The sequence below is a fragment of the Panthera uncia genome (genome assembly GCF_023721935.1).
Source record: "Panthera uncia isolate 11264 chromosome B2 unlocalized genomic scaffold, Puncia_PCG_1.0 HiC_scaffold_24, whole genome shotgun sequence".
Classification (NCBI taxonomy): Eukaryota; Metazoa; Chordata; class Mammalia; order Carnivora; family Felidae; genus Panthera; species Panthera uncia.
The window spans coordinates 96439150-96583328 of record NW_026057580.1 but is presented as its reverse complement, the minus strand read 5'-3'; the positions used below and the strand labels follow the sequence as shown (position 1 = coordinate 96583328).

Below are 144179 nucleotides of genomic sequence, written 5' to 3'. Positions count from 1 at the left end.
TTAAAATATCTTCAAACATGTCATTTAAAAATAGCTATTTGAGCCTACGTTCCCTTTATGGCACCCACCATAGAGTGGTGAGGAAAGGATTTAAAAAGAACATTTGCTCTCAAATGTGTTTTACTTAAAGTACATGATTGCAGCTCTTCTCAACCAGCATGAGCTGCTTGTGTACCAGGAGATATTGATTCTTTCACCACTCTGGGGGGCTAGAGCCCTGGGGATGGTCATTTCTGACCAAGAGCAGATTTGTCTGGATCTTCTCGAATGGTAAGTGGTGACACAGGGCTTAGTGGCACACTTCCCTGTCTCTGCAGGTGACAAGCATCCGGCACTTCCCATCCCTCAGTGATACGACTGGTAAACCAAGATCATCGGGAAGTTGTCATATCACTTGGACAACTCCATTAGCAACCAGCTTCAGAGGACGCCACTGCCCATCATGTTCCTCCCGTGGGGAAGCCGTGGGATGACCTTATGTGCCAGGTGCCCCAGAGACAGGTGACAGGCCAAGGTCAGCTGATGTGAGGAAGCTTGGCCAGATCCCCCGGCAGCAGTAGCACCAGGTGGTGGTGACTCCAAGCCTGTGTGCTCACTAATCAGGACACATGGTCATAGTACATTTATCCACAAAAGAAGAAAAAGAGACATCAGTTTCTTTAGTAAAATTTCAATTTTGTAAGTTTTTGGGTGGGTAAAACAAGAGGTTGTAATACTTCTATCACTGCTTTGTGAACCAAGTATTTCTTCATCAAAGATAAGGAATTCCATGTTGCTATTTTAAACTGACTTTGAAAAGTTACACTCAAAAAAGCAAGTTCAAGTTTCGCGTGAAATATTTTGGAAATTTTAATTTTGACATTGTATACTTCTTGTCTTTGTAGATTTGCATGTTAGGGCATATATGTATGTTACATAATTTTAAAACAAAACTTAAATTTAAAAAAGTGTTTCTAAATATCAAAAATTATCTTAAAAAACAAGTAAATCTACTTCGCATTTATTAATGCCACGAGTGTGCCAAGTAGAAATATTTCAAATTACTTTAAAATACAGAAATTCATGTAGTTTTAGTAGGTTATCAAGGGACACAAGAACTGCTAAAATGCTTAGTTCTTTCAATAATTACATTGTTAGCAGTAATGATGTCATTATTCTGAGAGTGTTCTGTGAATCACATGTATTAAATCAAATGAGTAATTATGTGATATTCAGATTTCAGCATCCCATTATCCTGTAAAACTAGAATTCTTGGTATTGGAGAAAAGAGACAAAAATTTAAGATAGTTGAGGATACCTAAAACCCATACAGTTCTGAAATTGCATTGAAATAATTGTGCCAGAATTAATTTATATTTTTTTGTAGCTCTGTTCATTGAAAAGGCCTAGAAATAGTGAGTAGTAGAAAAGCCTGACCCTGAGTTATGGTCCCTGAGTGCTATTTTTCACTAAAAAAGAATCTTATCTTAAAGATATATATAATTCCTAGGTCTGGGACAGGAAGTATATAAGATGAGCCTGGAACATGTTATCATAGCAGATGAATGAACCTGTGAAAGGCTGGAATTGGGTCAGAAGGACTCAGGTTCTAACCTAAAGCGGTCCCACCAACCAAATGTGGGACATCTATTAGGATGATGACTACAATGGGTGAAAACATATCATATATGCTTATATCCATGAGTTCTAGTAATTCTGGGAACCCAAAACAACCCAATGTTTGTCACTAGAGGATGCTGTGGAACTGATTGGTTATTACAAGGATGGTAAATAAAGGAAAAAAGTTGAATGTGTGCTCTGCCTTTCCTATAAAATAGATGTCACTGTACAACCAAATCATAGTCGAGAGGAGTTTCTCTTTATAGATGGGCTCCAGGCAGGCAATGGAAGTAAGAATGACATTGTAACCTGTAATGACCTAATGAATCAGGTCCTTGAGTATCACTGGCTGTAAACCTCACAAAAAGAAGGAGAAGCACTAATTATGTGCCTCTTTATGGAAGAGCATGACACCAATAAAATGGTCTTCAAAACTATCAACATGAATCTGGTCATGCTGCGTGCTTATTTATAGGAAATACATGTTAAACCGCACCACAGTGTGTTATAACCTGCAAAAATAACCAGGTATCTGCAACAAATAAATTGGACAACAACAACAAAATAAATAGAACTAGAAGGAGAAATCTCAGTATAAAAATATACATAAAAACAGTGGTATACAGTAAAACTGACTGGGGAAAAGAAAAGTCACTGATTTGTAATATTTGCCAATTTTCCTGGTAGAAAAATTCAAAAACCACAAGACCTCTTCAGTATCATGTTGACTTTTCTGAGTCTTTTGCCTTTCCATATGAACTCAGTACCAAAGCACTATTGCAAGTCAGGTTTAGGTAGTAAGCGATGAAACTCAGCCTTGTACAGGCTTCCCAGCTCCTAGAAAACCCAGAGGAATGGGGGAAAAAAAAGATGGTGAAGGCAATGACTACCCTAATACTCTTCACACATTATCATTCTTCTCAGGACCCCCTCATTTTGGAGAAAAGGATGTACGCCTTAGGGACTGCCTGCCCTATGGTCTTGCCCTGGCATTATAGGAGACACCAGAATAGTGGCTCTCAACTTTGTACACAAAAATCAGTACACCACTAGTATACCACTAGAGCTTGTGATTTGCCTATGGTCTGGAGTGGGATCAGGGAATTCACTTTTTTTTTTTTTTAATCTCTTCAGGTAATTTTAACGTACAGCCAGAGTTGAGAACCACCGTGCAGAGAAAATCCCTCTGCAAAATAACTGACGGGGTAAAGCAGATTCTGTACAGTGTGCTTCAAAGGGATTAAGAGAGTTTGAGATACTTATTCCCTCAGTCCTCTGAATTACTTGGGCCCCTGAACTTTTGCCTGGAGCAGCCTCCACTATTTTCCATAATGTGCTGCCAATATATTATCCTTTTCTATGTGTGCCCAAACACACACAAAAACGCCTGGGAAATGTGAATGTAAATGAGAGCAGAGCCTTGTTTCCAGAGAGCACTAGAAAATGCCCACTTGTTACCAGGGCAAGGAGAGAGACACAAAAGGGGCAGATCTCTATTCTTTCCCAGTGGGGATCATAAAAATAATCCTGCAGTGGGAAGCCTATTTGACCAAGGGCTCCAGCTGTTGCTCCCATCACACCCCACATCTCCACCCCCTGGTTCCCTCCCAGCCAATGGCTGAGCACTGCAGGGGCATCAGGGCCAGCCATTCCTACCTGGCGGGGTCTGCTGTGATGGGTAGCTTTGTCCCAAGATCCCTCCATTGACCTGGCCAAAATCTCAGAACTCTGCTGTAGTCTGACACTCTCTCCCCACCCCAGTCCTCCTGCCCTCACTCAGGTCAGATGGAAGGTTCTCACATCCTCCCCTATTCCCTTCCCTTTAGCCTTCAGAAGCATGTCCCCCCAAAACTCTCTTGCACTCCTAATTCCATTTTGGCATCTGCTTCTCAGAAGTCTAAAACTAACACACTCCCAATTAGCACATTAGTGAGAATCAGTACATCAGACAGAGTAGCTGTTTCCTTGGAAAATAGAAAAAGACCAGCTTTGAGAGATCAGATAAGAAAATACATTTCTAGAGAAACTAAAGGAAGTCCTATTCAATTGGTTCAGGAAAGAGATCTTCAGTTATGAATAAGGAGACCAGAGTTTCAGGAGGTGTCCAGCCCTAAATATAAGGAGTGAGTTGGAAACAAAGAATTAGAGCCACAACTCCAGAGGAGAGTATTATAAGTGAGTTACTGGAAAGGATGTGGGCTTATAAAGTGGGGGCCATGCATTCATTTAGTAATTAAGGAACAAACATTTGAATGTTTACTCTATGCTAGATACATTGAATAGTATTGCTGAAAAGAAAAACAAACATCATGGTTCCTTCCTGGTGGAGTTGCAGTGTTATCGTGGATACTAAAGGTTAACTCCCTACTTCTCAGTCTGGCATGGGGGCAACCCTAAATTTCACTTCTCCGACTGCCTGCAGTTGGGATGTTTTCCTCTGCGCTGTTAATGCAAAAGATTTTTCTTCCCTATCTGCTAGTATTTTTCTAACCCAGAGTCAACCTTGAACTAAGCCTATTGTGTAACAATTTTGTTTGGATATCTGCTTTTGCAAGTACACTTTGAACTTCATGAGGTCTCCAGACTCCAACATAGTACAAGGTACCTCACAGGAATTCGATAAACAAATGCTTACTAAGCAAAAAGCAAGACAGGATATTGAAAGACATAGCTTTTAGGAGCAGCAGTGCTCAATGTATGTTCCTGGAAACACTTACCAAGTAAGAGGGTCTGAACTAAGTGGAGGATCACACAGTCTTGCACAGTAAACCTTTCTCTTGAAGAACAATCAATCAGGTTAACAAAATAAAGGCTCTGAGAAGTCCTGTAATGAAGAAAAATTAATTCGTTTACTCTGAATTTTGCTAAGTTTAATGTATTACTATTTACACAGATCTGTAACTTTATCTGGAGGCAGTGAACAGTGATCTCCTTTTAGATACACAATTTTCACATATAAAACCACCCTTACGTTAATATCTTTAGCCTTCTCATAGCAGTGCTCTGACTGCTGTATCATATTTTATTGATCATCATTTTTTCTAAATTATAATTTCTCTACATTAACTATTCTCCTTGGTAGATGCACTGCATGGAAGAACAGGACAGTATCTGCAAGATCAAACATTTACGGGAAGAATGTCAAGATGAGGGAGGTTGGGTCTTTTCAGTCAAACGAACAGGAGAGAATATAGCTGTATCATTTAAAGTTATATGAAGAAGGGTTTTCTATCTAGCATGTTATAATCATTCTTTTTTAATATTTTCATTACACTTCCGTTAGCATTTTATTTGTGTTTATTACTATTAGGATTCGGATTAGTAAGAAGGGAAGTTGACCGGGGAACTGCACACACAAAATAGCTTCAGCACAAAATTTTAATAACAAACCAGTATCTTGGAATGTACTCATTCTTCCCGTCTCAGAGCACAGAATTAGATTGAAGTGAGCCCACGCCTGTGCACTTTTATAAAGACTGGGCAAGAACGATCACCACTAAGTGGCCAAGAGCAGCCAAGGCAATTAACCCACCATTAAAAGTTGTGATGTGTCTTCGATGATTTTTTTCATTTTAATACTTCTCCGTGTTAAGGATAAGGAAAGTAAGAGAGTGTAGCTTTAGTGTTTCTGAGAGGCTAAGAGAAAAATTACCAGGTGTACTCACAACTGCAAAGAAAAGATCTTTCCCTTCCACCGCCGTTCCGGAAACCAGCCAGGGCGCGCCCCGTGGTAGTCTGACATAAAGGCGGGAACCAATCAAGTTCTGCTGAATGGTTTGAAATAAAGGCGGGAACCAATCAAGTTCTGCTGAGCGTTCAAATTTAAATGTCAACCTATAACAACTCTGTAACCTCAAAAAAATCCCTAACTTGTTTGTGCCTGTCTATAAAAGAAGCTGTAAGATCCTTGCTCGGGGCCTCTTGCAACGGCCTCCACAACGAGTGCGCGGAGGACCGGTTTCGAACCTGCAATAAACGACCCTTGCCGCTTGCCTTTGGCTCTGGACTCTGGTGGTTTGTTTTCGGGGGGTTTCTCGAATCGGGGCATATCATTTCATAGTAAGAATTAGAAACAGATAAACGTGGATTCAAATATTAATTTCACCATTTATTAGTTGTTGCTTAATTAGTCATGTGATCAGTTAGTGGTAAGAGTACAAATTGCTACCTTGTATTTTTGCTAAAACTGTAAAGAGTTTGTCAGTATATTTAAAGATGAACGTGAAGTATAGATATGAACCATTTTGTTGATATATAGCAATAGTGGTTCATTTATTATTATTAATGATTCTGTATTTTAAAAGATAAAATTTTGGCTTCCATATTTTCTAGGGCAACGATCAGGGATGTTTATACATAAACCTTTAATTATGGGAAAATTTTGGTAGATCAGTAGAATTTGTAGTACAATGTAGTATAGCACAGAGTAGAGAAGAATGCTCCCTTAAAGTAACATAGATTACTTTCCATGACAAAATAATGTTGAGGGGCGCCTGGGTGGCTCAGTCAGTTGAGCGTCCGACCTCAGCTCAGGTCATGACCTCACAGTTCATGGGTTCCAGCCCCGTGTCAGGCTCTGTGCTGACAGCTGGGAGCCTGGAGCCTGCTTTGGATTCTATGTCTGATTTTGAAAAAAAATTTCTTAAAAACAAAATAATGTTGAATATCTTCAATTACCTATAAAAATATCTAAAGATATCTGACATTTTATAATTTGATTTTGGACGGAAAGAATTTTGCCCACCAACTCTTCCCAGAAGCCTGCCCCAACCTGATGGCAAACCTTTATTTCATTAACAATAAGTAAATTTTCAATTTTGAAAATTTCACATTTCCACTTCAAACACAGAGAAGAGCACAGAAGATACTAGAACACACGTGTACCCAATGCTGATAGTAAGCATTCGTAGTTTGCCATATTTGTTTCAGGTCTGTAAACTAAAATTTCCTCCACCCCCTCTCCTTTCCCCAGCTCACTTGCCTGAGGCAACCCTTACCTGAAAGTTGGGAGTTTTCTGTCCGACGTTTTCAAGTGTTTAGCACATATGCATGTCTCTGCAAACAATACGCACTGTTGTTTTTTTCTACTTTAAAGTGTTGAATAAGTGGGGGCATGCCAAACATACTCCTGCAACTTTATCTGTTTCTCAGCGTTTTATGTTTTACTTTATGCTGATCTATACAGATGTTTTTTAATTCAATGACAGTGTAAATTATATTGAATGAAGAAAGCACTTGGTTATGTTTCTAGGATTTAAGAAAATATTTGATATGTACTACAGATCTAATTTCATCTTTGTCTCCCACAGTATTTTGCCCTGAAGCCATTTATTAAATACCCTTGTTTCCCTACCTATCTGCCTTCTTGCTCCCTTCCCTGGGTCTTCCAGAACCTTATTCTCTCTACCTTTTCATTCCTCAGCCATTTACAACAGAACCGCACTGACCTATAAAATGGGAGCCGTTAGCTACATGTAGCTATTTCCATCTAAATTAGTTTAAATTTAACTAAATTAAGGGGCACCTGGGTGGCTCAGGCAATTAAGTGTCCGACTTTGGCTCAGGTCACAATCTCATAGTTCGTGGGTTCAAGCCCTGCATTGGGCTCTGTGCTGACAGCTCAGAGCCTGGAGCCTGCTTCAGATTCTCTCTCTCTCTCTCTCTCTCTCTCTCTCTCTTTGCCTCTCTCTCTCTCTCTCTCAAAAATATATAAGCATTGAAACAGTGTTCTTTTAAAAAAAATAATTAAATTAAAAACTTAGTTGCTACATTAGTCTAGCCCCATTTCAAGTGCTCAATAGCCACATGTGGCTAGCAGGCCACTGAATGGGACTCCACACTACATATAGAACATTTCTATCATCACAGAAAGTTCCATTTCTTGGACAGGGATGTACTAAAGTGTAAGTGACTAATGATATTTTTCCTTCAGGAAGATCTGTATTTAACTAAATTCACTTACTAAATGAATCCAACTCTGATATTAGCCTTTGTTATTTATTTTTCATTTTGTTATTATTATTATTATTATTATTATTTGGCCTTTCTTTAAAAGGGATCTATAAGCATCCAGCCTCTGGGCTTCCCCCAAAGCACAGCACTGAGGCCCTTGTTTTCCAGAACTAACTGCACATTAGAATCACCTGAGAAATGTAAATTATAATGTGGGTTGGTGGCATTATTGGTTTTAAAAGCTCTGCGGGTGATTCTCATACTCAGCTGGCCCTGGGAACCACAGACCTAAGTGGTGGCCTGGCATGGCCTGATCTGCGAGCTTGCTGATTTTGCTGCTCTTGCTGTGGCCTCCCTCCTCTGTCACGGTCATCTGCCAGCCCTCCAGTCTCACACACCTGTTCCTGGACTTATGATTTATAGCCATACCCTAGCCCAGCCAGCCTTCCCACAGCAGATTCTGCTGTACCGTGAACTCTGCTTTGGCCCCAGCAACCTGCTTATTTTTCTTTACTTCACAGCAATTGTTAGAGTTTCAGTCTAATTGATATTGATAAAGAAGTTTCAGTGATGTTGTTAATAGGGTTAAAGTGAATTTACACAGTCAGACAGGGAGTCATTGGTTATTTGGTTTCTCCTGTTCATTTCCTATTATTAGCCAAAAGAAAATTAAGGGGAGAGAGAGAATATTTTTCCCAGAGTTGTCAGAGAACCCAGAACCCAGAGACATAGAAGGACCACTGGAGACATGTAGTCTAAGGTAGCATTAGCATAAAGAGATACAGAGACGTGGAAAACCCACCTGGACACCCTGAGAACTCAGCTCTGCTCACGCCCAGGCAGAGCTCTGTCCAACATAGGCTGCCATCTTCCTTCAAATAAACATTCATTTAAAGCAAAATCAAATAACTTGTAATCCATATAACAAAGCAATTATTTAACCGTCAGAATGACTTCTTAAAAAGTATGGGCTGGGAATGGAGAAAAACCTATGTTTTGTGGATTTCCAATATCATATAATTTGTGGGACTCTCATTATGGAGAAGAATTAATCAGGTAGGAAAACAAATACTTATTTAAAAATTAAAAAGAAATAATAATTAATTTTCAAAAACCGATACCACAAACGTGAAAATACAGAAAAGGTATTTCATTAATTAACTGCTGAGCCACCTTATGATACATTTTTACTATCTATTTTTTGCTGTATATAACAACTGTTATTTTACTTTTTTGACAAGAAAGGGAAGAAAATTCAATCTTTCCAACATTATGAGAGGCTAAAATGATTAGTCATTAATTAGTTTTTGATATCTTAGAAAGCTTTCAGATTCAAAACCCAATACTGATAATGTTATAAATTTTTAGGATTGTTATAAATTTTTAGGATTTTTTAAAGTATATTTATTTTCGGAGAGAGAGAGAGGGACGGGCAGAGAGGGGGAGAGAAAGAATCCCAAGCAGGCTCCGTGCCTTCAGCACAGAGCCTGACATGGGACTTGAACCCAGGAGCCCCGAGATCATGACCTGAGATGAAACCAACAGCCAGAAACTGAACTGACTGAACCACCCAGCTTCCCAAGTTTTAGGATTCTTACCAAATCTAGAGAACCTCTATCAAGTTTCTTTTTACAAGTTATAGGATTTTTGACATTTAAAGTTTTCTATTGACTTATTTTTTTGAATGTTTTTTTATTTATTTTTGAGACAGAGAGAGACAGAGCATGAGCAGGGGAGGGGCAGAGAGAGAGCGAGACACAGAATCAGAACAGGCTCTGATCTGTCAGCGCAGAGCCTGACGCGGGGCTCCAACTCACAAACCGTGAGATCATGACCTGAGCCAGAGTTGGATGTTTAACTGACTGAGCCACCCAGGAGCCCGTCTATTGACTTATTTTAAATGCTCATTGAATTGCCAACACTCATTAACCAGTTTGTCATTGATGAAATTAATAAGAACATGAACAAAAAGCATGGTCCAGGAAAGGAAGGAGTGAAGTTTGGATGGAGTGTGCTGTATAGGGAGAGCGGGAAGGGAACATCAACTAGAAAGGTCTGTTTCAGCCAAGTAGGACATGGAAAGTAGTGCCACATGATGTTTGGTGGCTGAGGAGAGACTACCATGCTTTTAAATGAAGGAAGCAAACACTCGTGTATGGATCACTAAGCACATGAAAAGCAGGGAAGGGTCAGGAGCATTATCAATGGAGCCAGACAAACCTCTAAATCTTACCTCCACTAGACTGTGATGCCTCCCTATAACCCTGCCAGACATAGGAGTGACTGCAAACTATATAAATAGATTTTGCTAAACCTAAACCAAATGTATCGTCGACTCAACTCCCCCTTAGCTGGATTTCAAAAGTGACGTGGTTACTCCAGCTCTAGTCGGCTTGAGAGATCTCAAGTTGGAGTGGAAAGGGAGAGGGAGAGTATTCTTGATCAGTTGGCTAAAATATCTTATTTTTGCAAATCTTGTAAGAACATATGACCATGTGAAGATACTACTGGTGTTCCACCCAGAGCCTGGGAGTGGTCCATGCAAATGAGAAGTCCCAAAGTTTAAGCTTCATTAACTCATGGTAAATTCTTAGCTTAGAGCCAGATGCCTGGGTTTGAATCCTAGCCATGTAACCTTTCATAAGTTACCTATCTGGTGACTCCAGGCCACAGTCTCCTCATTTGTGAAGTAGCAATAATCATATTATCTACCTCGTAGGGTCATTGAGAGAATCAGTTCATATACATAAATAGCTAATAATGTGCTTAGCACATAGCAAAAATCTTTTCATTTTAGAGGTAAATTAGTTATCAATTGCATCTGTATGGTATTCTTAACTTTCAAAAACCTTCATTCTAATTTATCTGATCCTTTCAATATACATGTGGTATAGTTATTTTTGTTTCCATTTTTCAGGTGAGAAAATCCAGGTTCCAGGGTTTAAGCAATTGGCCTCCCAATATGTTAGATGTCTCTCATTGGTTGGGGCTTCTTTGCATACTTTTCTTAGTGCACAAATTATATTGTAACCTTCGTATTTGTCCATCTCTTTTATTTAAGTCTAACCATTGAGGAGACAGGCCAAGGTTTTGTCTGACTCCAAATCCCCAGTGCCTCTCGGTGGGCAATCAACACACGTGCTCTTTATATGCCTACATTTCTTAAATGACTAGTACTTATGGCCACCATCAGGCTTCACTTGTAAGCTCTACAGATGGTTCTTCAAGGTATAGAAATATGAACATCTCTGGGCATGGTAATGGTAAGAATCATTTGCAATTCCTCTTCTTTAAGAACAAGGCCCCCTTTCTCACATACAGGTCCTTCATCCATTTTGAGTTTATTTTTGTGAATAGTCTAAGAAAGTGGTCTAGTTTCATCCTTCTGCATGTTGCTGTCCAGTTCTCCCAGCACCATTTGTTAAAGAGACTGTCTTTTTTCCATTGGATGTTCTTTCCTGCTTTGTCAAAGATTAGTTGGCCATACATTTGTGGGTCTAGTTCTGGGGTCTCTATTCTAATCCATTGGTCTATGTGTCTATTTTTGTGCCAATACCATGCTGTCTTGATGATTACAGCTTTGTGGTAGAGGCTAAAGTCTGGGATTGTGATGCCTCCCGCTTTGGTAACCATCAAAACCCTAGAGGAGAAAGCAGGAAAAAACCTCTCTGACCTCAGCTGCAGCTATTTCTTACTTGACACATCTCCAAAGGCAAAGGAATTAAAAGCAAAAATGAACTATTGGGACCTCATGAAGATAAAAAGCTTCTGCACTCCAAAGGAAACAATCAACAAAGCTAAAAGGCAACCGATGGAATGGGAAAAGATATTTGCAAATGGACAAAGGGTTAGTATCCAAAATCTATAAAGAACTCACCAAACTCCACACCTGAAAAACAAATAATCCAGTGAAGAAATGGGCACAAGACGTGAATAGACACTTCTCTAAAGAAGACACCCAGATGGCCAACAGGCACATGAAAAGATGTTCAACGTTGCTCCTCATCAGGGAAATACAAATCAGAACCACACTCAGATACCACCTCACGCCAGTCAGAGTGACTAAAATGAACAAATCAGGAGACTATAGATTCTGGAGAGGATGTGGAGAAATGGGAACCCTCTTGCACTGTTGGTGGGAATGCAAACTGGTGCAGCCACTCTGGAAAACAGTGTGGAGGTTCCTCAAAAAATTAAAAATAGATCTACCCTATGACCCAGCAATAGCACTGCTAGGAATTTACCAAAGGGATACAGGAGTGCTCATGCATAGGGGCACTTGTACCCCAACGTTTATAGCAGCACTCTCAACAATAGCCAAATTATGGAAAGAGCCTAAATGTCCATCAACTGATGAATGGATAAAGAAATTGTGGTTTATATATACAATGGAATACTACTTGGCAATGAGAAAGAATGAAATATGGCCTTTTGTAGCAACATGGATGGAACTGGAGAGTGTGATGCTAAGTGAAATAAGTCATACAGAGAAAGACAGATACCATATGTTCTCACTCTTATGTGGATCCTGAGAAACTTAACAGAAACCCATGGAGGAGGGGAAGGGGAAAAAAAAGTTACAGAGAGGGAAGGAGGCAAACCACAAGAGACTCTTAAAAACAGAATAAACTGAGGGTTGATGGGGGGTGGGAGGGAGGGGAGGGTGGGTGATGGGCATTGAGGAGGGCACCTGTTGGGATGAGCACTGGGTGTTGTATGGAAACCAATTTGACAATAAATTTCATATAAAAAAAAAGAACAAGTCTCCCTTTTACATTGTGGGAAAAACATGTAAATCTTCTGACTATATTAAAACATGGGAACTACTCATAATGGGGAAATAAAAAAAAAAAAATCCTTCCTTTTAACTGCAGCCAGTGGAGAGAGACAGAGCCCTGCAGGCTGGAGCCCGGGCCATCCTCACCATTTTTGTTGGCCTTTTTGTAATAATTGGCATTTCCTTTGGAAATCACTTATTGTAGGTAGTTTCCCTCCCCTGGCCCACTATTTTTAGAACACACTTATTGGTTGTGATTTCTTGCCAGCGTGTGAGTTATTTGTAATGTTTTCCACCATCAAGCATGCCTGTTGTGGTTTATTTTTAATGGACTTATTGCCTATTCCCAGTAGGAAAGTTTTATGATGGAATTTATAGCTACTCAATTACTTTCTTCACGTGTTTTAGATTTGTGAAGCTCCTGGGAAGCAGTGTATAGCAGAAATGTGGATCTGGCTCTGTCTGTGATTTTTACTCTGTGCCCCTGCAGGAGTATTCCAGCCTGCACAGTGGCCAGCCTTACCTCCTCCCCTGTCAGGTTGTGGTACAGCCTCATCCATCAGGAAATTGAACAAAAGTAAAACTGGAAAGTTCTCCCTTACACTCAAAATCATTCTCGGTTCATTTCAATTCTGTTTCCATTACAACTTTGAAGCACCTCAGCTGTGTGGGAAAAAGGAACTTGAATTGGGGCTATTTTCAGGCCTGAGCAGATTAGAATTGTTTTTTAATTATGGATTTTCTTTGTCTTTGAAACACACACACACACACACACACACACACACACACACTTTCATCCTTTTGAGAAGATTCTTGCAAACTGAGTAATAATTTTAAAAACTATGCAACTACTTTTCAAACTAAGAAGACTTGGTGTGTGAAAGATCTGGGTAACCAGAGCTGTTCTGGGACACAGATGTCCCCAAAATGTGTCTGATAACCCTTCAAGGAGCAGACGCCCTCCCCCTCCCTTTTAAAAAAATGTTTTGGTTTTGTTTCCATCTAAATTCAGGGGGAAAGCATTCTGTTATTTAACTGATATTTAAAAGCGAACATTGATGAAAAATTAAGACTTTTTTGAGCAGAATAAAACCACTGACTGGGAATAAAAAGTTAACGGGTAAAATGGAAGTTAATGGAGTGATAGCAAAGACAAAAATATCAATAGTATCTGCATTTTTTTTTACATCTTTAGACTTTTTGAATCTTTAACATAATCTTCACTGATCCACATGTAACTTCCCTGAGAGGCCTAGGAATAAAAGATAGGACTCTATCACTCCTTCCCAATAATAGGAAAGAGAGGGGAAAAGGATATTTCATAACAAATGAATTGACCTTTTTTATGTTAGATGTATTCCAAGGCTCCAATTTCTAGAAATTTTAAAATAAAGAGCTTTTCTTCATTATTAATGGAAAGTTACATCCACTTAAAGGACTTAAAGTTTTGAATGTATCGTTTGGGAGCACTTTAATGAGTAGGAATGTCTTACTCATTCTTTCATGATCTCAGTATTAATAGCTGTAATTCAAGTGTACCATAAAGGTTCAAAGAACGTTGATCCCCCGGGAGTTAAGGTCCTATTTTTCTTATACATTGAAGAGGTTAATTAAGAGGCTAAAGGACATGGGGTAAAGAAACAGAACAGTATTTCAAGTTTTTATTTTGTTATTAACCCACCAATCCTAGCATTCTTAACCTCTTTCCTTATCCTTCGTTATCACTAGTAATTCTGAAGCCTCTGCAGAACATCTCATGGTCTTTTAGGAAGGACCCAATAGGAAGCAAGATGGACTTAATCAAGAGTGGATTTAGAACACCGTCCTTCTTGGGAAGTCTGGTCCATTCTCTGAAGCTCCAGAGAACCTCAGGGCAAGGAGGCAACTGGATCCTTGAATGTGTTTGAAATCATGATACGTAAATGCTCTTTATACTGAAGGGCCAGTAAGAGAATAAACAGTCCTATAACACATTCCTTGGTAAGAACGTAAAATTAAACAAGACTTCACTCAACAAGTTCTATAGGCCAGGGATCATATAGCCAATGGAGGATAATACAGAACTCCCCGTAAAGGTTGGGAAGAGTCAGCACAATTCAAGGGCCAGATTTTATATTTTCCAGTGCTTAGGTATTCAGTTTGGTTCAGTTCAATAAACTCACTGAAGGCCAGGTATGTGTTAGTGACAGGTGCTGATACAGTACATAAGGCATATGGTTTCTTCCTGCTAAGAGCTTGGCAATCGATCACCCAATGAACTGAATCTTGAATTCTTCCCAACCTGACTATCGGTGCAGCCCTGGGTTCGTGTGGAGTTTTGCTTCCAAAGATAAAACAGATTCAGTTTCTTACCTGCCTCACTATATGTCTTAGTCTTTTATTTGGGTTATTTGTTGGCGGGAGTGGTTATTGAATAGTTATTCTAGATATATGGGTCTCTTTATTGCAATTTCACTTAAGCAAGTTTGCTTTCCATGAGCCTCTTGCCCTTGAGATTTATCCCTGGGTTTTTCCAAGCCATATATTATTAATTTCCTTCTCTCTTTATCCCTGGTCCTGACACATTTCTCTCTCTTTTTGTTAAGAATAAACCAAAGGCAGAAGGCAAAACCTTGCTGCAAAACTAAAATGAAGGCTGAAAAATATTAAAATATTTAACAGGTAACTAGGGACGTCTGGGTGGCTCAGTGTGTTAAACGTCTGATTTCGGCTCAGGTCATGATCTCACAGTTTGTGGGTTCAAGCTCCACACCGGGCTCTGTGCTGACAGCTCAGAGCCTGGAGCCTGCTTTCGATTCTCTCTCTCTCTGCTTCTCCCTTGCTTACTCTCTCTCTCTCTCCTTCAAAAATAAATAAACTTAAGACACACACACATAAACACACACACACACACACACACACACACACACACACCCCAGTATTTAACAGGTACTACATACAAACTCGATGATGTATTTGGCAAATAGAATGGGAATAAAAGATTATGGTACTTCAACTTCGTGTGTAAGGACTTATCTCGTTAAAAAACTCTGAAGTAGCTACTCAGAAAATGCGAGGAGCATGTTTGCTTCAACAGGCAGATCCATTCGTTTTTGCTGTCCTTTGAACGCTGATTTTAGTTTGTAGAATTCACAGGTGAATGCGTGTGCTCGCACCACACACTCATGACTTGACTGTGAGGACAAAGCAAAAACTTCTTGGGTGCCTATGAAATAAAATACAAATTCTTAGTCTTAGAAATTATGGTCATCTGTAACTTTTCTGCCACTTACCTCTCCAATCTTTTTCTCCCTCCCTTCCTTCTGTTTCCATCTTGCTGCCTTCTTACTGCTCCGTGATTTCCTGCCTTCCCACCTGTGTTCACGATCTTTCCCCCCCAGCTGCATGGCCCTGAAGCCTACCTGCTCTGCCTTCACTGTCTCTCTCATCATGAACCTCTCAAAACATCTCAGACCTTTGAGAATAACAATAGTAACAATGACATCAACAATAATGTTATTAGAGTCAACGATGTGTGCCTGCTTCGTAGCAGCCAATTGCCATGCTAAGCATTCTGCCCGGTTGGAATTGAAGCCAAGCAGAGAAAAACCATGTACTTTGAGATAATATCTTAAATACAACCTGTGGCATTTTTCTCTGAGTAACTGAGGTTAGTCCCTGGCAGCCTTTCTGCCAAGAAGCCTAAGACCTAAGCCTGATTTTATTGCTCAACGGCAGCAGAGGGAAGATCCAGACAAAGAAATTTTTAGACAATAATCATCGTTCTGCTTTGAAGTTCAAAAAGAAAATTTTGAAGTCTGTCACGAGATGACAGTCTGAAAGAAGTCTTTTGATTTGTCAGAGCCTTTCTTTGTGGGAGAGAAAGAGTGTTCTTAGAATTTCCAAAGCTAGGCTTTGAATGTTAAGAGTCATAAACAGGACTATCGTATAAAGTCTTAATATTAAATTATGGAACAAAGAAGGATGTGGTTGTGACATGAAGGCAGTTCCTGTTAGGGAGGAAAAGGAAATCAAAATTCTTTCCAAGTCTAGGGGGAGGAGCTGGGGTGTGTGGGGAGAGAGAGGGTAGAAGAGAGAGCTCATGAACGCAGTGAAATACGAAGAGAGGAGCAGATGGGCCAACTGGGGATCCAGTCCATGCTCCATTGCTGCCTCACCAAGGTAAAGGAGTAGAGGATCTGGTGCCAGGCCTTGTGGTGGAAAAAAATCCAGTTGGTTTGGGAAAATCCCAAAGAAGAGGATTGTTCTTTCTTTCCTATGGCATGGGCCCTCTGAAAAGGCCTGCATTCAGCATAATCCCAGAGCAGAATGACATGCCAAGAATACAGTCATGAACAAAACAGTAATGTCAGTGACAAAGAAGGGGTTTAGGCGGATGGGCCTTCCATGTCCCTCCTGGTTCCCAGAGCCTGTGTGTGGATTGCAAGGTATCCAGGACTTTCAGTATGCCTTGGAAAGGAACACGGAAGTGGTATGAGACCCAGCAGAAGCCAAAGGTCAGGAAACAGAGGCTAAAGAGTGAGGGAACAGCGACACTAGCGGTCATTGCTGAATGATGGAAACTGAAAGAACAGGATGGGCCTAGCTGTGCCACCTGCTGTGGGTGGCAGCCCAAGCACGACGTTAGTGACCAGTGAGGTCAACCTAGAGCTCAGAAGCGGCCATGAGGGCAGGGCATGGCGACAGACCAGGTGATCCTTTCCTCTTCATGCAGCAGGGCACAGAGGCTACACGAGACATTACATCACCTCCGGTCAGACAAGCAGAAAGGGAATACGCAGAGACAGTTGAGGGAGGAGCATAAAATTTATTCTAGGATTTAAACAGGAAAGACATTAATGAATATAAATTGGCAGGCAGAAAAGGCAGAACGGCATGTGGGGTTATCTCCAGACGAGGCAGTTTAGATAATTTACAGAAAAAAAAAGTTTACAGTTTTCTTGGGGCGCGTGGGTGGCTCAGTCGGTTAAACATCCGACTTTGGCTCAGGTCATGATCTCAAGGAGAGTTCGAGACCCGCTTTGGATCCTTTTTCCCACTTTCTGACCCTCCCCCACTCATGTGCATGCATGCTCTCTCTCTCTCCCCAAAATAAATAAATGCTATAAAAAAAGAAGATTTTAAAAGAAAAATAAGTTTAAAGTTTTCTGAATCTGAGTTAAAGTGCATCCATTCTGATTTCTCCACTGCAGATGATCTCAAATCAACTTTGTACTTTATGGGGTGGTACCCAGATTTGTGTCATTAACAAATGGAGGCTATCTGGTAGCTTCCTATGTTAACTATTTTTTTCTCAATATGTAGGTGCTAAACTCAGATATTAAATTTCGGAATTAAGAAAACATTGTTTATTAAAAGCCATGTGCCTTATAAATGTGAATAGCTGGGACAAAGTTCTGGTTGTCCCACCACAATTACACTGACGAAAATAGGGAGCATAAAGAAAAAAAAAAAAAGGCTTGGGAGGGAAATTTATGAATTCGTTATTTAAAACATTTTTAACGTTTATTTATTTTTGAGACACAAAGAGAGACAGAGCATGAGCGGGGGAGGGGCAGAGAGAGAGGGAGACCCAGAATCGGAAGCAGGCTCCAGGCTCTGAGCTGTCAGCACAGAGCCCGACGCGGGGCTCGAACCCACAAACTGCGAGATCATGACCTGAGCTGAAGTCAGACACTCAAATGACTGAGCCACCCAGGGGCCCGTATGAATTCATTATTTTAACAAAATTTTTATTTTAGAATCATTTTAGATTTGCCGAAAATTTGTAAAGATTGCACAGAGGGTTTGCATCTACTCACACTCAGTTTCTCGATTCTTAACCTCTTAGTGTGGTACATTTGTCACAATTCATGATCATATATTTATACATTATTGCTAACTAAAGTCCAGACTTTATTCAGATTTCCTTAGTTTTAATGTCTTTTTTTTCCTGTTCCAGAATATCTTCCAGATTACTACATTGCATTTAGTTGTTATGTCTCCTTGGGCTCATCTTGTTTGTGATGGTGTCTCAGACTTTTCTTGTTTTTGATGATCTTGTCTGTTTTCAGGAGTACTGGCCAAGTATTTTGTAGAATGTCCCTTGATAGGGATTTGTCTGATTTTTTTTTTTTACGATTACACTAGGATTATGCATTTTGGAAAGAAGACCACAGAGAAAAAGTACCATTTTCATCACATCATGTTAAGGGGATGTACTATCAATACTGTGGTTGATCTCGATTATCTGACTGAGGTGTTTTCCAGACTCCTCCACTGTGAAACAATCCTTTTCCCCTCTTTTTCATACTATACTCTTTGTAAGGAAGTCACTGTGCACAGCTCACACTTAAAGGATTGGAGAAATATGCTTCACTCCTTTGAAAGAGAAGTTTGTATAAAAAATGAATTTTTAAAAAAATTTTTTAATCTTTACCTTTGAGAGAGAGACAGCATGTGAGCAGGGAAAGAGCAGAGAGAGAGGAAGTTACAGAATCTGAAGCAAGCTCCAGGCTCTGAGCTGTCAGCACAGAGCCCAATGTGGGGCTCGAACTCACAGACTGTGAGATCATGACCTGAGCCGAAGTCGGACGCTTAACCGACTGAGCCACACAGGTGCCCCAAAAATGAATTCAGTTTTGACACACAGAGTTTGGGATGCCATAGAAATAAATAGTGGATACTCTCTGGGTTTTGAAAATGTAAAATTGTAGCTCCATGGAAAAATGATGGTGAGAAAGAGAGAAAAAGACATCAGTGTCGTAGAAGGATGATATTCAGCAGATATTCAGAAGATGAGACAGATGGAGGGAGAGAGGGAGAACTAAGAATAATGCACTGGAAGCCAATAGAAAACAGTTTCAAAAGGAGGAAAGATTTTAAACACTGTCAAAAAATACAAGAAGTTTTGGAGGCCTATTAATTAACAGAAACTAGAACATGTTCTTTTGAGTTTATATCATTGTCAACTCAGCCATTCCCACAGTTGACATGCCTGCCTCTCCACTAAACTCTGGCCATGTGTTATCTTGGTTTTCCAATGAATTCTTTACTACCATTATTACAAATTGGCATCCCACAAACCAATGGAAGGCAGGGATTCCTGATGTAACAAAGTGTCATATGCTTTCAGATTACAGTTGGGTATTGTCTTATGAAAGACTTTTCTTGAGTGAGCTTCTTTTAAGTTCCGTGGTAATGAAGAAAACTAAGGGATGAGTAGCCAAATAGTGTTCCAAAATGATACACTGGGAGAACATTCCTTGGGAGTTCAGCATACAAATAGCACCCATGCCATCAGTAAGAGATGCAGAGGTGCAGTAGGAGAGGCAGGAAATGGAGTGAGGAGAGCTACACAGTATCCTGATCTGCATTTCTCTTCAAGCTGTGTGATGTCACAGGGAGACTCCTCCTCTTCTGAGTTGACTTCATCACCTATAAGGTGCACCTGTAAGGTGCAGACTGGGCTTGCTGCACCCTACATGTCTTTCATTACGTTATGTGATCTGAAGTGTACAAGGTTTGGTATTGAATAAACTTGAGATACAAATAAATATTTTATTCTATATATCAGTAAACATCTTCCTCCTAAACTAACTACTTTTAGGCAAAGGAGAAGAGCACATTTATACCTCAGTGACATCCATTTATTTATAAAGTCAATACTATCCAGGGTTGCCTGGGTGGCTGAGTCAGTTAAGCATCTGACTCTTGATTTTGGTTCAGGTCGTGATCTCATGGTTTGTGGGATGGAGCCCCGCATCAGGCTCTGCACTGACAGCATGGAGCCTGCTGGGGAGTCTCTCTCCCCCTCTGCCCCTCCCCTGCTCATGCGTTCTTTCTCTCTCAAAAGAAATAAACACTTAAAAAAGTAAAAAAATGAAAATATAAAGTCAATACTCTCCCGACAGCCTCAGGGCTTTGTCAAATATTTCAGTCAGAGCCACATTGGAATTTTTCTCGCTTAGAGCTTACCGTAGAAATGGTCAATTCTAAACCAAATACTTGTGATCCCACATAGATGAAAATCAAAAGGAAATTAAGGCTTTTAGGGCCTTGCTTTTCAAACTCTGCCCTTGAAGTAGTATTTGGTAGATGAAGGGAAGGTTGTTCCTAGAAATCAAAACATTGTTGGGAAAACTAATTCAGGGTCTAGGATAAAAATTTGTCTAAAAAGACAATTCTGAGGGAAAAAAAGAAGAAAAAGAAGACTATTCTGAGGAATTCTGATAGGGATAATACATGTAAATCACCCAGAACCATCTCTGGCTCATGATAGTAACTCAATATATCTAACTTTTTATAACAAGGCTTAACTGTCATTGGGTACTCATTAACTGCCTTAGCAATGGGCAGCCAAAGTACTTTTCTTTTTCTCCTAATGCAACATTAAGGTGCTAGTGATTTCCTTTTTTTTTTTTTTCTTTCAATTTTTGGCTTTCTCAGGAGAGTTATGTATAAATCTTTTATATTTTGAGCCATTTTAAAAATTTACCAGTGAAGATAATACTTATAGGAAACATGACTTTTGAAAATAAACATTTTATTTTTTAGAAATTGGGCTGTGGAGAAAGATTTCCAAGATCTTGTTGGATTTATGCCAACCAACCCCAACTGTGGAAAGATTACCCTGCCTGTTCTGGATGGAAGCCTGATTCCCATTCCATGTACACCAACTTGAAAAGAATTAAGTCCAGATGAATGCTTATCACACTGCTGTACTTATTTATTTTCAGGTCTCTGTCCCTTGAACTAGACCCTGAGCCCTTTGGGAAAACATATTGTGTCTTTGCCTGGCACTTGGTAGAGTACATATGAGATACTCAGTATATAGTCAAAGGACAGGTGTTTTCTTTAGGCTCCAAAAGTAAGGATAAAACCAGTTCTTCAACCCAAATTTCTGAGATGGTAGTAAGGGGTCACTGGGTCTGAGTGGTGGGTAGAGGTTGCGGTTAAACATTCTCCATAGTCTTTACCACCACCAAAGGTACATTATTAAATAAAGTCAGAGTATGGGTCAACCACGCTTCAGAGAAGATCTGTCTGGTTCTCCTTCCAAGTAGATGGCCTCTAGGCCCAGCTACATAGCAATTTTAGAGCTGATGGTGCTAAGTTATATTTGAGTGCTTTCTGCAACTGCAAGTATTCCATTGATGTGAAAATTTTATTCATGAGCTTTGAGAATTTTCCCAGAGCCTAGATTCATTGTGTTTTTCCAAGAACAAATGCACTGGGTTTATTGCATGTTCATCATTTTACACTCCTTCAGAGGTGAGCTCCTTAGAAGTTAGGAAGAGCAATTTTTGCTCTCTTTATAATTTGTCCTTCCATTTTATGGGCTTTATGGCTAGTATGATGCTTTTTTGCATAGTCAAAGCTCAATAACTATTTTTTTTTTAGGTGAACCTATATGCAAATCCACCCTAATGGACTTATAACCTCATTGCTTTATAGACAGGTTGTTCACATTGCTCTGGGTTACTCAGTGGCTGATGCCCCCTGTGATCTATGCTTGTACCTGGAGAAGCCTCTGCAAGTAGACATCAATAAAATGTCAAGAACAGTATTCATACTACTACTTTTCACCTTGTCTCAGTGACACACTGTTCTACCAAAATGAATAAATGAATTAATAAGCTCCTAAAGTATTACTGTATCTATTACATTAAGCATCAACTCCATGTAGTAAGCAGTCCAGGCATTTCACACCATTATTTCTGGCTGTTTAAACAACTCTTCATTGTTATTTCCCTTTGCAGGTGAAGAAATTGAGGCTCAGAGAAGTTAAATAACTCTCCTTCACATAACAAATGGCAGGCCCAGGTTTGTAATACATTGACTGAAAAATCCTCATTTTTTGTATTACATAACCAGCTTCCTCAGATCAAGATTGCCTTGGCTTCCCTTGAATAAAAATCTAACAATTTCCCCAAAGGATTGTTTAAATAGTGACTCTCTACTCTCACTTTTAGCTTTATAGGGTTTGAGAGAAAAATTGTTTTTATTTATAACTGTTTTGACACTATTCCAGGTGATAGATTTTTTTCCCTTCCTAGATTAATTTATTCCTTAAAGAAAATTCCCTCAACAGGTATATATATATATATACCATAGACAAAGCCCTGTTCAAATTGTGCGTCTTACTGGAAAAGTACCAGTGTGCTGGAAAGACCTGAAATGTATAAGATGCACCTTTTCATTGAGATTTTAAGGAAATTTTTAAGCTAACAAATATAAAAAATAAGACGTAGAATATAACATTTTTATGCATCATGATTGACACCTCATGATTTCAGAGACATGTCATGTTCTGCTCTGCTCCACAACACTTGGCAGGTGTCCATTCATTCTCCTCTGCCTTCCAGAGAACATTCGAGAAGCATCGACTTATTCTATTTTCAAAAAAGCAATCCCTTGCCCTTTACAAATTATGTCTCCCACTTTATTTAGACTTTTTTTTCATATTTTAACATATTTTTTCTTCAGAGACTAGAGTTTTGGATATGTCAATTCTATAGCTTGAAAGGGAAGAAGTGGATTTTAGGGATAGCTTTTCCACTAATGGTCACTGCTGTGCTCTTACTTCACACTGAGAACCAGATTCAGAAGATACAATGTTTTTTTCATCATCATGGACTAGGACTCTTTGCATCCTGTGTTGATTTATCACCAACTTGAGTGTCCAGAGATGGGAAAAGTTGATGGGCCCATCTGCATGATTCATCACCAGCATGCCCTAAAACATGTCCATATATATTTTACTCTACACAAGACATCACATAAGTGCTTCAAAAATATTCTATTTTTATTCAAGCAAACCTTATGTGGTAGGTGTTATTATATCCTCCATTTCATAAATAAGGAAACAGAAGTTTTGTAGTTTTAAGTAACTGGTCCATGGCAACATGGCTAGTAAGTTGCTGAGCTTGAATTTGTTCTGGTTACTGGAACCCGGGGCCTGTATTTTTATATTTGTTTATTTTTCCCCATGAGGAGATAATTATTGGCATTTATCATACACCCAGAAATACAAAATTAGAGATTAGTTTATGTACATAAGCATGCACTTACTGATTCTACTGAGGTTGAAAGAGTGGAAGACATACTTTTAACAACTGCCTCAAAGAAGTATTGAAATGTTACAGTTATAACTGGAGATAAGAGAAATATTGTCTTGGCTGATCAGAATCCAGTGCTAAGTGATGGAAAAGAAGTTGTTGAAAGCCATTGCCTACCTCTTGTTAACATATCTAAAGGATTTGGTTTTTAGATAAGTTGGACACATGCACAATAAGAAAAATCCTTTTCTTCAATGAAGATGGCTTTTTCCCATCATAAACTAAGACATTCTTAAGAGTAGGGTCTGGTGACTGACTAGTTACTCCCAATAGAAGAGCTCAACATCATAACATTAACTTCTACACACACACACACACACACACACACACACACACACACATTTTGGTATACATATCTAACATTCAAAAACTACAGTTCTCAGTCACTCTTTAGACAAATTAACTGATTCTGTTACTTTGGAGACTTTTGAGGGCAACTCTTCCTGTTGGGGCCATCAGAGTAGAGTATAATTTATACTAGATTTTCTGAAGAATTCATGCTTTATGTCTTTCAGGATTACTGGTACTTCCTGGCATTGAACTTTCTAGATTAAAATCTTTGTCATTATATTTTATGACAGGAGTCAGGAAACTTTCTCTAAAGGGCCAAAAAGGAAATAGTTTAGTTTTTCTTTGGCAGGGAGCTATACAGTTTTGGTCATGACTACTCAACTACTTGCATTGCATCATGAAAATAACCACAGGCAGTACATAAATGAATGAGAATGATCATGTTCCAGTAAAACTTTATTGGTAAAAACTAGTGGTGGGCCAGATTTGTCCCATAGATCATACTTTGCTGATCTCTGTTCTATGATATAGAGTCCTGAGGTTTCTTCCTATGGGTAGCATTGTTTAATACCTTGACAGAATCAGTGCTAATTTACCCTAATGAAGGGATGCATCTTCTCCAGGCAAATATACTCTTAGTGTTCTTAATTCTTATAATGAAATGTCAACTTTACTTGAATACACAGTGAAGTATGAGAAACACTTAAATTACTAATAAAATATATATTCATTAGTAATTTTTCAAATAACTGTAAAATCTAGAACTTAAGATCTCTTCTTGCAAAAGTGTGTTAAAACACAAATGTTTCCATATGCAATCTATCTGATGTCAAAAATGAATGAGATTGAACGAGATTAAGTACAGAATGAAGTTGAGGGAGAGAGTGTTTCTAGGCATAGCTTTAGTACATGTGAAAATTCTGGGACAGGATACAGCAATGACTTTGGGGGACCAAGAAGAAGCCTAGGGTGGCTTAACCCAAACAGCAAGGCAGAGAGTGATATGAAGCCAACTAGAGAGGCAGGTGTGGATCAGATGACAGAGCACCTGAGAGGAATGGTGAAGGATTCTGGTCTTTATCCAGAAACTTGACCTCTGCTCAGCAAGTATTGCTTCTTGAGATCACACGAGTGCCCTCCTCTTCCTCCCGGTGGTTTTTCTCCTTGTGTGTCCTGTCAGAGATCCCAATTCCCCACACATCGCAGAAAGTAGTCAGCCATGATGGGGGCGGTGGGGGGGTGTCATCCTCCAAGCTCCGTGCAGTGGGTGGATGAGGGTGGAAGGTGGCCTCATGGGGAAGAGTTGAAGTAACTGCGTACAGTGGGGGTTATGGTTTTCATGATTCTTATCTATCCACAGTGTTAGGCCAGAGAGAGTGGAAGACAGACCAGCACAGACAAAAGGAATTTCACTAAGAAAAGCAGGCCAGCCTAGGAGATTTTGACATGCTTTTTCTACATAGATATAGCTAAAAAAGTACAACAGACATTGGGATTTCTCTTTACACACAGATGCTAAAAGAGGTGAGTGGGTGAGATAAGCAGCGAGCTACCAGTATTTCTTGGGGAGGAGAGCTTTTCTTCAAACTCTTCACCACTGGCGAATTAGGTTTGCTAATACTTTGTTAAGGATTTTTCCGTCTGTGTTCATCAGGGATATTGGCCTGTGATTTTCTTTCCTTAGGGCATCCTTGTCTGGTTTTGGTAGTATGCCATTTTCTGTGAGAGAAAATTAATTAAAAAAGAAAAAAAATCAGAGCTACTAGGTGCAAACTGTTTGCATCACCAATATGCATTTTCTGCCTGTTAACAGCATTTACCATACAATGCACAAGCATTTAGGAAGTGTGTAGTTATATGAAAATACCAACAAAATGCTAGTCTCAGTTGAGGGTTGCTATTAGAGATGTGAGATGTTTTTCAGGTGTGAAAGTATGCAACTGCTTTAGTGAAAGAAAGTTCCTATAAAACACAAGTTAAATATTTATGGATTTTTTAAGCTAGATTTTAGCATCACGTTTTCACATGTTATTCATTTTAATCTTTTTTTTTTAATGTTTACTGATTTTGAGAGAGAGAGAGAGCACGCACGTGTGGGGGAGGGGTAGAGAGAGAGGGAGACAAAGAATCCCAAGTAGGCTCTGTGCTGTCACCATAGAGCCAGACACGGGGCTCGATCTCACAAAACCTGAAATCATGACTTGAGCCGACATAAAGAGTTGGACTCTTAACTGACTGTGCCACCCAGGCACCCCATACTTTTTTACATTTTAGAAAACTCTGTATAAGGCATTTAAAAAATTTTCCGTGTAAAAATACGCGTCATTTAACACAACTTTATGTCCCTGAGGCCAGAATGACTATGCATCTTTAGTAATGAGAAATATTAGCTTTGAATTCCTGAAAATGCATTGGGGTTCGTGAAGTATGGAAAGCAGATGTATCAACTAAATTAGACCTTGCACAGTGGAAAGCTGGCAACATTCTAGGTTTGGCATTCCATTTTGTCTAAGGTCCAGATATCATACTTTATTATATACTGTATGTACTTGACCTCAGCAGAACTAGCAGCTCTGTCTTTAATCACCCAGAGGAGCCAGTCCTGGGAAAGGAAGGTTAGATTGTTTTATGCATATTTTCCAAAGCACAGTGATCAATAATTTAGAATTTTACAATGTTTGCATTGGCAGTTCTAATTTTTTTGTTTTGTTTTGTTTTCTTAAGATCCAAAAGCACACATTTAGCAAGACTGCTGGTAACAAGAGAACGCGGACACGCAGAAGGGTTTGTTGTAAGTTGTGCCTCAGAGCAGACAGATGCCGCTGCTGTTGACAAAGGCATATTCATGTTGCTTCATGATTGTGGTTTTCTATGGAGGAAGAAACATCTCTTTTGGAAATACAAAGAAAGATTTTTTTTTTTTCATTCTGATACACACAAAATAATAGATAAGAATGCACTGGTAGAATTCTATCAGGTACTTCCCTAGAACTTTACAGAACCCAAATATTGTTACTAATTCTAATTAATCAGATACTTCAAAAGGTGCCATTTACTTTTAACAAGTAAGGAAATGAAAACTCTTTTTTAAAATCATTTTTGCATTAACATGTTATAACAAATTAGGAATTGATCCCAAGAATTTCAGTAAAGAATCTTCAGAGACTCTATCACCACTGGGAATGGAAAACACATCTCCTTTGGCACAGATCCTCTTTATTCGGTTTTCATTTCCTTACAACAGTTCCCTCGCATGATATTTTGGAGGCTGCTGGGTTCATTTGGAAGCTCATAAAGTAATAATGTCGATTAAAAGGATTAGAATCACTCCTCCCTTGGCTCTCATTCCCACATGAATGAGCTGCATATATGAATGTAATCCAGATTTGGAAATGTTGGAAGCCAGAAAAAATAAGAAGCACTGAGAAAGAAGGTGGGAAGAAAAGTAAAGCTTGAATAAGAACTTTAGTTGTGATTTTGCTACAAAAATTTCTACAGGAATATTTGAACCATTGTCAAAAAAATATACAATCTACCTTTGGGGCCCCAATACATACTGACAGGTGACACTGGGCAACTACCTAAGGTTTTCCTTTGACCTGCAGCAACAGACAGGAGTGGGCAGGAGTTTTCAAGCTATTTTTGTGCATAAATTGCCCTTGGAGAAGTTTCTCAGAGTATTATTTTTAAATATATAAAATAAATAGTATACTAGCTTTCTATTGCTGCCAGAACAAATATCCACACAGTTAGCTGGCTTAAACAGCACAAATAAACTATCTTCAAGTTCTGAGGGTCAGGAGTCTGACAGAGGTCTCAGTGGGCTAAAATGAAGGTGTTGACAGGGCTGCACTTTTTTCTGGAAGATCTAAGGGAGAATCTGTGTTCCTTGTCTTGTCCAGTTTCTAAAGGCCACCCACATGCCGTGGCTGCTGGCTTCCTTTTTCCACCTTCAAAATCTGCGAAGGTTGATCAAGTCCTTTTCACATTCTCCTCTCTGACCACATTGGGAAAGGTTCTCTGCTTTTAAGAATGCTTGTGATTAGGTTGAGCTCACCTGGATAATCCAGGATAAGCTCCCCACCTCAAGGGCCTTCACCTTAATTACATCTGCAAAGTTCCTTTTGCCATGTAAGGTAACATATTTACAGATCCTGGGGGTTAGGGTGTGGGCATCCTTGAAGACCATTATTTTACCTAATTAGGATTATAGATGAAATAGTTATGCAGAAATAAGTAATAAAGATATATTAAAATCCAAATGTGCAATACAATAATATATGTTTGCCTTTATTAACACACTACTATCTAGAACAGGTCAAATATTGTCTGTGAATTCAAAATAGTGGTAACCATAAATGACTTTTCTTTTTTTTTTTTTTAATGGTTATTTATTTTTGAGAGAGACAGAGTACGAGCGGGGGAGGCAGAGAGAGAGGGAGACACAGAATCTGAAGCAGGCTCCAGGCCCTGAGCTGTCAGCACAGAGCCTGACGTGGGGCTCAAACCCACAGGCTGCAAGATCAGGACCTGAGCCAAAGTCAAACATCCGACCGACTGAGCCACCCAGGTGCCCCCATAAATGACATTTCAATATATCAGTAACAACTGCAATGGCTGTAATGAGGTAGGAAATTCTCTGTAATTTTTCTTTAATGGCACTTAAAACTATACTAATTCTACTGATTTATTGTTTGTATTCATAACTGCGGGAATGTTAAATGTCAGCTAGAGATTAAGAAAGTAAAGATGTATTTTTTTTTTCTCATCCAAAACCACAGATCCTTTTTCAGGATAAATAAAAAATATTCTAAAGAGACATCAAGAAATGATACCCTGATGTCGCTCTGATAGTGGCAGAAAGACCACAGAGCCTTATACAGTCAAGTAAAGTATCCTGGAGCATGAGGCACAGTGAAGATAGCGGGTAAGTGGGAGTTTCAATAACGCCAGGAAACCCTATTGTGTTCAAGCTCTGCTTTCTCCATAAAGCTGGGAATCAAAGAGTTCATGTCACATTACTAAAATTTTTAACACTTCATTAGGACTGAGTTCAAGTTTCCAGGATTATTCAGTTTCCCCAAGCCGTTTGACAATTTAAATGTCTGAAGATTGAGACTTTCCTGAGAAGGTAAATCGTGACTCTATCACACACTCTCCTAATACAATTTATTCCTTCTTTCAAAAGACTCATTTGAAGTGACAGGCTATCTCCAATCCTAGTCCAATTCTTTCATGCCCAGATGAAAGAGGGTTTAGTTGGTAAGGTCTTTAGAAACTTTTTTATGAAAGTGTGCTGTGAATTTTTCTACAACTTTCTTACAGAATTTTAAGCATCCAGATAACATACCTTAAGCACTCCCTGAACAGACAGGGCAGCAGTGAGTCTCCGAGCAGGACTTTAGTGACTTTTCCTGTAAACTGTTGAGACGGAGTTGCCCCCTTACTTCTGTCTTCTAAAAATGTTAAAATATCCACCCCTTCACCTGCCTCCCATTTTCCTCCCTACCCTGCTCTCCCCACAACCCTGTTCTGTCTTGTCTGTTCCACAGGACTCTCCTCAGGGTGAACCCTTCCCTCCTTCTATCCTAGTCTCTAGGAGATGTAAGGCACAGAGCAGCATGGATGAAGATTGTCAAGAGAACTGGGCTTATATCAAGTTGGCATCTACAAGCAGATACACGTTCAGCTTCAGAAAGAATAAAAACACTTTATTTAGGAGGATTTAGAATTTCCTTAGGATTTATATAGAAGGAAAGGGTTTAGAGTCGAATCTGTTCCATCTTTAAGAGATTTTGCTGCCTATCTCTCTGGGACGACATGACTATACTCTGTTAGGTGGTTTCTCCTTATGGCTGTTTTGCTATAATTGAAGAAAAGTTATTATGCACTTTCTCACTACTATATTTCTCTTTTTATGCTTTTCCCTTTACCTTAATTACCCACTTCATTTTATTGGAATAAGGTGCAGCTCAAAGGTCACCACCCCAGGAAAATGTCCTGTCCAGATTCCGTAGTTTGGGGAAAAAAATTATTTTATTTTATTTTATTTTATTTTATTTTATTTTATTTTATCCTATCTTATCTTATCTTATTTTTGAGAGAGACAGAGTGTGAGCGGGGAAGGGGCAGAGAGAGAGGGAGACACAGAATCCGAAGCAGGCTCCAGGCTCTGAGCTGTCAGCACAAAGCCTGATGCAGGACTCGAATCCACTGATGGTGAGATCATGACCTGAGCCGAAATCAGATGCTCAACCGACTGAGCCACCCCAGGTGCCCTGGGGAAAAAAAAAATTATTAAGTTTCAATAGCAATTCATGACTTTTCTCTTCATGGCACTTAAAACTATGCCTCCAGTTATGTTTACTTGTGCACATCTGCCTCCTTACATAGATTTTAAACTCCTGAGCAGCAGAGACTTCTAATAAAACTTTGTGCTCTTAGGTTACAATAATAGAAAATAAGTTATTTCCTAATTTTCTTTGCTTTTTGGTCCATATAATTTTAAAGATTATTTTCAAAAGGGTTACTACTATCTGATACATAAACATCAATATATACATATATGAGATATATATGATATATAATATTTTATAAACACACACAAAATATATACTTAATGGGATTCTTTATGTTATTCTCTCTGCAGTACTGGTATTTTTCTCAAAAATGATATGAATAAATAATAAAATTAATCTGAGAGTTTTTGCTATAGTAACCTGGAATACATTTTTTCCCAAGCTGCAGACTTACAGGCAGCTTGGGAAAAAATGTATTCTAAGTCACTATAGCAAAAACTCTCAGACTAATTCATTTTGAAAATACATAGAATATCAGGGATTTTTAAAAAGTTTATTTATTGGGGCACCTGGGTGGTTCAGTCAGTTGGGTGTCCGACTTTGGCTCGGGTCACGATCTCACCACTTGTGAGTTCGAGCCCCACGTTGGACTCTGTGTTGACAGCTCAGAGCCTGGAGCCTGCTTCCAATTCTGTGTCCCCCTCTCTTTCTCTGTCCCTCCCCCACTCATGTGCACGCTCTCTCTCGCTCTCTCTCTCAAAAATAAATAAACACTAATAATTTTTTTAATGTTTATTTATTTATTTTGAGGAGAGGGAGTGCACACATGAGCAGGGGTAGGGGAGAGAGAGACAGAGAGAGAGAAAAAGAGAGAGAGAGAATTCCAAGCAGGTTCCATGCTGTCAGCGTGGAGCCCAACTCGGGGCTTCAACTCATGAACCGTGAGATCATTACCTGAGCCAAAATCAAGAGTCAGATGCCCAACCAGCTGAGCCACCCAGCTGCCCCTATCATGGGTTGTTTACAAGCAGCATCACAAGACAGTATTAAGAAAATAATCAATAAGTATATATACTCAATAAATATATATACTCATTTATAAATAACTGAACACACCCATTTTATTAAAAAAAATTAAGTTTATTTATTTTGAGAGAGATAGTGAAGTGGGGGAGGGGCAGAGAGAGGGAGACAGAGAATCCCAAGTAGGCTCTGCACTGTCAGCTTGGAGCCCGATGTGGGGCTTGAACTGATGAAGCCATGAGATCATGACCTGAGCCGAAACCAAGAGTCGGAGGCTTAACCGACAGAGCCACCCAGGTGCCCCCACTCCCATCTTAATTCATCACCAAAAGAGGCATACATGTTTGCAATCTTCACACATATAGAAATAAACTCTCCAATCATGAGAAAAACAGGGTCATAAGGACAAATCTAAGGGTCCAATATACCAGTCCTATTTTCCTACTGTTCTATCAATTATTGACATGGGTATTAAAATCTCTGATTATAATTGTGGATTTGTTATTTCTCCTTGCAGTTGTATTAGTTTTTGCCTTATGTATTTTGAACTTCTCTTGGTAGAAACATAAACCTTTAGGATTGTTATGTTCTCTTGACTAATTGACCCCTTTATCATTTTGAAATCACTCTCTTTATCCCTGGGGATATTCTTTGCTCTGAAACCTTCGTTGTCAGATTTTTGCTCACTGGGAATCTTCACATTGGCAGAAGAAAATTCTCTACCCAAAGGAACAGTAATTATTTAGCCGTCCTGATCCTTCGTTTCAATATTTATTCAAAGGGATGTATTGCTGAACTCTTGACATATTGACCTAAGATATTCAGGGGATATTTATTTATGAAATAGGATGGATGTAAGGATTTCAATTTTGAAAACATAATGTAACAATGAATCTAGTTCAATAAGAGGCGATTCGAGGACCGCAGACCTCAAATTTTGTCTACAGAAGTCTAAGAATTATTCAGAAGCATAAAGAATCTTAGATCTTCAGAAGGATGTTAGGTCTCCAGCCCCGCCCCCTCACGCTATCCGTGACAGGATTAATGCTTAGAGGAGGGTCAGGAAAGGCAAAGTCTGTGGTAGAACAGACTATGGCAACAGGGGGACCAGAAACCCAGTTTCCTGTCTCACAAAAGAATACTCTTTATGTTATGTCACCCTATGCCCATGGCTTTATAATTGTCACTCCTTTTTTCAGTTGTTTGTCTTTGGACCAATGGACAGAAGAGAGTATATGTATTGAGGAAAAAAATTCAAATGAGTTCCAACTTCCCCAAAAGTGTTCGGGTTTCAGTGTTCAGTGGCAGTTTCTATCATTTTAAACGTCTGCTTCTTTGTCCATTCACCTGTAAAAATAATTTTTCAGTTACAATTCCCTCAGACACACTAATTATTTTCAATTACAATACAGTCCACGTATTTTTCCCCTATTTTTAATACATGCAGGTTTTTCTGTTAAATAATTCGGATGGCTTGAGCATATTAATCTCTCCAAGAGTATGGATAGACCAAGAACACATAAACTATCTGCAGAGAACATGGATGTTGTTATTCAGATATTATTAGTGTATAAGGATGCTCTGAGGACATCTGATTCACTGTTACCCTTCACGATTTCAACAGATAAAGAACCATGCGTTTGAATTAGTAATCAAGACTTTCTGGGTGTCATGGATGAACTTTACCCAATATCCCACTATTCTGATATTACCAAATGAGGATTTTTTAGATAACAATGATTAATGATTTCAGAGTTTTTCGATGCAATTCTTATTATAGTTTTATCTCACACTACAATAGCAGGGAACAGAGTTTTCTGAACATAATGAACCTTAATTTGATGATTTCAGTATAATTTCTTCACTCAATCATCTATTAATTTTGCCAGTTAGTGGGGTGCCAGGATGGCTCAGTTGGTTAGGTGGCCGACTTCAGTCAGGTCATGATCTTGCAGTTTGTGGGTTCGAACCCCATGTTGGGCTCTGTGCTGACAGCTCAGAGCTTGGAGCCTGCTTCGGATTCTGTGTCTCCCTCTCTCTCTGCCCTCCCCCTGCTCACGTCCTGTCTCTCTGTCTCTCTCAAAAATAAATAAACACTAAGAATTTTTTTTTTTTTTTTAATTTACAGGTTAGAGATACTTAGCCTGCATCAGGCATCACACAAAGTACTAGGGATTTATAGATTTAAATAGCTCTCACCATTAAGGAGCTTAGCATCTAATGAAAGATTTGTCATAATAAAGCTTAACCTACATGATATACAAAGTGAACAGGTAAATTGCCAAGTTATAGTCAGACGGGTATAGTTTCATAGAGAAAGTATAGAGGCATGGCACAACAGACACATCTAAATGTCCTTCTTCCTTCTGAAGAAACTCTGAATGTCCCCCATACTGCCACACAAATACCATATCTGAGGGGTCAGAGCCAAGAACAATTCTATGGGTTACCCAATAAAGCAAGCAATCAATATGGTCGAATGCATATTTGAGCAAAGCCTTTATAGAGATTTGTAGATAAAGACCATTTTCAAAAGTGCAAATTGAGCCACAGATTTTAGAGGAAACTGAGAATTGGAAATCACACTTTCCATCACTTTCAAGATGAAAATATCAATTCTTTGGCAGGACTCTCAGTGCCTTTATCCTTTTGCCCCTGTTTTATTCGGCCTGGGCTGCCATTACTAAATACCACAGACTGGGTGGCTTAAGTGATGAAAATTTATTTTCTCACAGTCTGGAAGCTAGAAGTTCAAGATCAAGGTGTCGTCATGGCTGGTTTCTGGGGAGGTCTCTCTTTTCCAGCTTGTAGATGGCTGCCTTCTTGCTGTGTCCTCACATGGCCTCGTCTCTGTGCATGGAGAGAAAGAGGAAAAGAGAGAAAAAGGGAGAGAGAGAGGGCAGAGGAGAGACACGAAAGAGAGATATTTGGTGTCTCTTCCTCTTTTCATAAGGACACCAGTCCTATGGGATTTGGGTCCCACCCCTCATTTCATCTTGATTATCTCCGGAAAGGCCCTATCTCCAAATATGTCACACTGTGGGGGTGGGGGGGCAGGAGGTGAGGGGGCGCTGGGGGGGGGGGGGCTTTAACATACAGTTTGGTGGGACACAATCTAGTCCTTAACACCTCTTCACCTGTGTAATCTCACACTTACAACTCCTGTTCTTGACAGGCGTTCTGCCATAGCAACACTTATTCAAATTCCCCTAATTTCCTACATTTTTTTTTCCCTGATGCTGCTGTGCTTGCTTTTATTTTTGCTCACTTTTCCCTGCTTCTCTGCCTGGCATAGCTATAATTCAACCTCTTCTTCGAGACCTTCCCTGATTTTTCCCAGGAAGAATTACTGGGTCTTGTATATAACCTCCAAAGATATAGCATTATCACGTTGAACTTTAATTGACAAAGGATGCTCGATACATATTAATATTTTTGAACATATGGAAGATACTAATATTTTTACAAGATCTCCTAATATCGTTGAACTACAGAGCTAATTCTCTAGAAAGCTCTGTCGTGGACTATTATACAATAATCTCTGCCCACCCCCCCTCTCCAAACTTCAGGGGGTTTCTGAAGAGACAGATGCTCCTGCCTCAGACTTTCAGAGAGAAGTTTGGGGAAATAACTAATTATAAAGATTATTGTTAATTTTATATTGACGTTCATATTCTAATTGCATTTCCTGAAGATAAAGTCTAATGTATTTTTAGAATAAAAATATTTAAAATAGACATTATATATTTGAAATGAAGATAATAATGCTATTTAAAAAAGGGGAAACTCGGGTCTCCCTAGCAATGTGGGACATGCTTTTCAAGAGAATATATTAATCCATTTGTATCCTGGGTATTTTCTCCCTGGACTCAGTCCATTTGCTGCCAGGCCATCGGCTCCAGAGTTTGTGTTCACGTTTTTTATTCGCTGCCTAGCACCCCCAGTTCATCGGAACACATAGCCTAGATAACAGAAAAGTCTAGCTGAACACCTCTCACTATTAACAGGAATTGTGACCTTGGTTGTGACCCGTGACCTTGATAATGTGGGGTTCACTTAGAACATCTCACTACACTTACAATAGTTTAACTGATGATTTACCTAATGGGTGATTTACCTAAATGGGTGATACATATTGTCTGAAACAGGTAACCTGAGCTTAGAAACTTTCAGTATTAGCTGTACAGCTTCAGCCACATTTACTATCTGGTGGCTCAGTTTTCTCACTCACCTATAAAACGGGGATAGTGAATGATAGGACCCCCTCTCAGGATCGCTGGCAGGATTAAATGTATTAATACATTAACATTAATCATTAGTTAATAATTTTAATTATTGATTTTAATTCATTTTAATCATTTTAATTAATGATTATTATATTACTATTATAATCAAAAATAAGTTAATATATTTAATATTTTACATTAATATAATTTTATATTATTTAATTTTATATTAATATAAATTTATATTAAATGTTTAATACAATTAAATAATAAAATATTAATGATTAACATTAATGATATTAATATTATTTATTAGTATTAATGTTAATATTAATTCTAATACTTAGAATAGTGCCTGGTCCCTAGTAAGCACCTAAATGTGAGCTACTATATTTATTATTATAAAGTATTCTTACTTAGAATTACTCCTACTTAAATAGAGTCCAGTGAATGAGGTTTTGGTCTCAGAATTCCATACACACATCAGAGATTATAACCAGGTAAGCATACCTCCACGTGAGGGGTGTCTTAAAATTTTGTGAGCAGTACTGGTGGAGGTTTACTTATGGTCCAAGGTAGATGATCTGCTCCAATTGCTCGGATACATGAAATGATTTTTTTTTTTTTTTTTTTTAATGGGGATGGCTAAAGAAAGCTGTGCAGATAACCAAAACTCTTCAACCCCTTGTCAGTTATCATTTTTTCAGTTGAAGGTATTTATAACGATGCTAATAGGGTGTAAGTTTCTTTAGAAAGAACAGCATATAACCTTTTAGTGCATACACAGTAACCTCAAATTTCTACACATGATATAAATAGGGAGATCAATTCTATGAACACCCTAGGCTGTTAATTTTCAGGACCTGTAACCAGGATTTTTTTCTTGGAGTAATCTTGAAGGCTGCATACTTCCTTGGCCAGGCTAACCATGGGCTCTGTCCTTGGCTTCCAGCTCCAGTTCAGCAGTGATTTGGTGAGATGTCTGTGACAATCACTATAGGCAGAACTTATCTTTTTTCTTCCCCCTCTGTCTGCATTGGCAAACCAATGTTATCGAATAGCTTTACTTGGGATGGTCACCAGAACTTGGGAACATTGTACTTCAGCCTAAACGTCAGCAGAATTTGGCCACTATCCATATTGCTATTAACAACTACTCTTCTAAGTGTTCAGGTTGCAAATTTGGGAGTCAATCTTCACTCCTTCCATGCTCAGATCTCATATCCAGTTTATCAGAAATTCGATGTCTCTACTTAAAGGACAGCCAGAAACCAAAGGCATCTTATTACCTCCACTGCTACCCTTGATCTAAGCCATCACATCTCACCTTCATTATTGCAATACTCTTAACTGCTCTCTCGGCTTCCACGCTTACCCACCCTATGGTCTAGTCTCCACACAGTAGCCAGTACGATCCTCTTAAAAGTTAAGTCACAATCAGGCCACTCTTCTGGTCAAAACCTCTCAGCAGCTCATTTTGTTCAAAGTCTGGTCTCTTATAAAAAGCCTGTATATGTTCCTAAGCCTGTGGCTCCCTTCGCCAGCCTTTGTCGCTTATACCTTCTGACCTCTTCTGTCTACCTCCCTCTGCTAGGAATGCTCTTCCTCTACCTCCCTCAGGCAGTCACCTCAGTGAGGCCCAACCTGTCCTACTTAAACACGAGCATGCATGTCTACACCCATCTAAGCATCTCCTGCCCCATCCTCTTGTTTTCCCCACTGAATTTATCACTACTACATAAACTCAAGTATGATCCCCAGAACTTTCTGGCAAGTTCCCAGGTGATGCTGATGGCTAGGGGTCCAGGAACCACACACTTTGTGAGCTACTGCTTCAGGAGAATCTCTCTTCTCATGTTCTTATTTGTGATTTGGGTAGGACTGAATTACTGAAAACTTTAGGGACCATCAGACTAAAGTGTTTCTTAACTCAGAGTGCTGGGCCCCCACCCTTACGACTTTCTGATTGGATAGGACTGGGGCAGAGCCTAAGATTTGCCATTTCTAACAATTACCCTTTGAAAACCACTAGTTGAATATAAACTTTTTATTAAGTTTGTTTCCTTTCCCTAAGAATATAAACTCTAAGAGGCCGGAATTTTTTTCTTGTTCTCTGCTGTTTTCTCATGCAAAGGACAATACTAGGTACACAATAGCTGCTCAATAAATACACGTTGAGTGACTAAATGAAAATCGCTTATTCTAGCACTACATCAAACAATTTTAACCTTAGTTTGACAGATTTTATATAAAGACATGCAAAGCCAAAAATCTCTCCAGTTCAATCCTCTCAGGTAAGAAAGCACTGCCAGAGACAACTGGGATTTCCTGATATTTGGAAAACAAATTATTAATAATTTACATTATCTTAACATGAACATTAACAATAAACATTTATGGTAAGCTACTGGTTGTTGAGCACTTCATGTAAAGTATCTCCTCTAACAAATTCTGAGGAGGCTGGCGATATGGCTTCCATTTTAGAGATAAGGGCTGTTATAACACAGCGCACTTGTCAGCGGACTCCGGGGTTTCCACATTATCTTTTCCCCTCAATGTGCTCTCCCAATAGGGAGCAACAAAGTAGGGTGTGAGATGGGAGGTGACAGTTTTCTTTCTGGTATCCACACACATTAAAATCTGAATTAAACTTCACTGAATTTATTTACTTCTTACAACATTAAAAGATCATCCTAGACACTCTTGTACTACAATAAAGTGCTAGAGAAATGTTTCAGAGCACTGGAGTTCTAGATGCAAACATCAAATTCCACAAATGATATAGGAATTTAGTTGTGAAAGGTATGAAAATGTTTTTCAGGAGGCATGGTTTGTGGGCTTGTTTTTGTAATGATTTACAATAGTTTATTCTGAGTATTCATTCTATCAAATGCTATGCAATAGCATTATACTTATGCAAAGAAAAACTGAAAGACGAATGGTTATGAGATAATGATTCATTTTCTTTGGAATAGACTGTTAGAACAGGTTCAGCAAATGTTTTCTTAAAGAGCCAAAGAGTAAATATTTTAGACTTGCAGGCCATGTGATTCTGTAGTCAGGAAAAGCAACCACAGATTAAACATAAATAATGGGCAAGGTTTTAGTTCAATCAAACTTTATTTACATAACTGGTGGTCTGCCCATTGACCATACATAGTTTGTGGACCCCTACGTTAAAGACTCCAATCTCAGTGGGATGAATGAAATAGACCAGATAAATTTCAGGTAAATTTAGCAAATTTACCTCCCTCTTTTTAAAAATTGTTCCTTTTACTTTAGAAACATCCATATTCCTGTAACTAAACATAATGACTTAAAAAAAATGATAACTCTAGCATGCAAATTAAAACAGACATTTGGCTTTGTAATAAACGGAACGAGTTAAAAGAATCCTTGTATTTATTTTTTACACAGCACAAATGTAGGTGACACACAGTAAGTCCATCACTTCCCACAAAACTTATAAACTGAACAACTGAGAGTCTAAATTCTCATAGTCTTCTGCAGCGCTCAGAGCTATCCACTTTATGGAATCCATTCCATAGCAGCAGAGGAGAACCTTAACTTAAAGCACCAAGTTTCCAGGCATTACTACAAATGTCTTCTTTTCATTCCCTAATACATGCAGTCAAACTGCCTATGAATAAATACCAATTCACTTTAAGCTTCAATGGAGAAGGGAAAGCTGTTGGGAAACCAACATTATTCTTAAGTCTGAAAGTGATTCTACCTCTTTACCTTGGTTTCTTCTGTAACAATTTTCACTTTTAATGTAGTTCTATTAAACATGAACATATTTTAATTTTGAACATAATCCCTTTCAAATTCATCTAACAGTTTAGGATGTTCATATTTGTTTTATAAATCCGGGGGGGGGGGGAGGGTGGAAACATGATCTCTAATCTAGAATATTCTGGCAATTTCTATTAAAAGTTAAATTTAGAATTTTATAGCAAAGTAATATAGCCTGTGCGTCCAAATTATAAGATTTTTAAAAGTCTTTAATTTATGTATATTAAGATACAATGTGAATCCCAATACATTTTATAGAAGTGTGATTTCATTCTCTGAAGCAGGGTTCAATGGGCATTTCTGGATCTTGCTAACATCAGCCCAATATACCCGGAGATTACTGGATCCACTAAATGGACAATGAAAACTGGTTGAGGCTGCTGCTGAATGCTTCAACAGGAATCTGATACACAGACACAGATTTCATTGTTATAGTCAATGCGACTGAAGTCTTCCTTAAAACTGTGCTCCTGATAGGCTGAAGAGAGAGTAATGGACTGTTAGTTCTTTAAGCCAAAAATGTACGGACGTGTGGTACAAAGGCTTCATTCTCTGCCCGTAGTTAGCAACTTGAGGGCCTTCTGTAGATTCTGCACCGCTGTGCTGACATCCTCATACTGCAGAGCACTGCCAGCATACTTGCAGTATTTCTGAGCTCTGGCAAAGTCCTCTGGTGTTAGACGGATATCCGCTGGAAGACAAACAGAATAATTAAGACTATCCGTAAGAATAGAAACGTATTCTGTTAGGTTCAATGCTTATTACATTTAAAATTATAAAAAAAATATTTAAGGTTATATAAAAACATGAAGGCTTTTTTCAACCCCAGGGTATTTAAATAAGTTTTTTCCATGCTTTTCAAATTTTTTCTTACTCATATAAACTATACACATGCCACTACACAATAACTTATATGAAAAGGTTTTTTTCCCCCAAGTAATAAACTAGAGGCCCTTGTATTTTGGTAGATTAATTGCAAAAAAAAATTATATTCTGTGTAAAATAAGGACAGTAGTTTAGGTGTTTATGTTAGAATTGCTAAGCCTCTCTTTTCATGGAACAATACACACAGACTAAACCATTGAACCCTCATTTGAACTAGAATATAAATATAATTCTCAATGACAAAAATAAATAACATTTTTAAAAAATTACATAAGCCATTTGACTTTTATTTTAGCATGAAAATATTTTGTGTTTTTGTGCCATCCGTATATAAAACTCTAAGGTTTAACGAACATACTATCATTGAACTACAAAATTCAACACGTGAACAACTTTTACAATTTATGTCCAAAATTTATTCTTGGCAAGTTTTCCAGTTACATATATGGTTAATATGGGTAGTGCTCAACTATTACCCAAATAATCTGGGTAAAAAAGAAAACCAAAATGCTAAAAACATTTCATTTAATCTAAAATTTGAATATACCTGAATATATATTTCTAAAGATGAAATTAAAAACTGACTTTATGTCTTGTCTTTTGAAATACCATTTTCTTTAGAATTTTTTATGAGGATTCTAAAAAGAAGTGATAGGAGGCTGAGGCACAGAATATAACGAGCAAATAATATATTTCAAATTCTATTTATAAGTCTGTACTTACAAACAGACTATTTTTGTTTAGTTACCTTTAATTTTGCCAAAGATATATGTGCGTATGTTATACATATCTATACATATAGCAACTGCAGGTATCTGGACACTAAGTTCTGATCCAAATTATTGTTTTCTTTAAAATTTTCAAAAGAGTTCTGAAATAATGGATCATAAAGTTTCTAGGGCAGGGTCAGGCACCGATAAGTGCTGAAAAACTTTAATGAATGAATATGTTTCCACTTCATATTATTTCCTACATTTTAAAATGAATCAAGTTCATACAGAATTACATATTAATTTCTGACTTTAAGAGAATATAAATATACACATATCTACATATGGTAACTAGCCAGTGTGCTACATATAAATTCTTCAAATACTTGTTGAATGCTACTAAAGTTATAATGGTTAATCTTACTATTGTAAGAAATTACACATTCCAATTTTGACAGAACTTACTTCAATTTTCTTAAGTTCCAGTCTTGCTTAAAAAGCAAAAAATACAAATCAATAAACTAGTAAAATGTAATTATATATTTAAAAAAAAAGTTCTCCAGTAGTACCAAAAGTTTTAGTACTACTGAAAGTACTAAATTCTTTTAGTATTTAGTGACTTGGCATTTGTTACCACTTAAACTTAAAAACCAATTATCCTGCAGCTCTATTGACAATTTAGTCAGGACACTTTAGGTTGTATTTCTTTCTTGAAAATACCTACTAGATTTTTCAAAGTTTTTTCTAGATATATTAAGAGGCTCTGGTCATCTAGAGCTAGACATACTATCTAGGTGTGTGAGACATCTTTGAAAACTGAGTTTACCCCACTCATCATTTTGTACTTTAACAGCCTATCCTCTTATCTCAGGGCAATTTTTAAATATGTAGGGCATCCATCTAGAATTTACTGGACTTGCTGGAAGAAAATCCAATGCACAGAACGAATATTTTTATACCATTAGCCTTAGCACTGTTTTGCTGACATACCACTTACTTATTAATAAGATGTCTGTAGTGGCAAGAACTCTGTGACTATTTTAGTTTTTACAAACTAAACTTATACACCAATGATAAAACTATTTTAAAACACAAATATTCAGAAAATATGAATGGAAGTATTTTAACAGGAAAATGTCATTACAGATACATATGTATCTTATAAACTTGTATGAAATTATGTAACTAGCAGGTAAAATATCATTAGATAATAACCATCTTACACATTCAGATACAAAATGTAACTTACAGATTTATATAGAGATGTTAGATTTATTTTTAACAATTAAAAGAACTTAAAAAGCCATGTTAAATAGTTACTTTTGCTATTCTGTAACACTTCAGGCTTTCCTTCATTTAACAAATATCATCTAAGAGTCATCAATAATAAAACATGTCATTAAACTTTCAAATTAAAAAAAATAAAATCTGCTTAATTATGATTCTTTTAAATTAGCAGTTGAAAACTGAAGTGGAAAATACATAAGAGAACAAGTGTTCAATTTCAGTATCTGATATTATATTCCAAATTGTAAAAACTTCTTCATGCACCCATATAGAAGCTGTTTTTCCAATTACTAAAATTTACTAGAGGCCATAATCAGACCAGAGAGAGCACATTGTGGACCTAAAAGGTGTTTAAAGGATTAGAGAGGCTGTCTAACAGAGTATCTCTTTTCTGAACTCTATGCCTAATATGTTTCCAGTGGCTTTAGGCAAGACAGTCCTCATCACAGGGCTGCTTTTCTCCTTTACAGGGCAGTACGAGAAGGCAGAAGACAGCTAGGGCTATTAGTGAAGTTCCCTATTGCAGCAGAAAGAGCCTGGGTCAGCACTGGATCAAAGATAACATTTTTGGTGTAAAGAGAAAATCTCTGCACACTCAGTTGACAGGATAGAAGAATCCATTTCCAAGGCTGATTTATCTAATGTCATGACAGAGCATAGAATATTTCATCGTAAAAATTTCCAAAATGGGTCTTTAAAGACTCTTTTCTATCTAACTGGGTAACTTTAGAAATTCACATCAGGGACTTTGGATAATCTGACCCTAGTGGACTCTATAATCCTCTGACTTGAATGGAAAGCACCGGCAGGATCATAGGGGAACCATCTGATACCCAGTAAACCTTAAGGGTAAAGACAAACCTCAGTACTAAACCCTCATATCCAGGCACTGCCAAGATATGTCACTTAAAAATGGCAACAGCAGTAATGATTTGAGGCAGAATGTGACTGCATCGGGCACTGTGCTAAATACTTTTCAGATATTCCATTGAATCTTCCAAAAAAACCTATGAGGTACGTTGTTATTCGCATTCTAATACTATATAAACAAGTTCGAAAGGGAAATGCTCTGCTTCCTGTATCTACCACCTTTCCAATCCCATTCTCTTCTCCACAGTCAGCCACAGACTCACTACAAAAATATTTAATATATTAACACACATATAATATGGGAACTAAAAGGTGATGAGTACTAAGCACTAAAGAGAAAAATGTAGCAGCAAAGGGGTTTAGGGAGTATTAGAGGTGGTGGTGAAGCTAGTGATGGTTATGAGATGACTAGTTGTAGTCTGTGCATTCTCTAGAATTTTTCTATGTACTTAAACACATATGTACATGCGGGAAGATAGAGTTTTAATTTTTTTCCCCAAACAGGGTCATGCTATACAGAATGTTCTATAACTTGCTTTTTTATTTCAGTATATGGAGGAGATCTTTCATGTCAGAGTTACTATATTCTTTTTTAATATGTGCTCAGTAGTCCATAGGACAAATGGACCATAATTTTCATTATTATCAAATAATACCATAAGATTATTTTCTACTACTATGATGATGTTGAAATAAAATATCCTTGTAAACATGTTTAGTGTTTATGTCTACGTATTTCTTTAAGACAGATTCCTAAAAGTGGAACATAGCCGGGTCAAAAAATTAGTGACATAATACTGCTGCAAAAAACTTTACTAACATATACTGCCCAGCAACAGCATGCCAAGAGTCATTCCCTAGGTCTTCACTGACACTGTAGATTATCAATCCTTTAAAATATATTTTAATTTTTGTAATTAAAAAAACATTACATTCCACGTTAGTTAGCATATAGTGCAACAATGATTCCAGGAGTAGATTCCTTAATGTCCTTAATTCCTTAATTCCTAATTCCTTCATTTAGCCCATCCCCTTCCCACCACCCCTCCAGTAACCCTGTTTGTTCTCCATATTTAAGAGCCTCTTATGTTCTGTCCCCCTCCGTTTTCATATTATTTTTGCTTCCCTTCCCTTGTGTTCATCTGTTCTGTGTCTTAAAGTCCTCATATGACTGAAGTCATGTATTTGTCTTTCTCTAATTCTGCTTAGCATAATACCCTCTAGTTCCATTCACGTTGTTGCAAATGGCAAGATTCCATTCTTTTTGATTGCCGAGTAATACTCCATTGTATATATATACCACATCTTCTTTATCCATGCATCCATAGATGGACATTTGGGCTCTTTCCATACTTTGGCTATTGTTGATAGTGCTGCTATAAACATGGGGGTTGCATGTGCCCCTTTGAAACAGCATAACCTGTATCCCTTGGATAAATACCTAGTAGTGCAATTGCTGGGTTCTAGGGTAATTCCATTTTTAATTTTTTGAGAAACCTCCATACTGTTTTCCAGAGTGGCTGCACCAGTTTTCATTCCCACCAGCAGTGCAAAAGAAATCCTCTTTCTCCGCATCCTTGCCAACATCTATTGTTGCCTGAGTTGTTAATGTCCGCCATTCTGACAGGCGCGAGGTGGTATCTCACTGTGGTTTTGATTTGTGTTTCCCTGGTGATGAGTGATGGTTAGCATTTTTTCATGTGTCGGTTGGCCATCTGGATGTCTTCTTTGATTCATGTCTTTTGCCCATGTCTTCACTGGATTATTTGTTTTTTGGGTGTTGAGTCTGAAAAGTTCTTTATAGATTTTGGATACTAACTCTTTATCTGATATGTCATCTGCAAATTTCCCCCATTCCGTCAGTTGCCTTTTAGTTTTGCTGTTTCCTTTGCTGTACAGAACCTTTTTATTTTGATGAGGGCCCAATAGTTTATTTTTGCTTTTGTTTCCCTTGCCTCTGGAGACATGTTGAGTAAGAAGTTGCTGAGGCCAAGATCAAAGAGGTTTTTGCCTGCTTTCTCTTCGAGGATTTGATGGCTTCCTGTCTTACATTTAGGTGTTCCATCTATTTTGAGTTTATTTTTGTGCATGGTCTAAGAGAGTGGTCCAGGTTCATTCTTTGGTTTTTTGTTTTTTTTGGTTTTTTTTTGGTGAACTGAGTTTTAGTTATTCATCTGTAGAAGCTCTTTATATATGCTCTGGACATTAATTCTTTAAGTTTCAATTCCCTCCTGGTCTATTAGTTGCATTTTAAGAACGTAATGGGGAAGAGGGAATCTTCCGTGGTATGGAATTTATTATTTTTCACTAGTTAAGCCTGTTAAGATGCAACTAAATCAGATATGAGAACTGGGAGACAGAATCTAATATATATTTTTTCCTGATAACCAACTGTTGTAACATCACTTTTGAATATATATTCTTGCAACATTGCTCCAAATGCCACCTTTATCATTAATTTCCATACTGGGTGGCCTGGTTTCCAGATTCCCTACTGTGTCATTGATCTATCTTTTTCAGATATTTTCACAGCAGATTTTAGACAGAGCTTTTAAAATTGAGGGGGATTAGGGGCGCCTGGGTGGCTCAGTCGGTTAAGCGTCCGACTTCGGCTCAGGTCACGATCTCACGGTCCGTGAGTTCGAGCCCCGCGTCGGGCTCTGGGCTGACTGCTCAGAGCCTGGAGCCTGTTTCAGATTCTGTGTCTCCCTCTCTCTCTGACCCTCCCCCGTTCATGCTCTGTCTCTCTCTGTCTCAAAAATAAATAAACGTTTAAAAAAAAAATTAAAAAAAAAATAAAATAAAATTGAGGGGGATTATAGAGGGGAGTCTGGAAACCAAATTTAACAGAGGAATATGGTATTCATTGGGTAGGTGATATGTTTTCTATTACGTTGTTGGGTAATCTGCCAGTTTATTAAAGGTTCTTTTTTGTTTTTATTTTCAATTACAGTCAGTTCTCTTTTCGGATAATCTAATAATTTAATGTAGTAGATAAAGAAGACCATAATCATAACACATGGTAATTCTGAAGTAAAGTCATCTAGTATAAGCTTTCATGATAGCTTTGGCTATATGTTTGTGCCACAATATCCAGCATTATGCAAAAAAAGGAACTGTAAAACTAAAAAAAAAAGGGAATGCCTTCAAAGTTGGGTATTTTGGATAATATGAAATAATCTTGGCTCACTGGAGAATCTAGTGAACACAGCCATTCAAAGAAATGTGTTTCAAATTACCTAGGCATTCAAATATACAACACTCTTAAGGTAAAATTACCAAACAACGCCCAAAGCAGGAGATACAATATATCACAAAAACAGCTGACTTACCCTGGGACACTGTACTGAAAAGTGCAGGATCAATAGCCGGAACAGTCTGGGGAGTAGGCTGGATAGTATTACTTGTTACACCTGCAAATCGGAGAAGCACAAATGGGCATTACAGTTATACCTCTTAATTATACACTAGGAAAGCGTTTAGAGGATCATGAAGGAATTTCATTTCTTAGTTAGTATTTTGGAACCTTATTGAATTATAATTTGACATACTTATTTGATGTTGGAAGCTGCAATGGAAAACATGCAGGAAAATATATTTTGAGTGCTTACATACGTATTTAACGCAAATGGTAATATGTCTGCATACTATACTATTTTGTACATTTTTCACTTAATATATTTTCGCAATTTACCTTATTAATTTACATGGGTACATAAGTGTTCCATTTCATGTATGAGCCACAATTTATAAAGCAGTCCTTTACTGATGGACATGTAGGTTGCTTTCATTCTTTTGCTACTATAGATAACACTACAGTGAATATTCTTATACACTGTGTACATATACATATGTACAATGTGTATGAATTTATTTATAGGAAAAATTTAAAGAAGTGTAACTGCAAAGTCAGGTTTTAATTTTAAACTGACCAATTTAATGACTATCTTTTGCTTGATTTTGATAATTGCTAACCAAATATATTAAACTATCCACATCTGACATAATTGTTCCCACAAAACTTGTTAACCTTTAAAGGCACATAATAAATAACATTAACAAAAAAAAGGGAATGCAACCTTTGGGAGGGATCTTCAAGACGACCTAATCAAGTGTAGTGTTTTGATGTATCTAAAGCATAGAGACATGACTATATATTTTTCATATTGATGTTAAAAAAACATGAGCAGATCAATCTAGATATCATTGCCATTCCTTGCTAAATAATTTGTGTTTCTATCTAAATTAAGTTCTCCAAACAAATCCCTTTCTCTATGGAGAAGAAATATTTTTATTAATCAGCATCTTGCTATTTAAAAATTTTTAAAAATGTTTATTTATTTTTGAGAGAGAGAGAGTGAGCGAGAACGAGTGGGTGAGGGAGAGAGAGAGGGAGACACAGAATCCGAAGCAGGCTCCAGGCTCTGCGCTGTCTGCATAGAGCCCGTTGCGAGGTTCAAACCCACAGACCTCGAGATCATGACCTGAGCCAAACACTTAACCTGGACACTTAACCAACTGAGCCACCCAGATGCCCCAATCAGCATCTTGTTATTAAATTTTAAATGCTTATTTGTACATCTTCACATGACTAACTAGACAATATTAATTAACAAGAACAAAACAGAATTTGCACAGAAATTTAGTTATGTAGTAAAATTTTATTTAAGCAATACTAAAAAAAATTATTTGGTGTGTATTTTATTAAGAACTTGTGGTCACAGTCGTTCAAACAAGACTTGAACTGACAACACAGGCTGTTCAGCGCCTCACGCAGCAGTAAGAAGATACTGCCTCCATTTGTCCTGATGCATGAGCCAAGGGGTGTCCTTTGACAGCCATCATGACATGTTCCCAGGGGGACCTAGTGTACAGGCCCAACACAAGCTCATAAATACTTGTTTTGTTTTTTTACATTTTATATATTTTTGATAGAGAGAGAGACAGACAGACAGACAGAGCACAAGTGGGGGAGAGGCAGAGAGAGAGGGAGACACAATCCAAAGCAGGCTCCAGGCTCTGAGCTGTCGGCACAGAGACCAACACAGGGCTCAAACTCACAGACCGTGAGATCATGACCTGAGCTGAAGTCAGGCGCTTAACTGACTGAGCCACCCAGGCGCCCCTCATAAATAGTTGGTAAATTTGTAAAAATAGCTTGTGGTTTATGTTACTTTTTTTTTTTTTTTTCGAGATGCCCAAATCTATTTTGTTTTCTTTTTTCTTTCTTTCTTTCTTTCTTTCTTCCTTCCTTCCTTCCTTCCTTCCTTCCTTCCTTCCTTCCTTCCTTCCTCTCTCTCTCTCTCTCTCTCTCTCTCTCTCTCTCTCTCTTTCGGGATTTGGAAAGGTCTCATTTGTCAATTCATAAATGGATCGCAGCCCCCAAGACTGCAATATGCTGGAGTGATGTGACCATAAAAACATTCCTGGGGAAAGCAGAACTGTGTTGGAAATTTCCTTCCTTCTGTTATTTAACAAAAAGAGGTATTAACAAGTAACTTCTGGTTAATTTTTAAGTAGATGGTTACATAGCTTATTAAATGGCATTAATATACATTCAAGAATTAAACATTAAAAAATGTCTAATTAAGTATTGAATTGTTCTACTGCCTACATGATGTGGGGATTCTGAAAAGGGAGAAATAATACGTAGTGGTTAGAAAACTAGAAGATTATCCAAAAAGTATAACCCTAAAGAATAACATTTGGAGAGGCAAAGAAAAGACATGCTATCTACAAGGAACACTGTAAGCAGAGGTAAGAAAATGGGAGGATTGGGTTGAGTAAAACCTCAGTATAATCACGGAAAATAGCATTGATTGAAATGGTTAGGACAAAATATTAACAACTCTGAAAGCTGTATAGGAGAACTCAAATGCAGTGCTGATACTTAAAAGAACAACAATAAAAGCGCTAAGTTTTTGATCTCTGTATGTGCTGAGCTACATTTATCATCAAAAGGCTAGCATTAATTATAAGACAGTTCTAATATTTAATCTATTTAGATTTATTACTGAGCTCTTCTTCCTGAGCACTTACAGGCTGTGTAAAGCGTATGTTTCAAGAGAAAGGAAAAACCATCTGCTCCATCATCTACTTCTGATAGTCCACAGTGGTTAAATACAAGAGGCAAACACTCCCCCTGCTTAAACAAACGTTATCGCTGCCCTCCTTGCACCTCGGTGCGTTTTTGTGGAAGAACTAAAAACCGTATATTAGTACATACTATTCTTTTCAGCTATCTTAAGGATTTCCCTTTGATAAAAGTGCATCCTGGATCTTTATATGAGGGAAAGTAAATCAATCTTAAAGTGAGTAAGAGGGGAAACATCTGCTATATTTATAAACTAGAAATGTTATTTCATTTGCTATTAGGCAACTGTGGACTTTTTTTTTTTTTTTTAACTGTTTTAAATATAATAGAAAAAAAAATCTGCCAGCTAAGAGGAGATTCCAAAATCTTAAACCAGTATTAAGGGGTAAATTACTATATGGGAAAAGTAGATTTTGATTTAACAGGGTTTTAGTTCCTTGGAGGAAGAGACAGAAAGGAGGTGCCAAAAACAAAATCAGAAAGACACGGGTTCAGTTTCTAGTTCTGTCACTAACAGGTATGCCTGTACATTTGTTTTCATGGGACAATTGCTTAATTTCTTTACAGTATGTAAATAAGAGACAACAATTTCTAATATAGTTGCTGTAAGAATTAACTTATAAAATAGCTATGGCAATTATTTAAATGCTAAGTCTATTTAGAGTGTATATAAAGTAACACAAGAGAACCTCAACCTAAATAAGTTCTAAGGCTTTTGGTTTTATGTGCTCACTCTGAGGAACAAAAGAGAAAACATAAAATAAAATAAATAAGGTTTATGCCAGTTAACTGGATCAAAATTAACTGCTTATGCCAGAAAACTTCCTAACAGAAAACTACCTCGATATCTATGTTTACGTATGTCATGGATATTCTAAGCAGGAGATACTGTTAGTCTGAACGTATGAAACTACTAATATTTGATCACTTTTGTTGTACCAAACCTAATTCAGCCTTCCTACTAGAAATATGCTTTCCCTCTTCTATATATGTACTGTAGAACTATATATTAAATATACAAATATATGCCTATACAGAATTCTGCCCAAAGATATTTTGTCTAAACCAACGCCCCTCATGCAACTTTTTTTAAGGTCAATATCCTACCCCCAAAGGTGACACTTCCCTTGATTCACAAAATGGTTTTAAGTGTTCATTAGCTTGCTGCTAAATACCCTGTCTTTGGCACAGAAATAGGAAGGAAGCGAAAAAAAAAAAAAAAAGGAAAAGGAAACTAATTTGCTGAACACTGATTTTGTGTTAGGCATAGTAGTAGTGAATTTTCAACCTTTTTCCCCTTTAATAATTAAAATCAGTATGAGAGTATGGTTAATTTCATTTTAGAAAGAGGCAAAACCTAGGTTAGGAGAAGCTGTATAACAGTTGAGTCTGTGCTTTAGCAAGGGGTAGGCACTAATAACCAATACAATTTGACTTCAAAATGCATTTTATTTTCTAAAACTGGTGTGTCTGAGGCTCCTGGTTAGTGTTTAAATTCAGTAGTATAATTACAATAGTATTAACCTAAAGCAAATACATATAAGTAGTTGGTGGTGTTGCTTATATTGTTCTACCCGAAAATATTGAGTATTTCTAAAAGAAAAGAAAATATTTATAATTCTGTTCCATGATACTTACAGAACAAACTCAAATTGGTGTGCTATTAAAGTCATCATACAGACCATAAAACAAAGTCAGGTTAAAATATGCAGAATGGTGACACAAAAGAGGTCAGTGTTAAAATGACCACATTCATCAATATTCTTCAAGACAAAAATGACAGCAATATTTGCAGGTAATATAAAACTAAAAGTTTTAAAGGTTTTCTTTTTGTTTGTTTGTTTCTTTTATTTATCTGAGAGAGACAGAGGCTCAGGGAGGGGTGGGGACAGAGGATCTGAAGCAGGAAATCCTGACCTGAGCCAAAGTCGGACACTTAACTGACTGCGCCACCAGGTGCCCCTAAAGCTAAAAAAGTTTTAAAATAGGAGGAAAGAAACTAACAATAACTGGTACTGCAATGGTCAAGTAGAACACTTTTAGACAGTGGTCAACTCATGCAAAATAACCTAGAATGGTTTGGGTAAACTGAGGCTGAAAATTTAAAAGTCAATGAAGTAATGATGTGTTATTAATGGGACTCAAAGGATGACTTTCCTATCGATCAAATATTCTGAAATGTTTGGGGGCGCCTGGGTGGCTCAGTTGGTTAAAGCGTCTGACCCTTGATCTCAGCTCAGGTCATGATCTCACGGTTCATCTGTGGGACTGAGTCTCATGTCAGGCTCTGTGCTGACAGCAGGGAATCTCTCTCTGCCCCTCCCTTGCTCACACGCATGCTGCCAAAAAATTAAAAAATATATTTTGAAATGTTTGTACAGTTTACTACCATAGATTATGTGGAGATAAAAGAAATATTGTAAGAATAATTTTTGGAAAAAAATCAAGATATTAAATTATGGCTTTAAATGCCCTTCTATTTGAAAAGTAAGGGTGATCTTTTGTCAACAATGCAAGTACATGTCTGCAATTTTTAAAAGTATCTTTCATTTACTGACATTGACATTACTAGAGACTAGTGTTGTCAGATCTCTTCCATGAAAGCACAGACCTATGATACTGATTTATTCAAGGATAGTAGTTATCACTTCCCTTTTTTTCCTTTAGTCAACTGTTTGTAATATTAAAGGAAACAACCCAAATCCCCTGTTTTCAGTTGTCTGTGATTCCACTGCTATTGAGATTCTGTGCCTCAGTGCCTGCTCCCTCCATCAATAATGTCTATGTTGAGGGCAGAGGTCAGGTCCTAAGGAAATAAAGCAAGAAAAATGAAATCTTGCTCATACAGTGGGACGCTGACCAACACTTCCTGTAATAGACCAGCTCACCTCACTGCTAATCCTGAACAACACTAAAGGGCAAAAAAAGGGAGAGGAAAAAAAAGAAAATATGACTCATGAAAAGCACAGAAGTTCTTAGTAATAAAATATACAAAGTTAATAGTAACATATGTAAATGTTTTATCATTTCTCAAAAGGAAAGACAATTACTATTAAAACTTCAACAAAAAGGATTTAACATTTTTTGTGGGTTCAAATAGAATTTAATGATCTTGCCATGTTTTATGACCATCACTATGAGGCATAAACATGAGGAAAAGTGCGGTTCTTGTTTACGAAAGGAAGAGTTCAAAACTGGTTAACTTGAACTTCCTACCTGCGCTGGAAGGCACTTCCGCTGGCGTGTTGGCTGGAGCGTGTGCACCGGGGGGGATCTGGATTCCCGTGAAGCTGCTGGACGGCACGCTGCCTGGGTCGTAAGCTGAAGATGAAGGCCGGGGTGGCTGGGTAGGCAGGGGTGTGGCCCCGGCATCTTCATTTTCTTCAACATCTATCATATAATATATATGTAAAGCGAAATTAGGTATTTTGAAATAAACACGCCAAATATTCTTATCTCGCTATACAGATAAGACAGACCTTCAAAGGCAATTCTATTTAATGCAGTCGATAAGCAGGCTTTATCTCTTAAAATACTAGTTTTAACTGTTTTCTTTTTTTGAAACACTTAATTGTGCCTGACAATATGATTGTCACTTCTTTCAAGTTAAGACTTTTTACAATTATATAAAATCTTTGCATATAGTATATTTTTCTTAAAAATCAGTTTTCTTTAAACTCACTCTTTAAACTCACGAAAAACAGGATATTTTTGGCAAAACATGTCACATTTAATGCTATCCATAAGAACTTTATTTTTCTGACAGCAGCCTTTTACTCAGCATTTGTTGTTTACACTAGCTATAAAATGATTACCTGTGTGTTTGTTGTTCAAGTATTAGGTTCATCAACAATAACAAAGAAAATGAAATTTCACATTGAGCTACCTGCACAGAAAGGAGTAGTAAGAGACTTGTGTTGAGAAGTTTTGAGATACAGACTTAAAATATACTATATTATTAGCTGAATTTGATAACTACCTTGGGAAAGTTAAATATTGACAGTCTATTTAAAAATTACAATTAGTGGGGCGCTTGGATGGCTGAGTCAGTTAAGCGGCTGACTTTGGCTCAGGTCATGATCTCATGGTTCATGGGTTTGAGCCCCACATCAGGCTCTCTCTGCTGTCAGCACAGAGCCTGCTTCAGATCCTCTGTGTCCCTCTCTTTCTGCCCCTCCCACTGCTCATGCTCTCTCCCTCTCTCAAAAATAAACAAACATCAAAAAAAAAAAAAAATGACAATTAGCCACTTTTGGGAATCTTAGTAATTTGAAATGCAAACTAGAGCAACAGATTTCTGAAATCAATTTATTTCCTATCAACTTTTTTTTTTTTTTTTTTTAATTTATTTTTGGGACAGAGAGAGACAGAGCATGAACGGGGGAGGGTCAGAGAGAGAGGGAGACACAGAATCGGAAACAGGCTCCAGGCTCCGAGCCATCAGCCCAGAGCCTGACGCGGGGCTCGAACTCACGGACCGCGAGATAGTGACCTGGCTGAAGTCGGACGCTTAGCCGACTGCGCCACCCAGGCGCCCCTCCTATCAACTTTTTAAATAACATTTTTGTCTGATCATAGCCACATTATATATCCAATGCAGATAATTTTAAGCAACCAAAAAACTCTACCTACTCTGAAATATATGTTACTAAGTAACCGTGTACATGTATTTATATTTTATATACACTAAAATAATTTTCTCTTCTATTAGAGAACTGTAACATTAATTCATCCTAAATGAAAGATAGGAAGGAACCTCTCAGTCCAATGTTTAAAGGCACTAGAAAGTGACTAAAAGCCGGAAGAAACCAGGGTGAAGATGGCCCCCAGGAGAGGAAATCTCACCAGGCAAGGTTTGCTTTCATGTGGCTTTTCACCTGCAGCACTCAACAGTCTGAGCAAAAGAAAGAACTGGAGAGAAGTGAGCCTTGAAATATGTGTATGAACCCCAACTAAATGCTGTAGGACCCTGAATTATGCACGCACAGTCCAGAGAGATTCTTGAGGGTCCTGGTAAAGGCAACAGCCTTAAAGGTGAAAGACGGACGGTGTTCGAGTTCAGGCAAGTTAAATGCCATTAGAACAGTAAGCAAGAACTTGCAGGGGAAGATAACAAAATGCAAAGGAGCTACAAGAGGGGATCAGCAATAAAAATTAATAGAAATATGGGTGGGAGGGAGGAAGAAAATGTGACCAGAGTCAGGAGAAAAAGAGAGTCTATAGAAATAGACCACAAAGACCCAGATACCAAAATTAGTAAAATAAATAAATAAATAAACACATAAATAAATAATCACTTTAAAGCAGGTATTATAAATATGTTCAGAATCACAGAAAAAAATATAGTCATAATGAAAGAAGAAAAACTCACCAGAGAAAAGAAACTGTAAGAGGGACAAAAACAGGACTAACAGAAAACAAATGGTAAAAATAATAGGCTAAAATCTAGCTATAGAAATAATTACATTAAATGGACCAAATATTATTTTGAAGGCTGATGTTGGCCGACACAAAATACAACAACAAAAAACAAACAAACAAAAAAGGGGCGCCTGGGTGGCTCAGTCAGTTAAGTGCCTGACTTCTTGGGTTCAGCTTAGGTCGTGATCTCACGGTTTGTGAGTTTGAGCCCTGAGTCGTGCTCTGCACTATCAGCATGGAGTCCACTCTGGATTCTCTCTCTCCCTCTTTCTCTCCCCCTTCCCTTCTTGCTCTCTCTCTCAAAATAAATAACTTTTTTAAAAAATGAAAAACAAACAAACAAACCCTATATGCTTTAAGACTCAGATATGTTTATACTAAAATGATGAAAATAGATATACTATGTAAATACCAAGTAAAAGCTGAAATGGCTAAATCCAATAATAGACACAATAGGATTCATTTCAAGGAATATTAGTAGAGATACAAGGAGATGTTTCATAATGATAAAAAGGTGAAGTCATTAAAAAAAAAAAATCAAACAATTATAAAGGTGTATGTGCCTAATAAAAATGAAACGAAAGCTGACAGAACTAGTAAAATCCTCACAGTTGAAACTTTAATATGCTTCTATGACTCACATTCATGGGACACCACACAAATAAATGCAGAATATTTTCTTTTCAAATGCAAGTAGCATATTCACCAAGACAGATCATATTTTGTACCATGAAATAAATCTTAGTAAACTCTGATATATTGAAATCTTGCAAAGTATGTTCCCTGACCAAAGAGAATTGAATTAGAAATCAAAAAGAAAAGTCCCAAATATTTTTAAATTACACAACATATTTCTAAATAATCCATCTCTCAAAGAACAAAGGAAATAAATATTTTGAATTAAATGATATCAAAATTTGTGAGATGTCATTAAATCAGTCCCCACAGGGAAGATAAATGATGCTTTAAGTGCTTTTTCTAATAAAGAAGAAAAGCTTAAAATAAAAAGTCTACATTTTCTCTTAAGAAGCTACAAAATCAAAACTAAAAGAAAATTAAATCTCAAGTACAAAGAAGGAAAAAATAATATAAAAACAAACATAAAGGAAATAGAAAACAAAGATATTAGAACAATTAAAAAAACTGAAAAATAACCAGATTAGAAAAAGGACAGAGAAATGGATAATATAAATATTAGTAATTAAAGAGGCACTATCAATACACATTCTTCAGATATTAAAAGGATAATGAGGAAAGAAAGGAAATATAAAGTCAATGAATTACACAATCTAAGGGAAATGTCATTATCCTTTCAACGTCTGTATGATTATCATCATTATGAAAAATACAGACACAAACTACCAAGACTTACCCAAGAAGAAATGATCTGAATAGTTTGGTATCTATTGAAGAAATTGAACTCACAGCAAAAAAACTTTCTATAAAGAAAATGCCTAGCCTAGATAAAGTGGCAAATTCTATCAAACATTTAAGTAAGAGATAATATCTATCTTATCCAAACACATTCAGGAAACAGGAATAGGAATCACTGTCAACTTATTTATGAGGCTGGTCTAACTCTGATAGCAAACCTCATAAATGTGAACACATATCCAAAGATCCTTAGTGTGAGAACCAAACCTGGCTATATATTGTAAAGACATTACACATCATGACCAAATGGCGTTTACCAAGGAATGCAGAATTGATTTATCATTTGAAAATCAATGTCATTCATATTGACAGAATAAAGAAAGAAAAACCATATGATAATTCAATAAATGCATAAAAAGCACTTGATAAAGTTTAACCTCCCTTTAAAACAAAAGTTTTCAGTTCCCTGGAAGTGGGGCTTGGGGGGGGGGGGGGGGGACTCCTTAGATGAGACGGGGCCATAAACAAAACAAAACCACACACATAAATATCATTGCTGGTGCAACAGACAAGAAAAAGAAAGAAAAGACATAAAGATTGGAAAGAAAGAAGCAAAACTGTCTCTCCTTACAGATAACATGATTACCTACACAGAAACTCTCAAGGACCTTATCTACAAAGCAACCACAACTAACAAGTAAATTTAGCAAGGTTGTACGATACAACATTATACAAAAATCAACTGTATTTCATATTAGAAGTAAACAAGGGAATGAAAAAACACATTTCTTGGAAATTAACAAAAGAGGTTCAAAATCTATACTCTGAAAAATACAAAATACTGTTGATAAAAATTAATGCAGGCTTAATAAATGGAAAAATGTATCATATTCGTACAATTAAAGACTCAGCTTTGTTAAGGTATACATTTACTCTAAATTGATGTATAAATTCAATGTAATATCACTCCTAATTCCAGTAGGTTTTGTTTTTTTTTTCTTAACAGAAACTGAAAAAACCTACTTTAAACTTTATGTGGAAACTCAAAGGACACAGAACAGCTAAGAACATGTGGATAAAGGAGATACCAGAACAGGGGGATGACTTCTGCCAGCTGACCTCAAGATTTACTGTAAAAAGATGGAAGGCAGTGTGCTATTAGTATAGACAAAAAAATATACCAATGTAACTGAACAGAGTCCAGAAATAGAATCACACAATTAACTGAATTTCTGACAATGTGTAACAACTGGTGACGAAATAATAGGATACCCTTATGGGGAAAGAATCCTGAATCCCTACCTCACACCACGTGCACAAAAAAATTTAAGGTCTCTCACAAGCCTAAAAGTAAAAATGCAAACTACAAATCTTCATGATTAAATATATATAAAAGAATTTTTGAGGTAGAAAAAAAGACTGGGCAGGACACAAGAAATAGCCATAAATTTTCTAAAATTATAAATTATACTTATCAGTATTAAAGTTTCTTGTACTTAAAAGATAATTAAAAGAACAAGGTAAGCAACAGACTGGGAGTCAATATTGGTAAAACATGTATGTGACAAAGGACTTATGTTCATAATTTATAAAAAAAATCAATACTAGAATGACAGATAATCCATTAAAAACAGGCAAGTATACTAATGTTCATAGCATTATTCACAACAACCAAAATGTGGAAACAATCACAATGTACACCACTAGATGAATAAATACAATGTGTACATGCATACAATGGGATATTATTCAGCCTTTGGAATGAAATTCTAAAACATCCTATAACATGGATGAACCTTGGGGTGCCTGGATGGCTCAGTCAGTTAAACGTCCAACTTCAGCTCAGGTCATGATCTTCACGGTTCATGAGTTCAAGCCCCATGTCGGGCTGTGTGTTGACAAGTGTGGAGCCTGGAGCCTGCTTTGGATTCTGTGTCTCCCTCTCCCTCTGTCCCCCCTGCCCCCTACTCACACTCTGTCTCTCTCTCTCTCAAAATATTAAACGTTAAAAAAAAAAAAAAGGATGAACCTTGAATACATTACAATAAATGAAAGAAACCAGTCACAAAAGGTCAGAGACTGTATGATTCCACATGTATGAGGTACCTAGAGTAGTCAAATCCACAGATACAGAAGACAGAATGGTGGTGACCTGGGGCTGGGGATTCCACAGTGGAAAGGGGACTTACAGTTTAATGGGTACAGAGTTTCAATTTAAGAAGATGAAAAATGTTTTGGAGATACATGGTGATGATAAACTGAACAAGATGAATGTATTTAATGCCACTGAACCACACAATTAAATAACTAAATGGTAAATTTTATGTTATGTATATCTTACCACAACAAAAAAGAATAGGCAAAAGATTTAAACAGATGCTTCACCAATAAAGATATAGGAAAAGCTAATAAGTACATTTAACAGAGTTCAATAACATTTAGTCATTGGGAAAATGCAAGTTAAATCACAATGAAGAGTCACTTTACATGGGTCAGAATGGCTAAATTTAAAAATGCTAACAATACCAAGTGTTAGCAATGACATAGAATTACAGAAACTCTAATACATGGCTGATGAAAGTGTAAATGGTACAATGACTTTAAAAATAGTTTGGGAATTCCTTAAAAATTAAACATATATAACCTAGCAATTCTGCTCCAGCTATTGACCCAGAGCAATGGAACACATGCCATGTGTTCACATATAATGTGAAGTATGTCAAAAACCACATGTATTTGCATTTAAATGTCATGTATTTAAGTGTCAAGAAGCTTAATTCTTCATAACCTCAAACTAGAAACAGCTAAAATATTCATTAGCAGATGAACTGATAAATAAATTATTTGTATCCACAAAGTGAACTACTACTCAGCCATAAAAAAGAATGGATTACTCATACACAAGACATAGATGAATCTCACAGATGTGATGCTGAGAGAAAGAAGCTGGGTGCAAAAGAATATTGTATGACTCCATTTACACAATGCTCCAGGTCAGGTAAAACTAAATTTTGATTAAACAAACAACTAAATCAGTTGCTTCTCAAGGTAGGAATGGACTGGGAAAGAGTATGAGGAATTTTGAGAGGTAATGGAAATATTATTTATTTAGAGGGATGTGTGTCAAAAGTCACCGAGTCACTGAATTACTCTAAGTAAACAGGTTAACTTTAATTTCTATCTTTGCTTTTTTACAGTGGTACAGATTACCAATTCTGACTCTATCATTTGTTTTCCAGACATGAGTAAATGGATGACTAAACTGAAGCTAATGAAAGCTAGAATACTTAGTGTTGAAGAATGAAAATAATGTGTGTGTGTGTGTGTGTGTGTGTGTGTGTGTGTCTCCCTTGCTGTGTTCTGAGAAGGCCTAGAAGCAATGATATATCCGCAGCAATGCAGACACCTAGTGCCTATCATGCCCAGGTTCCCAGGTCTTGGCTTCCATTCTCCAGTAAAAAGGACCAAGGGCTCTTTAAATTTTTTTTTTTTAATGTTTTTATTTATTTTTGAGACAGAGAGAGACAGAGCATGAACGGGGGAGGGAGACACAGAATCTGAAACAGGCTCCAGGCTCTGAGCTGTCAGCACAGAGCCCGATGCGGGGCTCGAACTCACGGACCGCGAGATCATGACCTGAGCTGAAGTCGGACACTCAACTGATCGAGACACCCAGGTGCCCCCAAGGGCTCTTTAAAGAAAAAGCTGATTCTAGTGCTGGGTCAAAAAAAGAACTAGATGCACTTGTAGCATTCTGATGTGTCAGAAAGCGAGGAAGTGTATACCACCAAGAACGACAGAAACACACAAAAAGGACACAGGAGCCAGACTGAAAAACTCCCACTGTCTGAATCTGGGACAATTTTGACCAACATAAAAAGAGATGATAGTAATGGATTATAATCACTGAATATAAATTCATGAGCCCATACTGACATAAATAATTAAATGAGTAAATACACAGATGAAAGAGATAGGAACACTCTTATAGTATAATGCCAACTTATTAATATAGAAGGAATAATGGTGTTAGAAAATCATCGGTAGATGCTAACGATGGTGGGGTAATATTCCATTAAAAATAGGGTATTTACATAGCCTCAAAGTATCTTCCACAAACAACTTATTAATAACAAAGGGAAAATTATTTTAAAGTATAATAACCCAGAGGATACCACATTATCTGAGTGATCAGTTAATATCACCATTATTTCACCAATATGTCACAATATTATACACTTCCAATGGGAGGTAAGGAACACAATCTCATTCTAGAGTATTTCTGCTAAAAATGCATAATAGTAATCTAATTATGAGGGACAGTCTATAAGTAACTAGCCTGTGCTCTTCAAAAACATCAGGCCAAGAAACACCTACAAAGGCTAAAGAACCATTCCAGGTGAAAGGGACTAAGAAGACATGAAAAGTAGATGTAATGGGTTGATCCTAGACTGGATCTTGGACACAAAACGCCACCAAGGAGATTACTGAATCAACTGATCAAACTTAATATTTGAAATATTTAGAAGTAAAAGAGTGTATCTCCAATTTATTTTCAAATTCTTCAAAAAATGTGTACTTGTAAAATTATGTCCTTTTGTAGAGCCATAAGCCATTTCTGAGAAGATACTGTTAAAGTTATGACATTAACACTAGATTAGGACACTTTAAGATTACATTTTAGATTCATAATGTATTGACTTATTTTATATCTCTCATATTCTTCAACTACAGGTCTTAAGAGCAAATATTTATCGAGGCTAAAAAATGCTGAGGTTAACTGTATCTTATGGTTTGTTGAAAGAGAGTAATTTTAAATCACTAGAAATATGAAATATGTAATTACCTTCTTTAGTTTTTATTGCTGGAGTATAGGTTAATAATGACCAGTCAGAAGTAATACCATTTTGCAGATACTGAATTCAAATGGACATGAAAACCTAGAGTTTGAATGTTAACAGAATTCCCTTCAGTTGAGCCTTTTCCCTAGAATGCTATTTTTGTACTAAGCATGTGGCTTCTTTATGGGCTTAATTCCATACAGTACTATTTTCAGGAGTAAGTATATTTCTCTTTTTTCTTACTCTAAATTAACTAAGGTGTGGTATCTACTTTTTTTTTTAAATGTTTTTACTAGAAATTAAATTCCAGAGAATTAGACTTTTGTTAAATGTAATACTTTTTATGTAAGTCAGGAGTTAATTTAAGAACACTAGAGAATATAATGGTACATTGAGAAAATCACAGTTTAAAGACGACTTTTCTCTTACACATTCAAATTTAAGGACATCCTCTGGTAGAGAGAGCCATAAACCACTTCTGAGCATATACTGTTAGAGGTTATGACATTGACACTGATTATGCCACCAGGTTACATTTTAAGTTGTTTTGAAAAAGCATAGAGTGAAAAAAACTCTTCATATTTTAGAGGATTTATTACTGGTATTCTGTAACTCATCATTTTCTACTATCTAGAAGCTCCACAAAAACAGAATAAAAGTAACGAATAGAAATTACAAGCTCCACTTAAGCCAACTTTTGGAAAACACAACAAAAATTATATAGATCTAATATTCTACTAAGGTAGTATTATAGAACCTAAAAGAAACCATTTCAGAACAAAAGTGATCATGATAATAATCAAAATGTAATACTTTCAAGGGCAAAAGTTAAAAATGTTAATATTAGAGAAGTCACTGATACTGAAAGAATGTCTAAAAAATAACACTGATTATTTGTTAGGCATTTTGATGTACCTAAAATGACACATTTGAAATAGTACTGAAAAAATAAAATGTTTAAAACAAAAAAGATATTTTCATGGTATATTTAAGAATATATGTATACCATATACAAGAAGTAAAGTGTCTCCAACCAAATGTTTGAACGTAATGAGAACTAGAACATGAGTAAACTTACTACAAATAATGTGTAAAAGGAACCTTAAATGTAATCAGATAATAGAAGTGGTTCAGCTTCGTTTTCCAATTTAATGTAATTACTGAACGTGAAGAAAGTTTCCATCTCTGGCCTTAGGTCCTAAGCTATCCATTCTCCATGGGTGATCCAACATTTTACTTTGGTTTCATCTCTTGCTTTCAGGCTGACAACTCCAAAGTTCTACCTTTAGCCCAGAACCTTCTCCTGCAATCTTTGGAAGAAGATCTGCCACTTGCGACTTCTCCAAGTAGTAATCACATGACTATCTCAGTGTCTTCTCTTAATTTTCCCCACCAAACCTGCTCATGTTGTATTAGTCATTTCTTTGAAAGGCTGGAAACTTAGGGATCATCTTCCATTTCCTCTGTCACTGAAGTATTCTACGTTCTATTGATTACACTTCCTTCTGTTTATCCTCATGGCCAATATCTCACCCAGGCTTTTCTTATTTATAATTTAGGTCATTAATAGCCCTTGAATTCATCTCACAATATGCAGAATTATCCTTCAATTCACTCCCCAAAATGCTCCTCCCCCCAAACAATACTTACAGTCCAGCCAGTTCTCAACTGGCCTCCCTGCTGCTTTGGAAGATGCTTTTTTCATCCTTTTTGTTTACCTGACTTAATTCAACTTCTCTTTGGAGACTCAATAAGCACAATCTCTTACTATCATGTATTTATTATAACTGCTTATTAAACCTATTGCTCCCCATGAGGACGTAAGCTCTTAAGTAAAGGAGCTAAGCTTCTAAGGAGCTCGTAAGCTCCTGAGTAAAGGACCATGTCTCTTATTTATCTCTGGTACTCCCTGGTATCTATCCCTCGTACTATCCCTGGTACTCAGCATTAGCTGATAAATGACTTTTAAAAAATGACATTAAAACAAATTTAAATGACATTTAAAAAAATTTTCTTCAAAAATGAATGAAGAAAATTACATTTAAAAAATCTAAGTACAAAGGTATATCCTGGGAAGTGGGAGTTCATTCCAAATTTAGGGCTCTACATCATGTCTAAAGCACAGAAGTGTTCCTCATAATGTTGGTACTATGCTCTCAAGAGAATGTTAAATTAACAGTTATGTTGACTGGCTGACGTAGAAATTTTCTTGTAACACTCAGTGGGGAAGACAAATATGTATTGTCTTGTTATCTAATGTCAAACTGGTTGAAGGAAAAAATGCATCTGCTTAAATGTATAACAAGAGTACAGACTTCAGAATTAGAAAGATTTGGGTTCCAATACTGAGTTTCATTAACTAGTTATTAGAGCTTGAACAGGGATGTGCAGCTACCTTCAGAAACTCTGAGAACTAAATTATATACATAAAATACTTAGCACAGTGCCTAATACCTAGCAAGTGCCCCATAAATGATAAAAATTAACATAAATTATGAAGATACTTTATTAAATGCTATGTATTTTATAAAGACTTTACAAACATATATAAACAAAATAGCTCTGCAGAAATTCAGATGAAGGAGAAAATATCACAGACAGGATTCAGATAAGTAAAGAAAGATGAGTATTTTAGGAGGGAGAAATGGTAAAGTAGGTTGATGCCACATTGTGGTTACTCTTGCTTTGTACTGAGGATGCTGGCTATTTTCCCATGGACGCTTGTTAACAGTAGGCCTGACATAGAACATTCTGGACTACAGTCGATATTAAAGTAGGAAAGGAAGAATGTAAAAAACACAGGACTCCGAGTAAGTGGGCCAAGGCTCAAGTTCTAGTTCTCCTCTGTGAGGTTCTAAGTCCTTAGGCAGGCCCAAGCCCCTCAACTTCCTCCTTTGTAAAATAGTAGTAACAATTCCTAAGGGATTTCTGAGGGCTTCAGAAATGTGAAAATAATCTGTAAGTTTTAAGGCACTATATGAATGCAAGGTATTTATTACATAAAATAATTACAAGAAGAATTCTATGTGTAAAAGACTATTTAAAACATTAGATAAGGGGGGTGCCAGGGTGGCTCAGTCGGTTGAGTGTCCGACTTTGGCTCAGGTCATGATCTCACGGTTTGTGGGTTCGAGCCCCACGTCTGGCTCTGTGCTGACAGGTCAGAGCCTGGGGTCTGCTTCAGATTCTGTGTCTCCCTCTCTCTCTGCCCCTCCCCTGCTTGTGCTCTATCTCTCTCTCAAAAATAAACAAACATTAAAAAACACTAAAAACAAAACAAAACAAAACAAAACATTAGATTAAGGGCATATCATGAAGAGCGTTTCAGGAATAGATAGCAAGAAATTAACCTGAAATGAAAGCATGAAATGCATGAAAGCTTGCATCTCTAAGATGTGGACTACAAAATCATTTACACAGAGTATTCATATACAAAACCACAGTGTACCTTTCTCACCAAGTGGCATTATAACACTCTAAACAGTCTTCTGAATACTAAATAAATAGAACACAAAGGTTTTCTTTGTCTCCCCCCAACCCCTTTGGTCTTCAAAAGGCAGGTTTAGTGATATATAATTTATATACAGTAAAATTCTTACTTTTTGGGTATACAGTTTTGACGAACTTATATACTGTACAACCACTACATCCCATCATCTCCAAACCTTTCCCGTGTTCCTTTGTAGTAAATCCACTCCCTCACTCTAGGTACTCACTTATTTGATTTCTGTCCCCAGAGCACTGCCTTCTCTGGGATGTTATATCAATACAATCATATAGTATTTAGCCTTTTGTGTTTGGCTTCTTTCACTTAGCATAAGACTTTTGAAATCAGGTGATATGGGCTCTGCTTCAGATTTTCTGTCTTCCTCTCTGCTCCTCCCCCGCTCTTTCTCTCAAAAATAAATAAAAACCTTAAAAAAAAAAGAGGATATATATTCCTATATACTTGTAAATTCATAAAAAATCATATGGAAAGGTACACAAAAAACTGAAAATAATGTTTATTTGGGTTTTAGTAGAATCTGGGCAAATGAGGGATGTGGTGGAAATGAGAAACTCATTTCATATATTTTATATCCTCTATAACTTTTGAACCATGTGAATGTACTATCTTCCCCTCTGCCAAAAAAATCTACCTCAAACAGATAATGTAAAAAATAACAGTGTCTTTGTGGTTTGGAAATATTTTATGAATTATAAATGGATTACCTGTTCTATGTTGGAATAAAATCTGATTATAGGTAGGAGAGAGGCAGGCCATTTTGTTGACACAGACATTAGAGCAGTTTGGCCCTAATCTCTCACTGTCCCTAGATTTATGATTTCACACTTAACTTTCACAGATTTTAGAACTAACGCGACAAACAAAAGTGTACAGTTTCTTCCAAAAACTTTGAGTAATAATATTTGGAACAATTATGATTCTGCTAAGTCATTTTGCTTAGATAAATAAATACATACCATTATCTTCTTCAATTCCAACAGGCCCTGCTTGAGGAGTCTCTCCATTCTTTAAACAGTTATGGATATATGTTGCCTTCCACCTTGCATACTTTCTGTGTTTCACATTCTAGAAGGAATATTTTAGTATTAGACTGCAGTAAATAAGTCAAATGAAAATATACATTTGTGATAACCTACACGGTATTTCTCAGATAAAACCCATTTTTGCATGTTGTATCTCTGCAAGAATATGGCAAAGAATCCCCTTTCCCCACTGGATCCTACCAGCTGTCTGGTGCTTGACAGACCATAAAAAGCTATCTTCCTCAAAACACATGCCTAGTTCCCTTTTTTGATTTTCTAATTTTAGAAAAGGTCTGCAATGAAAATATGGGAGTGTCCTTCCAGCAAAACTTGTAACTCTAATGGACAGGGGAGAACTAAGCTAAATGGAATTCTAAAATTAAATGTAAAAGACAGTAACAACAGATTCAACTATTTCCACCAAAGAAGAAAAAATTGATCCGTACAAATCTATGAAAACACGTTTACGAAAACAAAAAGAAAAATAAGATGATGCAGTTGTTAAAACAGACACTAGACAGACAGCTAGGCAAATCTGACCTTTTAACTTTTTGACCACCTCCGAATCTCAGTTACCTCAATTCCAAAAAGGGGAAAAGTAATACACCTCATGGGGTTGTTATAAGAACTGAAAATATCAATAAAGAACCTACGAGTTGCCTCCTCTTCCTTCCTGCCTTCAAATTGATGCTTACACACTATAAAATTAAGACAAAAATTTATAAATGTGAAACCTTTTAGAATTTTGGATGGGTTAGTAATTTTTAGTTTATATTCCAACTGACCTTTATGATAATCATGACTGGAGCTTGTTAGAAATGCAGAATCTTTAAGCACCTCCCAGACCTACTGAATTAGAATCCGCACCGTAACAAGATCTCCAGGCGACTTGTATGCGGTTTCATTATGTTGGAAACAATTATAATTTGCCTTTTGCAAAGATCCACTGAGTCGCCAATAAATAGAAATACTGCACACAGCACAGATACTTAGTTTTTTATGCAAAATGATCTAGATACTACTACAGATAAGTATATAGATACCTAAAAAAAAAGTTAACTCCCAGATTACTGAATTCGTACCATATTTAATTTCCCTTTTCTTATCAAACAATCCTCATATATTCTACTAAAAAGTCTTTTGTACAGGGTTTCCATTTTCTTCCAGGTATGATTATAATTTATTCTACTTCACAAAGAAGCTCTTCAAAAGAAGCATCCACATTTAAAGTTTTCATTTCTTCACAGTTACTCTAGAGAAAAAAGTCTCTGTTTCTCTTCTGTTTGGTTCTCATTTTCATCACACAAAAGGTCAGAGTCCAGATAGGACTGGCTCACCTACAGTGTTTTCTCATGCTAGTCTCCCTATCTAAGATGGTTTCCTCTTCTGACAAAAGTCTCCTTAGGCTCAGTTCAAATGTTTACTACCTTATCGGGCTCCCTGAATACCAGCAAGTCAACACATAATTTATCATTTATTCAAGTCAGGCACTATGCTGAGTGCTGGGGATAACGATGAACAAAGTAGGTGTGAACTTTGGAATCCAAAGTGAAAGCTGGGCAATAACTTCCATTACTACACGTGGCACTTGTACTACCCAAAGTCTGTAATATTTCCTTCGCCTTTCTCTCTTAGGATTCTGCAATCCCGTTATTATAAATATGAGGAAATGGCAATACAAAAGTAAATGGTTTACCCAAGGTCACACTATTTTGCAGTGAAGCCAACCACTCGATTCAGGGCTGCCTTAATAAGCTATAATTAGCACAGTGCACTTTGCAACTTAGGAATATATGAAATAAGGGAACACTAGCTTTAAAAGGTCAGCTACCAGGGGCGCCTGGGTGGCTCAGTCGGTTAAGCAGCCGACTTCGGCTCAGGTCATGATCTCACGGGTCCGTGAGTTCGAGCCCCGCGTCGGGCTCTGTGCTGATAGCTCAGAGCCTGGAGCCTGTTTCAGATTCTGTGTCTCCCTCTTTCTGACCCTCCCCCGTTCATGCTCTGTTTCTCTCTGTCTCAAAAATAAACGTTAAAAAAAAAAAAAAAAAAAAAAAAAGGTCAGCTACTTAATGCATGTTAAATAGATTGTACTTTGGTATATATAAAGAGGACCCCTTTGAAAGAAAATGAATAAATTGCTTAAGAAAGTTTAATTTGCCTTCTTCAGCTTTAAGAATAGGACAGATTATTCTTGGCATGAAATAATTTAATGCTAAAGACTGAGTTGGGTTAAGTTGTATGGTGTTAACCTCAGGAGGTTCCTTCATTCCTAATATCATAGTACAAATAGTGTAAATATTTAAACCACATTGGGTTCCTTCATTAGTATGTGAAGTTTAAAAATGTTACGCTAACCTAAGATGGCTTCATTTTAGTATATACATTAAAAAAACATTTCCCCAGAGCAGATAAATCCATACAACAGTTTGTTTTTTATTCCGCACTGTTTTCAAAACACCCCTGCAACCTGGAGCTTATAATATATAATACAGAAAATTTTGGCAATTGTTAAAACGAATTTGCTTTTTAATTTTATTTTCTTTAAAATAAAGGATGCTAGATATAAAACAATGTTTTAAGAGGAAATTTTCAAGATGCCAATATTTTTGACATCTTTTAACTCTTTTTGGCTAATTAGACATCCTTTCTGGGAAACAGGAATTACAAAAAGAACTTTTACTTTTGTCCTTGGCCTTTAAGTTCCTGTTTTGTTACAGGATTGATGAGAATCATGGACAACTGCAAATTTGGGCCACTAGAGTCAGCAGTGGTAAGTAGAATTTCCATTTAATTTTTAAATCATTTGCGCTTGTTACACTGAAGAATGGTTAGCAAATACCAAGCACAGGCTACAGCAGAGGTTCTCAAACCTGGTGCATTTAAGAATCCCATGAAAATACAGTAACAAAACTTCTTAGCCTAAACTACGGGAAATCTTATGAAAACATTCTCTATTAGCATACCAAAAAGCCACTTTGAAAAAGAATGCTCCAATTCCAAAAAGCCACTTTGAAAAAGAATGCTCCAATTCTTCCTCTTGGATTTTGGTCTTGAGCCCACCCAGTCAAGTTCTTGCTTTTGTCTAGGTTACAGATACTTCTCTCTTGCAAAATCCAGAGTTTAGAGGTCATCTTACTTGACTCCATCAGAGTGAAAAGTTGAGCACTTCCTCCTCTTTGCAACCTCCTTTCACTTGGTTTCTGGGTTATCAAGGTCATCTGGTTTTCTTTGCCTGGCAGGGTGCTCCTGATTCTAGCTCCAGGGTGGGGAAGGCCAGAGGCTTCAGTTCTTGCTTGGACTTCTCATCTTCTCTTCTGACACTTTACCTGAAGGATCTCATCTACTCTTACGGCTTTAAGTACCACCTTAGGCGGCCAACTCCCAAATTCGTATCTTCTGCTCAGTTCCGTCTTGTGAAAGTCAGGACTTATATTCACCACACATTTCACTTGTATGGCAGAGAGTTGAAAACATTCAAAGTTCAACACCAACTTCTGATCTTTTCCTACTAAATTTGCTCCTCCATATGCAGTAAATGGCAACTCCATTCCTGCAGTTGTTCAAGCCCAAACCACTGGAGTCATTTTTAGTCCTCAATTTCTCTTACAATCTACCAACGAATCTTTTAGAGTCTGTTAGCTCTCTGTTCAAAATATATCCAGAGTCCAGCCACTTCTCAGCATCTACTACTGCAAATTCTGGTCTGAGACAGTACTACTTCTGGTTTTGATTATTTAGTAATGAACTAATGGGTCTCCCTACTTCCACACTTGACCATTAGAGTGATAGAAATACTTTAAAAATAGCACTTAAATCCTATCAATTCTCACTGAACTCCTCCTTCCCCAGCCTCACCTCCCATTAATCTCTCTCACTCCAGATTCAGCCAGTCTTCACTGCTACTACCTGAACTTGAACAGACCTCCTTTACTATTTCAAAAGGTTTGTACTTTCTCTTGCCTCTTTCTGAACATCTCTGTATTTCATTCCCTTTATCTTTCAAGGCATTGTTAAATGTTGCTAAATGTGAGGCCATCCCCAACCACCTGTTTTAAATAGACCTTCCTATCTCTACCTTGAGTTTCTCCATGGCACTTGCCATCTGACATACTATGTATTTTATTTATTCATTTTTTTCATTGTCTGTCTCCACCAGAGAAATGTGATTCCCACGAGGACAGGGATTTTATTCACTGCTGCATTACTTGTGCCTAGAACCATGTTTGATATATAGTAGAGCTTAATAAATATTTGATGAATGGAAGGATACTAGATTCTGAAATACGTGTTTTTTTAAAATCAAATACCCCAAATGATTCTGAAGGTGGCTGTCTTGGAACTATACTACGAAAAACACTAAACTGGAATAAAACATTTTTCACTAAGGAATAAATGTGAATATTACATTCGAGTATACAGTTTGACTTAGGCTTGCAAAGAAGGGTCAGTGGTTAGGGTAGAGGGTGTCTGTGAAACTTGCAGAATTATATGCAAAAATGTGATGCACAAATGCATGGGAGAGAATCCATAGCTTTCATAACATTTCAAAGCACTTAATGATACGAAGGAGAGGAATAATCTCTAACTCTGTGGCAATACCACAGATAATATATTTATACTTAGCCCCTTGATGCTCCCAAATATAGTATAGAAACAAGGGCTCTATTAAATTCCCAGGAACACTGGACAAAATACAATGAGAAATGCTTGAAAAACACACATTCAACAAATTTATTACCACAATGACTCAAACACTGAAGTATTTATAATCACAAATTACATGTACACAATTACATGTATTATTAATTAAGATTTATTTAACATTTTTATACTTTTAGATTTTCCTTTTTTTTTAATGTGTATTTATTTTTGAAGCAGAGAGAGACAGAGCACAAGTGGGGGAGGGATGGAGAGAGAGGGAGACACAGATCCGAAGCAGGCTCCAGGCTCTGAGCTGTCAGCACAGAGCCCCATGAGGGGCTTGCACTCACAAGCCGTGAGACCATGACCTGAGCCAAAATTTTGGAGGCTCAACTGACTGAGCCACCCAGGCGCCCCTACTTATATTTTTCAAAACAACTAGAATTTTATAAAACTGTACCAAAAAATCATACCCATAATACATAAACATTTAAATTTACATGTACTTAATAAATAAATATACAAAACTATAATACACAAATACTTAAATTTAACTATCCTAGTTTTATAATATTTGGAATGTACATTCAAATTAGCCAAAAGATTTTCAAAGAAGGTATGATTATTAACTGTTTAATACTTAATCCACTGGGGTAAGAAAGAACCAAAATTATCTTAAAATACATATATATATATATATATATATAGAGAGAGAGAGAGAGAGAGAGACACACACACACACAGCTTTGTGAAATAATTTTTTATACAACTTCACGAAGCTTAGAAGAAAGTTTTACAAGACACTCTAATACTTTTCATTTAGATGCCCCAATTGTTTACATTTTATCAATCCATTAATATACACATATTTATGCATATATCAATATGCAAAATGCTTATTTATATATATGCATTTTTTTTCTGTACCATTTAGGAGTAAGTCAGAAGTCACTGTGCCCCTTACCCTTCCATTGTGCATTTTCTAAGATCAAGGACAATCTTATGCACAATGGTTATTAAAATCAGGACATTTAACACTTATGTAAGAATATTCTCTGATCCACAGTTCCAACAAATTCTGTCAATTTTATTAATGCCCCCAGTAGTTATTCCTCTTCTGGGTTTATATCATTTAAGAAGCTTGCATTATTTAGTTGTCATGTCTTTTTAGTCTTTAATCTGGAACCGCCAGCCTTTGTTAGTGTTTGCTTCTCAACCTCAACATTAAAAAACAAAACAAAACAAAACAAAACAGCCTAAGTTGTAAAGCATGTATTTATTAGGATTTGTCTGATATCTCCTTATGATTAGGTTCAGGTTATGCATTTTTAGCAGGATTAGCACTGAAGTGATGTTTGTCTTTTTCACTTTATCTTATTAGAAGGCATATGGTATTGGTTGGTTCCAATACTGGTTGTGTTAGATTTGATAACTTGGTTAAAGTGATGTCACACAGGTTTCTCCATTGAGACTATTTTCTCCTTTAAAATTAGTATGCAGTTTGAGAGGAGACATTTAGAAACTAATAGAAATACCTCACTCTTCATCAAACTTCCCACCCATTCGTTTTAAACACGATTATTTCTACCTTTATCATTTTTCTACATTTATTAGAATTCTACTGTAAAAGGCCTTCTCTGTTTTTCCATCATTCATTCATTCATTCATTCATTCATTCATGTATTTCATTGTATGTTTCAGTACAGACCCATTGATTCTTATTTTATTCATTGAGTTATCATTAATATCATTCTCATTTTGATTCTCAAATTGTCCCCAGCATGGACAGTGGAAACTCTTTCCAGTTGGTTTCTGGATCCTTTTGACATGTCCCCAAGATCATATAAACATTTTATTTTCTAGCACAAGACAAAGGGCCAGCTTCATCTAGTGTCTTCCCTGACCCAGTCCTAGATTCAGCCTTTCTATAAGAGTCCTGGTTCCTTTTATAGATGAACAGTATTTAGAACCCCAAATCAGACACTGGGGTACTCTCATTGCTATTGGTGCATCATTGCTTCTAGGTCCCTTATAAGAACTATATTTTATGTGCATGCACATATCTATGTATGTATGATATATGTATACACACAAATACATATATTATACATACATTTATAGTATATATACTACCTATACTACTACACAATTACTATACTATATGTATCCATTTTGCTCTATTTATCTAATATATTTAATAAGCACAAATAATATGGACATCTCCAATTCCAACCCAACAGCATAACACAATCTGGTCTTCTCCCATCCTATTGTAACTTCTTTCCCCAGAAGTGAGAAAACTGGCTCTCTCAATGTATTTCTACTCCTATGCTCCATCCTAGATTACAGAATAAGCAATTTTGGAATTGCCAACCTAATACCATTAAGAAAAACCAAACCTATAAATGATAGTTCAATATTTAACTTTTTTTTGCAGTAACAGTGATACACCTTGAGATGCATAAATCTTGTATATGAGTTTTGACAAATAGATATACCTATATAAAACATACTCCTATCAAAATAGAATACTTCTAGTTCCCCAGAAGTTTCCTTTATATCTCTCTCCAGATCAATTTGCCCTTGCACACACATACACAGACACAAACCCTAACTTTTTCACTAGAATAAATTTGTATATTGTACTTTATACGAAAGGAATCACAGCTTGCATTCTTTTGAGTCTTCTTTTGCTCAGCATAATCTCTTTAAGATCCATCCGTGTTGCAGGGTATATCGGCAGTACCTTTTTACATCTCAGTAACAGCTGAGATCAATTCACAGGTTGGTAGGCATCTGGGATCTTTCCAGCTTTGGGCTATTATGAATAAAGTTCCTATGAGCTCTCTTGAACAAGTCTTTTTCTGGACATAAGTTTTCATTTCTCTTGGATAAATACCAAGGAGGAATTGCTGGGTAAAAGGGTAGGTGTATATTTAACTTCATAAAAATATGCCAAATCTTTTCCAAAGTGGTTATAACATTTATCATTTTCACCAAGCAATGTATGAAAGCTCTTATTTTTTCTACATTCTAACCAATATTTGGCCAGTCTTTATTAATTTTACTGTTTTTAAACTACTCATTCTAATGATAACTGGGGGTGTTAACATCTGAAACCGTGACTATGAATTTTTCTATATTTCTATTTCTATTAATGTTTGTTTTATGTAGATTACAACTTAGTATGTACACATCTATAACTATAATACCTTGTTGATGAACTGAACCCTTTGTTATAAAATGTCCCATTTTACCTCTACTAACACATCTTCTTAAAGTTTGCTTTGTCTAATATTAATATTTCACTAGGAATTTTGTTTATTTAGTATTGGCATTCAGTATTTTTTCTGTCCTTTCATTTTCAAAATATGTTTCTGTACTTAAAAAGTGTCTCTTGTAAACAGTATAAAATTATAGCTTGCTTTTTTACATAGTTTGACAGTCTCTACTTTTAGAGTGTTAGTCCATTTACATTTACAGTATGTATTGATATAGCTGTATTTAGGCCTAAAATTTGCTAAATTGTTTTATATTACTCCCACCTGTTTTTACTTTCCTCTCTTCCCATTATCTGCCTTCTTTTGGGTTTACCAAATATGTATATATAGTTATAATAATTTTTTACTTAAATAGGCATAGATCTTTTAAAGAAATGAAGGAAAAGAAAAAATATATAGTCTTTTAAATATATTTATTTACATATTATGTCCAGTGTACTTCATTCCTTCCTGGAAATCCAAGCTGCCATCTGGTATCATTTTCCTTCAGGCCAAAGAAAGTTTCTTTCTGCTGTTCTTTAGCTCTTTAGAGCAGATTTGCTAGCAGTGAGCTAACCTGCCTGAAAATGTCCTTTATTTTACCTTCATTTTTTGAAGGATAGTTTTGCTCTATACAGAATTCTACACTGACAGGGTTTTTTTCCTTGCTTTTTCTTCCTTTTCCCTTTCAGTGCTTTGAATATGTGAATTTCATTATCTTTTTGCCACTACTTTTTCAAAAAATGAGAAGTCAACTATCCTTCAAAGCACTGTTACCTTCAAAGCACATTATACCTTGTACAATGTATTATTTCCCAAGACCACTCTCTCAAGATTTTCCCTTCCATCACTGAACTTCACTGGTTTGACCAAAATGTTCTCAGGTATGGTTTTCTTTGTATTTATTTTACTTAGGGTTCACTGACTTTGTTGGATTCATTTTAGAAAATCTATGGTCATTTATTTCTATAAATATTTTTTCTTCTATATTTTCTTTCTACTCTCTTTCTTGGGACTCCAACTGCACATGATGGGTCTCCAAACATAGTGGTAATGATATATAATGCTTACTTATTTCTGTATAATAAGTATTTCTGTATAATAAGGCATAAATTCATCTTAAGTAAATACATAAGATTGAGCAATTTAGGATAGTTTGCATTAAAACTGCCATGTATTTGCTGATGCCCTTTATAAATATAGTACAGTACAACATTATCCATCAAGGAGTGAAAGCAAAAACTAATGTTTTTAAAGCATCTACTATATGCTAGGCACTTTGCTAAAGGCTTTACATGCAGTTTTTCATTTGAAGTCTAGAAAAACTTGAAAGAATAACTATTATAATTTTCTTCACCTTACAAACATAGAACAGGCTTATATAAATCAAATAACTTACCAAAGTAACACAGTGATGAAGTGCGTATGGAATTGTGAAGCCAATGCCTTAGATTCTTAGTCACATTGTACTAACACTACATGCAAACATACTCCACTCATTCACAATTAAATGAATATGAGGTGCACACACTTCTTGGCAATTATTACACAGAAACAAATACAAAATATATGGAATTCCTACTCTAGTAAGACATACTACCCTCATATTTTTGTTTATTATAATTGCTGAGACCTTCAGTGTACATACAGTAAAAGTATAAAAACCTAAGGTATGGTGTATGTACTGAACGCATGCTTTTGTAATTAGATAAATTACTCCTGATCCACCATGGTTTCTAGGTTAGCAATAAGATGTTGCTTAATTTAGAACCTTCTAGTGCAAATGGATACTTTAGACAGATTATCTGCTTCCCAGCCTGCTATTCATATATATAATCACTGCGGTAAGGTTGCAAAGCTCTGTTTTCTGAGCAGGGAGAGTCAGATCAGGATATAAACAGGATTCCCTGGGGGCTTCAAGAGAAGCCAATGATCAGTGCCAATCAAAAGACACCCAGTACGGGTGTGCAAACTGTTTACCAGTTTGTGACAAGATAGTACAGAAATTCGGAGTATTTAGGAAACTTATAACAAATTAGGCTTGTACTTTATATGTCTTTTTAAAAAATTTTTTGTTTTTAATTTTTATTTTAGAGAGAGAGAGAGCTTGTGACTGGGGGAGAAGGGCAGAAGGAGAGAAAAAGAGAATCTCAAGCAGGCACCGTGCTCTGCTCAGCGTGGAGCCCAACATGGGGCTCAAGCCCAGGATCCTGGGATCATGACCTGAGTCAAAATCAAGAGCCCGATGCTCAACTGACTGAGCCATTCAGGTGCCCCTTACACATCTTTTTTAAATTTCACCTTTCTAGTAATTCAATTATTACTTGTATTTTACGAAACTATCAGTCTGCAACATAATGGAAAGTCCAAAGTAAAAAAAAAAAAAAAAAAAAAAAAAAAGGCTGGATGTTCATCAGAGTTTGAGAATACTGTTCTGGGCCACAGCACCTGGGGACAAAGTACTTATATTTTTCTGACTGGTGTTCTTACTGTAATTCAGAGTCGTAAAAGGTGAAATAAGGTTCATCTAAATTGTGTAAGCACAGTGGCAGGCAAGTGGCGGGAGTGGAATCTCTTCCCTATACTTTATCATTACTACACCATATATCCTCATAATTAGTTATTTTGCTTCTCTTTTCAAATTAGAACACAAGCTCCGTGAGGGCAAGAAAACATGCCATATTCATTTGATTCCCCCCAAAATTAGCAGAAACTCAATAGATAAGAATAGTATTTTTACCTTTTACCTACGATTTTTATTCTCTTCCTAAACTGCAGTATTAAACCTAAACCAAAGACCATGAAGGAAAAAGGGCAAAATGCTGTCTGCTCCTCAACACTGCCAGAAGTGAAACAAATCTAAAATACAATAGAAGTCTATCAACAATACTGGTCATGAACAGACTGCACAAGATACCATAGAAGGAAAATAAAGTATTTATGTTTTAAACATCCCTTGCTTTAAAATACAAAATTAAAAATTTTAATATATACTCTGGTGATTCTATTGCTAAAACTGGGACACTGATTTCCATGTAGCTACAGAAAAGCCAGAAGTTTATTTTAACAACAAATTTAAATACTGAGATGGAATTATAGAAGGCACAGTTAAAAGAGTTAAACAGGTACAACTAAAACAGAGATAGCAGAGTTAAGATACAGAATGGTGGCAGATAAAATATTAAAAAAAAAAAAAGTCAAAAACTAAAGAAGATACAGACTTTACTTTTGTGCAACTATGACCTGAATTTAAAATGAAAATTATCAGGGAACAGACCAAGAAAAATGCTGTGAGTAAATGAAATCTATTACATTTTAGAAGAGTTAGGAAAGAAGTTCTGTGTAAACAAGTCTGAACCTTATCTCCATCTATAGATAGAAAAATGAAAAGCTGAACTATAGCAACATCTGAAGTACCAACTAATCACTGTTATGTTAATGGTACAAAAAAGCCACTGTTTTTTACTCTGAGATTTTCCTCAGGGTGGAAATTTACACTTAATGCCAAAGAAGATGTAAGAGTAGAATGAGACAAAGTCCCCCCTGCAAGGCAATACATTATAGAAGACTCAAAATTTTCACATACAAATGTCATACATTAGGCCCCAGGTGGTGTTCAGCTTGCCCACTCTCTGTGTTACAACACTCGGATAATGGTCCCTTTCCTCTCCCTTCCTCTTACTAGAAATTTGTACTTTGTGATATTTTCAGTGGGTCTACTTCCCACTTTCACTTATGTAACGATGTAAGTTAGCTTTTCACCCCTCCTTTTGTAGCTTCTAACCTAAAACTATTTTTGCTTTGCTTCTCTCCTTATTTTGTCTGCTTTTTCATCTTTGTTTTTCATTCTCCTTTTCCCAGCCCCTCTCCCACACAAGGCACATATACTCATAGACTGGTGGAGCTGGCCTCCCAGTTTATAGAAGAAAAACCAAGTCCAAAGAGGTAAAATGACTTCTTGGTTTGGAGTTGAGTGGGGCTTGCGTTTGACAACCACTATCTCTTTACTTTTAAAGTAAATTTTCAGGGCTGATAGCAAAAAAAAAAAAAAAAAAAAAAAAGCAACATTTTAAGAACTTTAAAAAACATTAATTTAAAAACCACCATTCCCTTGTTTGTAAAGATAATAAAGTTAAAAGATAATTTAAAAATACAAAATAAAAAGTATGAGACAATTATAATGCTTTTCTCCTCCCCACTGTGTTGTTACAGATTTTAGCGTTTCTTAAAACAGCATTCTTTGAGAAGCAAGGAAAACAAGTATTTCTGAGGAAAGCTGCAGATTTGTTAAAAAGCTTTGGCATATATCTAGTTAAATGCAGCACTGCATTCACCTTATACATGAACAAATAAGTTACAGAATCCTGAACTATACCTACAGGAGTATATATTAAAAAAAAAAAATCTGCCTACCTGAAATCCTTAAACTCATTCTTTTCCCACTTGTTTCCTGCTAGTGTTTTTCAAGTGGATGAAACTAAGTGGAAGTGGAAAGGAGGGAATGAGTTAAAACTGCTAAATGCTTCAAGTAGCCAGTTTATACCCATAGCTTTTGAAACAGTTTTGTTTTTTTTAATTTTTTAAATGTCTTATTCAGTTTTTGAGAGGGACAGAGACAGGGCGTGAGTGGGGGAGGGGCAGACAGAGAGGGAGATACAGAATCTGAAGCCGGCTCCAGGTTCTGAGCTGTCAGCACAGAGTCCGATGCGGGGCTCGAACTCACAGTCTGCGAGATCATGACCTGAGCTGAAATTGTGATGCTTAACTGACTGAACCACTCAGGCACTCCTAAAATAGCTCATCTTTTTAACAGTTATTTTGAAATAAGAAATGTTGTAAGAGTTAGTGTCTTGTTTTAGGCATACTGGGCTTACATCACAAGTAAATAAGTACAAGCCTCAGATTTTCTTAGGACACCCACGAAGACGTAGGGGAGAGGGTTGGTGCCAATCACCATCCTGCTCATCTGTACTGGTGACAGCTGGTAAAGTCACAGCCAGAGTGGATTGCTCCCTATTCCACCCAGTGGAGCTTTACCTACAATTATCTGACATTTCAAACCATTATTTGGAAAAACCTAAATCTCAGTAATAATGATGAAGATGCCATTAGCAGACATGGAACATGATGAAACAAAAATCCAACATTAAAAGTAAGAGAAAAGAGAATCTGCAAGTATGCCGATAAACTGGTAGGCCTAGGCATTATGTTAATGGCAGATGGACAGTCAGCCTCACCCTTATTTTACTTTCCTTGTTGGCCGACTCTCTGTATTTAGTTCATGGTCAAAAATCAGTTCACAAGTCATATAAGAGCACTGTATGATAATGAATATGAGAAATGTCAGCACTGTGTGTCAAGCAATTTGTTGATTTTGATATGCACAACTTTCAACGGATGTACAAACTTTGCACGTTATAACCTATGTAAGCAGTGAAGATATAATTACACATAAATTGTGCGTACACACATTTCCCAATTTAAATGTGCACAACTGGGCACCTGGGTGGCTCAGTCAGTTAAACATCCGACCTGACTTTGGATCAGGTCATGATCTCATAGTATGTGGGTTCGAGACCCACATCAGGCCCTGCACTGACAGCGTGGAGCCTGTTTGGGATTCTCTCTCTCTGTCCCTCTCCCGCTGGCACTTTCTGTCTCTCTAAATAAATAAACTTAAAAAACAAGATTGCTTTTAATCAGTCAATCAATATGCATGATTTACATGGTGAAGGTGAAAGAATAAACCTCACCCCAATCAAGTAATTAGTAACACTTTCTTTTCAGGCTGGCCTTAGAATGCCGAACTTCTTTTCTCTATACCATCTTAGACCCCTCCAGCTACCTGGATCCTCTAACCACCAACACAGATGCTATTTGAGTCGAGTACCAATGCAAGGCAGAAGAACTTAGGTAGCAGGTTGTGTGGTGAGACAGGGAAAGAAAAGAGCGTCAACATTTTGGGAAAGTGTCTCTTTACTCTGTTGCTACATATATTCTTCAGTATCTTCAGTCTCTAAACAATTTCCCCTAACTCCTTTTGAAGCCCTCCCATTTACCCAAATATTCAGAGTTCCTGCCCTAGTTACTATATTCAAATAACTAAGGAAGCTGTTCTCTGTTAGGGATACCTAAATGTAAACCTAGATTTTTCTTCTGAAATGCAGATGAACCTCATGCTAATTATATGTGCAAGTATCCATGTATCTTTTAAGTTAAAAAAACAAAACAAAACAAAACCTGCATTACTCACTTAGGACTTCTGGACATTTTGTTCTTTTCCCCTGTATTGTTACTTTATCTACTATTGGGGATCCTCACAGTTGGCATTTAAAAGTTCAAAGGACTGTGGTCTTTCTTCTGAAATGGGAACAAAAGCAGCTTCTCTAAGTAAGTAGAAGAGGGAGAAGCAAGGCCAGTCCTTTTGGAAGTCTTGGGCAAATTCGATCTGCTTTTCTGCCTTATCATGATCTTCTCTCATATCTTGACTTTCTTCACTTCTCTATTTCTTAATTCACATCTTCCTCTTGCATTTTCAATAGGTGTTTACTAGGATGTTTACTTGACCATCTACTCTTTCAAACTATCTTCTTCCCCTAGTGTTTGTATAATCTAACTTGAACTGTCACCTCTATTTTTGCAGATTTCTTGTCTTTATTCCTTTTTTTTTTTTTTTTAACGTTTTATTTTTTGAGAAACAGAGAGAGACAGAGCATGAGCAGGGGAGGGGCAGAGAGAGGGAGACACAGAATGTGAAGCAGGCTCCAGGCTCTGAGCTGTCAGCACAGAGCCCAATGCGGGGCTTGAACTCACCAGCCGCAAGATCATGACCTGGGCCGAAGTTGGATGCTCAACCAACTGAACCACCCAGGCGCTCCATCTTGTCTTTATTTCTAAGAGTCTTGTGTTGATTTATTTGTGGATGTCATACCTGCATCTCAAATTTTATAATCTGTCTGAACATATCGTTTTTCCTCAGATAAAAAAACCTACCTTGTACAAAGTTCCACAATAATTATTAACAGTTCTTTCATCAAATGACTTGCAGTTCTTCCTCCCGCTAGTCCATTCTACAGATTCCTAGCATACAAAGCACACCCGAGTATAGTTCTTTATTCAAAAAACCCACTAACTGAAGATTCCAGGCCTTCTATCTTCCTTCTGATCTGTCTTATGACTTACTTGTCTAATCTGAAGCCTCATTATTCTCCGTCACCCACCTGCTACTCTCCAAAACCATACTGAACTATCTAAAGCTTTAAACGTGACTATTCCACCATCATGTTTAAACCACTTCTGTATCCTCAAGTATCTAGTATGTTGCTGCACACCGGAAAAACAGAAAGAACATCAGATCAGCAATAAAAGATGGGAAAGGGAGCTAAAACAGAGTGGCTCTATAGGGACCTCAGAATACAAAGAAGGGATACCCACTGAGAAGCATTTCAGGTTTCACACTCCAAGTCTGTTTTCTCTTACACTACTTTGTCTCAAGGAGACTCAAAAACACTGACTTACAATGGGCATTGCCCCATACCCTAGGCATTGTTTTGGAAATATCTGGGGGTGGCTTCTGGTTATCTGAATGATTGGGAAATGCTATGTGGGCAAGGCCAGGGATGCTTGATGTTTTGAAATAAAAGAGATAGTACAGTTCCACATAATAAAAAACTGTTCCTTACTGGGCAGAGCCTTGAAACGTCCTGTACATCTCTGCCAATGCAAAAACCTAGCTTACAATCATCAAGCCTAGAGCTTAACTTAATTTTACATATAAACATAAATAATGGTGGGGCGCCTGGGTGGCTCAGTCAGTTGAGCCTCCGATTCGGCTCAGGTCATGATCTCACGGTCAGTGAGTTGGAGCCTGCATCCAGCTCCGTGCTGACACCTCAGAGCCTGGAGTGTTCTTTGGATCCTGTGTCTCCCTCTCTCTCTGTCCCTCCCCTGCTCACGCTCTGTTTCTCTCTCTCAAAAATAAACACACATTAAAAAAAATTTTTAAACATAAATAATGTTTTACACAGTTTTTCTATTCTGTTTTATGAAAATGCAAACATCTCATAAGTAATATTCCATTTTGTTTTGAACTTTATACTATGAGCTGCTCATCATTTGGAAAAAACTCACATCACAGAAAGCAATGTTCTCCATAAATTCCAAATCACTAATACAACATGGCTTTATCAGTCTCATTTGTAGCTGGTTTTTTTTCTGTCTCTAGATTAATATCTCCCCTCTCAAAAGGCACAATTTCCACGCCAATGGTAAAGTCTGCTACAGTGAAAACAACACTGAACTCACAGCAATAACTTCATCACTTAGCCTCAATTTGGTCATGTATAAAATGAATATATGCTCTACTTACCTTAGAGGTTATGAGAAACAACATGATAAAATGGATATGAAGCATCTCAGAAAATATCAAGTTCTATGGGTACTTTACAATGAGACGAATCATAGTATTTCTGACTAGAAATGAAATAGGAAGAAGGTCCTAAAAGTCTCTGCCCCCAGTATATTGATGAAATAACAGTGTAGAAATTTACTAGTATACAGGATTAATAATATTTAAACACTTAATAAAATCAAACCCTAAACCCGTGATACCCAATACAGTAGCTATGCTTTTGCCAAATTATAAAATACACACTAGATGCAAAGAACATATACTATTAAAAATAAAATATATCATTAAGAAATGTTTCATCTTCTTACTTTTACAAATGTAGCTAGTGGAACATTTTTTGCTTACACTGCATTTCTGATAGGCATGCTGCTGTAACTAAGCAAGGCAATAACAAAACCAAAAAAGCGTGACAATACCGATCTTTAGCTAATAAAACAATAAAGAATGCATACTCACTTCATCAGTGAGTTCTCCAAACACTGTTATGACATCTATTAAAAGACTTGCAGTATAGAAAGACTTGATCATGTTTCTAAACAAGAAGAGAGAGCTGGTTGAGTTAAATGAAAACCATTAAGCTGCAGAATTAGTCAGGTAACTATAAGAAAAAAAATTCTAGTGTTTTATAAAAGCAGTCAAAAATTAATGTTTTAAATAAAATCAGATTTCAAGACCACAACAAAGCTCCTTTTATAATCTGTATTGGGGGAAAGTAACAACACTCATAAGTAAATATACTACAGCAAAGTTTTATAGTCTACTTTTCATTAAAAAATGCAATTATAGTATTATTCAAATCTGTATCAAGCTACGTTCATATCTTTGCGTTATTATTAAAATAATGACAAATCATTTCACTTGGCAGGTTGTGGTAATTAAAAAAAAAATCAGTTTCACTGAAACAGGCTGTTGTTGGCTAAAATCAACTCTTAGATTTTACCAAATGTTAAATAATGGCTATTTGCAGAGTATTCACTGAAAAAATAAATCTGCCGTTGGTATTCTTCCTTCAGCAATTTTCTCCAAAAAGGCAGGATTGCTCTTGTAACTTAAAATGATTCTGAGATTCTACAAGTAATTAAAAAAAAATCTAAATCATTAATCAAGAGGTCTGAAAGCATTCAGTGGAAGACTGGATAATTCCAGTTACACAGTAATTTCAATTTTTAAGTTTAATTTAATTTTTCTGCCTTACTTACTTGTGAAATCGTCCAGCACGATCTTCATTATCTGCATACAAAAACATTTTCAAAGCATAATTCTCCAAGTGGGCAGAACCAACTATTTCTTGAGTAATAGCTTCATTATCACCCAACTGTTTCTTAAGCTAAAATTAAATCAGGTACAAAGCTTAAGATCTGGACTCACAAGAAGTCTACTTAAGTACAAATAATCCTATAATCCTAATAATCATTTTATATTTTAAAAATTACACCCATTTCAGTAGATCTATCAATGAAATCTCATAAAAATTGCTCTCCCTCAGCCCAAGGTTTTTAGAAAATCCAATGTTTACAAAATTTTGAAGAAACATATTTATAATAACCTGAAAGGATAATTTAGCTCTAAAAATCAAAATAAGCAAGAATAAAAAGATAACACATCCAACTATCTATGTAAAGCATCAGACAATATTTCAAGATAATAGTCAATATACTATCAGGTATCCTAAAAACAGAATTGGGAAATTCTTATGATTAGGAATTCCTAATTACAATTTAGAATTTTAATTTATTCCCATTTCAATTTCTTCTATCAAATATAAAAAATGAGATTAGGGAAATCATTACATCCTAAAATAGTATCACTCAGAGGATACTGTGGAAAAAAAAAAAAAAAAAAGATCTATTTCTACAGTATAAGATCACAAACTGAGACTAGGATTACAGAAGTTTTTAAAATTTAGCCTAATACCTCAAAGTTAAAACACAATTCCCAACTGTAAATTTTCAGTCAGTACATCCCTTTCCCACACATACAATAATTTAAAATATCTTAAAATTTATTTATTTTGAAAGAGAGAGAGAGAGAGAGAGAGAGAGAGAGAGAGAGAGGAAAGGGGAGAAAGTGAGCGGGGGAGGGGCAGAGAGAGGGGGAGAGAATCCCAAGCAGCCTCTACACTGTCAGTGTAGAGTCGATCTTACAATGGTGAGATCGTGACCTGAGCTGAAATCAAGATTCAGATGCTTAACCAACTGAGCCACTCAGGTGTCCCAATAATTTAAAATATTTTAAACACAACAAATTAAGTTCCTACATCTTACCCAGACTGTTCTACTGGAATGAAATGACTTTCTGAAATATTAGATCTGAGTACCACACTACTGTTTAAAAATGGTTTTTCTCAAAAACACCATGAAGTAAAAAATCAAATTTAAAAAAGGCTTCAGGATTTTTCACAAAATCAGGAAAATAAATATCCTTAAAATTACAACAGAATAATTTAAGTTCCAGAAGAGATATAATGTTGGAATTTAAGAATGTTTTCCCTATGCTTATCCTGATCAAAAACAGAAAAAACCCACATCTAACACTAGTTTACTGTATCCATACTATGATATGCTTCAATTCTAGATTTAATTCTAGAAAAATTTAGTGGGAGTATGTCATTTCATCTCATCTTCAACGTGAAATATCGGCAGCAAAACCATCATACATTCAGTTTACTAATTGCAATCTAAACATTACAGCTCAGTGGTCACTTCGGCAGCACATACACTAAACATTACAGCACAGGCCGATGGGCTCTCACCATGCAATATGCTTATTCTACCTGCTGTGCAATTTAGGTAATAATACACTCCTGCCGAGTCCCTTTATAAATGTGATTTTACACTTCACTTACTATAAAGAACTATCCTGAGTTCTGTCTTATCCGTAAGCTATTATTTTACCTATTATTTTTATACTGTGAAACTAATAAAGAGATATATGCTATATAGTCTATTAGTGACAGGATTTTAAAAATATATTGTTATGTGTGGAACATATTTCTCCTCTCCTAACCCCACCTTCCAAAAAAAGGAGTACTCAAATTTTTCCTGTACTTACAGAACCCATGTTAGAAGTAGGACAGACAGACTTCAAGGGCAGCTGGGTTTCCATCAGTGGTGCCACTAGGCTCACCATCACTGGTTAAAAGTTGCAATGACAGGGATTCCGGGTCAGAAGGCCAGATACCCATATCAAGTTATAACCCTACTGCCCATGGCTGTTTAATCTAATAAGGCTTTGATCTGGATAACTTTCAACATTTATAAAAGCTCTGGGCTGACTATTATAAATGTTTTGATTTTTAATATATCTAAATTTTGTCTCTCTAAATAAATAATGCAACTAGTCAAATAAATATTTAGATTTATAATTCTCCTGAGCAGGAGCATATAATTAAATAAGCAAATAAAAAGTTGCAGCTATTAATATAACAGCCTCTGAAGAGATGAAGAGATGAATTAATGAGGAGTAGACCCTGACATTGTTAAAAGAGAAACCAGGACGGCTGGGAGAGGAGGCACAGGGTGGAGCCCTGATTACTAAGAGGGATTACTATGGCTGCCCCTGCCTTCCTGTACTTCAAACCCATTCAATTTTCCCTGGATTGATGCCTCTATATAACCTGTGAAATTATATCATGGTTCAAGAAGGTGACTCATACATTAGTCACCTACCACATTTCTGCTAGCAGGGAAGAATGCCTGGACCATAAAAGTATCTTGTGTCCTGGTACCGAAAGTAAGACAAAGAGACTACAGGCAACTGATACCATTTTCTTCAATGTCCCTTTCACTAAATAAATAGCCTGTTTCATTATTATAAGAGCTATCTAAGAATTCTCAAATCCATCATCCATGTGACTGCATGAAGTAAAGTTAGAAAGGGTCTGTCACCTGTGAAAAATGACTCAAAGGCCATCTATAACATCTATAATAACAAGATATAGTGGTAAATGCAAAGACACTGAAAACTATGCTTACAACTAACTCCCTTAGCAGTAAGATGTAAAAAAAAAAAAACAAAAAAAAAATTGCGTCTAATTTTTTCTCAGCTGTAAAAACTTTGTGGATTGCTGTCAAGGGGAAGAACAAAAATGGCAAAATACACATACACAAATGCAATAAAATGCCACTTAAAACATTAATCAGAAAATCAATGATCAGTGTTTAACTTACAGCTTCTAACTGATCCATTAGCTTTGATAAAAATTTACGACATTCTGGAGTTTTACTATCAATCTTCATTCCAGTTTGCATTGCATATAAACGACCTACAAAGAAAAATAAGATGGTTTAAACAATCTCATTTTTTAATGTTCCTTTCTATTACTAAATGTTTAAATATTTTAAATGTTTTTATTTGTTTTTGAGAGACACAGAGAGACATAGCACGAGTGGGGGAGGGACAGAGAGAGAGGGAGACACAGAATCTGAAGCAGGCTCCAGGCTATGAGCTGTCAGCACAGAGCCCAATGTGGCGGGATTAGAACTCACGAACTGCAACCGCGAGATCATGACCTGAATTGAAGTCGGACGTTTACCTGGCTGAACCACCCAGGCGCCCCTCTACTACTGAATGTTTAAAATACGTGTTCTAATAAATAATTTAAAGTTTAAGTGAATTTAGAAAGAAAACTTTGATTTACTATAGATCTTATTTACAAAAATAAAGAACACACAAATATTATGCAAAGAATGCAAGAAATTCATAATGATAATAGCAGTATTTTTTACCAAGACCTTCTTTTTTGGCATTATGATTAAAAACAAACAAACAAACAAAAAAAGACCAGGTCCTAAGCTGACAAAAGGCCTGTAATTTAATTGGCAAGTTAAGGCACTCAGAGAAACAACCACTTACACAAGAGCACTCATCCAAGTGCCAGTTAAGTGATACTGATAGAATATATAATATGGGATAGAATACTGGGAAATGGATCTTGAGCTCAGGCTAACAGGGAGAACTGTTTTAGTCATTTATCTATCTATCTATCTATATATATGTATATATGTATACGTGTATATATATATATATATGTGTGTGTATATATATATATGTGTATATATATATAAAATACACACCCTTTCTTTTTAAAAAGTTAATAAAATTAGAGAAAGGCTAAAGCTAAAAACTTTTGTGACACCATGACCCTAATACCTTTCCCAGTGATGGGAGCTATGAACAGTTCTGTGGTAGTTACCATTGGTGTATACATATACCACCTGTGATTTACTCTTACAGTCTATAAATATGTTCTGGAAATCTGTGATAGTGCTACAGTGCTCCACCCTGTGGACAGACACAACATTCACATTCAGGTAGTTCTTGGATTTTGAGGACTACAGATCATATTGTGCTACTACACCTGCTTGTGATACATTCAAGAGTTACCGGAGGCAAATACTAAGAAATGGAATTCCTGGGTCACAGTATATGTATTTTTTTCACTTCTGAGAGCTCTCAGAAGCACTCTCAAGCTGTCCTCCAAAACAGATTACCAATATGCAGTTATATCACCAACATATACAAGCACTCATTTCCCCAAACCCATGAAAATTTGATATTATTAAACTTCCTATCAGTCTCAGGATTTTAAGTGATTTTTCATTTTCATTCCTAAAAAAGTCCTGCATATTTACTGCATAGCTCTATATTCCCCTTTATCAATTAGGAGTAGTTATCAATGAAAGAAAGAAAATCTGTCAAATTCTGTTGTTTGCTTTTTAACAAATTGTCTTGTGGCAGTTCTTTACACAGTATAAAGGAGGAATAAAATGTTTTCCCCTCAAATGGCACCTTGTGAACACCATCCCTCTTCCCTGCTTTACTTTTCTCCTCAGCACGTAATCATATTCTATTTATTTATCCACTATCTATACTCCAACTCAAATTTAAACCCTGTGGTGATGGCGATTTTCGTCTACTCGGTTTGCTGATGTATCCTTGGCTTGGCATGTAGGATAATGCTTGGCCTTCGATAAACATTTTCTGAATAGATAAGTACATGGACGAAAGAATGGCTCATTCTGCCCCACTGACTGAAATGCCACTTTTAACATTCATTATCATATATTAAGCTTCCGTGGGATAAAAGGGCCCAATTCTGTATACTGTCTGTCCTGTTTCATTTGTCTCCTGGCCTATCACTGCTTTATTTACTACAGCTTTATAACATGGCTTGGTATCTGTTACTCCCAGGATTTCCAATTCAATTATGTCTACTCGATCATGTCTTTTAAAACTATATTAAGATATATATACATATATAATATGCAGTTATTTACTCTCTTTAATTTTAATAGCTTAATCTGAAGAAACTACTTTTTAATGCTTAGGCTTTTAGTTTATTCCATGTTACATACAGAGTTTGATGTTTATTAATGTATTTATTTTCATATATCAAATTTAAGGGTCTGATCCATCTAGGTTTTTATGCAAGAAAAAAATGGAGTTCCAAAAGTACTGTACAGATTTATACTGCTACACAGTTTAAAAAGCATGGTGTTTTCATTTTCCCTGCACACCAGCCAGCACTGGGTATCACTTTGACCCAAAACCAGGTTCTAATTTGAAAAGCAAAAAACCCGATCATTTTAAACATCCATTGGTCACAAATGTGACCAAATTTTCTTCTTCTTCTCTCTCTTTTAACCAGTCATATTTCTTTAGCATGTTGTTGTCTGTTAGGTTTCAGTCATCTCTCCCTTCCCTCCACACCTTTTAAAACATGGTTGAACACCCTTTCCTTTTAAACCAGTCACATCTCTTTTGAGCTGATCAAGATCTGTGCCTGCCTTAAACTCCTTTTCTTCTTATGACTGTGACTGAACTCCCCAAGACTTCCTCTTTGTGAGCTGTTCAGGTTTTTTCTTCCAGTATTTTTGCTGCATTTTTTCTTCTAAAGTACATCACATGAGCTCTTTGGAAAACAAACATATTGGCTGCAAATATCATGCCGTCTTTCAATTTTTGAATGCTGATTTGAAACACAGAGGCTTGAAATATTTACGTACTCAAAGCTATTATTTGTGATTTTTTTTTTTTCTTGTCAATTCTGTGCTTGGAAAAGTTCTTTTATCTCCAAGGGACTTGACTCATTTACATGATTTTTCTAGTTTTTCCTACATTTTAATTTTTCAACTTTAAACTCTTTTACTTACTTTTCCTCTCCTCCCAAGTTACTAGCACCAATCTCAAATAAACTTAATAAATGATCCTTCCTTTCTCCAATGATCTGTGGTTCCCTCTTTAATATATTTTTATTTTTTAGATTTCCTGGCTATTTGATTTGCTGAAATCACAGATCAAATGCCATCTTTACAAATGACAATATCTATAACTGGTAATATGCTTTTTCTTCCTCCAAATTTAATCTTGCCATGTTTTACAGTATTGCCAAAATTCTACCAAGAATTTTAAGTATTCTTGCTCTTATTTTTAAGAGGAAGGCTTCTGCTTGGCAGTAGGGATCAATTTCGTGCCAGGCTGTTTATAGTCACACTAACAGAGTCTCCGCCCTATGCTATATTGAAACTGCAGCCTCTGGGACCTACATGATCCCAAGGATTGGCAAGAAAATGAGCTGGAGTGTGGGAAAGAAAATATTAGCATTTCTACTGATAATTTTTATATCATTCTTTATGTTTCTGTGTTTCTGTATCTTTAAAAATACATATAGTGTTTTTATAATACATTAGTACATCAATATGCAAATATAATTTGTAATTTACACAATATAATTAAAGATTAATTAAAAAAAAAACTCATGGATAGGTTAAGAATCACTACTCACAGCATCCTTACTCCTCTCAACTATCAACTATATTTTCTTACCCCAACCTACCACTTACCTCTTTCACAGGGCCCCATTCCTTCTACCATATCCCTTGGAGCTACTGCTTTATAATTGGGAAAATCCCCTACATGTCCTCAGATTCCTTCTCCCTGTCTTCACTAAACCTTGATGTCACTTGAAGAAATTCTCTTATAGTCTTCGTATCTCGGGACTGGCAAGTATAATGGTTTTTTTTTTCTGTGCATTCCATTGCTACTTACAGTTTTCTCTCCATGTTTCCTGAAAACACGGGTCTAGGGCTCAAGCCCCTCTCTTCCACCTGATCTTGTTAATGCCTGTAACTGCCCAAGGACCTCAAGGTCCTTCTGTGTCCATCATTGAAAATTTTCCTGTTCACGTGGATAATTAATAATTGTGGCAGAGACTGCTAACTGCCTACCCACATTCTTTCTTCCTACCTCCTTTGCTAACGAGACCCCTTTATTATTAAGGGCATTGTAATGTACCTAGCCAAAAGTACATTTCCCAGTATTCCTCAAAGCACGATACGACCAAGTAACTAAAACTGGCACCATATTATCAGAAGTTGTTGGAAGAGAATTCTGGAAGTCACCTTAAAAGGGGGAAATGACAGCTGGGGAAAGGTCTCATTGACCCTTTCCCTCTTCTACTTCTGCTGCCTAAAATAGAAATGGTATGACTGAAACTCTAGTAGATACCTTAGATCACAACGCAACCCTGCAAATGGTAATAATCATGTGCTGGCTTGTAGAGCTGAAATTGGAAAGCACCTTGGTCCCTGCAGACTTCATGGATTTGGCACACACTGGGTACTACCAACATCAGACTTTGTTTTAAATGAGGAAGTCAAGTCCTTCTTTTACTTAACCATTGTTATTCTGGATTTTCAGCAATAAGAAAGCAAATCTAATCTTAAAAATACATAGAACCATCTTCTCAATTCTTATTGACCTGGTCTCCAAAATTTGTACGCACTCTCCCTTATATGCCAGTCACTCCAGAATTAAATTACTACCTCAAACTGTTGTACTTCCAAAATCAGTATATTAAGTACCAAGTCTAAATACAATTTCCCTTTTTTCCAACTTAAAGCTATGCCTATTAAAACAGGTGTCCAGTTCACGGGTGTCTATTTCTTCATTTACAATCAAGTCTTTTCTCCTTTAACTTCTCTCGGCAACCAGCTTTTATTTTACAACGTATTTTTCTAGAACTTCACTGCCCTATGTCCTTCTATCCCATAATCTTTTTACTATATTCCTCTGGCAAAAGTACACTCATATATAAACTCAACAATCCTCATTCTCTATGCCTATATTTGAGAAATACCACTAGCAGATTAGCACCATTATAATTATTCAAATTATCAACCTCAAATGAGCTTAACACATGCCTTCCCAACCTCCCAAATAACTATTTCAAACATACGTCAATCTGTGTTTTTTTTTTTTTTTATGTTTATTTATTTTTGAGAGGGGGAGAGACAGAGTGTGAGCAGGGGAGGAACAGAGAGAGGGAGAGACACAGAATCTGAAGCAGGCTCCAGGCTCTGAGCTGTCAACACAGAGCCCGATGTGGGGCTTGAACTCATGAACCGCGAGATCATGACCTGAGCCGAAGTTGGACATTTCACCAACTGAGCCACCCAGGCACCCTTTGGTCAATCTCTTTAAAACAACAACCTCAAAAACATGCACTGAAAATGTAATATACATTAGTTAATTATTCACTACCTATATATACTACTGGCTAACATGATGTCATGAAAATGTGGGGAAATACAATACAGACAGTTTGGTTTTCCTAGGAGGTCTTTCTCCTTACCTTCTTAACATGGTAGTGAACACTATATGAATCCTACAATCCATGGAGTGTAATTAGCTATTTGGTGAACCAACTTTGGGGATAAATGGCTATCCAGCATAGACAGGTTGAAAAAATGAGATGGATTCTTAGGTTTCCAGTGGCTTAAGTGGCAGCCATATAGGACTTAACCATTAAGGAAACACGCAGAAATTAATTGAGCAGTTTTCTTTTTACCACGAGAAAATGATTTAAGTGATTTATTCATATGCAAAAAGTACAATTCTCAGGGGGCACTTGGGTGGCCCAGTCAGTTAAGCATCCCACTCTTTTTTTTTTTAATTTTTTTTATTTAAAAAAAATTTTTTTTTCAACGTTTTTTATTTATTTTTGGGACAGAGAGAGACAGAGCATGAACGGGGGAGGGGCAGAGAGAGAGAGGGAGACACAGAATCGGAAACAGGCTCCAGGCTCCGAGCCATCAGCCCAGAGCCTGATGCGGGGCTCGAACTCACAGACCGCGAGATCGTGACCTGGCTGAAGTTGGACGCTTAACCGACTGCGCCACCCAGGCGCCCCAAGCATCCCACTCTTGATTTCAGCTCAGGTCATGATCTCAGTTTGTGAGATAGAGCACTGAGTCAGGCTCTGTGCTGACAGCGTGGAGCCTGCTAGGGATTCTCTCTTTCTCTGCCCTTCCCCGGCTCGCTCTCTATCTCAAAATAGATAAATAAACCTTAAAAAAAAATTTTTTTTTAAAGTACAATTCTCAGTTTCTAATTTGTTATTTTTAACTACCACTGTTCTTTACAATAAAAATGGAGAGTATCTAAATCTTATTTCTTCGGAAGCAAAAAATCAAATTATTCTCAATTCACTATCACCACAACCATTATTATACTTCCTCACAACACAGTATCAGCTCCTGTCCTTTACAAGTTAACCTTAACACAGATGTTTGATACTTGCTATAAAATGTAATGACAATACAGTTCATTGGTTTTGCCTTCATGCATTTTCTTTCTTGGTTTACGTGCATAATTTAGTCTTTGCAAATACAAGTAACACCTTTAATTGAAGAACTGGAAAGAATCATCACAGAATTGGAAATAGGATAAAATTGGCCTGGCTTTAACATTTTTTAATATCTCACATGCTTGATTTCTTAAATACAGAAAATTATCTTGTGATACATTTTTTAATATTAATAAAAGTGAGAAGACCTTAAATCTACTTGTGAAAATTAATATGTACACAAAAAGATCTTTTTGCCAGAAGGGATGGAAAAGGAATCACTTTCATGTACAGCTCGAGACAAGTAATTCATTGTAGCAGCAGCAGGATGATGAAAAATTAATGTCTAACATGGAAAATTACCTACTAAAACAGAACAAATATGTAGCTAAAATCATGTATAAGAAAATATATTTGATTTATTTCATCAAGGAAATGTGTTTATTTTTATGAATAAATATTATTTGAAGATGAGTAATGAGGCACATTTGCAAAAGGATTAACTACTTTCCAACCTAACTTTAATTTAATGTGAAGCATTTAGGAGATAAACATTTACAAATCCTGAAGGTATGTGTAATTCAAAGTTCCATAAAATCTAAACATTAACATTCTAACACATCCTTGCTTAAACATGAGAAATATAAAACTATGAAATGCATGATATAAATATACAAAAAAGAAAAGATATATAAAAGCAGTTGTGAAGAGTGATGCTTTGATAAGTGAAATAAACATGGCACTCAAATAGGAATCATTATGATTTACACTGATGTTTAAAAGAAGATTTTATTCCAATAAATAGAACTGAATATATTACTCTATTTGTAAGTATATTGTAAATATTTGCTATATGGTTAGTATTAGCTTTTGCGAAGGGACTTCTGAGCCAAAGATTAAAAAGAAAGTATGAATGAGTGTCTACTAATAAAGGGTGTTTACTTTGCTCATTCCTTCATTTAACAATATTTTTAAGCTCCTGTCATAATATAGTAGCTTTAAGAAAAAGTGAACTACTCTTGAATTCTTACTAGAAGATTATGCTGGTATAGAGCAAATACTAAGTGACTATTTGATTACTAAAACGAGACCAGATTCAAATTTTGGCCATGATGGAGTAATGAGACTTGCCATTCACCATAAACATCAAAAAACTAGACAAAATATATGAACCACATTTTCAAAAATGGAAACAGATGGGAAGACCATGACACCTGGAGAAAGGAAACAAATGAGATGACCACATCAATGATCAGCCCAGCATTCTTCCTGGAGGCACATTTTTCTTTTTAATACAGAGCGCGAGTGGGGGAGGGGCAGAGTGAGAGGGAGACACAGAATCCGAAGCAGGCTCCAGGCTCTGAGCTGTCAGTGCAGGGCTGGATGTGGGGCTTGAGCTCAGGAACCATGAGATCATGACTTGGGCTGAGGTCGGAAGCCTAAGCAACTGAGCCACCCAGGTGCCCCTTTGGAGGCACATTATAAACTAAGGAGTAGGGGGGAGACCCAAGCAGAGCATAGTCTAGTAGAGTTGAGAAAACAGACTATAGAGTTCAGGTCTCTGGAAGCAGCTATAAATGGAGGCGCAGAGTTCGGAAGAGTGGAATCCATGCAGAAAAGAACCCCAGAAATCTGACCAAGGATAAACTTGAGGCTAAGCTGAATACTACCAGGTGTAGGTATACAGGGAAACTCCACAAAGTCAAAGAGTGAGCAGAAGCCGTGAGTGGAACCATCGCCAAAGCACATCCCCAAAACTGGGATGCTTTCAAGTTCCAGCCAGGGTGCAGAGCCCTTAATGCTTATCCAAAATATTCAGTAGAGACCCTAAATTTGGGATATGCTTTAGTAGAGGATTATCGTGTCCTCAGAGCTACTTAGACCGGCTGCCAAAACTAATAACAGACAAAATAAGGCACAAACATATCACACTGAACTGCAACGAACTTAACTGTCGGCCAGATCAAATCTGTTCAAAACTATAAACTCTAGATGTTCGAGAACTTAAAATTCACTGTCCTACAACGAATCAAAAATTACTAAGGTGGCGATAAGCAGGAGAATGTGAACAGCCCAATAAGATCAAACACTGACAAAATAACAGAAAGTGACTAAAAATAGCAGTGACATTAAATTACTGGGAAATCATAATGAAGTATTTAATGGAAAACATGAATGAGGAGAGAAACAGAACATATATAACACAAATGGAACTTCTGGAGATGAAAAATACCTGAAATAAAAAATGTATTGGATAGGGATTAACAGAAGTTTAGACACCATGAGAGAAAGATTAGTGTACTTCAGAACACGGCAATAAAAACTACTCTACGCAGGGAAAAAGGGATTGAAAAGAAAAAGAAAAAGAAAACCAGAGTCTCAGTGAGTTATGAAAAAAAAAAAATGTTCTAATGTATGTGTAACTGGATTCTCCAAAGAGGGTGGGGAGGTGTGGTTAAAAAAAAAAAGGAGAAAGAAAAGAAAAGAAAGAAAAAGAATTGAGTGCTGAAGAAAAATATAAACAAATTAAAATTCTTTATCCAGCAAAAATATCTCAAAAATAGATATGAAATTAAAGTCTGTTTCACACAAGAGAAGCTGAAAGAATTTACCAGCAGCAAGCCTGTGTAAGAAATGATAAAGTTCTTCCACAGGAAAGAAAATGATACGAGATTTAAAAGTGGGATCTAACGAGAGGAGTAACAAGTGCTGAAAATGGTAATTATGTGCGAAAATATTTCAACATCTTATTTCATTTTATAAATTTCTTGTAAAAAATGACAGTTAAAGAAATTGAAATGTATGCTAGGGTTTATGACATATCTACAAGTAAAATGTATGGAAACAAAGGATAGGAGAAGGGAAAAGAAAAGTTCTTACTTGGAATCTGAGGCAGTATGTTATATGATAGTAGACTATGATAAGTTAACATAAACGCTAGAGCAACCACTAAAAAAATAAAACGAGGAGGAATATCTAAGAAGCCCATAGTTGAGGCACAAGGAAATCCAAAGTGCTTCCAAAGAGAAGCAGTAACTGAGGTTAAAAAACATCTAAAAACCAAAAAACCCTGACAAGCCACAGAAAAATAAACGATGAAGTGAACGAAAGCAGGAACTTCACAAGCATTGAAGCCTCTTTCATGTAATAACATGCTGCTCAAAAATAAGTTTTCACCTCGAACGTCAAACATAATTGTCATAAAAAAGGCGCTTTAAACCTGCATGGGTGCCAAAGCAAAACAATGACAGTAAAGGACGAATTACCTGACACCAGCCCTCTGGGCCTTCAACCTTAGGGACAGACTGAGAATCTAACAATGAAATGATTTACTTCACTCAAAACTAGGAGGAACTATTACAATGATCATTTTAAAAAAATAAAATTCATGTTTGCAACACATTTCCAAAAACAAACAAAAGGTAAATAAATGGGGAATGTTAATGGATAAATCAGCTGTCCAACTTTGCTTTATTATTAACCTGTGATTGCGACAATCATGTAGCCTGAGTCAGCCTGTAATAAAAAATGATAAGTACTCTGACAACAGGACTACAGACTTCCATTAATCACAGAGATTCACAAATCAGTAAGTAAGGGGGAGATCTTTACTGGTCTAGTTAACTTTGTCTCACTGGTTTCAAAAGATCTAATTTCTGTGTGATTAACAACAGAAAAAAAATAATAGGCAACTGGTTATTAATCCTCAAACCCGTCTGATTTAACATATCAATTAAAAACTCCCGTATTATTTAGCCTTTATTTAAACTAAATTACAATTTTACACCCCATGTTCTGTTACAGCTCAGAATTGAAATGGCCATACCTGTTTACAACTTCCTGAACAACTGTTTTTAATTTTCCTATGATCATAAATGACTCTCAAAGAACATCTACGCTTTCATTAAGTCTGTTAATTGTACACTGTCACCCTCTAGAGGAAACTTTAAAAAACCGAACTTGAAACTATGTTTAGTTACTTAAGCTAATACCAAGGGAAGGACTCTTTATGGGGTTTAGCTTTATCTACAACACCAAATCTGACAGAATCAAAATATTTACCATAAAGAGTCCACATTTAGAGACTCAAATATTTTCTGGCTTCATTAAAGGAAAAAAAAAAAAGAGAGAGAGAGAGAGACACACACACACACACGTTGCTCAAAATTATGTTAATAACATCAAGCCTGTCTTCCATTTCTACCCTTCAGTTATTACAATCTCCCAGATTACACTGCATTGGCTTTTTGCCCCCCTTTCATTTTTCACCAATTAGGATAGTCCCTTTACCCTCACTCACTCTGCAACTGGTTTTCTAATTACCACCTACTATCAACGATTTTTCATACAACTATTTCTCAACTAGCATCTGCCATTCAGGTCCTGGTTCCATCACTTACTAACAGAAGAATCAGGATGATTGTAGGGTTCAAATCAGATATCCTGAAAGAAAGGATTGTTACAAATGCCAAGAGCTACATGAATGTTATTTGTCTGCTTCTTTATCCAGTGACAACTCTATGGCCATAGTTCCCTCTAGGGACCACAGGTTGCCTTACAATCCAAGTCAATTTAACAGACATTTTTGAGCCCTTTTTCTTTACTGTGTCAATATCTCTAGTGGCCTAGCACTAAGTGACACTGTAAATAGATAAAAAGCACCCAGAAGGGTGCTTAAGTTTAAAGCCTAGAAGACACAATAGGCCTCAAGTTTAAAGCCTGGAAGAGACAAAAGAAAATGAAAAGCAGTTAAGGTAAAGCCATACAAAAAGCACAATGAGGACAAAGAAAAGAAGCACCTTAGGAAGTTTAGGAGAAGGCCTCCCAGAAAAAGTGACATTCAAGTAGTACGTAAGGATAAAGTAGAGTAAGGGTGGTGAAGGAGTAAAGAGTTGTCAGGACAGAGCGAACAAAATGTTGGAAGACTTGAAGAGACAAATGAGAAAGGTTCGGGAAACAATGAAATTCAGCTTGATTAGAACTGCTAAAGACGATTTCAGAGTTCAAATAATTAAGGGCACTTACATATGGAGCTACTATAGGTGGCTTTTATTTAAAAAAAAAAAAATTTTTTTTTAACGTTTATTTATTTTTGAGACAGAGAGACAGAGCATGAATGGGGGAGGGGCAGAGAGAGAGGGAGACACAGAATCGGAAGCAGGCTCCATTCTCTGAGCCATCAGCCCAGAGCCTGACGCGGGGCTCGAACTCACGGACCACGAGATCGTGACCTGAGCTGAAGTCAGATGCTTAACCAACTGAGCCACCCAGGCTCCCCTATAGGGGGCTTTTAAAAAACAACTTGGTTTTAATAAAGCTTTTGCTTTGAAATTTTTTATGGTATGGAATATGTTCACTTACAGAACAGAAAACAAACAACAAAAAATTCAAAAGAAACACTATCTATGAAACTAAAAGCCACAATCTTTTTCTTCAAGTATATACACATTAAAAAGTTCAAATTATGTATGTGTGTGTGTGTATACACACAATTTTATATCCTGCATTTTCATACAAACTTCCTCCCATGTTACAAAAGATGCTTTGTAATTCTTAAATGATTACATTACTTTCCACCCAGTAGATATGCCATAACTTAATTAACCATCTCCACAGTGATCTGTATTTTGGTTATTTCGCATTTTCCACAAATGTATAAATAATCATCCAGAGAACTCCACATAAAGCCCTCAATATATTTGTGATTATTTCCCAAGCACAAGCTTCCCAAAACTAGAATTACTGAATTACAGATATTTTTGTGATTCAATCCATTTTGCCAAAATGTTTTCCAAAACTTTTGTACCAATTCACACTGCCTTGTCAATGGAGATTTCACTGTATATTCATCTGCACTGTTAAAATTTTACAGCCAAAAAAAGTAAGTGATTTTTTGTTTTAAAAATTTTTTAAGTTTATTTATTTTGAGAGAGAGAGAGAGAGAGAGAGAGAGAGAGGGAGAGAGAGGGGGAGCTTGAGTAGGGCAGGGGCAGAGACGGGGGTTGGGGGAGAGAGAATCTCAAGCAGGCTCTGCACCATCAGACTCAGGGCTTAAACCCACGATCCAGGAGATCGTGACCCGAGCCGAAATCAAGAGTCAGACACTTAACCTACTGAGTTAGTCTCAAAACGTAAGTGATTTTAATTTACATTACTAGTTATGCTGAATTTTATTGATTACCATTCCTTCCTTCAGCAGTTGTATATACATGTTCTTTGTCCATTTCTCTATGGGTATCTTAGGTTTTATAAAATGATTTTATACGAGTGTTTTATATATCACGGATATTGGCCCTTTGTCTCATCTACTGGAAATATTTTTCCTATGCAACGTTTTTAAAATTGTAGTGTGTGTCATACAGAATTTTTGAGTGTTTACAGTTAACTCTATCATTTATTTATTTATTTATTTAAACTAAGCATTTAAAACAGACTATCTGTTCTAATCTAGTGGCTCAAGGGATGACCTGTTTGAAGTAGAAACTTGGAACCTCTGTCAGTAGTTTAGGTGTAAGATAAGGGTATGGCATATACCAAAAGAAAATGAGGAGATAAGTAAAATTTTTAAAATTTAACGACTGATTGATTGTGAAAGATATGAGGGAAGGGAAAAAAGGTTAAGCTTGTAATTTCTAGTTAATAAATTTGCAAATCTGACAGAAATGGAAGATATTTTAGAAAACTTTAATATATCAACACAGGTTCAAGCCAAAAATGTGTATTTTTTAAGTTTACTTATTTATTTTGGGAGAGAGAGAGTGCGAGTGAGGGAGGGACGGAGAGAGAGAGGGAGAGAGAATCCCAAGCAGGCTCCTCACTGTAAGTGCAGAGCCCGATGTGGGGCCTGAACTCACGAACCATGAGATCATGACTTCGGTCCAAGTTGGATGCTTAACTGACTGACCCACCCAGGTACCCCCAAGCCAAAAATATTTTAAATGGAAGAAATTGGTAAATATATAAAATAATTTCCCCCCAAAGAACAAAGTTTTGCTCTACAAGGACTTCTTTAATCAAAAGAGAGAGATAGACCTACTGTGTTTTAGTCCAAGTCAGATAGGAGAACCTTTTCAACAAATATTTAGGAAACCAGCATGACACTGTTACTAAAAATCTGACAACGATAACACTCAAAAAAAAAAAAAAAAAGAGCTAAATCAATATTATTTAGGAACTCTTCTTGGGGGAGAAAAACAGAAAAAACAGACTAGGACACTAAGAAAAATACACAATAAAGCATACAGATTTGGTAAGAACAGCATATAAAAAAGGAAAAACTGAAAAACTGGCTAGTAGCAAAATTTAAAACTTTGTGACTCCGTTATGAAGACAAAAGAGAAGCTACAGACTGGGAAAAATATTTGCAAAACACATATCTAAGAACTTACAGTAACTACAATATATAAAGAACTCTCAAAACTAAAGATAAGGGGGGGGGAGGGGCAAAAACACATTTTGTTGAAAGGTGATATACAGATAGTAAATAAGCACAAGATGTTAATTTCAGTAGCATGGGGAAATAAAAATTAAAGCCATGACGTTAACATAACTACCAGAATGACTAAAATAAAAATAGTGACACAGGAAGCCTGGGTGGCTCAGCTGGTTGAGCATCTGACTCTTGATCTCATCAGACGCTCTGTGCTGAGCATGGAAGTCTGAGATTCTCTCTCTCTCCCTCTGCCTCTTTCCCCTGATCACACACACACTCTCTGTAAAAATTAAAAAAATAAAATAAAAAAAGAGTGACATACCAAATGCCAGCAATAACATAGAGAAACTGGGTCACTCGCCACTCACGTTGCTGACTGGAATGTACAATGGTACAGCCAATCTGGAAAAGTTTTGCTAGTTTCTTATAAAACTACATACCAAGAAGGGGTAGGGAGCTCTGTGGGATCTCTTTCATAACACATCTCTTTCATGAGGGCTCCATCCTTATGACCTACTCGTCCCCCAAACACCTCATCTACTAATACCATTACTTTTGGGGGGTTAGGATTTCAACATGAATTGGGGAGGAGGGAGGCAAACATTCAGATTATAGCACAACCCAAATGTCCTTCAATGGCTGAACTGTTACACTCTGGTACATTCATACCATGGAATATTACTGAGCATTAAAAAGAAACAAAATATTGATACATGTAACAACTTAGACGAGCTTCCGGGCAATTATTACTTGCTGAGTGAAAAAAAAGTCAAGTCTAAAAGGGTATATAATGTATGATTGCATTTATATATTTTTTAAATAAAATTTTAGAAATGAAGAATAGGTTAGTGGTTGCTAGGATACAAGGATAGGGTAAGGTTGACAAGAGACAGATGTGGATTTAGAAAAGTAACATGAGGGATCCTTCGTAGGGAACTGTTTTCCTGACTATGGTGATACAGGAATCTGTATCTGATAAACTGCTTGGAACTAAATACACACACACACACACACACACACACACACACACACAGGAATATACATAAAACTGGGGAAGTCTGAATAAGATTGGTGGATTTTCTCAATGTCAATATTCTGGTCATAGTATTACCGTTTTTTGTTTTTTGTGGTTTTTTTTTGCAAGACATTACCACTGGAAGACATGGAGTAAAGGGTACAGGATCTTTCTGTATTATTTTTGGGACATGCATGCGGATCTACAATTATCTAAAAAAAAAAGAAAAAAGAAAAAAAAAGGTTAATTAAAAAAAAACTAATGGGATTCTTTTCAGGAATGGAAGGATGTTTTAAATGATAACATTTACTATTTTGTTATAACTTACTAAATTAACAAGTTCAAAGAAGTAAGCACAAGCACATTAGCACTTGCACAAATAGTAAAACAAAGGTAATTTGATACATAGCATTCAATATACATTCCTGATTTAAAAAGAAAACATAAGACCAAACAACATAAAAATATAGAAATATTAAGTCATAATTTAAAAAATGATAAAACACTAGGGTATTCACATTAAGCCCATAGATAAATCGTTTCTGGAAATCATATAATACCAAAATGGAGGAGGCACAATAACTATACCTTATGCTAGATACTACACCTATGACTTCATCTAAAACTCACTATAAACATAGTAAGGTAAGGGGCGCCCAGTGGCTCAGCTGATTAGGCATCTGACTTCAGCTCAGGTCATGATCTTGCAGTTCATGAATTCAAATCCTGAATCGGGCTCTGTGTTGTCAGCTCAGAGCCTGGAACCTGCTTCAGATTCTGTGTTTTCCTCTCTCTCTGACCCTCCCTCACTCTTTCTCTCTCTTGTGTGTGCTCTATCTCTCTCTTAACAAAGGAATAAACATTAAAACATTTTTTAAACATAGTAAGGTAAATTATAAAACAGAGCATTGGAATTCTTTCCATTACATTTCCTTACTGTAGCTAGAGCATGTCAAAAAGCTATAAATTACTCTCTAGTCACTATATAGTTCATTTATTCAATCAACACACAAAATTTACACATATCCACCATGTCTTAGGTACTATATTAGGAGTCAGAGAGTCCAAGATTATCAAGTAAGACATACTTCTTGCTCTCATAGAGCTTATGCTCTAGCGAAATGTTAGTAACATTTAGAGAGATGGCATTCATTAAATATTTATGAATGTCAGTTATGTGCCAGGTGGTGAGAGAAAACAAGATACTTATTCCCTGTCCTTCAGGAGAATCTAGAAGATTAAAAGGTAAAAAGGTGTTTATAACACTATGTAATTAAGATGAGGGGCACACTGGAACAATTTCTAGACTATCCTTTGGAGGTAATGAAAAACAGCCTATAGAATGTAGAATTTGTACTGAATCAGTACTAGTAAGTTAGCCAGGTTAAGAGGAAGTCAGGGGGATGCCAGGCAAAGCCTCACAAGTAAAAGACAACAGGGAGCTTTACTGGTCAGCAAGTACTTCAGCATAATAATCTTCATTTTTTTTTCCTCACCAAAAATTCTTTGCTCTAGGAAATTTAGAAAATTGTTTGCACGAAGATTATAGAAATGTATCCCTTCACACACTTTTAAGTTGACATCTATCACTTTTCATCAGATATTTAAGCAAGTATAAAAGATGTAACTTCTGTACATCAAATTCAGACATCTAAAATTATATCATTCTTTCAGCTGTTAAGTATCATTAACAATTTGGTATCATAATCTCTTTTAAAATGGAAAAAGCTCTTTCTTCAAGAGTCAGAAATGATACATTTTGTTATTTCTTTTAACCTACATTTCCATTTACTTATCCTACTGAATTTTATTATAAAAGAATATATTTGTATGCTCAAAAGTCCTAACCTGATTAGCATACTTCTCTGCAAAAAAAAAAAAAAAAAAAAGTATCAAAATTGGGGGCATCTGGGTGGTTCCGTCTGTTAAGCATCTCTTGATTTCAGCTCAGGTCACAGTTCATGGAATTGAGCCCCACATCCAGCTAAGGGCTGTCAGTGCTGAGCCTGCTTGGGATTCTTTCTCCCCTCTGCCCCTCCCCTGCTTTCTCTCTCTCTCTCCCAAAATAAACATTTAAAACAATTTTAAAAATGTATAAAAACGGAAATTTAAATTTATCAAAACTTCCTGTGAAATAAGGTGCTAAGCATTAAAGTTTTTCCTCTGGATTTGAGGTTTTTGTGATTATTGTAATGAATAATTGATCAAAACAACATCAATATGTTATACATTTCAATAATAATTAAAAAGAAAAAGTAAAATTTACTGTTAATGTGTCTTACAATGAGCTAAACTGTGTATCTAGGAATCAGTATGATTTACTGTCATAATGAACCAGAGTAATGTATTGGTTCTATTCCCACTTTTACGAATTTAACATAGGAGAAAGTTCAGAGAAACTTTCTCTTTCAGAGAAAGTTCATTCACATAAAGCAGTAGATGAGAATGGAAGTTTTGTCACAGCAGAATCACAGAATTCTTTTCATTCCTTCTGGGTTACAGGCTAAAAAGCATAAAATCATCTATCGTCAAATACTATTTTTAATAATCTCTCTTAGCTGATACTTCATATAGGTCAGCCTCAAAATTTGTTTTAAAACGAGAAAAGGACTTGTCACCCCATCATTAGAGTTATTCATTTTCTCAATTCTGTGAAGCATACCAAAAAATCTTACGAGGATTCATCACGTCCTTTCATTCAGAGGCTTGTTTATTCTAAGACACTGAAACAAGATTGGGAAAACTGAAATGCTGTTCATTTCAACATGCTCTGGCAGAGAAAACAAAAACGTCAGAAAAACTCAAAACCAATTCAAATGTTTTTATGTTATTACTTGCTTTAAATGTATTTCTGAAAAAACAAAATACCTCAGAGCCGAAAATTAGGCTCATTTAGTTGGAGCATGTCTATCGTGTAACATAAATGGCAAAACCTGCTGCTAATGCCAAACCAGCCTGCCAATGGTGGCTTACTTTTCAGAAAAATACGATTTAATTTTCCAATCAAATAGATGTTAACCCATGTCCCCATTCACCGCATCTCATCTGACTTCCAATTCCAAAATTTCAGTCAGCCGCAAATCCTTATGTCACTTGGATGAAACAAGGCACTACCCTTCCCAGCATCTCTCCTTTGCTTTTTGGGGTTTGCTCTTCTATCAGGAATGATATTCTTTCATAATGAATAGAAAATGAAAAGGTGAGGTCATTTCAGGAAGTCTTACATTCTGGGAATTCGGAACACTGCAACTCAGGCCAGGTTTTAATGCGAGGCTTTGCCCTTAAACAGATATATTTATAAACATACGAGACCTCTGAAAGACAGACTTTTCCACTGTGGTCCTTGCATGTCTTTGTCCTCACAGCTAAACCTTTTCACACTCTCTCACACATGACTCTGATCCCAAAATGTCCCTCACCACCCCTCTGGATTAAATCCCAAATGATCAAACAATGGCTACTAATATCTAAGGACAATCCTTTCTCTTCCCCCTCATAAAATGTTCTGCACTCATTCCCCAAATTAGAATGTTGCTTTTGACATCTTTTCTCATGCCCAGCGTTTTCAAATAAAGGCTTATTCTTTGCTCTGATTTTCTTCCATATAAAAAAGGGAAGGGCAGGAAGCTCTCCTTAATACCTTAATTAACAGAAACTCCACTATACCAGTAATTTGAATTGTCCCTTTTTTCCAGACACCCTGGAAGGTTTTCCACCTTCTCCCCCAGGGCAACACACCATAAAAATACTCATGAGGCATGGGAGTATGCCTTTCTTCTTTAAAGTAGGAGAAGGGCAATTGTGAACAGGATGTGGGAAAAGAGAAGCAGCATACTACTTTGCTACCCTGATCAAAGGAGCTTTGTTAGAAAAGAAACACAGAAGTTGAGAACTGGGGATATGATTCCTGTAGAATTATTTGCACCCCAAGGTTTGAAGAACACTGGTTTGGTATGTGTAAAGCACAAATCACAAGTAAAGAGGTCACCACGAGCAGTCTTCTGTTACACAACAGAATCAGACTCACATGTACAGCAGCTATAGGAATGATCAGAACACAAATACAAACAAATATTTATAAACCTTTTAAAGAAATAAGTGTTTAAAAATATAGTAACAAAAGACTATCAGAAACGGCTAGGCCAATTTAAAAACAACAAAAAGAGAACACCCAGAAATAAAAAATGAAAACAGAAATTCAACAAATGGGTTATACAATAGGATATATGGAGGTGAACACAGACTTGCAGAAATTATACACAATGTAGCACAGAGACACAAAGGGATGAAAACATTAAGAGACAAAGGAGAAAAGTGAAGCACGTGTCTCATCAAAATTTCAGTAGAGAACAGAGAAGTAATACTTGAACAGATAATAGAGAATTTTCCAGAATTTATTGAAGACACCCATCTGCAAATCCAGTATGCCAAAGTCCCAAACAAGGTAGATGAAAAGAAATCAAGTCCTGGAAAATTAGAATATAAATCAGGAGAGTGATAAATTGGCTATATTTTAAAATTAAGAACTTTTGAACATCAAAGGACTTCACAGAGTAAAAAAAATCAAACTATGAACTTGGAGAAGACATCTGCAACGCACATATAACAAATGATTAGTATATTAAGAAAAGATAAACACTGAAATTAAAAAAAATAGAAGCAATAAATAGGTATTTCAAAAGGGAATCACAAATGGTAATTAACATATGAAAAGACGTTCAACCTCATTAAGACTCAGTGAATTGCAAATTCAGCTTGAATTTCATGCTCACCAGATTGGACAAAATTTAAAAGTCTAATAACTTCAAGTATGGTGGGTACCTCAGTGTTCATTTTATTATTCCTTAAACCATACACACGTTATATGTATTCTTTAATATGCATATGTTTCATAACAAAAATATTCTTTAGCTACCACTTTGATTTAGCAATGCAAATGTTTGTTCATGGCCCCGTTGAGAGCAGTTTTGGTGAAATAAAAGGCATGAAAAGCAGACTGCAATGAACTGAAAAGGCTCTGGGAGAAAGGGAGGTAAAGACAATACCCACGACTATTTCAAGCTTACCTTTGAAGTTAGGCAGACAGGACTATAACTTTACAAGAATATCTAGTGGCAGCTTTTTTTTCTTTTTAAATTAAAAAAAAAAAAAAAAACTGGGGCAAGTTTAGAAAGAAATAGCAAAAGGGGGAAGATGACGACACAGAAAATAAAAGTCCCTAGGTATTCATTCACAAAGGTATGTAATACAGAACTCATGAACGGGAGTTTGTTTTAGACAGGAACAAGGGTTCCTTCATTGTTCCTTCAAGGGTTCCTTGAATTGTTCCTTCAAGGGTTACTTCATTGTTATTAGAAATTACCTCTTTGACCTTATCGCATCATTTTTCTCCTTGCTATAGCCACTCCAGTTACAATGGGCTCCTTGATCCTCCTTCAAACAAGCCCCTGCCTCATGACCTTTGCATATATTATTCCCTCTATATTTTCCAGATGATGCAAAGCCTGTCTTTCTCTTCGTTCAAGTCTCTGCTTGATGTGAACTCAGTGACACATTCCATAACTACCTTGAAAGTGAAATCCCCTCCTTGCTCCCTACCACCCTACTCCTAGTACTCCCTTCTCTTTTCCTTGCTTTGTCTGTATTCAAAACCTTCTACTAGTCCATATAATATGCTCATGTTATTGTTTAATATCCTCTCTTCCTTACTTGTATATATGCTGCATGAATGCAAGAACTGCAACCACAGTGCCTAGTAATGCCTGATACAGGAAGAAGTTCAATAAGTACAAGGTGATTAAATGATTAATAGTCCTTCCTTACTTGTGGAACCTGGAAAACAAATATAATGGAAATAACACCGTATGATTTGAATAAAGTGGGAGAGAGCCTAGAGAATAATCAACTTACTGCCTACAGAAGAGGTGACATTTGGGTTAGATCTTGTATCATGAGGAGTTTGCCAAGCGGAAAAAAAACAGGTAGACATTCCAAGAAACTGAAGAACGTAGAGGTGTGAAAGGGCCTTGAATACTTGAGAAATAGGGGTACTGGAGTTTGACAGGGATGAAAGTAGACCAGATTTTAGTGAACGTTTCAATGTTCACAACAGAGGACACATTATATTGAGCTTTTCAATGCTATAAGTCCTTCACAGAAGATTACAATTGCTTGGTAACATGTTTTATTTGCCATCAAGTTTAAAGTTTACATAAAAAAAACTACTAGACATACTACGAAGGAAAAAATTTGAACAACCTAATTTGTTCTCTATCAACTGTAGATTATAGGTCTCATAATCAACCAAAGTGATAGTATTGCTACCAAATGTCTTGGCCCCAGGTATTATTCAAAGAAGACAAAAAATTCCCACTGGTGGGAAAATGGTCAAATTCAAGTGCTAGTTTCCTAGCAACTCATCTCCATTTCATCATTTATGAGTTTCTGAATGGGCTTTCATGTTGTCATAGTTAACCTGCACTTATTACTATGTTTTCAATTAGTCTACCTTCTTCCTTTTGTCCACATCACTACCGTCTTCGGGACACTCACCTTTGTTTTAGCCCCAACACAATTACTTAACTGTCGAGGTGATTCTGGAGACAGGAGACTTGCTGAGTATACACAGATAACCTTAAGACAGTGTGTCACTGAGCTCATGAGCCCATGCAGCCAGTTTGGCAATATTTAAGCCTAAGACTGGAGAGGCGACGAAAACCAGGGGTGCTTTTAAGTTTTGTCTCTCTGGGCCTGCGAGGGGGAAAGAGGGGGGAAGCTGGGGAAATCCCAGGGAAGGGCGGGGCCGCACTGTGTTCCCAGGGCAGGCCAGAGGTCAAAGCTCAGGTCTAAAGCTGAAGGGGCGGGGCCTGCCTTAATAACCAAGGGGTGGTGTGTGGGCCCCGGAGGGTAAGGAGAGGCACGGCGACTCGGAAAGACTCACAGTAATAAGCGACCACAGGGTCCCGCTTGTCATGCTCCTGAGCCGTCCTCAGATGATGCTGTATGCTCTTAAACTGGGGGGGGAGTGGGGGCAGCTGAGCAAGCGCGGCCATCTCTATTCCAGGAATCACCACTTCCTACTCGCGCGCTACCGACACTTCCGCTTCCGTCCGGCAGGTCGCGCGCACGAACGCGCAAAAATCCCGCCCACTTTCCGTTGCTCAGCGACAGCAAGTCAACTACGGGCTCCCAACAGGGACATCCTCAGTGTACCCGGCTCCGGTGGGGGGGGGGGGGGGGGGGGGTTAGATACCAGTGTAGGCTAAGTGGCACCAGCGCTCTCTGCTGGCTGCGGGTGGGAGGGAAAAGAGTTTTTGTTTTCTTTTACTTTCTTGCGTCCCCCAGGCCTTTTTTTTCTTTCCTTTTTTTTTTCTTTTTCTTTTTTTCTTTTCTCTTTAGCGAGACGGAAAGTAGAAAGGGGAAAACAGGAAGAGAATAAAGTTTGTTGATTGGGAGAAAGGGTAAAGTGAATTGTCGTTGACATCATTCAGGAATTATCACTTACAGTTCCTCAGATTATTTTAATAGCGTCCGTAGAAACCTTTCTGATTGTAGAAACAGTAAATTCAATTATTGCCTGAGATGAGAGATGATGTGTTTAAAATTTTATATTGAATTCTTTTATATTGATACAGTGGATAAAATACCCAGACTTTTTTCCAACTTAAGCACTTAAGCACATAAGCTTAAAGAAAATTGAATTTTCCATCTGAACTGGGTCGGTATCCACTAGCGAATGAATAATCTGGAGGTCATTTATTTCTGGATAATGATGAACAATTTGTCAAGTATTTTAACTCATACCATTGTAGACATCAACTTTTCCTTCTACAACCAATGACTTCAATTCTTTTTCTCTCTTCTCATTCTGTCATCTTCTGGGACTTTACACTTCATTTGCCTCCTCCAGTAACCTTTATCTTTATTGCTTTATTTCCTCAGTTCCCAGTTTTGAAGGTTCATCTTAAAACTAGTTTTCATTGAAATCATACTATCTCCAAAGAAAAAGATCTCAAGCTCTGAAATTTGCCCTGCATGCTGTTTGCTAATCACCAAATCATCCTCCCCTCTCCCTCAATCCCTGCAGAAACTGCCCTGTGTCCTGTGTCCGTATTTTTATCCCTACTTCCCCTCGTTTGTCCCTCTCTGTTGGCAGAGTACATTGCTCTAGGTCTGCCTGTTTTTACCTGACAGAAACTGAGTTACGTATTCTCCCCAATCTCAGTAACACATTCACTATCACTTGAGAATGTAGGTGCTACAGACTGAATATGTTAAAATTCATTTGTTGAAACCTAATACCCAGTGTGATGGTATTAGGAGATGGAGTCCTTGAGAGGTGATTAGGTGATGAAGGCAGAGCTTTTATAAATGGGATTAATGCCTTCATAAAAGAGACCCCAGAGAGCTAGCTGGCCCTTCCCACTGTGTGAGGATACAGTAAGAGGGCAACAGTCTGCAACCTAGAAGAGCGGTCTCACCAAAACCTGACCATGCTGGAACCCGGATCTTAGACATCCAGCCTTCAGAACTGTGAGAAATAAATTTCTATTGTTTGTAAACCACACAGTCTGTGGTATTTTGTTATAGCAGCCTGAATGGACAAAGAGAGTATGGTTTCTCTCTCCTCTTATTCTCACTATTCTAACTTCCAGTCATAAGTTGCTGGATTGGTAGAAACTAAAGCAGAGTGGGATAACCATAAATGTCATCATTCTGTCCTTATGACTTCTCATTTATTATTTTCCTATTCTTCATTCTCAACTGTGCTTATCCTTAAAGTTCACCTAAGAAGTTTGTTCTGTTTTTGTTGTTGTTTTGTTTTGTTTGTTTTAAAGACTTATATCTAGATATCACCCCCAGGCAGTCAGATGTAATTGCTCTTGGTTGGAGCCTAAATATCAGTATTTTTAAAAGGTCTTGGGGAATTTTAATGACACATCTAGAGGTGAGGACTTGTGCCATAACGAATCTTCAACACATAGCTGATGTTTCAAGTCTTCTCCGCTGTCTTTAAGCTAGACCCTCTGCCCTGATTGCCTTGATGGGACACTAAAGTTCCTGCTGTTGAGATTAAGGTCACCAGATAGGAATTGTTTGACCTCGCCTTTGCCACGACAAAGTAATAACAACTAGCTAACACTGGCTGAGCATCTATCATGAATCATGTATGTTTCTAGGGATTTAACGTCAGCTCATTTCATCTTTACAACAACCCTATGAATAAGGTATTATTGTTTTCACTATCTTACAGAAGAGAAAAATGAGACACTTAGAAGTTATGTAACTTGCACCAGATGACAGCCAGTAAATATGAATGTTTGTTATTAAAAATCCATGTGCTTTGGTTTCAGAGCCTGTAAATCTAGTCACTACTACTTGACTTTAATATCTCTAGACCAATATGTTATTGTATTTTATGTTTTTCCTATTGAATGATCCTGTGTCTGAAAATCATGTGTTCCTATTCCTAATGAAGTCTATACCTTCCTGTTGTTCTCCTTTTTATTATTAATATCAATATTTAATGTTAATATTTTAAATATTTATTATTTTTAATATATTTAATATTAATATTTTAATATTTAAGTTTTAAATATTTATTTAGTTTTGAGAGACAGAGACAGACAGCGTCAGCAGGGGAGGGGCAGACAGAGAAGGAGACAGAACCCGAACCAGGCTCCAGGCTCTGAGCTTTCAGCACAGAGCCCAACTGGGGCTCGGGCCCACCAACCGTGAGATCATGACCTGAGCCGAAGTCAGACGCTTAAGTGACTAAGCCACCCAGCACCCCTTCCTGTTATTCTCCTGATCTCTCCTTTCAGGACTGGAGGTTGCTCAGGTCTCTTTCTCATTGGCATATGTTCTAGGAAGAAAGGTAATGTAAGCAAGTAAATGAAGTGGTTAAAATTGGATTTTACTCCATCTGCCAACACATGCTCTCTTCTTTTTAAGTAATGAACTCCCATTAGGAGAGGATAATTGATATGAGGGAGAAAAGTAACAGAGACTGTTAGCTTAACAGCACATTGGAATTATGCTGTGAAACAAAATTAAATCTTAACATGAGGTTGTTTTTTCTTGTTGATGTTTTATAATGAAGTAGTTACTATGAAGACAGACCCAAACTCTCCTCCATCCAGCTCTGAACAGTTGCTCAAGGATCTTACATCACCCTCCAGATTGGGGTTTGAATCTACGCAAGGTAGAGGAGGGCATGGATGGAATTCACCAGCGAAGCTGCCTGGGCCTGGCATTTTCTTTGTGGGAAGACTTTTGATTTTTAATGTAATTTCTTTAATAAGTATAAAGATATTCATGTTTTCTGCTTAATTAAGTTTTTAATAATATATGCTTTTCAAGGAATTTGTTCATTTTATATAAGTAGCAAACTTATTGGCATAACATTGTTCATGGTGTTTCCTTAAAATCATTTAAATATTCTGTTGTGATGCCCCTTTTTTTATTTATGATCTGAGTAATTTTCATTTTCTCTTTTATTATCTCAATCTGTCTATGGAGGAATGTATCAGTTTTACTAATCTTTTCAAGAACCACTTTTTGTTCCACTGATTTTTTTCTATTGTCTTTCAGTTTTCTATTTCAAAGTTTTGTGCCTTTTAAAAAAATTTCCCTCCTATTTAATTTATATTTAAACTGTTCTTTTTATAATTTCTTAAGGTGAGAGGCTTAAATCACTTTATAACTCAATTTTTTTTTTCCTAACAGAACATTTAGAACTTTTAATGTTCTGTTAACTAGTCTTCTAGCTGTTTTCCATAATTTTTCAGAAATAGTGTTTTTATTAGCATTTGTTTATAATAGTTTTCAATTTTCCACATAATTTCATCTTTAATCTATGGGTTAATAAAATTGTACTGTTAGTTTCTCAAATACTTGGGCATATTAATTCCTAGTTTAATTCCACTGTGATCAGCTTATATACTCTGTGATTTAATTCCTTCAGACTTTCTCATGGCCCAGCAAATAGTCTCCCTTGGTGAATGTTCCATATATGCATGAAAAAAATATATATATAATCTGCTGTGGTTAGGTGAAGTGATTTCTAAATATCAATTAGTTCAAGTCATCTACTAGTAACGTTTAAGACTCCCATATCCTTTCTGATGTTCTTTCTATCTTCTTGATTAGTGAGAGATGGGTGTTGAAATCTTTAATTATAATTGCATTTATTTCTTTTTTGAATTTTATCAAGTTTTGCTTCGTGTAGTTTGCTACTCTGTAACTGGTGACATTACAGAATTGTTATGATTCCTGATGATATTACACTTTAATCATTATTAAATGTCTCTTTTATCCCTGTCATTATCCCTTGCCCTGAAATCTACTTGAGTTTTCTTATATTATAGCCACTTTAGCTCTCTAACGCTTTTGCATGATATATCTTTTTCCATTTTTTAAAATCTATTTGTAAAAATATTTGAATGGCCTAAGTACTAAATCTTTAAGTATTCAAAAATATTTAAAGTGGGGTTCTTGTTAATTGTTTGGTCTGGCTTTTAAAAGAGTGCATTCGTTTAATCTTTGTTCTTGTTTAGGGTGGTAAGAGCTTTTATACGTATTGCTGCTATCGATATTTTTAGGTTTAGGTCAACTGTCTTATCTTGCTTTCAATTTGTCCCATGATTTTTTGTTTCCCTTTTCTCTTTCTGCCACCTTCTGGACTAATTGCTGTTTTATGATTCCATTTAATATACTTTGTTGGCTTTTCAGCCCAAATTTTCTTGTTTTGTTTTATCAGCTTATATGTCATAGTATATATCTAAAGATATATTACCACAATATACTTTAACTGATAATATACAACTTTATATATTGTAAGGACCTGATAATAGTATACTATCACACACAGATTTATCTATTTTATTACTGTTTTCTAGTACCATTTTATATTTGTATTTTATATGTTTTATATGTTTGTTTTCTAATTTATTACTGTACTTTCTTACTTTATCCTTATTAAACTATTTTAACATTTTTCAAAAAAAGTTTATTTGTTTATTTTGAGAGAGAGAGAGGGCAGAGAGAGAAGGAGAGACAGAGAATCCCAAGCAAGCTCCACACTGTCAGGGTGGAGCCCAACACAGGGCTCGAACTCATTAACTGTAAGATCATGACTTGAACTGAAATCAAGAGTCAGAGGCTTAACCAACTGAGCCAACCAGGTGCCCTGAATTATTTTTGTACTTTTTAGTTTTATTTTGGAGTTCTTATTTTTACTTTTTAAATTGCATTTATTATTTCTTTTTAATAAGAAATATATTTTCAGCTGTCAATTTTCTGTGTACTACAGATTTGGTCCCATCTCATGGCTTTTAATATGTAGCATTTGACTGTTCATTTATAAATACAGAAAAAAAAATCATTTTAAATTACCTTACTTGATCCAAGAGCTTTTTATGAAATAATTTTAAATGTATTTTCAAATGGTTAAGTATTTGTTTAGCTTTTACATTCTTACTAATTTTTTACTACATTTGCATTTTGGTTAGAAAGTATATTTTTTATAAATATTTTATATTTACTTTATAAATGCCATATTTATATATATCATTTATTATTCAGGAGTATATAGCTGTATGCTAAAATCCTGATATAATTACCAATGAAATGAAATCATAAAAAAAGTAGAATAGTAAGGAATTAAAGATTGTCCAAATCAACTCTCTCACTGGATCTGTATCTTTAAACATAATAACAGGTACTGTTTGCTGAAAGGAAGCAGAGGTAAGCAAGGTTTTTATGGTGGCTTAGAAATGCCATCTCACAGGAGCTGTGAGATCATGACCTGAGCCAAAGTCAGACCCTTAACTGACTGAGCCACCCAGGTGCCCTGCAGTGATTTGAAACAAAGATAGTGAATACATAAATACTTCTTCCCTTCAGGGTGGGCTATTTCCACAGCCCCACTCTTTTGGGATGTCACCGACCACTCACTAAACATTTCATAAATGTTACCTGTCCAGTGAGGAGAGAGAGTACGGGGCGGTGGGCAGGGGTGGGCAAGGAGGCTCGATTTTGCAGGGTAAGCTACCTTAGAGGAGAGAACTGCAAAGCAAGAGAGCTCCGTAGATCTGTAAAGGGTCTCCAATGGAGTCCTGATCGGTGTAACATCTTTAAATATCTTTAAAAGAGAAGAACTCTTGAAAAGATTGAAAGGAACAATATTCAAGATTCACACAAGATTGAGACTTGTTGCTTTTCCTGATAGCCAAAGTAGAAAATCTTTCTAAAAAGAGTTAAACTTTGACAATGTCCTGGAGGACGAATCAGAGTATAGATCAGAGTGATTAGTGACACTAAGGGGAAATCTGCTGTGGGTTTTTGGGAAAAAAAGAAAAAAACAAAAAACAAAAAATCTTCCCTGAGAAAAATCCTAAGAGACAAACCAGAAGAAGGTCCTTTGCTCTTCTCCCTTCTTGGGTGCAGCAAAGACTTGCTTCCTATAGTTATAGCAATTTATGTTGCATGCATGAGTGTGATAAGCTGAATGTTTGTGTCCCCTGCAAAATTCATATTTTAGAATCCTAACCCCCAGTGTGATGGTAGGAGGCAGGACCTTTGGGAGGTGATTAGGTCATGAGGGTAGAGCCCTCATGAATGGGATTAGTGCCCTTATAAAAGGAACTGTAGAGTGCCCTCACCTTTTTCTACCAGGACAAGTGTGTATCTCAGAAGAGGGTTCTCACCAGAACTTCACTGTGCTGGCACCCTGGTCTCAGACTTCCAGCCTTTAGAACTGAGAAATAAATGTCTGTTGTTTATAAGCCGCCCAGTCTATGTACTTTGTTATAGCAGCCCAAAGGGACTAAGAGGAATGAACCAGTTTGAGGACGGTAGAAACATAACGTTTCCAAAATACTAACGGGTCATCTGATAGAGTACTCAGAAAGGGTTTGCCTTGGTAAAGGGGCAAAATTAGCCCTTCAGTGAGAGCTGCACTAGTCCCATCTAACAAAACTTGAAAGGATCAACTGCAAAGGATCAACCATTTCTGAGCAACTTATCCGCGCCCCACATTACAGTTTAAGTATATTCATGGGAAGACAAAAGTATCCCACATCCAACAACAAGGTAAAACACACAATGTCTGGTATCAAAAATAAACAAACAAACAGCCTTCCAAAGGTGCAGGAAAATGGATCCAAAAGTGTGTTATCTGTAGAGAATCTGGAAATAAGAATAAAGTGGACTAAACATTGTTGCTGTTTATTAGCACATAGGGCCAGGGATTTTTTTTTTTTAAGTTTATTTATTTTGAAAGAGAGAGAAAGCATGAGCAGGGGTTGGGGAGAAAGAGAGAAGAGAGAGAGAGAGAGAGAGAGAGAGAGAGAGAGAGAATCGCAAGCAGGCTCTGTGCTGATAGCACAGAGCCTGATGTGGGGCCTGATCCCAGGAGCTGTGAGATCATGACCTGAGCCAAAGTCAGACCCTTAACTGACTGAGCCACCCAGGTGCCCTGCAGTGATTTGAAACAAAGATAGTGAATACATAAATACTTCTTCCCTTCAGGGTGGGCTATTTCCACAGCCCCACTCTTTTGGGATGTCGCCGACCACTCACTAAACATTTCATAAAGATAGTAAATCTTGGTTATCTTTGTATGTGAACTCTTTTTTTTTTTTTTTGAGTTTATCTTTTATTTTTGAGAGAGAGAGAGAAATTGCAAGTTGGGGAGGGGCAGAGAGAGAGGGAAAGAGAGAGAATCCCAAGCAGGCTCCACACTGTCAGCGTGGAGCCTGAGGCGGGGCTGGAACCCATGAACCATGAGATCATGACCTGAGCTGAAGTTGGGCACTTAACCGAGCCACCTAGGCGCCCCAATCTTTGTATATGAACTCTTAATGCAGTACATGCTAACCGACAGATACGTAGCAGCTCTTTGTTGAATGCAAGTGAGTTGGCTTTTCTCCTGTGCTTTTTATGTGGAGGAAGCCTCAATTATTTAAAATCCTTAAGTCGAGAAATTCATGATATTAAGCATAGACTGAATAATAGTTAAGAAAAATTGAAAACCTCAGTATTTGACTATAGTTTCTTTACTAATGAGGCATCAGTACAAGGCGGCCATACATAAAGATTATAAATGAGGAGCGCCTGGGTGGCTCAGTTGGTTAAGTGTCTGACTCTTGATTTCAGCTCAGCTCATGATCTCACTGTTCTTGAGATCAAGCCCTATATCGGGCTCTGCGCTGACAGCAAGAGCTGCTTGGTATTCTCTCTCTCCTCTCTCTTACCTCCTCCCCCACTTGCGGTCTCTCTCTGTCCCTGTCTCAAAATAAACTTTAAAAAAAAGATTTCAAATGATATCAAATAGATATGATTATTGGTAAAGATAAAAAGAATACACTGAACTAATATAAATTTCTTTGAAATAATTTTATAACTCTTTAGGAAGTCTAACTTAATATAAATATACTTTTCCATTTCAATAATCTTGACCATAAAAGCTATCATTATTAGGATATCTGTGAGCACAGAGTTTTTTGTTTTTTGTTGTTTTGTTTTTCCTTCAATAAGAAACAAGAAAACCAGAACACCTGAGTGACTCAGTCAACTGAGTGTCTAACTTTGGCTCAGGTCATGGTCTCACAGTTCTTGAGTTCAAGTCCCACATAGGGCTTTCTGTTGTCAGGACAGAGCCCACTTCTGATCTTCTGTTTCCCTGTCTCTCTGTGCCTCCCCGCCCCCCGCCCCCACTCAAAAATAAATAAACATTAAAAAAAAAAAAAAGAAACAAGGAAACCATTCACAATATTTGCCATAGCATTTTTAATTTATTTGGTGGCTATATTACCATATCATTTGATGTTAAAAATTTCAAGAAAACAGTATAATATTAAAAATGTAATTACTCCATTTCTTTAAGTTAGTGATCAAACTATAGAATGACTTTTAATAATTAATTTACAACTTTTGCACTTAAGTAAGTTATATTTATATGAATGCAAATATAATTACACCCTCAAAGTTTAGCCAAAAGTGTTCAGCCTTTATATTTAGGGGATCTTAATTCTAATGTGTTTGTATGACTTTGGGCATACATATTAACCCCCCTAAGATGCAATTTTCTACTCTGTAAAAGAGATAATAAAACTTCTCTGGCCACAAAATACTGTGATTAAGATGTTATATGTGTGAGAACTCTATACAAGTTCTATTTTTAAAAGAATTAACATTAGTTATGTATATATTTTCTAATATGTGACAAAATTAAAATAGAATGAAATGTTTGTTCAAGAATACTTGCCTTGGAACTTAGTATTCTATTTTATATTGGACATAAAGTTTAGACACACTGAGATAAGTTTAAAGAATAGATATTTATGTGTGAAATTGAGATAGTCAGTGAATAAGATGAAACTAAATGAACATGACTGATAAAGAATTGTGACATATCGGCAGGTAGTCAACCTTTTGGTCATTGCCTAATTAGAAAGCATAATCTTCTAAATATGATTTCAAAAATTTCAGCAACACATAATACTACTGTAATTACAGTAAATGTATACATTGCAATGAGAAAAATGGTCTTCTCAAAGTGTTCTGGCACCATGCATTTTATAATAGTAAATTTTTCCCCAAAAGATCCAGCATCACACAAGTAGAGAGGTTTAACTTGGAAACCAAAGAGGTGAATCTGAAGCCAAAATGCTATCACCTCTAGACTAATTCTTAATAAAACAGAGAGGATATAAATCACAGTGTAGACAGGCTTTTGAAGAATGCATTCTTGATTGATGCTTTTACATGCAGCATAAAGATGGAAAATAGCGCCAGGAACCAGGACAATCACTAGTTGTAACGCCCAGAACACCTAAAGTATGTCAGAAATATCTTAGTCAAATCAATCCACATGTTACCAAAAACACACTAAAGAGACTGTCTCTCAACAGAAGCAAACTTAAGAATTCTATGTTTCATAAGTCTTGCAAGCAATAAAAATAATATAATGAAGATAGTATTATTGAACATGTTTACTTACTAAGATATTTAAAATGTTAAACATCTTAGTGATTGTGAAAATGTCATATTTTGCTGTCATCATCTACCAATTATTAATTATAATGAAGTACTTTATTTTAGTAGCTACCCAATTTCCATTTTCCAATTACAGGTCTAGAGTATAATTCTAACATCAATAGATAACAGAATTCTGGAGATGGAAGAAACTCTTGACCAACTCATATTAATTCACCTGGATTATACAGCCAGTTAGAGAAAAAGTAATAATTCTACAAACAATGCCTGTTAGGACATTCTTCATCTTATTGTGACATTATTTTACATTTAAAAAGAAACCAATTTTTATCCAGTGTAGAGTAAGGCTTACGTGCCCACAGAAAAACTTACCTGTGGAGTGATTGGCCTGAACTGATTATAACAGAAGAGGTTTATTTCTCTTTTGTCTGGATCACAACTGAAGTGCAAAGCCTCATTCCCATAGACCGCAAAGCCTAACACACCAAGGAAGAACATTCTTACTGATCCAAAGAATAGGGTGTGGAATTGACCAATCACAGTTGGAGGCTTCACCTGTTAGTGATTTTAGGAGAAAAAAATGTTTTGACAACAAACATTAAAGAAGCACATGTTAAAGGATGTTTTCTTGATCACATTTAAAAATATTTAACATTCATAAATTTCTGAAGCAAAATATAACTTTAGACATCATTAAGCCCAATACAAATTCTGCATTATGAGATTGCCCAGCCCTTTTAACTCTGAAAATACGAAATGCAACTATCAGGGACATGTTGCTAATCAAATGTATAATTTTGGAAATATTTAAACAGCTCTGAATTCAATGAATATCCTTACCCCCCTAATCCTTCTGCAATAAAATCAAGAGAATCTTAGAATATCTGGGATCTCTTTTAGAAAATTAGATAACAAATCTAACATTAAACTCATTGGTATGCATACTATCTTAACAACCAAATGATGTTTATTTAATTGTCATTACAGCTTATTTTCTACTTCTTAATTATTGAATTGAGAGATAGTGAGCTACTTTAAAACACTAATAGCTAAAAGTACTCCCTGAATTATTCAGGATATAGTTTTAAATTCAACATATTTTGAAATATATGGTTGATATTTATATTATTCTCCATATATGTAGATGTTCTCATTCATCAATACTTATGCAAATCAGATTAAAATACAAGACAAGACTCAATTATTTTTGTTTGTTTTTTGTTTGCATAATACTTACACATCCTTCATAGAAGTTTTTGATGTAATTTAGAGACATGTCTCAGGTGTTGTTATCCTGGCATCCCTGTGGGTTAATTCTTGACCCACATTGCCACTTTGCTTCTGCCAGAATCAAACTCATATTCTCCCATGACTCTTACAGCAGAAAACACTTATCACTGCAAATTTCTCTCCCCTCCTCCTTTTCTGTCTTTTTTTTTTTTTTTTTTCCATAGATCTCTGGGGCCCCAGTCAACTTTCCTATCTCTGTCCCAAAACAAAACAAAAACAAAGAAAAGCTGAGGGCATGTGTTCAATCTAATAATCCCTTGACTTACACTGTCAGCATAGCCAGCCAGACAGATGGGCATGCTAGCAAAGCAAGAGCCCAGCTCAACAAGGGCTCTGAACACTCAGTGCCTCTCAGTTACCTGAGAATTGCCTATTGGTAAATCAGTGGACTCTTAAGCTTAGAGTTTTCTCCAAAATGTCAAGTGATTTTCCCCCTCCCCCTCCATTTAGGTGTATCTGAAAAGATAAGCACATAGAAAATATTCCTGATTCTTTCTTGTTTACCTTTATGGAATAGAACTAATTTCTGGGACATTTAAGAAATTGTAACAGATTATGATAGGTGTTACAGCATCGGATATTACTGATGTGTTGCCATATTTATCTTCTTGTCAAACACTTACCATGGACATAAAAAATCTGTAGTTAGATCTCTATTCTAAGTAAAAGATAGTTTCCTACCAACCAAGATAAAACAGGGATCTGGCACAAATCGTGTGAACAATCCTGCCTTCCTTTCTTTTGTCCTCCAGTAGATACATCATCTGCTAGGCATTATTATGGGTGCTGAGATCAGCAGAGGCCAAAACAGATAAGGAGATGCCTTCCAACTGATATATCTGTATAATATCTTCCGCCCACTGATACTTCCCTACAGCCAATGGTGAATCCGATCTGCTTTCCTTACCTGCATTTCTCATCTTTGTTTTGTTTGTGATCTGCACTCTGTGAGAGCTGTAACTCTAGACAATTGCACTGCTTTCCTCAGCAAGTGAAGAAACAACTGTATAACTAACACATGCAGTTGTAGCCAATGGGCAAGGGGCAGTGGCCTTGTTAAATCGGTGTTGTAGAGGATAGGGAAAAATAAACATGGACAACGTAATGATCCCTCAGAGCTGTTGCATGAGAGTGATTGGTCTATATTCTCATCTTGTTCAGAAAAAGAATTCCAGGTTTGCTGTGTGCCAATTCCTATGAAGAAGCATCCAAAAGCCAAAACAATCTTTTGCATGGGAGGAATCCTTCTTTGATTTCTACCATGTACAGTAATGAATGTGATCATTTAGACCAACATATGCTAGGGTCAGACAGGTAGAAACCATCAAAGTCTTCCTGTGTTTTTTCAGAGATGAGCAAAATTGGCTTGGACCTTAATTGTGTGAAATTGCATGTGTAGATGGGAGAAACACAGTATCATTTTCATTGTTGGGATCCATGTGAGGCCAAATAAATAATACTGCTCTTCCCTTTATAGGTTATGATTCAAATGAGTCATAAGACAAAGGAGTAAAGCAGTTGGAGGCCAGAATAGTGCCCTTATTATACTTATCACCATAAAGATTATGTTGGAGGAGGAACATGGTTTATCTCTTTGGGAAAGTGCGATTCCTAGGCAGACACAGGTGCAGGCCTGGTCAGTGCTGTATCATGGCTGCCTTCCCTGCATGAAGTGCCTCCCTCCCTCTATGAGATTTATGCATGAGAACAGAGTAGAAGTGCTGATCTCTGTGGACAACTGGCTCCCAAGGGGAAAGTCCCAAGAAACGATGAAAGCCTAGTTTTACCTTCCAAATGTAAGATAAACTCACTAGAGAAGACAGTGGCTATAGTGATGCTGGCCTCGTCGTATGCATGGCAATTAGTAGAGCTGTTAATTAAGACGACAACCTGAGCTGCTTTACATGCTAAGACTTGCAGAGTACCAGGAACAGCAAAAATAAATAAATAAATAAATAAGGGCAATCCCCAATGTGCAAGCATCATTTAGTCCTCTGCTTGCTTTAGGTTTGCTAATATTACATTAGGCAAAGCCAACCCAGATTTGAGAAATGGCTACTACCGCTTGAAGGATCTGCAGTCATATTGCTTAGTACCAATATCCGTACCAGTTAAGAATTATTTCATAGCAAGGCACTCTCAAATTTAATGGCCAAATAGCAAACATTCATATAGCTCATGGTTTGAGTGGTTATTTCTCCTGGTCTGGGTGGCTCAGTGATCTCTGCTGGGTTCTTGCATGCGAATGTGGTCAGGCAACAGGTCAGCTGCTATGTGGATTATCCGGGATGACTTAACTCACATGCCTAGAGGTTGGCAGACTTTGGGGAGAGTGATCAGGGTGACTAAAGCACATGTCTGTTTGTCATTCTGGAGACTGGCCCAGACTTCTGCTTGTGGAGGGAGTTACAGAGTTTCCAAAGCAGAAAGAATTGTAAAGGCCAAAGTGCGAGAGCATTTCAAGCCTCTGCTTGCTTCAGAGGTGCTAATGTCCCACTGGCTAAAGCAAGTCTCACAGCAAACTTGGACTCCAGCTCTCAGCAGGAAGATCTGAAGTTACATTCCGATGGCGAAGAATTTGTAGTGATTTTACAATCAACCCTGAGACTGAAGGGCATTAATTGAGGAAATCTAATATTCAAGAATCATGTCTGTTTCAAAATGCATTTTAGAAATCAAGGATTTGTGCTTTCTTCCTAGAAAAGCCTAGAATCAATTAATGAAAACTACAGTTTGGGGCCATGGGTATATGCTGCCCACTGAGCCCTTTCTTCCTGATGTGAAAGGGACGGGAAAATAACTAGAGCAGATGGGGGAAAAAAAACTGGTCTACAATAAACATCCAGTAACAATGTATTAGCCTATGGAATGGTTTCTATTTGCTATTAAGTATTTAAAACAAATGGTCTCCCTGAATTCTTGCAATCTGTACTCTTACAGGTCTATTCTACAGATAGGGCCTAGAGAGGTTAAGTAACTTATCCCGAGTTACAGTTAGTAAGTGTTGTAAAACCAGGTGGTGAAAGATAGTGAATGAATTGCCTGTTAACTGGTGGGGCTGCAGGCACATGAGAATATTATTAGGCTGATTACTAGGACCCTGAAACATGAGGAATTAAGGGGAAATAAATCCAGACTTTCTTATTTTCTCCCGGGAAGATCTCAGGGGTTATTGGGATACATAGCAGCTGGATGGTGCTCCAGAGCTTGGCCATTATCCCATGCTCCTGGCCTGACCTCAACAGGAAGAGGAAAAGCCAAGCAGAGAACTAACAAAGTATAACGCGTGCCAGGGGAGCACTTGAGAACCATGAAGGCTTCCACAGAAATTCAGCTAAGTTGCTTTCTCATTTGGTGTCCATGTGAAGAGGAGGAACCATGTGGTATCTAAGGCCATGGGCTCTGGAATGAGAAAAACTATATTTGAACCCTGGTTTCACAACGTGGTTAGATTTGAAATCTCAGGAAAATTATTTACCATCTCTGAATTTCAGTTTCTCCAACTAGGGTTGATGGTAGTATTTACCTCACAGAGTTACTGTATGGGGATTATTAAAGCATTTGGGAGAATATCCCTCCTTTCTTTAAAAAATTTTTAAATTTTCATTCATTTTTGAAAGAGAGAGAGAAAGAGAGGGAGAGTGAGTGGGGGAGGGGCAGAGAGAGAGAAAGAAACACAGAATCCGAAGCAGACTCCAGGCTCCGAGCTGTCAGCACAGAGCCCGATGTGGGGCTCCAACTCACGAACCGTGAGATCATTACCGGAGCCGAAGTCAGATGCTTAACCAAATGAGCCCCCCAGGTGCCCCAATATTCTTCCTTTCTTTACTGAGATCTGAATCTATTATTTTCTATTAATTTTTCTTTTTTATGCAGATTACATAATGTTAACAAATTAATAATCCTTTTTAAGCAAGGAAGAGTCACTGCTTTCTCTAACGTAAAGAATATTTGTGTTGGCCATAAGAACATTTTAGGAAAGAATGAATAACATATGCAAATCCCATATCTGTTTTGTTTTTGTTTTTTTTTTTAACATTTTTGTTGGGGTATAATTGACATATAACATTATATTGGTTTCAGGTGCACAATGTAAGGATTTGATGTTTGTATACATTGAAAAATGTTTTTTTCTCCAGATAAGAACTTTTAAGATTTACTCTTTCAGTAACATTGAAATATGCATGTCTATTTCCAATGTCTCTCCTCTATCTCTGTTTAATCTTTTTGGGAGGGAGTGTCTCTTTCTTTAGAACCTCCTAAAATGCCAAGATATAGGCTTCTGCTCAGCAAGACTAGTGAGCCTAGCTCCAAAGGTTTTTTAAATGACCAAGTCACTCCCATCAGTTTCCTAAGTAAATGGTCTAAAATTTGAGGCAGTAGCACTAGCTTGCCTAGAGCTTTTCATTGTAGCAAAGGAGTGAAGAAAGGCCCAGGCATTTTTCTTTTTTTTTTTTCTTTTTTTTTTAATTTTTTAACGTTTATTTATTTTTGAGACAGAGAGAGACAGAGCATGAATGGGGGAGGGGCAGAGAGAGGGAGACACAGAATCTGAAACAGGCTCCAGGCTCTGAGCTGTCAGCACAGAGCCCGACACGGGGCTCGAACTCACGGACCGCGAGATCATGACCTGAGCTGAAGTCGGCCGCTTAACCGACTGAGCCACCCAGGCGCCCCAGGCCCAGGCATTTTTCTACTATGACTACTGCTGCTACTTCTTATACACACACATACACACATGTACACACACATACACAAACTGCTGACATTTATTCATTACTACTGTTTCCAGTAGTGCTCTAAACCATGGGAGTCTCGTATAATCTTTGGCCAGATACTCTTATTTCTGAGATTAAAACCATTTAAGACCTGTGTGGTCTAGACCAGAAAAGGGATAAACCTCTAATTTTGTGCAGAAACCAAGATAGGATTGAATGAAATAAAGGTGTAGAAAAGCACTCGTTATGCTGGCTAACACATATCAACCCATATATATTTTTTATTATTACTACTTACAAGCTACTCTAAATTAACATTTTAAATTTAGTCACATGTTTTGTTTTGTCTTTATTTTATTTTATTTTATTTTAATTTAATTTTATTTTTTAGAGAGAAAGAGCACACAAGTGGGGAGACAGACAGAGGGAGAGAGACAGAAAGAGAGAGAGAGAGAGAGAGAGAGAGATTATCTTAAACAGGCTCCACAGTCAGTGTAGAGCCCAATGAGGTGCTTGATCCCATGACCCTGAGATCATGACCTGAGCAGAAATCCAGTCGGACACTCAACCAACTGAGAGACCTAGGCACCCCTGCATGTACTGTTTTAGACCTATGCTTTTCTAGAGTTTGTGCTTATTCACCCTTATTTTTTTCATTAACCCAGTAAATATTGAGTACCTACAATGTCAGCTTCTATGTACGTTGTTGAGAATGTGTGAGAATAATACAGACCTTGCTTTCATGGGTCTTATAATAGCATATGTGCTTATATGTATAAGTAAGTATGTATGTATGTACATATGTATAAATATATGTGGTTTATATAATGCTGGTAATTTGCTTAAAATGAAGAATGATTTATGTGCAATCCTTCAGAGTATGGTCACAGACTATCTTGGCTTATTTTACATCTGGAAACAAGGAGAAATAATCTCTTTATAAGTTTCCTGTCTAGCATTCTTTGATTCTCAGAAGTTCTCATTGTGTTACAGTAATTTACCCTCCTCCTCCTGAGATATCCAATGACTTTTGAATGGGATGAAATAGAGATCAATTTAGGTACTCCCAGTAGTAGATTTCACAGAAGGACAGCTGAGATAAGGCAATCTGGACATCTGCCTCAATTCATAAATCACAATCCTTAACCAATTCACATCTCACTGAAATCTCTGACCTGCCAAAATTGGGTTTGTCTTTCTGCATGAATAATTTATGTTCTCTGGAATGGAACTGGGAATGCCTTAGCAGAAAGGGTCAATAGCCAATCATGTTATTTTAGGCAAATGATTTAACTTGCTGGGTTGCATTTCCGGGTCTCCAAAAGGAGTAGGCTGGATGCAACAATCTGTAAATAACTTTACAATATTGTGGTTTTAGGATTCTAAGTCTTGTAAACATTCTTGGAGCTACTGTACTTGCTGTGAGATTTATTGTCAGTAATTTGTATGTTGCCAATAATTGCTTGACCTAATGGTTAAATTGAAGACCTCAGTTTTCTTCTTTATCATGAGTTTATACATTTTAGATATTTCCAATATGCCTACATTGTATGGCTTATAGTTATACAACACATATGATTTCTTTCTTTTTTGGATGCTTTATCTATACAGTCAAGCCCCATAGGAGAATACAGTCTATAAATCCAGAAGACCTGAATTTGTGTCTTTTTTACCATTACTAGTTGTTATTTAAACATTCTGTGTTAACTCTGTAAGTTTTAGTTTTTCTAATTACAAACTCTTACCCAACAGATGACATGATTGAGAGAATAGATGAGGTAATATCTAGCAAAATGCCTGACACATAGTTGATTTCCCAATAAATATTATTTTTGTTCTTGTTATGGAGACTCTACTCATTGTATCAAACCTGAGAAGTATACAGATAGGTATACTTGAATCGGCAAACATAGATTGAATCACAGCTTGTGATAAAAATGCCTAGGTGGAGCACCTGGGGTGGCTCAGTTGACTGAATGTCTGACTTCAGCTCAGGTCATGATCTCACAGCTTGTGAGTTCAAGCCCTGCGTCGGGCTCTGTGCTGAAAGCTTGGAGCCCGGAGCCTGCTTTGGACTCTGTCTCTCTCTCTCTCTCTCTCTCTCTCTCTCTCTGCCCCTCCCCACTTGTGCTCTCTCTCTCTCTCTCCAAAAATAAATACACATTAAAAAAAAAATGTCTAGGGAAAATGAGCTAACAACATTAAACCTCACTTTCCTGGGAGTTGCTTAGCTCTCTGGATCTGTAGATTTGTTTTCAATGAATTTGGGGGGAAAACCAGCCATTATTTCTTCAAATGTTTTTCTGTCCTTTTCCCCTCTTATTCTGGACTCCAATTACATATATGCTAGAATGCTTGATATGGTACCTGATCCTCTCTAAATTCTTCTCTCATTGTGTGAATAGTTATTGTAATGTCAACCGATCTTTTCTTCTACAGGATCTCATCTAAAGTTGATCCTATTCAGGGCATTTTTATCTGTGATATTGTATATTTACCTCTGGGACAAGGGTCAGTAAACTGAAGCCCGTAGATCAGCCACCCCTTTCGTGAAGTAAGGTTTCATTGCAGCATAGCCATGCCAATTCATGTTGTCTGCAGTTGCTTTTGTTCTACAAGGTCAGAGTTGAATAGTTGCAGCAGAGATTATGGCCCATGAACCTAAAATATTTACCATCTGGCTGTTTAAGAAAAAAGTTTGCCAACCTTTCTAGAGCCAATCCTGCTCTAGAAGTTGAATGTGCGTCTTTTTTTAATCTTCTATTTCTCATATCATCTTGTTAATATTTTTCCCTACCCTTTTAAAGGTAAATGGGATACATTTTAACAGCTGTCTAATGTCCTTGTGTCTAGTTCCATCATTTCTGTCATTTTTGTGTCATCCTAATGATCGATCTTCCTCATTGTGGGTTACATTTTCTTATTTTTTGTATGCCTGGTAATTTATAACTGGATTCCTAACATTTTGTGGGTTGTTGCATTTTGTTGTTTTCCTTTTAGTGGTGTTAGAATTTTTCCTCACATGCAGGTAGGCTACTCAAATCAGTTGGCTACCTTTCAGTCGTGTTAAGATGGGTTTAGATTAACTTGCAGTAGGGCAAATCTAGGTTCACAACTAAAGTAATATGTATGTATGTTGTGTATTTTACAGGATATACCTTGCATTACAAAGTCTTTCCACTCTGGCTGTGGAGACACAAACTATTATCAATCCAGTTTGTACTTCAACTCTTTGTGGGTGGTTCTTTCTCTGACCCTTGGGAAGTTTCTTCTAGCTTGAGCAGATCAGTACTCAGTCAAAGCCTCAAACGAACCCCCACTGCTGATCTCCAGGGTTCTCTTTGTTTAACTCCTGCCTCTATCGTACTCTGTTCCCCAAATTCTAGCCATCTTTGTCTCTTCAAACACTGATTTCTAATTCCTCAATTCAGTGAGGCCAATGAGCTTTGTTAGGGTTTCCATTTCCTGAACCATGACCTGAGCTGCATGTGGGCTTGCTTGGTTTATTTCCCTTTCCCCAGTGACTTCAGTCCTGTGCTGCTTGTTTTCCAATGGCTGTCTCATATTTTACAATGATCCTTCCTTTTTGGGGTCCAGTTTCCTAGTTGTTTGTAGCAGAAAGCAGAAAGAACATCCAGTCCTCATCACTCTATTTCTACCATAACACAAAAGCCTTTAAAACTAGTTTCATGGTTCTCAACAATGTTCGGAAGACTAAAGGTCGTGGGCACTCTGAATAAATATAATTTCAATTTTGCAGTATGTGTAATACGGTAGATCTTACTTTATACTTAAAATTTAGAAGTCAACAGAATACTACCCAAGTGTCAAGTGGTATAGGGTCAGCAACAAGTCAAGCTGCATTGATAGTTTAGTAAAGTTGCTCAGAATGAAGAAGTCTGAAGTCCTTCATTTCAAGCTGTACAACTCATCAGTTGTGTGATGTTGGAGACGTTTCTTCTTTTTTTCATGGGTTTCAATTTCCTATCTATAACAACAAAATTTGTAATAATCTATATTACAAAAAAGTAATGCCCATCTCATAGGGTTGCTACTGGGATCAAATGAGATAGATTATGTATTTATGGTTTCATGGGTTTCAATTTCCTATCTATAACAACAAAATTTGTAATAATCTATATTACAAAAAAGTAATGCCCATCTCATAGGGTTGCTACTGGGATCAAATGAGATAGATTATGTATTTAACATAATATCTAGCACTGTAAGTACAATATTAACATAGATATTATTGTATTGTTGTTGATATGATTGTTATGGAGAAGGTGGTCATTTATTGTACTGAAAATGAGTCTGTAGGCCTTTAAGTACCCACCGTGCTAGAGTCCCTGGAAATTCTTTGTGCTTTATCATTTGGATGAAAGCAGACCAATTCACTTGGCTGCAACTGACTGGACCAGCTCTTAGGGCACCAGCCAAAGCCATCCATGAACTGACTTAACTCAGAACGTCAAGCCTAACAAGGTCTTCTTATTTAAATGGGGTTAGCCTGACTGAGTCGTATCTCCCTTCCTTGTGTATTAAAGGCTATGGTATTTTTCCTATATGCTATCCCCCCACCGCTGGGAATATTGGCTGCTGGCCGGGTATGACTACATCCTTCACTGAGCATAGCCCTCTTCTGCAGGGAGACTTCTCACCTGAGCTTGTGTTCCTTCCCAGAGGGTGACACATGGTCAGAAACGTCTTAAAGCAGAGCCGAAAGGCCCACTCCCATTCCATTTCAGAACAACCATGAAGGGCATCTCAGCTCTTGGAATGATGGAGCCTTCAGGTACAGCCACTTTACAGGTGTTTCTTCATGTGCTCAGTCCTGCCTTCCTCATTTCCTTCCAGGGTCAACTCCTGAAAGCACTTCAATAAACCTCCTGCATACATGTTGCCATTTCAGAATTTGTTTCTATGAAACCCAGACTAAGACACTTGGGGAACATGAGAACCTGCATCTTATAAATGTGATTTTGGAGGGCTCTTATCTGAAGTGACCACAAATTGCCATTAGTAAACGAAAACCTTTGACATCCGGATTGGCTATGAGCATATGATTAATATTCTTAATTAGAATTTAACATGATTAACTTCATGATGACTATGAATAGGAGTGTGTTAGCATACACCTTCCAACATGTTCAAGTTTTCATGTTATTTCAAATTATTTCAATGCTAAAAGAGTTAGTGAGCATTATGGCGCTGTGACTGGATCCTTTAGATTTATTATTGGAGGTTATTCTCATCTTTCTGAAAAATATTGAATTTTTAAATTTGGGCATGCCCAGTTTTATTTATTTATTTTTCATGAACCAGGTTTCTGTAAAGAGGTACACATCTGATAGCACAAGGTTTTTTTTGTTTTGTTTTGTTTTGTTTTAATTATTTCCTGTAAACTCAAACTCAGAAAGCTCATGCCTAATACTACTCTTTGTTGGTGACTTTCCCTTATTTCACACCAATTTTCATCAATATAAGTTCTGTAAATCATCAATTTGTTATAAGTTTTCAATGTTGAACATACTGAGAAATTGTAAATACTCCTGTTGTATGCTTTCATGTGGGGAGAATTTGTGATTCTTTATGTTTGGTAACTGCTGCTTTATTTTACTATATGTTGACTCCTATTTTGTGTTTTTGAAATTCATAGCATTCCTTTAATTTGTGAAATGCTTATAGAATCAAACTTTAGTGCATATATTCAGTCTTATGTGCACAAACTCCAGATTACTGAATTAAAACCCCGTGCTAAATTGTTGGGCTATCATTAGAATTTCCATTCCTTATTCCCTTTGTGACATGTTACCAGGGAAAATTCATTGCTTTGAATAATAATGAGCTAGAGACAAATTTAGCCTTTGAAAGCTGATTAATGCCTTTCTCTGTTTTGAACACCTAATATATAAGCCACCTTTACTTCTTTTTATAAGGAAAATTTAATGGCCATTTTTCTATGAATTCCTACTTATTAAGTATTGGAATGTGCTAATTTATCTTTAAAATGCTAATATAGATCTTGGGATGGAAATGTACTGGAGCTAGTAAAAGATGAAACCATATGTGAGATGACTTTGTTAATCTGCTACTGACTATAATTATTTGAGTTTTATGAGTCACATGAACTAAAACCATCACATATTCTGATAGTTTCAAAAAAATGATTTTTCCAGCTTTATATGTTAGGAGTATAAACTTTTCCAGGTGTATTAAAAGGTCCTGTGAATATCTAGTCACCTTATGATCACCCTATCACCCTGTGATATGTAGACACTGAAGTGACCAATGCCATTTTTTGTTGGTTATCAAGATACAAATAACTTAAGATGAGTGTTGTGCTGTTTCTAATAGCATTTTTTATCTGTAAAATTAATATGGGACTTCACTTATTTTGGGTGAGGTGGCAGGTTTCTAGCAATATTAATCATGATAATGTTAGAGGTTTATTTATTAAAAGCAATTATATTAAGGATGAAGACAATAAATATGGAGTTATTTGGCTAACAGCCATTCAACTTTACGGTAAGTAACAATAAGCTGAAAGATGACTTTGTGCCAACAGATCTGTTAAAAACTTGTAACACTGAATTATGAATACAAACTTAAATGGATAAGAAAATGAAAATTGTTCATTTGTTATCAAATGACCTGAAAAGATCTTGTAAAAAAGCAAGACTCTTTTGGGGTCAATTCCCTGGAGTTGATAGAGCAATTTGGAATTGAATGGTATCACAGACATGATATAGAGCCCTTCCATTGATTGCTGATACGTGAGAACTCAAAAGTATTAACAATCTATTAGGGTTTTGAGACTGTCAGTAGGGGCACCTGGGTGGCTCAGTCAGTTGTGTCCGACTTGGCTCAGGTCATGATCTCATGGTTCATGGTTTGAGCCCTACATGGGGCTCTGGGCTGGTGGTGTGGAGCCTGCTTAGGATTCTTTCTCTCCCTCTCTCTGCCCCTTCTCCACTTGTGTGCTCTCTCTCCCTCTCCCTCTTTTTCTGTCTCTCAAAATAAATAAACTTAAAAAAAAAAAAAACTATCAGTAGATGTGTGGTTCTATTAGTTTACCCGTGAGTCCTTCGTAAAATATAGAAATCCTTGGTCTTCTCTGTGTCCAAATAAGATTTTAATAACTCTTCACAACCCCCTTGGAGCCAAATATCCTATATATATAGCTTCTTATAGTAACTGTAGGCTGAAGATATATTTTTGTGTAGATGTGGGTATATGTGTTTGGGTAAGGGTGTCTTTTTGTGAGATTAAGAGACTGCAGAGAGCCATGGATATTGAGGTTCTTTCTTTGATTTAACATTTTTGTAAAATCACAATTCAAGGTCTTTGGATAGTTTTTCACAACCATTAACCCTATATCAAACCTCAAAAGATCTTAGTGTTTTAACTCGATGTCTACATGGAAAAATATTAGAATAAGAACTTTAAAAAAAAGCGTTCATAGGAAGAAAGAACAATAATGCATTTCTAGTGATTGATTATCTCTCCCCTCCTCTTCCTCTACTTCTACTAGTGTAGTTCAGGTCTGGTATTAATAGTTTGAGGTTGTCTTCTTACTGCCATATTACCTGCTCAAATGCTTCTACACCCAATGTCAGAATAATTGTCCTACATGTGGTTTTGTTGTTTCCCTCCAAAATCCTCTTTGCTCCCCAAATCTTAATCACCAGAGACTACATGCCTTAATTTAGCATTTGGAGTATTCTACAAGTTGGCCTTTTTCAGTCTGTTCTCCCATCCTTCTAGAAAATTTTATGCTTCAGCCACTTCAGACCATGTTATATACCTCAAATGTGGCGCTTTTTTTTTCCATATGTAGATCCTTTGCATTTTCCAAAAATGTCCTCCTATTTTATCTTCTGTTTTTTATCATACTGTTTATTTTCCTCATTAAAATCTTACCTATTTTTTTTTTAAATCTTACCTATTTTTTATGGCTAAATTTAAATTTCTTACATCTATGATTCCATCTCTGATCAACTGAGCAAACAGCAAACTTCTCTCTGAATTTTCAAAACATTTGGGAACATACAGGGCTAATACTAAACAAATTAGAAAAACCCACTTCATCTGGATGGACAGTCCCATAGGCACACAGCACGGTGAGCAGACTGATTAGGAAAAGGACCTCCTAAACCTTGTAGATGAAGCTCCTTGCCAGAATGCGGGCTTAAAGAACAGAGATTTGCTAGACTTCAGTTCTCTTTTCTGTCACTGTCTGGCTGACCTCAGATATATTATTTTACCTCTCTAGGTTTAGTTTTCTTCCCTGGGAAATGGGGATAATAATATGAAATTCATACTATCGATAAGAATAATATATAAAATAATGAATGTAGATGTCTAGCTGGATATTTGGCATACAAACTCTAATCAGTAAACTGTATTGACCTTCACAATTATTATGTTTTATGCTACCATGGTTAGTTTCAGGGTAAGTCTGTTTTTCTCTTTGAATTAAAGTTTGGGGTATGGGAATTAAATATATTTGTAGACACAGATGCACTTTTGTTTCTTTGACTGAAATGTTTACTGATCATCATTATTAGATCAGTACCTCTTAAATAAATATTAACAAGACTATGTTTCTTGAGCCAAGATGTTATTTTCTTCTGCTGTTGATATTAGCTAGATACATATAGACATATGAGCCTAGAGAGAGAGAAAATAAATATGAGGAAGGTAGTAGTCTTATTAATACCTTGACCTTGATTTAAAGTTACGATAGATTTTGAGAAAGACATTTGTTAGTATGATCAATCATTCCCATTCAACTAATGAGAACATTTTCCATTTTCTGAAAGACAATTTGTGAAAAAATATCAGATTACTGACCACAAAAATGTCAAAACCACCTAGTTATCTGGAAGAAACAGCGATAGAGATGATTCTCCATACACCACCAAAGAAAAAGACCTTAGCCTTGACCCATGGAGATTGCCTTCAAGGCAACAAAGTAATTTATTTTTCCGACCTAAGCTCATTCAAATTCTTGTCTTCTCTGGCAATATTGCTTTAGGTTATATTCAGTGGACCAAATTCATATCAGTCTTTTAACCTCTCCAGAGCATTTTGTAACTGTATATATCGGCTTTGAGTGGAACTTTTCCTATTTCATAATTGGGCTCTTCATGCCAAGAAACCTTTGGGGGATGAGGAGGGGCAGCCAGGAAGATATGAATGTAGGAGGGAATTGGGCCAAAGGAAGATATTTGTTAAACATTCGTATATTTGCTTTGGGAGAGTGTAAGTGACTTTAATATTTTGGCTATGTTTATATTTATAAAATATGAAAGCCTCCCTGTGAAAAGGAAGCATTCAGGTAAAAATTGACAATTCAGGCAAAAATGACAAATATTTGAATGTTTATAGATATTTAGATGCTCCCAAGTCTGTAATCTGCTTGTTATAAAACTGGATACTGTGGATAAGAAAATAGACAATGTAAGCCTTTGTTTGACTCCTCAGTCCTGGTGTTCTACCTGTACTATAGTAGAAAAAAAATGAGTAGTAATAAATTCACTTAATCAGATATATGGAATTATTTCCTTTTTATTTTATTAATTATTATTTTATATTATTTTATTTTTTATTATTATCTTATTACTTCAGACAAGATTCACAGGTAGGTGGTGAAAGAACCAGACTTTGTGGGAGGAACTTTTCTTACATGAGATCATTCTGTTTCATAATACTCACCAGCAGTCAGAAGTCAATGAACTTGATACTTAACCACACTGAGTTTTCATGTGCTTGGTGACTCAGTAGTTGCAGCAAAATAAAAAGTTTGAATTACCAACTATGTTTTTGTTAATGAAATCATCTTATGCTGTGTTTAGTGTGTGAGACTCAGTGTATTTTCAGAACTGAAAAATAAATATGACTTTAGGCTATAAGGCTAACTCCTTTATTTTTGTTTTTAGAAATGAGAAGATAAGAGAAGGGTGTTCCAAACCGTCAAATGCAGGAAAATGCTTTCCAGTGAAATAAAATATTTCAGCTTTTCTAAGTGCTCAATGGAACCTAAAGTATCAGTCTAGCTTGGATCATAAATTCAGCTATGGAATTTTAAAAATTTTTGAAGAAAATAAAAATAAAAGTGAAAATACCATCCCATTGTGGGTTGAATTGTATAGCATGTTTTACATTTTTAATGTTTTGTGGCTTGCAAAGATTTCTTTTTTGCATGCATTATTTTAGGTAATTTATATCATAAATCCATGACGTGTGTAAGGTAACTATGACTTAATAATATTTGTTTTTGTCAAGGTAAAGCCTCTATTAATCAAATTAAGTATCATCCTTATATAAATAAAATTTAAAGCTAATTATTTTTCTGACCTCACATTCAAGGTCTGGTTACTGCATCTATACTCAAATAGCACAGATGAAAGGAAAATGCTGGAGATGTAATAATTCTATTGTCATTCTTTTGTTATTTTGATTTGGTTCTTGCATTTACAAGCAGTTGATTTGTAATTGAAATTTACGAAATGTGAGCAGCACTCAGCAGGTGGCGCTAATGAGACACAAAATACTGAATCGTAAACTACAGCCAGAAATGTATTAGTTTAGCAATAAGAATGTTGGGGGTAAAGACAGTCTGATCACATTTTTTCTCATTTGAGGAGTGCTGAGGCCACATAAAATGATTTTAAAGATTTATTCAGCCCCTACTTTATACTGAATTCAAAGATAATGTTTATTCCTTCTTTTCTACTTCGTAATATTTGACAAAAATAAAGCACCTTCTTTCACTGAAAGCTAAACTTTCAGTTTGCTCCTTTGCCCGTATGAACTTTCTTCCATTCATATGCTGGAAAAAACTGAATCACTTTGTGGTTATTCCTTTAAGCACAAAATGTGGAATTCAAAAGAGCTACTAACTCTCAAGAAATTATAATCCTTTTTATCTTTGAGGATTTTTAATCTTAATCTTAGTAGATTATTTACTAGTTTAAGATTTAGGCCAAGTGTTCCAAGGGGGGAAATTCCTTTTGTCTTGTGGCTCTACTAACCATTCAGAATAAAAACCTTTGTACTGTGGCAATTAAACGAACTTTTCAGCATAAGGAAACACTATTTAATTAGAAAAGATAGAAGTATTTGCTCATTTTGTCAATTTAACAAGCTACACAAATAGCATACACTCCTGTGTTATAAAGTGCCTCGGTGGCCCCTGAGCAAGTTATTTGAGCAATATCCCACCAAGAAATAAAGAGTTGCGTTTTAAATGGGGAATTCAGCAGAGTTAGCACAAAAAAACATACTAATACATGTTTTCTGAAGTTACATTTCTACATAGATTAAGTGTCCATGGACATTTTAGTATCCTCAGTTTTTCAAAGTTTAATTTTCTTCCAGTAAGAACCAATATCATCCCAATTCTATGTTCTATTTTGAATAAAGTGGTCAATTTCACATTTTTGTGTATCCTATTTGAAACTAGTGATAGATAAAACTGCTTCAAGGAAGTTCCCTCTAAATGACTAAGGTTAAGAGACTGCTGTATAAAGGATGGTCTAGTTAGCTTTCTTTTTTTTCCCTAAATAACATTGATGATTGGAGACTCATAGAAATCACATTATTATATAACCAGATCAATTTTTTCTCATGAAGAAACATATTTAACTTTGGTTTTTATCAACAAATCAGAGATTATGACTGTTGTATCCATTGCCCTTTCTCAATAGAAATGATCACTTCCTGGTACCAGATTTTGTTGTGCATAGTGGTGTAACCAAAGGCCATACATTAATGAATTCAGGGTACAAATATTTTATGGCCATAGCTATAGATCTTTGATAATTTCATAGGATCAAGTTGAAATAGTTTCTCAACGAAAGGAGTCTGCTAAGACAGCCATTCAACTTTTTGGTAGGATTTTCTGAGAAAATTTTAATGTTTCCTGTCCCCACAAGTTCCCTAATTGGATATGAACTGATTAGTTTAGGTTGTTCTTTTCATTGCTTTAAGATGAAAGGTTAGGGTAGTAAGTTGAGATTTTTCTTTTTTTTACATATAGGTGTTTAGAACTATAAATTTCTTTCTAAACATTGATTTGGTTGTATTCCTGTAATTTTGGTATGTTGCATCTTTATTTTCATCTTAAAATATTTTCTCATTTCCCTTGTGATTTCTTATTTGACACATTGGTTCCTGAGGAATTTGTTGTCTAATTTCCACACAGTTGTGAATTTCCTACATTTCTTTGTTAATGATTTAGAATTTTATTCCACTGTGGTCAGGAAACATACATTGTATGATTTTAATAATTCTATGTTTATTGAAGATTGTTTTGTGGCCTGGCCTATGATCTATCCTGAAGAATGTCTCATATGTATTGAGAAGAATATGGATTTTTCAGTTGCTGAGCAGATTGTTCTAATGATGTCTGTTGGGTTTAGTCTGTTTATCGCCTTCCAGTTTCTTGTTGCTTCCTTGTAGTCATTATTGAAAGTGAGATATTAATGACTCCAGCTATTACTATTGATTATCAGTTTATCCTTTGTGTTTCACCAATATTTGCTTCATGTATTTTGAGATGTAGTGGTTAGGTACAAATGTGTTTAGAATTGTTAAATATTCTGGATGGACTGACCCTTTTATCATTATAAAATGCACTTTATCTCTAGTACCCTTTTTGTTTTAAAGGCTATTGTTTTAAATGTTTACTTATTTGGAGAGAGAGAGAGAGAGAGAGAGAGAGAGAGAGAGAGAGAATGAGCAGGAGAGGGGCAGAGAGAGAGAGGGAGAAGGATTCTTGCCTCCACACTGTCACTGCAGAGCGCAGAGCCCAATGTAGGGCTCAGACTCGTGAACCGTAAGATCATGACCTGAGCCCAAATTGAGTCAGAGGCTTAACCGACTGAGCCACCCAGGCACCCCCATTTTAAACGCGATTTTGTCTGATACTAGTATAGCACTCCAGCTCTCTCATGGCTGCTGTTTGCATATATTTTTCCATTTTTTTCCCTTTCAACCTATGTGTACCTTTGAGTCTAAAGTGTGTCTGCCTCATGCAAATTTAGATCTCTCTCTTTTTTTTTTTACTCCAGTTTGCCAGTCTCTGCTCATGACTTGCATTGTTTAATCCACTCACCTTTTATGTTCTTATTGATACAGTTGGATTTTATGTGAAATTTTTCTTGTTGTTTTTTGCATGTGTCATATCTTTTTTGTTCTTCTGTTCCTCCTTTATTGCTGTCTTTTGTATAAAGTAAATGTTTTCTAGTTTAACATTTTAATGCTTTAAATAGTTGTTTTACTATATGTTTTCTTTCTTTCTTTCTTTTTTAATGTTTATTCATTTTTGAGAGACAGAGAGAGACAGAGCATGAGCGGGGGAGTGGCAGAGACCGAGGGAGACATAGAATCTGAAGCAGGCTCCAGGCTCTGAGCTGTCAGCACAGAGCCCAATGCTGGGCTCGAACTTGTGAACTGAGAGATCATTACCTGAGCTGAAGTTGGATGTTTAACCAACTGAACCACCCAGACACCGCAGTTTTCTGCTTTTTTCTTGGTTTGTCTAGGGCTTATCACATATATCTTATCAGAATCTACTTCGAACTTACACTAAATTAATACCTGTTTATGAGTGTGGTACAAGCCCAACAATACATTGTTATAATTTTTACCTTATATAATTTATTTCTTTTAAAGATGCTGGGAGAGGAAAGAGTGAGTATGTATTTCCTGTTTGTTATAGTACCTTTCCGATTTACCATCCTGGCTCTTTTCATTTGTTTTTGTGGGTTCATTTAGCATATTTTTCTTACTCGTATCTAGGTCTGTTCCTACCCACCTACTTTGTGCATTAATTGTCAAATATTATTATGTTTCTATATATTATGGGCCCAACAATACAATTTTATATGTATTGTTTTATACAACTGCTTTTAAAAATAAGTTAAGAGATACGCTATCCTTTCTAATTAAATTTACCCACATTCTTTAATTTTTCATGTGGATTTGAACTACTGTCAGAGTCACTTTCTTTGTTTCATTGTTTTCAAGACTATCTATTAGCTTGGACTTCCTCATACTCTGTTCCTGATATGGTTAGTTCCCTTAGGGAGAGCTTTGGAGCCCTCTGCTTTCACAGCTTATCTCTTCCTTGTGCAGAATCTCTTTGTCATTGAGTGCTGATTTGACTATGATGTACCTTGGTACCATTTTTTTTAAACCATAGGTAGAGGTTTTATTAAAAAAAGAAAAAGCAAGGGGCGCCTGGGTGGCTCAGTCGGTTAAGCGGCCGACTTCAGCTCAGGTCACGATCTCGCGGTCCGTGAGTTCGAGCCCTGCGTCGGGCTCTGGGCTGATGGTTCAGAGCCTGGAGCCTGCTTCCGATTCTGTGTCTCCCTCTCTCTCTCTGCCCCTCCCCCGTTCATGCTCTGTCTCTCTCTGTCTCAAAAATAAATAAACATAAAAAAAAAAAAAAAAGCAAGAACAATCCCCCAAAGACTTCTTTTGACATTAAAATGTAGAACAGATAATTCTACCAGGAGTTCTTATAGACATAAATATCCAGGTAAAATGCAGCACCTTAGTAACTAAATATGATTTTATCATAGTTATCTTTTTTAAAAAATACTTTATTTTTTAGAGCAATTAAAAAAAATTATTTTTAACATTTATTCATTTTTGAGAGACAGAGTGCAAGCAGGGGTGGGGCAGAGAGAGAGACACAGGATCTGAAGCAGGCTCCAGGTTCTGAGCTGTCAGCACAGAGCCCAATACAGGGCTCGAACTCACGAATCAAACCATGAGATCATGACCTGAGCCCAAGTCAGACACTTAACTGACTGAGCTACCCAGGCGCCCCTATTTTTTACAGCAATTTTTAAAGTGGCTTTAAGTTCACAAAACAAGTTGATTGAAAATTACAGATTTTCTATACATTACCTCCCCTCGTAGCCTCACTATCAACATCCTGCAAAGGTTGGTACACTTTTTATACCTAACAAACCAATACTGACAAATCATTATCACCAAGAGTCCATAATTTACATTAGACCTCACCTTTGGAACATCTATGGCTTCTGACAAATGAATGACATATGTCCACCATTATGATATCATATGGAGTAATTTCGCTGCCCCAAAACGTCTCTGTGCATTGCCTCCTTTTCTCTGCATCCTTCCTAAGGTAACCTCTGGCAACTACTGATCCTTTATTGTTTCCATAGATTTGTGTTTTCCAGAATATCATATAGTGGAATCACACAACACGTAGTCTTTTCAGATTGGCTTTTTTCACTTGCAACATGCATTTAAGTTTCCCCAGGTCTTTTCTTGGCTTGATAGCTAATTTTTCAATGCTGAATAATATTCCATTGTCTGTATATACCATAGTTAATATGCCCACTTACTAAAGGACATCTTGTATACTTCCAAGTTTTGGCAATTATGAATTAAATTTCTATAAACTTCCTTAGGGAGGATTTTGTGTGGATTTAAGTTTTCAATTCATTCAAGTCAATACTAAGAAGCACAACTGAAACATTTTATGATAAGAATATATTTAGTTTTATAAGGAAGTCCAAACTGTCTTCCCAAGTGGCTGTCTCATTTTGCATTTCCAGCTGCAATACATGAGAGTTCTAGTTGCTCCACATCCTCATCAACATTTGATATCATCAGTATTTTGGATTTCGGGCCATTCTAACAGGCATGTAGTAGCATCTCGTTGTCATTGTTGTTTTGAATTTAAATGCATTTTATTTTTAGACAGCCTACATGACATGTTTCTTCTGCTTAAAAACAATTCCTCTGCTTCAAATAAATCAAGGACAAAATAAATGAAGAACTCAAGATGCTAACGTTCCCTTTGTCTAAGTTCTGGCATTGTGTGGATGAAAAGCAGCAGCCAATTATGGCAACGGGCAGTAACATCCAAAGTAGCAGCCAATTATGTTACCATTTTGTCACATGTGAACCGTCCTTATAGAAAATCATATATGGGGCCACACCATCCTCATGGTAATCCAGCAGAACAACCATGTCATCTGGATTTATGTTGTCATAAGTAGAGAATTGGTAGTTTTTGAAATTAGCAAGGATGTGCTTGATTTGTTCTACAGCCCCTGTCATAAACAGTTTAACTCTTTCTTGGTCTCTGTTCTTCAAGTTTGCCTTTGATTGATTTTATATAATCTTTGATGTGCTTCTCATAGCTTTCTGTTGTGATTCTGGTTTCTTGCAAGTGATAGTTCATGACAATATCAACATCAGCAATTAGCATGCTTCCAGTACCTTTGTCCTCAGGGCCTCCAGTGAAAGCAATTCCACTAATGAGTGAGTCATCAGTCTTACTCTCTGTCTTACAGACCTCATCGTTGATGAGGTCCCAGCAGATGATCATGACAATGGCTGCAGAGAGTCAATGGTGGTGCTAGCTTAGCATGAGCCCAGAGCTGGAAGTAAGTGGGATGCAATCAGACGGGCATACTGGAGGAGGGGGAAATGGGTGGAAAAGCTCACTGTTTATTAATTTGTAATTCCCTAATTATGTTGAGCATCTTTTCATTTACTTATTTGCCATCTGTACATGTTCTTTGGTAAGCTGTCCAGATTCTTTTACCTATTTAATATTGAGTTTTTTGGTTCTTTATTGTTGAGTATTAAGTGTTTGTATTTTTGAATAACATTTACCAGCTATATGATTTAGAAATATTTCTTTTTCCCACTTTGTGATTTGTCTTCTCATTTTCTTGACAGCAGTTTTGCAGTACAGAAGTATGTAATTTTGACTCACAAATTTAGTCAAGCTTACAAATTCTTTCTTTTATGTATCTAAAAAATTGTTGCCATGCTCAAGGTCATTTAGGTTTTCTCCTATGTTATCTTCTAGGAGTTTTATTGTTTTATGTTTTACACTTAGGTTGATGGTTAATTTTGTGTAGGGTATAAGGTCTGTGTCTTGATTCTTTTTTTTTTTTTTTTTTGCATGTGTATGTTCAATCGTTCCAATACCATTTGCTGAAAGACAATCTTTGCTCCATAGTATTATGTATTATCCAAAATATTATCTTTGCTTCTTTGTCAGAGATTAGTTGATTATGTTTACGTGAGTCTATTCTGTGCTCTCTATTCTGTCCTATTGATTTACTTGTTTATTCTTTTGCCAATGCCACATTGTCTTGGTCATTGTAGCTCGATAGTAAGTCTTCAAGTCAGGTAGTGTAAGTTCTCTGACTTTGTTCTGTTTCAATATTATGTTGAATAATCTGGGTCTCTTGCTTTACCATATAGACTTTAGATTCATTTTGTCAATATCCACAAATTAACTTAAGATTTTGATTGACATTGCATTGTAATCAAGGATGGAAGAAGTGACATCTTAAAAATATTGAGTCTTCCTATCCATGAACAAGGATTATCTCTCCATTTATTTATTCCTTTATTCGTAAGATTTCTTTTATCAAGGTTTTATGGTTTTCTTCATATAGATCTTACATATATTTTGTCAGATTTGTGCAAGTATTTTATTTTTGGGGTGCTAGTGTAAATGGTATTGCATTTTTAATTTCAAATTCTACTTATTCATTGCTGGTATATAAAAAAGCAGTTGACTTTTGTATATTAACCTTATACCCTGCAACCTTGCAACTAATCATTTATTAGTCGCAGGAGATTTTTGGTTGATTTTTTTTTTTTTTGGATTTTCTACATAAACGATCGTGCCATTTTTGAATGACAGTTTTATTTCCTCCTTCCTAATCAGTGTACCTTTCATTTCCTTTTCTTGTCCTATCACATTTCTAGGACTTTCAGTACAATGTGTAATAAAAGTGGTGAAAGAGGATATCTTTTCCTTGTTCCTAATCTTGGTGGGAAAGCTTCCAGTTTTTCTTCTTAGTAGAATTTTCTTCATCTTTCTTCTGCCTGGGATTTGCTTTCATCAAATTTGGAAAAATATGGGGCCATTATTTGAAATCTTTCTCTCCTGTCCTTCAGGGACCTACTTACAGAAAGGTTAGGCCACTAAATGTTTCCCACAGTGTGTTGATACTCTGTTCATTTTTTTTCAGTTTTTTTTTTTTTTTTAGGTCAGTATTTTATTTTGGGTAGCTTCTATTAGTATATTTCAGGTTCACCAATCTTTTCTTCTGCAGTGTTTGGTCTGCTGTTAATCCTGTAATATTTCCCATCACAGACATTGTTTTTTTCCCCTGTGGAAATTTGATATATGTCTTTTTATAGTCATTTCTCTGTTAATGCTAATGTTTTCTTCTCCCTTCTCAAACACATGGTGTAAGGTTTTGGTTACATTTTTAATATCCTTACCTACTTGTTGTAGCATCTGTATCATTATTAGCTTAGTTTTCATTGACTTCTTTCTTTCTTTTTTTGGTTGTGGTTTACAGCTTATTTGCATGAATTTTAAACAACAAGGAATGTTTACATATACTTCTGAATAGATTTTGTTCAGTTCAGGGAAATGAAATGTATAATATATATTTTATAAACATTGAATACTTCAGTTAAAATGTATCCTTCAATTATATAGAAATCACATTTTTTCATGCAATTTTATTCTCTTGGTACAAAGAGATACAGTAGACTTTGAAGGCATATATAATAAACGTCAAAATACTGTTTTACCAAAGTTTTTAGAAAATTAAGCAAGTTATCTTACCTTTATGGGTTTTGATTGTCTCATATGTTAAATTAAGACTCAAATATGTACCTCACAGAACACTTACAAACATTAAATTAGATATGACTCTAAGGAACCTAATGTGATGTATAAAGCACTGACTATAATTTAAAAAATGTCCCTTTGGTAGATGTCTTTCTGATGTGTATTGATTCTATACAAAAGAGACAATACCCCTACACCTAAATATAAGTTGGTGATATATCCAAATAATAACTTCATAACATTTTAGTAAAATATCAGTAAGGCTATCATTATTAAATCATTCATTATACTCTCCAATCCCATGAACCTAAGATTTTGAGTTAATACATATGGACTCACTTAAAGTGCAAAAATTTAGTGATCAAGATGCCTCATTTCTACAATGTCAGGCAATTAGATATTTATTAATCCAATTTTTAGACTACACATTTTTTTCATCTGAATGCTTAGCATCATACAGACACAATTAGAGGAGAATACAGGTATTCATAGAGCAATTTAGAGTATAATGTATTTTCATATAAAATAGGTTAAAATGGGATAGTTGCAGGTTGAAAGTGAGAGAGTTCATAATGTAGAAGATTGCTTTAGTAGTTAATTTACTTCACATAATAAGGTTGGATGTTAAAAGACAAAATTTAAATAACTTTGAACATAAAATTCCTAGAGACATGAAATAAGTAATATGAATGGCCTTGATATATGATATATAAAAGTGACTTATAAAAATTGTGATTTATATACATATATCCAAACTTATTTTATTTAGCCAAACTTAACCTAATAACAAATTATTTCAAGTAATGAAATCCAAGAAGAGTATAGTAAAGACTTGTAATCGAGTTAAAAAACATACAATTCATTATAGTGCAAATGTTTAACTTGTCTAATGGAACTACGATAATTAAATGCTGTTCTTGGTCAGAAACATCTGAAAAAAAATGTGTACATTTTAGAAATGGGTTGGCACATTTCATTAGCTTCTGGCTACATCATTGTAGGTAGTTCTTGACTAATTTTCTTTTTATCACATAATTTTCTTCTTTAATTACCAAGAACCTGCCTAATGTTTTTCCTAATGAAGAGTGTTATTTGGCTCACTTCAGAACTGTGCCACTTCTGAGAAGATTACATTAAACTCAGATAGTGTGAATTTGGAAAGTCATTTTGATTTTAGGAACACCCTATTTAAAGCAACGTTGTCAGTGATGGGGATTAAAGAGTACACTTATTAGGATGAGCACTGACTAACATATGGAATTGTTAAATCACTCTATTGTACACCTGAAACTAAAAAATAGTGTATTACATATATATCAAGGATGTATTTAGGGGAAGCCTTGCCCAATCATAGGCATATGTATGTTCAGCCTTAATAGATATCGTCCAGCAAATTTCCAGAAGGAAAAAAAAAAGCGGAATTCACTTTGGAAAATTTCCCATTTCTGCTAAAGTTGAACATATTCAATCATTGTGACATCTACACGTAGAAATCTACACGTGGATTCAAATATGCACCAGAAGACAGGCAAAGAGTATTTATGGAAACATTGTCCAAATCAGCTAAAACTATAGAGAATACAAATGTCTTCATCAGAAGGGATAAATACAGTGGGTATATTTATACTGGAATACTATGCAACAATGAAAAAATGCTACACACAAAATCATGAGTGGGTCTCACAGATGCAATGTTAACTGAAAGAAACTGGACACAAGATTAAACACTTTATGGTTCCATTTATAGGATGCTCAAAAGCAGCGAACTAATCTTAGATGATAAAAGGCAGAATAAATAGTGGTTATTTCAAGTGATAGCAGCTAGATTGTAGGTTCTGAATGGTGATTACATTAAGCTGTACATTTAAGAACTGTGTACTTTATGCATGCTATATTTCAGTAAATATGTTTAAAACTAATACGCAGCTGTTGGAAAGAGTTTCCATCTTTGGGGTGAGAAAAATGGATCAGAAAAGAAGAGAGTGTGTGTGTGTGTGGGGGGGGGTTGCGGAATTCCGTTCATTTATTCTGTCCTTTGTCACTCA

The 144179-nt window shown here is 36.5% G+C and overlaps 2 protein-coding genes across 2 annotated transcripts; both read right to left on the bottom strand.

Moving 5' to 3' along the window:
* Positions 1 to 39121: 39121 nt before the first annotated feature.
* Positions 39122 to 107553, bottom strand: VTA1 (vesicle trafficking 1). The gene is made up of 8 exons (XM_049654464.1): positions 107399 to 107553; positions 85554 to 85648; positions 82584 to 82711; positions 81841 to 81916; positions 65008 to 65116; positions 52124 to 52297; positions 46146 to 46226; positions 39122 to 39752 (listed from the first exon to the last, which is right to left on the bottom strand). Exons 1-8 carry the CDS (start codon positions 107508 to 107510, stop codon positions 39607 to 39609), a joined length of 921 nt encoding a protein of 306 aa, XP_049510421.1. The 5' UTR covers positions 107511 to 107553; the 3' UTR covers positions 39122 to 39606.
* Positions 107554 to 116899: 9346 nt separating this feature from the next.
* Positions 116900 to 118735, bottom strand: GJE1 (gap junction protein epsilon 1). The gene is made up of 3 exons (XM_049653184.1): positions 118697 to 118735; positions 117832 to 118014; positions 116900 to 117295 (listed from the first exon to the last, which is right to left on the bottom strand). Exons 1-3 carry the CDS (start codon positions 118733 to 118735, stop codon positions 116900 to 116902), a joined length of 618 nt encoding a protein of 205 aa, XP_049509141.1.
* Between the last annotated feature and the right edge of the window lie 25444 nt (positions 118736 to 144179).

Excerpts from the sequence above, each read along its gene's own strand:
- VTA1 (XM_049654464.1), bottom strand. The coding sequence starts at position 107,510 with ATGGCCGCGCTTGCTCAGCTGCCCCCACTCCCCCCCCAGTTTAAGAGC. Across the intron at positions 82,712-85,553 it reads TAATGGATCAGTTAGAAGCT|CTTAAGAAACAGTTGGGTGA; the intron begins GTAAGTTAAACA and ends ATTTAATTTTAG. Across the intron at positions 46,227-52,123 it reads GGAAGTGCCTTCCAGCGCAG|GTGTAACAAGTAATACTATC; the intron begins GTAGGAAGTTCA and ends TCCGATTTGCAG.
- GJE1 (XM_049653184.1), bottom strand. The coding sequence starts at position 118,735 with ATGTCTCTAAATTACATCAAAAACTTCTATGAAGGATGT. Across the intron at positions 118,015-118,696 it reads AAAACTTCTATGAAGGATGT|GTGAAGCCTCCAACTGTGAT; the intron begins GTAAGTATTATG and ends AATCACTAACAG. Across the intron at positions 117,296-117,831 it reads TCAGGCCAATCACTCCACAG|GTGTTCTGGGCGTTACAACT; the intron begins GTAAGTTTTTCT and ends GACATACTTTAG.